Source organism: Phyllobates terribilis, unplaced genomic scaffold, assembly GCF_046119375.1.
Source record: "Phyllobates terribilis strain yellow unplaced genomic scaffold, ASM4611937v1 Scaffold_11__3_contigs__length_659146591, whole genome shotgun sequence".
NCBI classification, from domain to species: domain Eukaryota; kingdom Metazoa; phylum Chordata; class Amphibia; order Anura; family Dendrobatidae; genus Phyllobates; species Phyllobates terribilis.
In genome coordinates, this window is record NW_027362771.1 from 177,444,586 (window position 1) to 177,588,764 (window position 144,179).

Here is a 144,179-nt window from a genome sequence, read left to right on the forward strand (position 1 = left end):
GAGAAGCACAGACAATGATAGGGTGTTCAGCTAAAATGATCTCCAGTGCTTTAAAATGGAAAGCAAAATCAGAGATACTTGGAAGAAAAAGGATGACTACCATTCGAATGGATCGAAGAATAGCCAGAATAGCAAAGGCTCAACCAATGATCAGCTCCAGGATGATCAAAGACAGTCTCGTTACCTGAAAGTACTGTGACAATTAGAAGACGCCTGTGTGAAGCTAATCTTTTAGCAAGAAGTTCCTGCAAAGTCCCACTGTTAAAAAAAAGATATGTACTGAAGTGGATACAATTTTCCAAAGAACACATCAACTGGCCTAAAGAGAAATAGAGAAACATTTTGTAGACTGATGAAAGTAAAAATGTTCTTTTTGGGCCCAACGGCCGCAGACCGTTCATCAGACGATCCCCAAACTCTGCATACAAGCCACAGTACACTCTGAAGACACTGAAGCATGGTGGTGCAAGCATGATGATATGGGCATGTTTCTATTACTATGGTGCCTGACCTATTTATCGCATACTAGGGATCATGGACCAGTTTGCATATATTAAAATACTTGAAGAGTTCATGTTGCCTTATGCTGAAGAGGATATGCCCTTGAAATTGGTGTTTCAACACGACCCTAAACACACCAGTAAACGAGCAAAATCTTGGTTCCAGTTCAACAAAATTGAGGCTATGGAGTGGCCAGCCCAATCCCCGAACCTTAATCCGATAGACCACTTGTGGGGTGACATCAAAAATTGCCGTTTCTGAGGCAAAGCCAACAAATACCAAACAATTGTGGGATGTAGTCAAAGCATCCTGGGCTGGAATAACAGTTTACAGGTGCCAAAAGTTGGTTGACTCTATGCAACATAAAGTGCCTACAAGTAGTATTCAACCCCCTGCAGATTTAGCTAGTTTGATAAGATGCAAATAAGTTAGTGCCTTCAAACTGCAAACGAGAGTAGGTTTTATGAACAGAAGCATAAATCTTACAAACCAAAAAGTTATGTTGCTCAGTTGAATTTTATTAAATTTTAAACATAAAAGTGTGGGTCAATTATTATACAACCCCTATGTTTAATATTTTGTGGAATAACCCTTGTTTGCAATTACAGCTAATAATCGTCTTTTATAAGACCTGATCAGGCCGGCACAGGTCTGTGGAGTTATCTTGGCCCACTCCTCCATGCAGATCTTCTCCAAGTTATCTAGGTTCTTTGGGTGTCTCATGTGGACTTTATTCTTGAGCTCCTTCCACAAGTTTTCAATTGGGTTAAGGTCAGGAGACTGACTAGGCCACTCCAACACCTTGACTTTTTCCCTATTGAACCAGGCCTTGGTTTTCTTGGCTGTGTGCTTTGGGTCGTTGTCTTGTTGGAAGATGAAATTACGACCCATCTTAAGATCCTTGATGGAGGAGCGGAGGTTCTTGGCCAAAATCTCCAGGTAGGCCGTGCTATCCATCTTCCCATGGATGCGGACCAGATGGCCAGGCCCCTTGGCAGAGAAACAGCCCCACAGCATGGTGCTGCCACCACCATGCTTGACTGTAGGGATGGTATTCTTGGGGTCGTATGCAGTGCCATCCAGTCTCCAAACGTCACGTGTGTGGTTGGCACCAAAGATCTCGATCTTGGTCTCATCAGACCATAGAACCTTGAACCAGTCTGTCTCAGAGTCCTCCAAGTGATCATGAGCAAACTGTAGACGAGCCTTGACATGACGCTTTGAAAGTAAAGGTACCTTACGGGCTCGTCTGGAACGGAGACCATTGCGGTGGAGTACGTTACTTATGGTATTGACTGAAACCAATGTCCCCACTGCCATGAGATCTTCCCGGAGCTCCTTCCTTGTTGTCCTTGGGTTAGCCTTGACTCATCGGACAAGCCTGGCCTCGGCACGGGAGGACACTTTCAAAGGCTGTCCTGGCCGTGGAAGGCTAACAGTAGTTCCATAAGCCTTGCACTTACGGATGATGCTCCCAACAGTGGAGACAGGTAGGCCCAACTCCTTGGAAAGGGTTTTGTACCCCTTGCCAGCCTTGTGACCCTCCACGATCTTGTCTCTGATGGCCTTGGAATGCTCCTTTGTCTTTCCCATGTTGACCATGTCTGAGTGCTGTTCACAAGTTTGGGGAGGGTCTTAAATAGTCAGAAAAGGCTGGCAAAAGAGATCTTTAATCCACACATGTGAAGCTCATTATTCTTGGTGCCTGAACTACTTCTTAATACTTTAGGGGGACCAAACATAATTCTTGTGGTTTGAGGGGTTGAATAATAAATGACACTCTGAATTAACTTTTAACGTTTTAAAAAAACAAAACAAAAAAAAAACAAAACAAAATTTGCTGCAGTGCATTTCCCACTTCCAGGCTGATCTACAGTACAAATGTCACAATGCCAAGTTAATTCCGCATGTGTCAACCAGCTAAATCTGCAGGGGGTTGAATACTACTTGTAGGCACTGTAGATGTGAAGCAGTTCTAAAAAACTGTGGGTATACAATTAAATATTAGGTTAGTGATTCACATAAATGCTAAATCCTCAAAAAAAAAAAAAAAAAAAAAAAAAAAAAGAGTACATATTGTGAGTTTGTAAAGACAAATGCAGACACTGCTATTTTTTAGAACATCCCAATGTTATTTTTTTTATTTTCTCTAAAGTAGTTACAAATTATATACATTTCTCTTCATGTTTTGAATTAGAAAACAGTGTGCAATGTTCCCAATGCATGTAAATAAAATCTAGTATAAAGATTTTGTAAGATTAAATCCAGCTCACCATGAAAGACATCTTGAAGGTGTTCGGAGCCCGGAAACGCCACGTCAAGGCGTGGAGCAATTGAGAAATGAAGATAATCCAGCTCAACAAACTGTGAATAGACTTTTATTCATACAACGTGCATGGTAGAGGACATGATCAGCAGTACAGCTAGTAAATATGTGACATCAACGTGTTTTGGGTGGCAGCCCACCCTTAGTCATGACAAAGTGTTTATCAGTTTCTGGATAATATTATGCAGCATAGAAAGTGGAGCTTGTCTTATCTAAACATCAGTCATCTAGATACAGTATCTAGAAGTTCGCCATTGCCAAGTTTTGCTTATTGCAGCCTTTCAAAGAGAGTACAAAATTTGTTACAAGGGACAACTGTGCCAACAGCAGACAACGATGCAACAAGGCACTGAGGAAGAGCAACTTTCAAAATTATCCCTTGGTCTGTTGATGGCTCGTTGCAATTCCCAATGCTATTTCACAGACCATACTATATGGGCTTGTGTGTGTGGTGCTCAACGTAATTCAACATTCTAGGGATTCTATTGCTGTGCTGGCCAAAAAAAGTGTTTTTATCACATCTTAAAAAAATAGCCATTGCTTCCATGATTACTAATACCATTATCTGCCTTTTTGATGAATATGAGATTGTTTTCAGTCTTTAGTCTGAATTCTCTTGGATGGTGTCAGCATGATCACGTCCTGCTAGTAATTCTTACAGTACTCTTCTTCATTTATTCACACAAAAAATAATTAGCTTCAATGGCTGAAATTTTCTACCATCATCTCTGTTTTAGTAAACATCACTATTTTAAGATTGTCAAGTGGATGACACACAACAGGAATGGGCACAAAGGCAAAAAAAATTGTAAACTTAAATTAATTGGCTTTTGTGACTACAATTTTGTTTTTCATCATGTTGACCATCATTTTTATGAAAAAAAATTTGGGGCGGGATTAACTAGTGAGTTTTGGTGGGACCCTGCGCATGATCAGGTTCCTAGGTAGGAATGGGCACGCAGGGCAGAAACTGTTATAAAAATATTTCTTGGCATTCTATGACTACAATTTTCTGTATGTTTCTGCTTCACCATCATATTTAGTGACATAATATTTTGTTGGGGCATCAACTGGGGTGAAGTTCCTTTATAGCATATTGTGTAGTAAAAGGCCCCTGTGTGGGGGTGGGCACAAATGTAAAAATTGTTGTTAGCATATTAAAAAAATTGGCATTCGTTGTCTGCAAGTTTTACAAAATTCTCTTTTTTTGGACTTGTGTGAAGTTCTCCAGTAGTATATGAAGGATTAGGTCCAAGTCCAGGAATGGCTAAAAGCCCATAGAAGGCTCTGGTAGTTTCTTTAGTTGTACTCCTTGTATTCACTATGAAATAAATATCCGGAAGCTTAGGAGATGGCTCCTGCACAATGCTATTGGATACTTCAAGAGACGGGAAGGCATCACATCTCTTAAGAGTTTCTGGCTTAACAAACGTTACATTAGTAAAGGTTGATCCTTTTGGTGATGGAGTATCTTTTGCTGGTTCTTTAGCTGCAACATCAAAATTCTACGATGCAAGTACTTCATTCAGAAGTGGCTTTTTTTTTGTCACTAACTGGCTGGAGGAGTCGCACCCTGACACTCTGTTTCCCATCTTCTAAATATGTTAGCCACAGAAAGCACCACCCAAATATGACAGAGCACCCACAGTGTTGTTGCCACAAGAATGGATGACCATCATCAAGTCTAGGATCCTTCGATCATCGGTTATAAAATGTGTGGTCAACTAGGTTTGGTGTGTACCACTGGCACAGGCAAGTGAATTCTTAGTTGGATGCATAGAGGAAATTTCAGTTCCTCTCGTTGACTTACAAGCAGAGACAGAATCGTGTGCCTGATCAAAAAATAAGAGGGATCAATTCTGGACCATTTTTAACTTTATAAAGCAGTCCAAGGAGACCTCAGAGTATTAAGCACGTCTTTTGTGGGCAACTAGGGGCTTTGCAGTATTGCGATTTGTTGCAAATCTAATTTTGTTAGAAAAATTCAATAAGGCTTTCAAATGTCAATAAATTTGATTATCTCTAGTCATAAGTCATCTGTGTTAACTCTTAACTTTAGTCCATCTTCATTATCTGCCTATGCTATAGGGATGGGGTTACTGCAAGTGGTTATTGGGAAGCCCACTGGCCCGTGACTGAAGTCATGTGATGTTATCGTTCTTTAATTCATCCTATCAAACGGAGACAGCTATTTTAGGTGATTAACCCAAAGTTTTCATTTTCACTGAGTTTGGCTAATTTCTAAAAATTTGCAGTGAAATTCCAATTTATACACTCATTTTTTACTTTTTTCTTTACGACTTTTATTGAATGGGTTAATGATTTGAAAGATAGGACTTTTACAGTCATTGCAATACCAAATCTGCTAATTTTTTACTTTTCAGATAGTAAAAAAGGAGTCAATTTGAACTTTATAGACTGATAGGGTACTTGAACCTGCAATTATATACACACAATACAATACTGTTATGGCAATGTCTGAACATTGGATTTTACGACATGGCTAATGGAACAGGGTGGATGCCTCGAGAGAATGGAAGTGATATCTAAACTACAAAATCACTGCTCGACTCTGAAGAGACCCAATGACCTCATTGCAGCCAATTGTAGTTTAGGATGATGAATGTTGTGATCTAATATTGTATCTTCTTGACTTCTTATTCCCTTAGACACAATGTTGACTGAGTCAATGTTCATATACAAAAGGAAGCCATGATATAAGAGAACAGAGGTTACCAGGTGAAAATGATGAAATTGGGCTATTGAGTCAGCTTTAATCTCTTCTTGGACCATGCTGTAAATGTACACTGTTTGAAAATTTTTCACTATAAAAATTTATGTCTGGAATGTCATAGTCGGTGCTAAATCCACACTGTGGGCCCAGTTCATCAAAGTATTCATGCCAAAATATTGCATCTTTTGGCATTTTAACACTAGTTTCTCCCAGCTCTGCCAAAGTGGGTGCAGCTGTGGCTCGACAGCGGCAGTCATTCATGACAAGCTATGGCGTTTCCTACAGCAGAAATCTCACTCCAATTCCTGACTGGACTAAACTTTCTGACATGGGGGACGAAGGCGCATGCCTCTTATTAGACACTTCTGACTTATGAAGAGGCATGGACATCTTCAAGAATAGGGAGCATCTGACTTCAGCATGCCCCCTCATAAAGACCAGCGTGAACAATACCTGTCTTGATGAATTGGGTCCTGTATCTTCACCAGATATCCGCCAAGTCGTAACTTACTTGCACTTGATTATTTTAAACCAATTTCAGAACCCTTAAAAATTCTATCAATGTCTTCTTTTACTAGCTGTCACAATAGCTGGTTTGGTCTTAGAGCTATAAGCTTTCACGTGAGATTTTAAAAATTTTAGCTTTGTCACTAATGGGTTAAACCACACATGCATTATGTGCATTCTAGCTTCCATTGTAGAAACATGATGCTACCCAAGATTTTTCCCAACAGATTAGTTGGTCTATGCAAGAAGGGATGCAGAAGTTAAAATAGTCTAGGTAATTTTGTCCATAAAGGATGATCACTAGATTTCCTTACATTTTATTGTGTATACTTTTCTTGCGTTTAGTTGTATATCTGACACCCATTGACCAATTATTTATCCTCAAGTTAAATACAACCAGTGACAGGTGATTGGATATGATTTATATTGTACTAATTGGTATGGTTGGCGCGATTTATTTTCTCTTTCTGCTGAAAAATTACGTACCTTCCTTATTAAATTAAGGTAACACACCTAGCGCTGGTCCCAGTTACCTATATGTCTCCATACATTCCCTTTGATAGCAGTAGAACAGAATTTATACAGTATTTTTAGCAGTTATTTTAGTTATACCCATGCATTAGAGCCTACATTTTACAACAAATTTATCTGCAAAATAATCCTCTCCAGTTGTATAACATTTACGCATATTCGTACAAGTGCATCTGTGTAAGGCCTGGTTCAGACAAATGTATAAAAAAAATCATCCACGTTACATCCAGAAAACTTGGACGACTTTCATCCATATCATCTGTATCTGTTTAAGTCTATGTGTGATCAGTTTTCATAGACCTACATGATCAAGTAGTTTTCGAGGTTAATAATGCAAATTGTCTCTTGAGAGAGGATGAGGACTTGAACTCTAGTGCCACCTATTGGAAGTAGCAATCCTACAAGTCATTATCGACCCTTTAAGGAGCCTTGAAATATGACTTAAGTCTCCTCATACTGGCGTGCCAGAACGGGCATGTCACTCCCCACAAGGAGAAACCTTACCCCTTAGACCCCAGTCTTAGCCTCTCACTCAGCCAAATCAGATCTCATACTTTGTACTCACGAGGGGCAATACCCCAAAACACCGGGTCTATAAATTGAAATTCAGATTTGGCCTTTATCCCAGGTCATCTTTCAAGGCTCGTTAAAGGGTCAATAATGAATTGTAGGATTGCCACTTCCAATAGGTGGTACTAAAGTTCAAGTCCTCTTCCTCTCTGAAGAGACAATTTGCATATTTAATTTCCCAGAGGAGCATGCAAGGCATTTAAAGGGGTTTTGCCATGAACAAAGTTGATTTTAATCAATACATGTTGGAATAATAATGATTTCCACAATTGGATGTATTTAAATACAATGTTCCTGTGCTGAGATAATCTTATATATGTACCCCTGCTGTGTACTGTGTAATGCCAGTGTCTGACCGTACAGAACATGGTCTGATCATACCACAGCTCCTGGGCAGGGAGGAAGCAAAAGAATATACAGATATTACAGCATGGGATCACAGCTGGTTCTTTTTGTGAAATAAAACATTTCCCCGCAAGTTTTTTAAAAATGTTTTACCTCAAAGAAATAATTATTTGTGATCCCATGCTGTTATGTCTGTATTGTCTTTTGCTTCCTCCCCTGCTCAGGAGCTGTGGTATGATCAGACCATGTTCCTGTACGGTGAGAAGCAACCATTACACAATACACAGCAGGGGCACATTTATAAGATTAAAAAAAAATATTCCTGTGCTAAGATAAACACATCCAATCGTGAAAGTTATTATTATTCCAAGATCAATGGATTAGACTAAACATTGTTCGTGGGAAAACCCCATTAAGCCTCCTCATACTGGCATGCCACACCTGGCATGTCACTCTCCACAAGGAGAAACCTTACCCCTTAGATAGGTTAATCATGGAAATGTATCTGTAAAAATCTGATGCTATATGGATAATCCTTATGAAACCTATTTTTTTGTGTACCTATAGACTTGAATGGCTGAATCTAATCTGTGAATCGGAAGAGAATAGAGCATGCTTGTTTTTTTTCCCTATAAACCAAGTACCTGTGTTAAAAAAAGAAAAAAAAATCAATATCAAATGATTTACACTGGTGAGCGTACAGTTTGATTTTTACTTGGACAGCACAGGTCCACATTGTATGCTCATCAGAACAACCCTTTATTCTTGAATTTGAGCTGAGCGGCTCCGTGCACATGAACATTTTCATCTGTCTTTCCAAGGTGAGGAAGCATGTACATTGCATAATTCAGCTGTGTAATGTACTTATTTTCTCTCCTGTGTCCATCAAAGGTGACTCCGTGCCTGCACATGATGAACATGTAATATATACGCAGTGATATATATCTAGATGCCAAAACCTTATATTACTCTATAACTCAGTTCTGACAGCAAATCTTTTACTTATCTTTAGCGGTTTAGTACCCTACACAATAAGGAAAGCCAACACTTGTGGAGATACGCATGGGGCCATCTATCGCTTCACCTCCTTACTCATGATCCAGTGGATGTACTAAGAGTGCAGCATTTACAAAGCCCGGTGGTTGCGCAACTCTGCGTTTCTTTGATAAACATATCCATTCCTGTAATTTTTGGCCCCTTGTTCAACACTATAATGTGACGTAATCATTGTGGCTGCTGATTGACAGCAGCATTCACTAGTCAGTCAAAACAGACTTCCTCTGACAGAATAGTGAAAAGGTAACTAGTTTTAAGTAACTTTTCAGAATAAGCAAGTTCAGGAAACAAGGAGAAGGGGAAATGATGGGTGCAGGAGACAGGCGAACTAGTGTCTGGTAAGTGGGGAAGGAAGTTGATTTCTCTACATAAATCAATAGTACAAGCCATTAGAATATACTTTGTAATGTATCTCAAAGTTTGTTTGAAGTTCCATTTGAAGACTGCTATTAGCAGACACTTGTTACATGACTGGCAGCAGAGACCGTGCAGAGATCAGGACTGGGCTGAGCTGCAAGGCCGATTCTTTTTATTTTATACGGCTGCTGTGAGCACCGCGTTGGTTAGAATCTCACTATTATGTAAAGTACCTTGCCTGTTACTTCATTACTCTTTACGTTGCAGGAAGCTCAGACAATTTTCTATTTGTCGTTAGTTAATGGTCACAGTATTCAAATATTATGTATAAGAGGCAGGGTATATCTGTTACTGGCGTATTATGACCATTCCTATGGTATAACTTACAGTAAATCATTTTAAAAGTACCCTCAAGGACATGTGGCCTAGTTATTGCTGACCTTCGGAAGTTTGCCATCAGTTTTGCAATTGGGTTTCATTACACATTTTTGACTTTTACAGGTTCTTTGTTTCCTGCACATTCTACTTTAATGGAGTCTGTGGCCATAAATCCGCTGAGGTGAGTTTAGAACACTTCTGTCCATAGAATGGGCACCAGTGGTGGACTATATGACCAGACCAGTCCGTTTGCCTCCTCAAATAGTGAAACCTCCCAAAGGAAAGCTGCTCTTCTATTGTAGGAGACTGACGGACTGGTCTGGTCATATGCTCCTTCTCCAGTAGCCATTATATGGACCGAAGTGCCAGTCAGTGTGTGGAAAGCTGCCCTAATAAGAGAAAGTAAACAAACACTACTTATGTACTCAAGAAGAAAAAAAGAAAAATTATCTCCAAATGGTGTCTAACATCTTTAAAGAAAATATTTTTGTGGAATGCATTGCTGGACTTCTAAGAGCTCGTTAACACGACTGTATTTTCGGTCTGAATGCTGTCTGTGAATAATAAGGCCCACACTCAAAATAATGTTTTTCAATAGGGCAGTGCAGATATGCAATTTTTTACTGAACAAATCTGCGACACCCCATCATTCAAGTCTAGGGATGCACCCCCAAAAAAATATCGAATGCCATACAGACCAACAATATAGCATGCATTTTTTTTATGGATGCATAATTCAGTAGCTTAAGAGACTGTAAATGGTCTTGTAAATGTTGCTGCTGTAAAAAACAGATTGCATACGAACTGCACACAGGTGACAAGCCAGAAAGAGATCCCACTTTTCTGGATGAAAATGTAAACAAATTTTAATATACTCATGTCAACCTACCCTAAGTACGAGTTTGGTAGGACCCACCCACACCATTGTATTAATAGTTTATGCCAAAAATAAAAGCAGATCAGGACAATTTAAAAGGGAATGCATTTGTTAGAAAAAATGTAATTGTTTAAATCACGTTTTTTGCATTATGTACTTTTACACATTTTTGGCAGTGTATTTTTCATTATCTTTATTAAAAAAAAACAAAAATTTGTAATCTTGCAATTTTCAGGCCGGCCAACGGGATATTTTTAGACTCCTACTTCTTGTCCATTCAGGAACAGTTTACATCACTTTTTCTTTCCATTAGGGCAGTCAGACGGCTGATCCAAGATTGGACCGGAATGCTCGGACTGGCCAGTGGCTCTCCCAACCCGAGGGTGATCGCTACATAGAAATATATCAAGATGTTAGGCTCACATTGGGCGAGCCGCCAGCCAGTCCGAGCACTGTGGTCTGATTACATTGTTCTACATATTTTCAAAAGTTGTCAGGTTCAGTTATGAAATGAGTCATTTCTTTATGATTTTAATCTCCCTGAATTAACTTCTGACAAAAACTTTCAGATGGCTCTTGTTTCTATGATATGAAAGAGTTTTACTGCTACATATTATACAGCTGTCTGACTGCGCTCTTATAGGCAGGATTACTATGACAGGTAACACCTCTATACACAACTGATAAAGGATCGACCCCGGTCCCCCTCCCCTCACTGTGACCTTTTCACGTGCACATTACATGCTTCAATACAAGATGGGTTAGAGTCTGTTCATTGTGGCATTCACATGTGAAATTCCTCAAACCAGAAGTTGAGGTCTTTTTACACAGACCGACTGCACAATATGACTGCCGATCACTAAACTGTTTCCAATTGACAGTTGTTTGAATGCCATGGTTTTCGGCACAGCAAGCCCGGTTTATACAGAACAATGCAGTGCCAAGAACTAAGATCTTTTAGATAAATTCTCCAGATAAGAGTGTTTTTGCTCAACAGCCTGTTTACACAGCAGGATAATTGTGAGACCAGCGTTTTTAACAATGCTCTTTTACGATTATCTTGCAGTGTAAATGCCCCATTATGCTACGTTCCCACGGTTAGCTTTTTAGTTTGTTTTTGAAGCTGCGTCTCACAGTTCCAGCAAAGTGGATGGGATTTATAGAAATCATTTGCCCACTGACTGTGCTTATATTTTACTCATTGCACTTATATTCCCATATGGAATCAACGTTTATAGGAGGAGGTAACCCAAATAGCTATACATAACATGAGAATCCCTAACTATCAAGTTCAGGATACCAGAGAATATTTTTACCTAAATAATCTATGAGTAAATGTTTTTAATTTTATCAAGATATTCAATAAACAGAGTGCAACCATGAAACACGAGGATTTTAGACATACACAATAGAATGATTCATGTGGACTAGTTTTCATACATAGTGATCAATTCACTTGAGTAATGGCATCTGGTCTAATTTATTTTATACTGGAAGTACAAGTATACTTAGGCAGAATACACTGTCCAAAATTACCTATACAGAAAACCTATGTTTGTACTAACTGAGTTACACCACTAGGTGGAGGTAAAGTCCTATGTGCAAAGCATGTGCATAATATGTATACAAGCTAGGTTTCACTGCTTGATGGGAGTAAAATTCTCAGTGCCAAGTATATGCATATCCTGTATAGAGCTCAGATCAACACTTCCAATTATGGACAGATGACTACTTACTAGTGAGTTGTCTGTTGTCTACCTCGCTACCCCAATGCTCGTTTCGCCCATTATCTTCATCAGGGGGCGTGATTGCACTCTATGTTTATGTATAAAATATTTTTAATTTTATCAAGATATTCAATAAAAATTAGTTAGGTAAAAATACTCTCTGGTATCCTGAACTTAATAGTTAGGGATTCTCACGTTATTTATATTTTACTTTTGAAAAACTACTTTTCAAAAAAGCACAATGAAAAACCGCAAGTAACACAAATTAAAAAATAGGTGCAGAAACGGTGCATAAATTCTGCAGCGTCAAAGACTCACCCACAAGCTTATCGTAGGAACATAGATTTAGAGTCTAAAAAACTCCCAGTGTCCAGTGTGAAAATTGAAAGATTTCTCATTTTTATTTTAAATTATGTAAATAAAAAAAATTGCCATAAACTAACGCACTACTCCAGTGTGTTTTTTTATTTCAGCACTAGAATGGTGCCACTAAGGAAAGTTCCCTGACCTTAGTAATATACTTACCAGCTATCTTTAGCGCTTCCCGGCACCACTCCGATCCCAATCCACCATCTTGTGACCGCAGATATTAACTGACAGGACGTCAGAGGTAACTGCCGCAAGCTCTTAATTTAAGTCCACGAAAGCCTCGTTCTGGCTTTCAAAGTAACCTCATGCTCGCCCAGCAAGTACTGGAGTAATCTGGCAAGTCACAACTAGGAGAAGATAACCAGCGTGGCACCTAGAAAAAACACTTCAGCTGTGAAATAAAAAAAAAAAAGGCTGGAGTGGTACTTTTCTGATGACAGTCCCTTTAAAAGGGAACCTTTCATGTCCCCAAATGCAATTAACCTTCAGATATAGGGTTAAAATACATGTCAATAGTGCTGCAATGCTGTTTACTGAAAGCATGGCTACTAGGAGAAAATGAATTTATTTCCTCCGAATTCAGTGCCCTCTCACAGCACATAGCAAGTGTTGACTGTACGCACGCCCCGGCACCGACCGCTCGATCTGCACAGTTGCGCCAGAGTCAGCTGTCAAAATGTCAGGGTGTGCTTACAGCCGCCGCTCACTGTGTACTGAGCTATGACTGTAGTCACCCTGGGCTTGCCTTTGACTTCTAGCCAGTGGCTATTCCCAGAAGGAATAAAGTTTATTTTCTCCTGTTAACTGCACTTGCAATAAGGTAGTTGGACAGCACTGTAGCGCTATTAATATGCAGATTAACCATAGATCTGCAGGTTAATAGTGTTTGGGAAAATGACAGGTTCCTTTTAAGTGAACCCATGTTAGATCAGAATAGATTTCTGTGGTGATCAGATAAATTCACTTCAACAGTTTGAAGTTCAAGCTGAATGCCCATAATAATGAAATAATTACAGCCATCTGAATTAAGGCCTAATAAGATCTCATCCAAGTCTTTTTTTGCCAAACTGAACAAGCTCAATTTTTTCCTACCTTGAAATAGAAGATATTCCATCCCACTTTATTAAATGAAATCATACCCACCTCTCAAAAACTCTCCTTTTAAAGCATATAGTCCATATCTGGTCTTACATGGGAACTATAAAGAAGCTATATTAAATTTGGAAAGCAATTTTTATCTAAAGAAAAAAAAAAAAAAAAAAAAGAAGTATGAAACTTATTTTTTTCACAACAGTGTTAAAAAGACTTAATATAGGTTGCAGCCTTATTTCAAATGAGACCATATGCGATTTCCGGAAACGGAGGAGAGCAAGCCTATGAGTACATAGAGTACAAATTTCACAAAGGAGAACCCAAACAAGCAGCATATTTATTTATTTGGTGTTTCCATAGATCATGTCCATGTTAAAAATATATATATTTGTTGGACATATTTTGCAGTAGGCATATTGTTATTCTGAAAGTTTATTTCTAAACAGATTCTATATCAAGGTACAGACACCTGCATACATTGGGTACACTTAAAGACCAGTGTGTCCAGTTAGACTATAAAGGAGCCAAGAAAAACATCTCACTAGTATTAATAGAAGAAAACACAATCAAAGATTCTTATGATCAGACTTCTTAACCAACAGATTACATGTACTGTACACACAATAACCAGCTGATAGCCAAGTATGGAGATTAACATCTCTAAGATTACACACATCATTGAGAAGGTCAAAACGCTGTACATTATTATTCATATGTTCACCCTAATAAAACAAAAAATCCATTAAGTCTTTTGCGGGCAAAGGGGTAAAGAGCTCTAAATCAAAAGGTTTCTACATTGAAAAATTATTTATCAAAACCCAGTCTAATCACAGTTGCGACCATTTTTGTGGAGACACTGAAATTGCACTTGGACAATTAATGTAGCAGTCCTTCGTTTACTTTTATTCCAGTGATGGCCTGTGGTTCACAGTTTGTCGTCAGGCCCCTTTTTGCGAGAGTGTTTATATTTATCGACATATGCTTTTACAAGATTTGCCACTTTAGATGAATCTACTTCTCCACTTTTACTGTGACAAACCTAGAAAAAAGCAAAGAAAATCTTTACGATAAAATGCATGTTCAGTCACAGAACTTCTACCATAGACTAGACATACATAATATAAACTATCAATATCTAACAATGAGAAGGAATATTTATTTAAAGAGTAACTAAACCCTCTTACACATTTCATTGCCCTTGTAATAACAAGCAGATTTGTGGGGTCCAAAGTCTTAAGACCCCTACAGATCACTCTCAACCTCCTATTTTCCTACTCCCAGACTCTCTGTCCACCCAAGAGTTGCACAGCTCAGGAGAAAGGAGAACATAGCTCCTGGCTGAGCATGCAAGCAGAGCGGTGTATGGTTACTGTTAAATGAAATGCATCAGTTTCATAGCCTATGCTTTTTATTGAATCCATCCAGACTGTGTGCACTCAGGCAGGAGATCTATAGGTGTGGGAGATTGAGCGATCCGTGGACGTCTCTGGACTCAGATCGATCTGTTTGTAATTGCAAGGGCAATGAAATATGGAAATGTTAGAAATGTTTAGCTACTCTAACAAATCCTTTATCATAGAAGCTTAATTAGGATACAAAGACATAAATGTTGCTTAATACAAGCCACCAGCAATACAGAATTAACAGATGGATGGAAAGGTTAGAGGGACGGTTGAATTGGAGTTTGACAAGTTCAATTTAAGGTGGTGTTTGCTACCGATTCATACTACCCAAACTGTGGGCTTCACACTTGCAGTGAAGCATATCTGTCTCTGAAGATCTATTCTAGAAGGAAACACCTTAGCAAGTATCTAAGTGAAAGAGTCACTAAATACAGAAATAAGTAATAGACCAAAAATGTATTCAAGAGGCAAACAAGATGCCAATACATGTAAAAAAAATGGATTAAGTTATTGTCCAAGAAAAGACATATCATACCAGACAACTAAAATGTAAAAAAGAAACACAACCAGAAAGTAATTAGGTCTGTAACTACTTTCTGATTGTGATTTTTTAAATATTTGGGTAGAATCATCTTTTGGTTTGCGCAAAATATCATCGTTTTTGGCAGAGAATTATACTAAATAGGATCTGTGAGGCCACAAGCAATGTATTACTGATTATTTCAGTGCATATCTGAAGTGCGTTTTACCTGTACAAACAGGCCATTAAACGGCCACCAAACTGGTTACCGGTCGTTTAACCCCTTCACGACCTATAGATACGTAATAGGTCGTGTCCCGGCATTTGATGCTGGCTTTGGCACTGAGCCTGCATCTTTTCCGGCACATGACAGCTGATTTCATCAGCCGACATGTGCCCCTAACAGCCACAGGTGGAATCACGATTCACCTGCCGCTGTTAACATGTTAAATGTCGCTATCATTCTCTGACAGCGGCATTTAACATGATTGTGCCGGAAGCGCATCACAAACCCTGCCCATAGGTGCCCCTGTCACATGATCGTGGGGTGCCGATGGGTTGGCATGACAACAGAGGGTCTGCAGAAGAACCCCGTGCCTGTCATTGCTGATCTGCTATGAACGCTGGCCCATGGCCGACATTCATAAAAGAGGATTTCTGCTGAAACCTTGCTATGTGTAGCACAACCAGACGATCGCAGCTTCAAGTCTCCTAAGGGGACTATTGAACACGAAAAGTAGAAAGAAAAAAAAAGTTTAAAAATATGTAAAAAAAAAAAAAATGTTCAAATCACCCCCCCTTTTGCCCCATTTAAAATAAAATAAAAAAATACAAATATTTGGTATCGCTGCATTCACAATCGCCCGATCAAAATATAAACTAAGTTAATCCGATCGGTAAACAGCGTAATGAGAAAAAAATCAAAACGCCAGAATTACATTTTTTGTTAGAAGGAACATTGTAATAAAATGCAATAACAGGCAATCAAAACATTGTATCAATAAAAATGTCAGCTCTGCGCGCAAAAAATAAGCCCTCACCCAGCCCCAGATCCTGAAAAATGGAGATGCTATGGGTCTCAGAAATTGTGTGTTTCCTCCCCCACCCCCCTCCATGGGAGGAAAAATGGGAAAAAAAAATGGCTCTGGGAAGAAGGGAAGCAAAAAACTAACACACAGAAAAACGGAAAATCCCAAGGTCACGAAGGGGTTAATGCTGCACATTGCGCAGGGTAAAGGCACCCTTAGGCAGCCATCTGATACTCATCTTACCTTGTCTACAGCTTTCTTCACTATCTCTTTATATTCATCCTTTGTGATATCTTTATTTTGATAGTATGGTCTTATAGCCATTTTAACTTCATGTGCTGCCCGCTCCTGAATTTGAATTTTCTAGGATTAAAAATAGAAGTCATTAAAATAAAAAAACATCCCATCATTGAACAGTTAAGCACAGACATGCTGTACATTTTTTTAGGTTATATTTAACAGCATCTGATCAACTTGGCAACAAATCACAATCCTGTACATATTCTTACACAGGGATTCCAAATCATCCCCAGAAGAGCAAATGGATGAGCATGGGCCACAGCTAGCCAGACACATAGGTTGCATATTACATAGTTAGAGGGTATCCAACTGAATGATAATGATGAGAAACAGTAGTTTAACCTGAACAGGAAACTGCAGCATTTTATTGGTAGGGAGTGGGACCTCCAAGCTACACTGGAAACGGTTAGAAAGGGGGCCAACGATTATCCATGCGATATTAGAGCTGATAATTTTACACAAGATTCTCAAAATACAAGACCCGCACGCATCTTCTGTAAATAAGAGGTACAAAATAAATAAAAATAAGAACAAATCTTTGATACAAAATTTGAGAAATCGCAGTTATGCTTACCTTTTCTTTTTTGGAGCTGTCTGCACTGGCTTCCACTGTCACACTTTCCTTTCGAGTGATATATTTTATAGAAGAAGTATATGAATTCTTGCTGTAACCAGATGTTGCCACACTGGCAGAACGTGGTCCTAGATGAACTCCGACTGTTCCTTGGACTGATGCTGGAGCAGGCAAGAGTGGTGCATTTACATTATTACTTACATAGCTAGCACCAGGATTACCCTGTTTAAAAGTTAACATAATATCAAGGATTAAAATAAATAAAACAAACAAACAAACAAGACACAGTGACTAAACTAAAAACCTACTAATCCTTTCCTGAAATTCCCTGGATAACAGTCTGGGCGCTGACTGTATGTGCAGCTGGCATTCGCTTACAGCAGCTTCAATTAGTTGCAGTTTTACCTCTTAGATTCTGGGGTCAATAGCCAATGGCTAGAATGAGGGGGCATCTGTCACCCATTAGCCCCAATACGATCGCGGGTAGCCAAAAAGTACAACTTAAAGGGAACCTGTCAAGCTTTAACCACCCCCCATCCTCAAACTATTAATATGATTGTGCAGCTTATTAAAATATAGACCAGTGGATCCCTTTAAGACTCCAAAGCACTGCACCATCAGCGATAAATCACATTCTGAAGTTGTGTCTAAGTTCACTGAAGTGTGACAATCCACTTCTAACTTCTCAGCCTCAACTGTATTCCCTACATGCAGCACCCTAACCTAGCTGATTGACAGGTCAGTCGCCGTGTACCAGAGCAAACAACTTGTCAATCAGCCAGGTTAGGGTGCTGTTACATGGGAAATAAAGGGTAAGGCAGTTTCAGACCCCTGTAAACTCCATTTATTTATTTATTTTTTACCCTCCACTTGTCGGACCCATTGGCTACCCGCAATTAATAAATAATCTGGCATTGTCAAGTTCGTAGTATCCCGAACCTTTTGCATCATCGCCTTATTCTGTATGGTGGAAGTCAATTTAATGGAAACCCAACATATAAAAAAAAAGTCAGAACCCCCCCCCCATCACATTGCAACATCACAATGGAATTAAAAAGCAAATCCAAACCTTGTATGTATGCCAAAATGGTATTAACAACTACAGTCTTTCGACAAAAAAACAGCTCAATATATAATAAAATAAATGGTAAGACCTTCATATGACTAGGACAATGGAAAAATTAAGTTATGGCTCTTGGAAAGCAAGGATAGTTATTACAAAAGAAAAAAAAAAGGCCTTGTTGGGAAAGGTTTAATAAGGGGTTGCACCGCTATAACTAGGCTGTTGGAAGCAGCCAAAAGGAGCACTGTGGCTAGATAGTATTTTTGTGCAATTTTTCATAGTGCAATAAAATGCAAGGGCAATGTCATACTAACAAAAAATAATTCCATAGTTAAAAGGGAATCTGTCACCACACTTGACCTATCTAAACTATTAATATGGGCATACAGGCTATAGACTGCAGAGAAAAGTCCTACCTGTATGTCTCATATCAGATGCCTTGTTGTTGAGGAATCATCTTATCACTTTATATAAATGTCCTCTTCCAGGCTCTGGGGACACTACTTGGGAGATAACTCTGCCTCCACAGCTTATTTTACATGAAGGTTCCATTAACAAAGGAATCGATAGAAGTAAACACTAGTATTTTGACAGGACAGTCTGTATGATTTTTGCCTGTTACATGAAGTCATTAAACACTGAATCCTACAGGTCTTGAAGAGGACCGATGCAGTTTTTTTTTCTTTAAAATTTGCCATTTGGTTTTAGAGATATGGGCCTTTTCATTTAGTACAACGTTTTTTCAACTCATGATCATCTAGGTCGGTACGATTACGATGATACAAAACATATACTGTTTTTTTTTTTATTTTCATAGTGGCTTAAAGTAAAAATTATTAGGAAAAAAATAAAACAAATTTTGCTTTGTATCAACGGTTTGAGAACCAGAACTTAACATTTCCATTTTGAGATACATACAAAGTTTTCTTAGTGTGTTATTGCACTTTTTGGAGGAAGTGTGGAAACTGCATTTTTTGTCTTCGTTACAGCATTTGCCTTAAGGGGTAAATAAATTTCGATTTTCATAGATTGGACTTTTACAGACCTCTTTACAGCACGATTTTTTTTTTTTTAATATACATATACACAGTGTTTGATTGTACTGCCCGAACGGATATGCCACTGGAATCTCATGACTTCAATGCAGCTGTCAGATTGACTATTGCATGTAAATTGATAAACAGCAGTGATTGGGCCAACTCTGATTGCAGCTGTGCTGCCTGTATAACATAGCGCGCCCCAAAATGTAATAGTAATTCATGGAACAGAAAAGGGCTAAAAGAGTTGTCCAGTATAGACAACCTAACTTCAAGAAAGGTCACCAATATCAAATCTGAGGGGGCCCAAAAACCAGGCAGTCCAATCAGGAGCAGCTGATCTATTAAAGTAAAGGGAAGCCGAGCTGCAGCAGACAAGAACAGCCACTATCCTATCCTGGATAACCCCTATTAAACTCTTACAATTTCAGTATTCTTGAACTTGCACTGCATCTGCAATTTTCCCACAATGACAAATACATTTTAGTCACAAACATTAAAAAAGTAATAATGCCGCAAGCTGGGAAGCAGTTCTAGCTTAGCATTTTCAGCATTTTTACCAGCGTGCTGTACATAAGACAAAGTAAAATTAAAGGGGATATATCACTCAATATTTGATAAGAAAAACCAGAGACTGATTTTTTTTGCTAATTTCATATTTACTGATTGTAGATACTTTTATTCTATTTGCAGTATGTTATTATTAGGTCGAGCATCTTTACTGAGCTACTGTTGTAACAGAATTTAGAGATATGCTTTACTTTAGCTTACATGAACGACAGGGAAGAGACTGCAGAGTTTTCTACACATGCTCCATGATCTGTGAAGAGGTCACTGAGCAGAGAATGGGAGCAGGTGAGCTGTGAACATCAACTTTAAACTACATCTGTCAGTATTATCAACTCTCCTAAGCAGTCTATATGGGCATGTAGCTCATAGGAAGATGAGTAATATGATACCTTCATATCTAGGATTCAAGGTCTTATTTCTGAGAAATCCAAGTTTTTCTTATATGTAAATGAGCTCTTCCAGGCTATAGGCCGGACACTGATCTGCATGGGAATCTGCCTCCAAAGCTTACTATAAATAAAAGAGGGCATTACTAGTGTAATGGTTTCCTGTGTTACTAATGTGATATGTAATGGCTGCTCTCCTGATCTCACTGCAGAGCTGTGTGTGGTTAGAACTGACACATTTGCAGGTTCCTCTGTGCTTTAGCTTCCACAGGCAATCAGTATAATACAGCAAAGCTGTGAGAGCTGCTGTCACTGTTTGTAAGACGACAAAATTCAGTTCTACTGTACTGTGTTAGTTAGATGTGTCAAACTGGTAAAGTCCCCTTTTATTTAAAACAAGGTCTGGAGGCAGATCAATGTCTTGCCCATAGCCTGGAACAGCTCATTTACATTATAAAAAATACAAACGTTTATCTCTGTAATAGGACATCGGATCGCAGATATCAAGGTATCATTTATTAAACTTCCTATTATTTACATGCCCATATAGACGGCTTAGGAGAGTTGATCCTACTGATAATTTGATGCACACTAAGGCATCAATCTAACAAAACAATAGAAATTGTTAAATCAACTGGAAAACAAAAAGATGAGCCATTATTTTGGTCATGATAGTGCTGCAAAGATCACTCCAAGAGTGATCAATAACCCATTAGTTTATAATTCAGCCTGGCCCAAAACGTAACAGAAATGAAGATAGATGTCAGTGTAAGAAACCTGTAGCACATGAAACATAGTAGCACAAGTATAGATAAATAAAAAGGTACCTGCAGTGGTTTTGCATCTTGCTGTGGAGCAATATAACTGCTCTGCTGGGATGGAGGAGGTGGTGGTGGCGGTGGAGGTAATCCCTGAGGCACACTAGATGGTGCAGACATCTGAACTAGAGGTAGTGTTGGGTGGAGATGAATAGGAAGTTGTGGATGAATATTATAAGGATTGTGTTGGATGTTCACCAAGGGAGGGTGGACACCCACTGAATAGGGGAACATATTCAATGGCTGAGGGGGTGGAGCAATATTCATTGGTTGAGGGGGTGGAGCAATATTCATTGGTTGAGGGGGTGGAGCAATATTCATTGGTTGAGGGGGTGGAGCAATATTCATTGGTTGAGGGGGTGGAGCAATATTCATTGGTTGAGGGGGTGGAGCAATATTCATTGGTTGAGGGGGGGCAGCAACTGGTTGCTGCACAACATTCATTTGAGTCTGCACCATGTTGACAGGGACTGGAGTACTTTCATTTTGTTGACTTGCTTGATCTGTAGTGGCTTGATCTGTTTAAAAAAAAAAAAAAAAAAACAACCTAATTTAAAAACGTATTTCTATAAGTTTATTCATGGAAACCACCTACTTGAAAGTCTACAACCAGACTGAGATATTCAAACCACATACAAAACTAGTCTGTCCATATGGGAAAAAACAAACAAAACTAAACTAAATCAAGACTTTACTAGTGGCACAATCTACTGAACTCTGACTTATCTTACAATTCTTAAAGGGAAATCAAGCTCCACTCCACTGCTCTCTCCCCTTTGAAGGTGAGCGGGGACGATTGACATCATGGCTACAGATATCTGCTGTTTTTTTTGTGCATGAGTATTAGTTATTACATACACATCTTATCTGAGCCCGAAGAAATCTAGACAAGCTATCACCAGCCTTGTTCACCTCATGATACAGAGGTGAGTGGAGACAGATTATAGCTTTAACACTTGATTCTAAAAATTAGGAAATACAAGGCATTTGTCGGGTCTCCACAATGCAGCGAGCTACCGTATCTTCAAATCAAGCATATTTTAACCAAAAATATAATCTATTAAATCAACAAACCTTGATCTTGAGACTCTTCTTGTTTAGGCCATACTCCTTCTTGAGAACCTGTGGTGCTCTTTCCCCGTTTTGAGTAGTAGTTTTGTACATCAGCAGGAAGGGTTTTTCGAACAGCCCAACTTGATGCAGAAGACCAACCAGATCGATCGACAGCTGAGTCAAACATATCTTCATATTTAGGTTTATTTTTGCTTTCCAAAAACCTTGAACATTCTGGCACTGGAATAGCCGAATTTCCTGAGTAGGGCTGTCTATTGTTCCAATTATTCTCTTGTTGGTCTCCATAATTAAATCCACCTCTAAAACCCCCTCGACCACGTCCACCACGACTTCTAGGAGAGTTCCAGTCCATGTTTACATTTCTGTTCCATGAATCCCCTGAACCATACTGCCCATCGTCCCAATGGTAACCTCTTCCTCTATTCCCTCCTCTACCTCTGTCACCCCTACTTCTACTCTCTCCCCTTCCCCTAAAATCACCTCTTCCTCTACCTCTGTCTCCTCTTCCTCTGGGATCCCCCCATCCCCGTTCTCCTCCTCCTCTGCCTTCTCCCCTTATCCAGAGATCGCCTCTTCCTCTGCTGTCTGCAGATTTTATCCTTTCTACCACCCAATCAGGGTAATCATTTTTGTTGTCCGGATATGCTTCAGCAGAATCTCTTGCCTCATATTTATCATTTCTGAAATGTTCATGTTTGTCAGGTTCATTTCTTCTATATTTTTCACTTCCCCACGGACTTCTCCAATTTTCATTTGAACGCCGCTCTTTCCATGGTGGGGAACCATAATCTTTTTCACGCCGCTCTTTCCATGGTGGGGAACCACAATCTTTTTCTCGCCGCTCTTTCCATGGTGGGGAACCACAATTTTTTTCTCGCCGCTCTTTCCATGGTGGGGAACCACAATCTTTTTCTCGCCGCTCTTTCCATGGTGGGGAACCACAATCTTTTTCACGCCGCTCTTTCCATGGTGGGGAACCACAATCTTTTTCACGCCGCTCTTTACATGGTGGGGAACCACAATCTTTTTCATTTCTATCAACTGTAACAGTTCTATTTTTGTATCTGGTACGTGATCCAGACCTTGATCGTGATCTGCTTTTAGATCTAGACTGCTTACTTCTAGATCTTGAAAGTCTGTTTCTTGATTGGGAATGTCTGCTCCTAGATCTTGAATGCCTTCTATGGTGTCTGTCTCTGCTCCTCCCTTTCCATTGAGCCCCATGACCACGTTCCCCATCTTTGTCTTTACTGGGTGATCTAGATTTACATTTAATAGGAGAGTCTCTAGCTTTAGAAGGTGACGGGGATCTTGGTCTGTCTTTAACATCATTTTTACTAGGTGACCAGGTTGTTGATGGGGAATGAAATCTAGATTTTCTTGTACGTGATTCTTTTTTGGATGCATCTTCAGTAGGTAATGCTTGCTTTGAAGGAGACACTTTTTTTTCAGCCAAAGTATCGGTTTCAGTTTTAGCAGGTTCAGTAATCTTAACAGATTGCTCAACTTCTGAATCGTTAAGATCACTACACAATGAATCACACTCCATTGCTACTGGTTCATTGTTGTCATCACAGAAAGTCTTCTGATGGTCATTTTTTAAATTTGTTTTTCCATCAGTATCATTTATTTGACCATCCTCTAAAGTAGGACTGCGTAATTCTTCCTTGCATAATATAGTCTCACGAATATCTATAGTATTAGATAATTCCTCAGCAGACTTTGATAATGCCAGTGACTGCTCCGATTGTTCTGTTAATAAAGTAGAGCTTTCTGAACTGTATTGATTGTTTAAGTCAGAAGTCATACTTGTTTTAGCATCTTGGGCCCCAATGCACACTTCCTGGTTTTCTGCCTGCAAGCTTACTTCTAAAACTTTTTCCAGCTCATCTTGTTTGTGCACACTTTTTAAAGACTTATCAGGCCCAAAGTTTTCGATGCTTTCAGGTTTCTGGATACTTTGTTCTTTGTTATCAGGGGATGTTGTGGCACCGTCCAAATCACACTGTTTTACCAACTCGCATGGAAGCATACACTGTGTAGAGCTTGATTCCACACTTTGAAAATGGCTTTCATTTGACTGCAGTTTCACTGGGCTGGGGTGCAAATGATTCTCTGCACTAATCTCAATCTCTTCAGATGTTGGCGAGTCTGGCAAATATTTTATTGGAGACTTTATTTTTGTATGAGATGAAGGCGAAGATGCAGATTCCTCCACATCGCACGGTTCTACTTTATCACATGTCAAAGGTGGCAATTCTGTATCAGAAATGATGTGCTTTTCTGACTGTGGAGAGGAGGAAGACCTGTCTTCATCTGAAACTTTCAGATTCTCAGATAAAGAGGGTTTTGCATCAATGTCCAGCTGACTTTCTGCTGAATTTACACCACTTGTCTCAATTGCAGATTTTTGGAAATCTACATGACTGTCCTCCAAATCAGTCTGACCATTTTTGAAGACTGGTGGAGAGGAGTGTTCTTCATTAAATTGATGCTTATTATGAAAATCAGGACTAGTCGCCCGTTCCTTATCGATAGACTTCACGCTGTTTGCAGATGAGGAATCTAGCAAAACTTTCTCCTCCGAATGTTCAAGAGGAGAGGACATATCTGTATGCTCATAATCTTTTGCAAGGCTATTGTTGGGAGACGGATTAAGTTTATTCAGTTCTGTCTCGGACACATTCTCATCTGACAGTTTACATTTTTTCTCTTGCTCTGCCTCGCTTTCGGAATCATTATCTTTAGATTCAGCTTGATACTGTGTTGCCGAGCAAATTCTTTTTCTAGTCCGAGAGCCCTTCTTAGGAGCTGTTTTTTGTTGTTTCGAAGACTGTTTACCAGAGGGTTCTGATGGGGACGTGTTTGTAGCATTAGTAGTATTATGACCTGATGTATCGTGATCAGAGCTACTGGATTTTGGGGAGCTCTGAAGATTGCTTGTGTCAGATTTGCTATTTCGTGTCGATCTCCGTCTAGTGCTGGATTGTACTGATTTTTTTCTCGTTCCTCTGCTGGTTGATGTGCCAGACGCAGCTTGTTTTTTTTCATTGCCGTCATGTCCACCAGTGTGAGCACACACTCTGGTTAAAGAACCTATAGCCAAATATAAAACAGATGACAATTAAAGGAACACTTACGATAGATACTTGTTATTTTTTTATTTTGTGGCCCTGCTGATGCATGAACAACATCCATTTAGTGGATATAAAAATGAAATTTATTCACAAAGCTAATAAATTTATTGTGTTAAAAAAAAAAAAATTTATATATATATATATATATATATATATATATATATATATATATATATATATATATATATATATATATATATATATATATATATATATATATATATATATATATACACACACATATATACACACAGTGCCTACAAGTAGTATTCAACCCCCTGCAGATTTAGCTGGTTTGATAAGATGCAAATAAGTTAGAGCCTTCAAACTGCAAACGAGAGTAGGTTTTATGAACAGAAGCATAAATCTTACAAACCAAAAAGTTATGTTGCTCAGTTGAATTTTATTAAATTTTAAACATAAAAGTGTGGGTCAATTATTATACAACCCCTATGTTTAATATTTTGTGGAATAACCCTTGTTTGCAATTACAGCTAATAATCGTCTTTTATAAGACCTGATCAGGCCGGCACAGGTCTGTGGAGTTATCTTGGCCCACTCCTCCATGCAGATCTTCTCCAAGTTATCTAGGTTCTTTGGGTGTCTCATGTGGACTTTATTCTTGAGCTCCTTCCACAAGTTTTCAATTGGGTTAAGGTCAGGAGACTGACTAGGCCACTCCAACACCTTGACTTTTTCCCTCTTGAACCAGGCCTTGGTTTTCTTGGCTGTGTGCTTTGGGTCGTTGTGATGAACCTGTAGCCGCCATCTTGGTAATGATAAATCATATCCAGGGATGGCCACACTTCAGCAGCCCCCACCCTTGGGACCTTCTGTTAAAACGTCAACTAGATAGTTTCCCCCCATCCAGGCTCCTGTAAGATAAGAAGCCTACTTAACACTTGAATGCTAGGAGCTTCAAAGACTTCGAGAGGAAACACAGCCAGCAGGGGGGGGTGCTTCGTCTATCTGTACCTGACCATTTGTCCCATAGGACTAGTTTCTTTGTCTGTCACAAGCATGGAGGCATAAGATATAGAAACATGAATAGTACACGCATGTTGCGTGGGATGGGCCAATAAAAAAATATCACGGCGTCCCGGAGCCATTGCGCACACAAGCCTCCGCGGTAGACGTTTGTACGTGCTCTGGAAGCCAAGATATAGCGCGGAGCCATTCCTGAGGACCGTATGGTATCATAATTGATATCAAAAGGTCGGTTACGGCGGCCCGAATCCATGGGAACCCCTGGGGGTATCATGAGACCATCCCAGAAGAAGTTATTGGGTTCCATAGAATTTGGGCTTCTGATCGAAGTTAGACCTGAGGGTGGAGACTGAGCCAGCTGACCTCACCAGCAGTGGGCGGGACGGGGCAGGTAAGATAGCAGGACAGACAAGAGACAAGTCAGTCTTGACCCAAGAGTGGTGTGCTGAACATCTGAGCACCAGCTGAGGCCACCAAGGGGAGGAGCAGTTTGACCATGCGGTGGTAGGCCTCAGCCTGTAACAAAGAACCGTGCCTGCGACCGCAGAATCCTCTCCCTGCGTCACAAGAAAATCAAGAAACCGGTAACTGATATGCTGTGGTGATTCTGTGTGTTGTATTCCATTGTTGTATAGTTTAGCCTGACCTTATACCTGTGTATATTTAGTTGTATATCGTGTATCTAGTGTATTATTATAATCAATTACCTCAAGTAATTGTGGGCCTGCCTGTTATTCTGCATAACGAACGCACGTCCGTGTGAGCTCGGCTCAAGCCAAAAACGCTACCCAGGGTTGGTTCCTGACCCGATATAGGCCCATTCACGGACTGGGCGTATATCTAAAATAGGGACTGGTGGCAGCATACCAACTGGGGATTGGGGAAGGCTGGTAGTGACGGTCGGAGGTTCAGATATATATATTCCTGGCGCGGCCAAGGAAGATATATATACCGCCCTCACTACAGAGGGCCCCGATACCCAGTAGGTTACAGGACAGTCTCCCTGGCGACCGCTTATCCTAGGTGCAGTTCCTTGCCTGACCTGAGGCTAAGAGGGCGCTAGCGAGTTGTGCTGTGTAGTGACGTTACGGTTTAGTGACGTTGAAGGGATAACACACTACCGTGTTCCCTGCGCTGGTTGCAGCTTCCTGGCACTACTTTCTCTAGGTGCAGTACCTTGACTGACCTGAGAGGTAAGGGGGCGCCAGAGAGCTGCACCCACCGGCCGGCTTTCATCACATTGGTGGCAGAGCGGTGGGATTGCAGAATAATAGTGTTGTGGGACCCCTACTCCCAGGCACTAAAGACTGCCAGTGGTAACTTCCACTGCTGGAGTCTTAAGGTCAGCCCAACGTTAGACGGTCAGGCTAAAAGTATAACAAGGTGTGTGCAAACTCAGGGTTGCAGCGGTGTCGGTTACCAAGATGGCAGACGGCACCAGGAGCAAGACCCTGCAGGAGGCTAATGCTACGGTCCGTGTGGCAGGAGGGGAGGACATTGTTACTCATGGCGAGGAGGAGTCCAGCCCGGGCACCTCAGGGAGCCAGTCCCCAGTATACGGTCCCGCAGTGGGCTGCCCACCACCTACCCAGCCCAGCCTGTCCAGATCACAAGCCCTTTTACAAGCGGCTATGGCAAGTCTCCAGTCTCATCGCGATGCCGTCTACAAAACCCTCCTGGCAGCATCAGAGAAGGCAGCGGAGGAGGAGCGCGAAGCTGCAGAGCGCCGGGAGGCTGCGGAGCGTGAAGCTGCAGAGCGCCGGGAGGCTGCGGAGCGTGCAGAGCGAGCTGCGGAGCGCCAGCACCAACTGGACCTGGCCCAGCGGGGGCTTCCGCTAGAGCAACCAACCCATCAGGAGACCAAGTCGTCCAAAGTCCGAGCTGAGGACTTCCCTCTACTGGAGAAGGATGGGGACCTGGACTCCTTTCTGGTGGCATTTGAACGGACCTGTCTTCAGCACCATCTGGCCCGGGATCAGTGGGCCAGATACCTGACCCCCCGTTTGAGGAGTAAGTCCCTGGATGCCTTGGGGGACTTACCTGCCGGGGAGGTACAGAACTACGACTGCATCAAGCGGGCCCTGATCCGGCAGTACAACCTCACTCCCGAGTCGTACCGCCAGAAGTTCCGGAGCCTGCTGCGTGGCCCCAAGGACACCTGGACCGATCATATGCGGGCGCTGTTGAGAGCCGCAGAGCACTGGACCTCGGGTCTAGCGCTTACTACCCGCCAGGAGGTCCAGGAACTGTTCGTCACGGAGCAGTTCTTGTGGAACTGCCCAGAGGACCTCCGACAGTTCCTCCGTGACCGAAAACCAACAGGGGCTTCTGCTACAGCCGCCCTGGCAGACGAGTATGCCAATAACAGGGCGCCTGAGCTGAAGAAGTCTGCCAGCAGCACCTGGAGAGGGGGTAAGCCCAGTCATGCCCCTGTTTCCCCGGCCCCTAGAACACAAGGGGTGTATCCCCCTGTTGCCCTCTCCAGGCAAGGACCAGACGTAAGACGTTGTCATCTATGCAACAAACCAGGACACTTTAGGGCTGAGTGTCCCCAGCGCCAAAAGACCCCATCCCAGTCCCAGAGAGCGCCCAATGTTTTGTGTGTGGGAGGGGGTGGTGGTAGGTCCCTGGACAACATCCAACCCGTCACCATAGGCCGTTCTGCGGTCATGGGACTGCGGGACACGGGCGCTGAACGAACACTGGTACGGCCTGAGGTGGTGTCCCCCCAGGACTTGGTACCAGGAAAGACTCTTTCCGTCTCCGGGGTTGGAGGCGTGGAGCCGGCACTTCCCGTTGCCATGGTGTATTTGGACTGGGGTGCCGGAAGGGGGATGCGGGAGGTGGGAGTAACGCCAAATATTCCCGCAAATGTTTTATTAGGGACCGACTTGGGGCGTCTAGTATCGCAGTATGTACCCTCTGAACCCCCAAGTTCGGCCCCCCAAGAGTGTATTGATTTGTCTGCTGCTAATGCCAACCATGTTGTATGTAGTGTGTGTCCTGCTGAGGAGGAGGGAGTGAAACCTGAGGGTAACACCTGCACAGACACAACACAAACAGGGTTAGTGAAAGCAGGTGGGGAGTGTGGGGATGCCCGCAGAGGTGCTCAGCCGGCGTGCCGTGACCTCTTGTCCTCCGGTGAGGGAGGGGGCGGGCAGGATTCTGTAGAGGGAAGCTCAGGGATGGAGAGGGGGGCAGCTACCGGCAGTGTAGGGCTCCCAGGGGTATCCAGGCTGCTGAGTATAGGCCCACTGCAGGGGGAGGAACAGGCCATGGGAGGTGGGGGTGTCCCAAGAGAGGAGCCGCCAGGTAAGACCCCAGGGCAGGAGTTCCCCACATCCGAGATGTCCAAAGGCCTAGGAAGCCTGCCTGATCGGGCGGCTTGGTCAGAAACAGAGGGGAAGCAGGCACTACCCACGGTCACAGCGGTCATAGCCGCTGTCACCAGGAGTGGGAGCGCCGGAGCCCAAGGAGCCTTGCAGAGGTCCGACGGCTTCCCCACTTCTGACCAAGTGTCTGCCGGGTCAGACAGCGGCCAGGTGACATGCCCGGAGGGGCTGACAGAGGATGTGGCAGTTTCGTCGATTCTGGCCACATCAAGTCAGGAATTTCAGGCTGCGTTGGAAGCAGACGACAGCCTGAAAGCTCTCAAGGAACAGGCGGCACAGCCTCCCATGGAGTCAGACTGCGAGCGGGTGGTCTGGGACCAGGGACGGCTGTACCGGGTAACGGTCCAGCAGGGTTCACCGGAGGCGTGGCCCAGGGACCGACAGTTAGTGGTACCCTATCCGTTCAGGGCGGAATTGTTGCGGATCGCACACGAGATTCCGATGGCCGGACACCTAGGGATCGCTAAAACCAAGGCCAGGATAGCTCAGCATTTCTACTGGCCTGGGATGGGAGCCGCGGTGGGTGCCTACTGCCGTTCGTGTGACACCTGTCAGAGGGTGGGGAAGGCGGGGCCGCGCCCCAAAGCCCCACTGGTAACTCTGCCAATCATCGAAGAGCCTTTCTCGAGGGTTGCTGTGGATCTTATTGGACCTCTGTCCACTCCCAGCCACTCCGGGAAATGCTTCATACTCACGGTAGTGGACTATGCCACCCGGTACCCGGAAGCGGTAGCTTTGTCGTCCATTCGGGCCGACAAGGTGGCTACCGCCTTACTGGAGATCTTCTCCAGAGTGGGTTTCCCCCAAGAAATGCTCACCGACCGAGGGACCCAGTTCATGTCGCGGCTGATGGAGTCCCTCTGTAAGCAAATGCAGGTGCAACATCTGGTGGCCAGCCCGTATCACCCACAGACTAATGGCCTGTGTGAGCGGTTCAATGGCACCTTAAAGCAGATGCTTAAGATGTTGGTCGACTCCCACGGGAGAGACTGGGAGCGTTACCTCCCACACCTCCTATTTGCTTACCGGGAGGTTCCGCAGGCCTCAACGGGGTTCTCCCCCTTTGAGCTCCTGTACGGGCGACGGGTACGGGGCCCCCTGGCTCTGGTGAAGGAAGCATGGGAAGGGGATTTGGCCACCCCCGAGGTGTCGGTCATCGAGTATGTCGTGCGCCACCGGGACAGGATGATGGCCTTGGCAAAGCTGGTGCAGGACAATATGGCCCAGGCCCAGGCCGACCAGAAGCGGTGGTACGACCAGAATGCTTGTGAGAGGACCTACCAGGTGGGTCAAAAGGTGTGGGTACTGGTCCCCGTACCACAGAACAAGCTTCAGGCAGCCTGGGAAGGTCCCTACTTCGTGCACCAGAAACTCAATGCCGTCACCTATCTGGTCACCCTGGATCACGCCCGTGGAAGGAGGAAGGCCTTCCACGTGAACATGATGAAGGCTCATCATGAGCGGGAAGCGACTGCCCACCCAGTGTGCAACCTTCCCGAGGAAGGAGAGGTAGAAACCCTCCTGGATCTGCTCACCCAAGCCAAGGCGGGTGGGTCCATCGAGGATGTGGGGGTTGGCCACCAGCTCACGGAGGACCAACGGTCCCAGCTGGGGACCACCCTGCACCCCTTCCGGGGGCTGTTCAGCAGCCTGCCCGGAAGGACTGAGATGGCTGTCCACGACGTGGACACTGGCGATCACCCGCCGATCCGGCGTTCAGCATATCGGGTCTCTTTCGAGGTGCAGGGAAACATGCGCCAAGAGATAGACGAGATGCTGAAGCTGGGGGTGATCCAGGCATCCAGCAGCGCGTGGGCCTCGCCTGTAGTCCTCGTACCAAAGAAGGACCGAACTACACGGTTCTGCGTGGACTACCGGGGGCTCAACGCTGTAACGGCCACCGATGCGTTCCCCATACCACGCATCGATGACCTGCTCGATCGGATGGCCGGGGCTAAGTACCTGACCATCATGGATCTGAGCCGGGGGTACTGGCAGATTCCTCTGACCCCCGCGGCAAGGGAACGCTCTGCCTTTATCACCCCTTTTGGACTGTACGAGTCCACAGTGATGCCATTCGGCATGAAGAATGCCCCTGCCACTTTTCAGCGGATGGTCAATACGCTGCTTGAGGGACTTGAAGGGTACGCGGCTGCGTACTTGGACGATATTGCAGTCTTCAGTCCCACTTGGGAGGATCACCTAGAGCACCTGCGGCAGGTGCTCGGTCGGATCCACCGGGCAGGCTTGACCATCAAGCCGGAAAAGTGCCAGCTGGGCATGAGTGAGGTCCTCTACCTGGGTCACCGGGTAGGCGGGGGGGTTCTGAAGCCAGAACCGGGGAAAGTGGATGCCATCGCATCCTGGCCCACTCCTAGGACCAAAAAGCAGGTGATGTCCTTCTTGGGGACCGCCGGGTACTATAGGAGGTTCGTCCCACACTATAGCACCCTGGCCAAGCCCCTGACGGACCTCACCAAGAAGAAGCTGCCCGTCGCAGTCGACTGGACAGTCGCCTGCGAGACAGCTTTCGGGGCACTCAAGGCCGCCCTAAGTAGCTCCCCTGTACTGCAAGCTGCCGACTTCGACCGGCCGTTTGTGGTACAGACCGACGCCAGTGACTTTGGCCTCGGTGCTGTGCTAAGTCAGGTCAACACGACAGGCCAGGAACATCCTGTCTTGTACCTGAGCAGGAAGCTACTGCCCCGGGAGGTGGCTTACTCCACGGTGGAAAAAGAATGCCTGGCAATTGTATGGGCCCTGCAGCGTCTGCAGCCCTACTTGTACGGGAGCCATTTCACCGTGGAGACGGACCACAACCCCCTCAGCTGGTTACACACGGTCTCTGGGTCGAATGGCAGGTTGCTACGCTGGAGCCTCGCTCTCCAGCAGTACCACTTCTCCATTCGCCACAGAAGAGGCCGTGACCACGGTAACGCTGACGGGTTATCCCGGCAAGGGGAGGGTGCAGAAGGACGCACGGGGGAACACAGGAATGTGCTACCCCCTCGCGCCCTCGTATAGGGGGAGGTGTGATGAACCTGTAGCCGCCATCTTGGTAATGATAAATCATATCCAGGGATGGCCACACTTCAGCAGCCCCCACCCTTGGGACCTTCTGTTAAAACGTCAACTAGATAGTTTCCCCCCATCCAGGCTCCTGTAAGATAAGAAGCCTACTTAACACTTGAATGCTAGGAGCTTCAAAGACTTCGAGAGGAAACACAGCCAGCAGGGGGGGGTGCTTCGTCTATCTGTACCTGACCATTTGTCCCATAGGACTAGTTTCTTTGTCTGTCACAAGCATGGAGGCATAAGATATAGAAACATGAATAGTACACGCATGTTGCGTGGGATGGGCCAATAAAAAAATATCACGGCGTCCCGGAGCCATTGCGCACACAAGCCTCCGCGGTAGACGTTTGTACGTGCTCTGGAAGCCAAGATATAGCGCGGAGCCATTCCTGAGGACCGTATGGTATCATAATTGATATCAAAAGGTCGGTTACGGCGGCCCGAATCCATGGGAACCCCTGGGGGTATCATGAGACCATCCCAGAAGAAGTTATTGGGTTCCATAGAATTTGGGCTTCTGATCGAAGTTAGACCTGAGGGTGGAGACTGAGCCAGCTGACCTCACCAGCAGTGGGCGGGACGGGGCAGGTAAGATAGCAGGACAGACAAGAGACAAGTCAGTCTTGACCCAAGAGTGGTGTGCTGAACATCTGAGCACCAGCTGAGGCCACCAAGGGGAGGAGCAGTTTGACCATGCGGTGGTAGGCCTCAGCCTGTAACAAAGAACCGTGCCTGCGACCGCAGAATCCTCTCCCTGCGTCACAAGAAAATCAAGAAACCGGTAACTGATATGCTGTGGTGATTCTGTGTGTTGTATTCCATTGTTGTATAGTTTAGCCTGACCTTATACCTGTGTATATTTAGTTGTATATCGTGTATCTAGTGTATTATTATAATCAATTACCTCAAGTAATTGTGGGCCTGCCTGTTATTCTGCATAACGAACGCACGTCCGTGTGAGCTCGGCTCAAGCCAAAAACGCTACCCAGGGTTGGTTCCTGACCCGATATAGGCCCATTCACGGACTGGGCGTATATCTAAAATAGGGACTGGTGGCAGCATACCAACTGGGGATTGGGGAAGGCTGGTAGTGACGGTCGGAGGTTCAGATATATATATTCCTGGCGCGGCCAAGGAAGATATATATACCGCCCTCACTACAGAGGGCCCCGATACCCAGTAGGTTACAGGACAGTCTCCCTGGCGACCGCTTATCCTAGGTGCAGTTCCTTGCCTGACCTGAGGCTAAGAGGGCGCTAGCGAGTTGTGCTGTGTAGTGACGTTACGGTTTAGTGACGTTGAAGGGATAACACACTACCGTGTTCCCTGCGCTGGTTGCAGCTTCCTGGCACTACTTTCTCTAGGTGCAGTACCTTGACTGACCTGAGAGGTAAGGGGGCGCCAGAGAGCTGCACCCACCGGCCGGCTTTCATCACATTGGTGGCAGAGCGGTGGGATTGCAGAATAATAGTGTTGTGGGACCCCTACTCCCAGGCACTAAAGACTGCCAGTGGTAACTTCCACTGCTGGAGTCTTAAGGTCAGCCCAACGTTAGACGGTCAGGCTAAAAGTATAACAAGGTGTGTGCAAACTCAGGGTTGCAGCGGTGTCGGTTACCAAGATGGCAGACGGCATCAGGAGCAAGACCCTGCAGGAGGCTAATGCTACGGTCCGTGTGGCAGGAGGGGAGGACATTGTTACTCATGGCGAGGAGGAGTCCAGCCCGGGCACCTCAGGGAGCCAGTCCCCAGTATACGGTCCCGCAGTGGGCTGCCCACCACCTACCCAGCCCAGCCTGTCCAGATCACAAGCCCTTTTACAAGCGGCTATGGCAAGTCTCCAGTCTCATCGCGATGCCGTCTACAAAACCCTCCTGGCAGCATCAGAGAAGGCAGCGGAGGAGGAGCGCGAAGCTGCAGAGCGCCGGGAGGCTGCGGAGCGTGAAGCTGCAGAGCGCCGGGAGGCTGCGGAGCGTGCAGAGCGAGCTGCGGAGCGCCAGCACCAACTGGACCTGGCCCAGCGGGGGCTTCCGCTAGAGCAACCAACCCATCAGGAGACCAAGTCGTCCAAAGTCCGAGCTGAGGACTTCCCTCTACTGGAGAAGGATGGGGACCTGGACTCCTTTCTGGTGGCATTTGAACGGACCTGTCTTCAGCACCATCTGGCCCGGGATCAGTGGGCCAGATACCTGACCCCCCGTTTGAGGAGTAAGTCCCTGGATGCCTTGGGGGACTTACCTGCCGGGGAGGTACAGAACTACGACTGCATCAAGCGGGCCCTGATCCGGCAGTACAACCTCACTCCCGAGTCGTACCGCCAGAAGTTCCGGAGCCTGCTGCGTGGCCCCAAGGACACCTGGACCGATCATATGCGGGCGCTGTTGAGAGCCGCAGAGCACTGGACCTCGGGTCTAGCGCTTACTACCCGCCAGGAGGTCCAGGAACTGTTCGTCACGGAGCAGTTCTTGTGGAACTGCCCAGAGGACCTCCGACAGTTCCTCCGTGACCGAAAACCAACAGGGGCTTCTGCTACAGCCGCCCTGGCAGACGAGTATGCCAATAACAGGGCGCCTGAGCTGAAGAAGTCTGCCAGCAGCACCTGGAGAGGGGGTAAGCCCAGTCATGCCCCTGTTTCCCCGGCCCCTAGAACACAAGGGGTGTATCCCCCTGTTGCCCTCTCCAGGCAAGGACCAGACGTAAGACGTTGTCATCTATGCAACAAACCAGGACACTTTAGGGCTGAGTGTCCCCAGCGCCAAAAGACCCCATCCCAGTCCCAGAGAGCGCCCAATGTTTTGTGTGTGGGAGGGGGTGGTGGTAGGTCCCTGGACAACATCCAACCCGTCACCATAGGCCGTTCTGCGGTCATGGGACTGCGGGACACGGGCGCTGAACGAACACTGGTACGGCCTGAGGTGGTGTCCCCCCAGGACTTGGTACCAGGAAAGACTCTTTCCGTCTCCGGGGTTGGAGGCGTGGAGCCGGCACTTCCCGTTGCCATGGTGTATTTGGACTGGGGTGCCGGAAGGGGGATGCGGGAGGTGGGAGTAACGCCAAATATTCCCGCAAATGTTTTATTAGGGACCGACTTGGGGCGTCTAGTATCGCAGTATGTACCCTCTGAACCCCCAAGTTCGGCCCCCCAAGAGTGTATTGATTTGTCTGCTGCTAATGCCAACCATGTTGTATGTAGTGTGTGTCCTGCTGAGGAGGAGGGAGTGAAACCTGAGGGTAACACCTGCACAGACACAACACAAACAGGGTTAGTGAAAGCAGGTGGGGAGTGTGGGGATGCCCGCAGAGGTGCTCAGCCGGCGTGCCGTGACCTCTTGTCCTCCGGTGAGGGAGGGGGCGGGCAGGATTCTGTAGAGGGAAGCTCAGGGATGGAGAGGGGGGCAGCTACCGGCAGTGTAGGGCTCCCAGGGGTATCCAGGCTGCTGAGTATAGGCCCACTGCAGGGGGAGGAACAGGCCATGGGAGGTGGGGGTGTCCCAAGAGAGGAGCCGCCAGGTAAGACCCCAGGGCAGGAGTTCCCCACATCCGAGATGTCCAAAGGCCTAGGAAGCCTGCCTGATCGGGCGGCTTGGTCAGAAACAGAGGGGAAGCAGGCACTACCCACGGTCACAGCGGTCATAGCCGCTGTCACCAGGAGTGGGAGCGCCGGAGCCCAAGGAGCCTTGCAGAGGTCCGACGGCTTCCCCACTTCTGACCAAGTGTCTGCCGGGTCAGACAGCGGCCAGGTGACATGCCCGGAGGGGCTGACAGAGGATGTGGCAGTTTCGTCGATTCTGGCCACATCAAGTCAGGAATTTCAGGCTGCGTTGGAAGCAGACGACAGCCTGAAAGCTCTCAAGGAACAGGCGGCACAGCCTCCCATGGAGTCAGACTGCGAGCGGGTGGTCTGGGACCAGGGACGGCTGTACCGGGTAACGGTCCAGCAGGGTTCACCGGAGGCGTGGCCCAGGGACCGACAGTTAGTGGTACCCTATCCGTTCAGGGCGGAATTGTTGCGGATCGCACACGAGATTCCGATGGCCGGACACCTAGGGATCGCTAAAACCAAGGCCAGGATAGCTCAGCATTTCTACTGGCCTGGGATGGGAGCCGCGGTGGGTGCCTACTGCCGTTCGTGTGACACCTGTCAGAGGGTGGGGAAGGCGGGGCCGCGCCCCAAAGCCCCACTGGTAACTCTGCCAATCATCGAAGAGCCTTTCTCGAGGGTTGCTGTGGATCTTATTGGACCTCTGTCCACTCCCAGCCACTCCGGGAAATGCTTCATACTCACGGTAGTGGACTATGCCACCCGGTACCCGGAAGCGGTAGCTTTGTCGTCCATTCGGGCCGACAAGGTGGCTACCGCCTTACTGGAGATCTTCTCCAGAGTGGGTTTCCCCCAAGAAATGCTCACCGACCGAGGGACCCAGTTCATGTCGCGGCTGATGGAGTCCCTCTGTAAGCAAATGCAGGTGCAACATCTGGTGGCCAGCCCGTATCACCCACAGACTAATGGCCTGTGTGAGCGGTTCAATGGCACCTTAAAGCAGATGCTTAAGATGTTGGTCGACTCCCACGGGAGAGACTGGGAGCGTTACCTCCCACACCTCCTATTTGCTTACCGGGAGGTTCCGCAGGCCTCAACGGGGTTCTCCCCCTTTGAGCTCCTGTACGGGCGACGGGTACGGGGCCCCCTGGCTCTGGTGAAGGAAGCATGGGAAGGGGATTTGGCCACCCCCGAGGTGTCGGTCATCGAGTATGTCGTGCGCCACCGGGACAGGATGATGGCCTTGGCAAAGCTGGTGCAGGACAATATGGCCCAGGCCCAGGCCGACCAGAAGCGGTGGTACGACCAGAATGCTTGTGAGAGGACCTACCAGGTGGGTCAAAAGGTGTGGGTACTGGTCCCCGTACCACAGAACAAGCTTCAGGCAGCCTGGGAAGGTCCCTACTTCGTGCACCAGAAACTCAATGCCGTCACCTATCTGGTCACCCTGGATCACGCCCGTGGAAGGAGGAAGGCCTTCCACGTGAACATGATGAAGGCTCATCATGAGCGGGAAGCGACTGCCCACCCAGTGTGCAACCTTCCCGAGGAAGGAGAGGTAGAAACCCTCCTGGATCTGCTCACCCAAGCCAAGGCGGGTGGGTCCATCGAGGATGTGGGGGTTGGCCACCAGCTCACGGAGGACCAACGGTCCCAGCTGGGGACCACCCTGCACCCCTTCCGGGGGCTGTTCAGCAGCCTGCCCGGAAGGACTGAGATGGCTGTCCACGACGTGGACACTGGCGATCACCCGCCGATCCGGCGTTCAGCATATCGGGTCTCTTTCGAGGTGCAGGGAAACATGCGCCAAGAGATAGACGAGATGCTGAAGCTGGGGGTGATCCAGGCATCCAGCAGCGCGTGGGCCTCGCCTGTAGTCCTCGTACCAAAGAAGGACCGAACTACACGGTTCTGCGTGGACTACCGGGGGCTCAACGCTGTAACGGCCACCGATGCGTTCCCCATACCACGCATCGATGACCTGCTCGATCGGATGGCCGGGGCTAAGTACCTGACCATCATGGATCTGAGCCGGGGGTACTGGCAGATTCCTCTGACCCCCGCGGCAAGGGAACGCTCTGCCTTTATCACCCCTTTTGGACTGTACGAGTCCACAGTGATGCCATTCGGCATGAAGAATGCCCCTGCCACTTTTCAGCGGATGGTCAATACGCTGCTTGAGGGACTTGAAGGGTACGCGGCTGCGTACTTGGACGATATTGCAGTCTTCAGTCCCACTTGGGAGGATCACCTAGAGCACCTGCGGCAGGTGCTCGGTCGGATCCACCGGGCAGGCTTGACCATCAAGCCGGAAAAGTGCCAGCTGGGCATGAGTGAGGTCCTCTACCTGGGTCACCGGGTAGGCGGGGGGGTTCTGAAGCCAGAACCGGGGAAAGTGGATGCCATCGCATCCTGGCCCACTCCTAGGACCAAAAAGCAGGTGATGTCCTTCTTGGGGACCGCCGGGTACTATAGGAGGTTCGTCCCACACTATAGCACCCTGGCCAAGCCCCTGACGGACCTCACCAAGAAGAAGCTGCCCGTCGCAGTCGACTGGACAGTCGCCTGCGAGACAGCTTTCGGGGCACTCAAGGCCGCCCTAAGTAGCTCCCCTGTACTGCAAGCTGCCGACTTCGACCGGCCGTTTGTGGTACAGACCGACGCCAGTGACTTTGGCCTCGGTGCTGTGCTAAGTCAGGTCAACACGACAGGCCAGGAACATCCTGTCTTGTACCTGAGCAGGAAGCTACTGCCCCGGGAGGTGGCTTACTCCACGGTGGAAAAAGAATGCCTGGCAATTGTATGGGCCCTGCAGCGTCTGCAGCCCTACTTGTACGGGAGCCATTTCACCGTGGAGACGGACCACAACCCCCTCAGCTGGTTACACACGGTCTCTGGGTCGAATGGCAGGTTGCTACGCTGGAGCCTCGCTCTCCAGCAGTACCACTTCTCCATTCGCCACAGAAGAGGCCGTGACCACGGTAACGCTGACGGGTTATCCCGGCAAGGGGAGGGTGCAGAAGGACGCACGGGGGAACACAGGAATGTGCTACCCCCTCGCGCCCTCGTATAGGGGGAGGTGTGATGAACCTGTAGCCGCCATCTTGGTAATGATAAATCATATCCAGGGATGGCCACACTTCAGCAGCCCCCACCCTTGGGACCTTCTGTTAAAACGTCAACTAGATAGTTTCCCCCCATCCAGGCTCCTGTAAGATAAGAAGCCTACTTAACACTTGAATGCTAGGAGCTTCAAAGACTTCGAGAGGAAACACAGCCAGCAGGGGGGGGTGCTTCGTCTATCTGTACCTGACCATTTGTCCCATAGGACTAGTTTCTTTGTCTGTCACAAGCATGGAGGCATAAGATATAGAAACATGAATAGTACACGCATGTTGCGTGGGATGGGCCAATAAAAAAATATCACGGCGTCCCGGAGCCATTGCGCACACAAGCCTCCGCGGTAGACGTTTGTACGTGCTCTGGAAGCCAAGATATAGCGCGGAGCCATTCCTGAGGACCGTATGGTATCATAATTGATATCAAAAGGTCGGTTACGGCGGCCCGAATCCATGGGAACCCCTGGGGGTATCATGAGACCATCCCAGAAGAAGTTATTGGGTTCCATAGAATTTGGGCTTCTGATCGAAGTTAGACCTGAGGGTGGAGACTGAGCCAGCTGACCTCACCAGCAGTGGGCGGGACGGGGCAGGTAAGATAGCAGGACAGACAAGAGACAAGTCAGTCTTGACCCAAGAGTGGTGTGCTGAACATCTGAGCACCAGCTGAGGCCACCAAGGGGAGGAGCAGTTTGACCATGCGGTGGTAGGCCTCAGCCTGTAACAAAGAACCGTGCCTGCGACCGCAGAATCCTCTCCCTGCGTCACAAGAAAATCAAGAAACCGGTAACTGATATGCTGTGGTGATTCTGTGTGTTGTATTCCATTGTTGTATAGTTTAGCCTGACCTTATACCTGTGTATATTTAGTTGTATATCGTGTATCTAGTGTATTATTATAATCAATTACCTCAAGTAATTGTGGGCCTGCCTGTTATTCTGCATAACGAACGCACGTCCGTGTGAGCTCGGCTCAAGCCAAAAACGCTACCCAGGGTTGGTTCCTGACCCGATATAGGCCCATTCACGGACTGGGCGTATATCTAAAATAGGGACTGGTGGCAGCATACCAACTGGGGATTGGGGAAGGCTGGTAGTGACGGTCGGAGGTTCAGATATATATATTCCTGGCGCGGCCAAGGAAGATATATATACCGCCCTCACTACAGAGGGCCCCGATACCCAGTAGGTTACAGGACAGTCTCCCTGGCGACCGCTTATCCTAGGTGCAGTTCCTTGCCTGACCTGAGGCTAAGAGGGCGCTAGCGAGTTGTGCTGTGTAGTGACGTTACGGTTTAGTGACGTTGAAGGGATAACACACTACCGTGTTCCCTGCGCTGGTTGCAGCTTCCTGGCACTACTTTCTCTAGGTGCAGTACCTTGACTGACCTGAGAGGTAAGGGGGCGCCAGAGAGCTGCACCCACCGGCCGGCTTTCATCACAGTCGTTGTCTTGTTGGAAGATGAAATTACGACCCATCTTAAGATCCTTGATGGAGGAGCGGAGGTTCTTGGTCAAAATCTCCAGGTAGGCCGTGCTATCCATCTTTCCATGGATGCGGACCAGATGGCCAGGCCCCTTGGCAGAGAAACAGCCCCACAGCATGATGCTGCCACCACCATGCTTGACTGTAGGGATGGTATTCTTGGGGTCGTATGCAGTGCCATCCAGTCTCCAAACGTCACGTGTGTGGTTGGCACCAAAGATCTCGATCTTGGTCTCATCAGACCATAGAACCTTGAACCAGTCTGTCTCAGAGTCCTCCAAGTGATCATGAGCAAACTGTAGACGAGCCTTGACATGACGCTTTGAAAGTAAAGGTACCATACAGGCTCGTCTGGAACGGAGACCATTGCGGTGGAGTACGTTACTTATGGTATTGACTGAAACCAATGTCCCCACTGCCATGAGATCTTCCCGGAGCTCCTTCCTTGTTGTCCTTGGGTTAGCCTTGACTCTTCGGACAAGCCTGGCCTCAGCACGGGAGGACACTTTCAAAGGCTGTCCAGGCCGTGGAAGGCTAACAGTAGTTCCATAAGCCTTCCACTTACGGATGATGCTCCCAAAAGTGGAGACAGGTAGGCCCAACTCCTTGGAAAGGGTTTTGTACCCCTTGCCAGCCTTGTGACCCTCCACGATCTTGTCTCTGATGGAATGCTCCTTTGTCTTTCCCATGTTGACCATGTCTGAGTGCTGTTCACAAGTTTGGGGAGGGTCTTAAATAGTCAGAAAAGGCTGGCAAAAGAGATCTTTAATCCACACATGTGAAGCTCATTATTCTTGGTGCCTGAACTACTTCTTAATACTTTAGGGGGACCAAACAGAATTCTTGTGGTTTGAGGGGTTGAATAATAAATGACACTCTGAATTAACTTTTAACGTTTTAAAAAAAAAAAACAAAAAAAAAACAAAACAAAATTTGCTGCAGTGCATTTCCCACTTCCAGGCTGATCTACAGTACAAATGTCACAATGCCAAGTTAATTCCGCATGTGGTCAACCAGCTAAATCTGCAGGGGGTTGAATACTACTTGTAGGCACTGTATATATATTCTATTTTTAGCATAGAAGAGTTGGGCAAGTTACACCTAAAAAAAAAAAAAAAAGTCTATAGATGGCCAGACGTGCTTCTCTGCTCTACAAACATTTTCACAATTCCTGCCCAGAGCCAAAACTATACACAACAAGAAAAGTCAGACGGCCGCATAACTTGGACGGGGATCGCAACGATCTGTCTGGCAGCTCTCCTGACCCGAGCGTGACCGCAGAATAGAAATAAATGCTTTAACGCTCGGGTCGGTAGAGCTGACAGCCAGTCCGAGCAAGTCTGACTCTTCCCTAAGGGTACCATATTTTTCAGACTATAAGACGCACCTTTTTCCTCCAAAATTTTAGAGGGAAGTGGGGGGTGCGTCTTATAGTCCGAATATATTATATTAGAGATATCGAAGCAACACTGACCATCAATTTCACATGCTGTTGTGCAAATGGAATTTACAATAGATGGAAATTATTGGCAATTATCAAGACACACTCAATAAAGGAGTGGTTCAGCAGGTGGGGACCATAGACCACATCTCAGTACCAATGCTTTCTGGCTGATGTTTTGGTCACTTTTGAATGTTGGTTGTGCTTTCACACTCGTGGTAGCATGAGACGGACTCTACAACCCACAGAAATTGCTCAGGTAGTACAGCTCATCCAGGATGGCACATCAATGCGAGCTGTGGCAAGAAGGTTTGCCGTGTCTGTCAGCGTAGTGTCCAGAGGCTGTAGGCGCTACCAGGAGACAGGCCAGTACACCAGGAGACGTGGAGGGGGTCATAGGGGGGCAACAACCGAGCAGCAGAACAGCTACCTCTGCCTTTGTGCAGGGAGGAACAGGAGGAGCACTGCCAGAGCCCTGCAAAATGACCTCCAGCAGGCCACAAATGTGCATGTGTCTGCACAAACAGTTAGAAACCGACTCCATGAGGGTGGTGTGAGGGCCCGACGTCCACAGATGGGGGTTGTGCTCACAGCCCAACACCGTGCAGGACGCTTGGCATTTGCCACAGAACACCAGGATTGGCAAAGTCGCCACTGGCGCCCTGTGCACTTCACAGGTGAAAGCAGGTTCACACTGAGCACATGTGACAGACGTGACAGTCTGGAGACGCCGTGGAGAGCGATCTGCTGCCTGCAACATCCTTCAGCATGACCGGTTTGGCAGTGGGTCAGTAATGGTGTGGGGTGGCATTTCTTTGGAGGGCCGCACAGCCCTCCATGTGCTCGCCAGAGGTAGCCTGACTGCCATTAGGTACCGAAATGAGATCCTCAGACCCCTTGTGAGACCATATGCTAGTGCGGTTGGCCCTGGGTTCCTCCTAATGCAGGACAATGCCAGACCTCATGTGGCTGGAGTGTGTCAGCAGTTCCTGCAAGATTAAGGCATTGAAGCTAAGGGCTGGCCCGCCCGTTCCCCAGACCTGAATCCGATTGAGCACATTTGGGACATCATGTCTCGCGCCATCCACCAACGTCACATTGCACCACAGACTGTCCAGGAGTTGGCGGATGCTTTAGTCCAGGTCTGGGAGGAGATCCCACAGGAGACCATCCGCAACCTCATCAGGAGCAAGCCCAGGCATTGTAGGGAGGTCATACAGGCACGTGGAGGCCACACACAATACTGAGCCTCATTTTGACTTGTTTTAAGGACATTACATCAAAGTTGGATCAGCCTGTAGTGTGTTTTTCCACTTTAATTTTGGGGGTGACTCCAAATCCAGGCCTCCATTGGTTAATACATTTTATTTCCATTGATGAATTTTGTTGTCAGCACATTCAACTTTGTAAAGAACAAAGTATTCAATGAGAATATTTCATTCATTCAGATCTAGGATGTGTTAGAGTGTTACCTTTATTTTTTTGAGCAGTATATAATATAATATATTATATATATTATATATATTATATATATATATATATATATATATATATATATATATATATATATATATATATATTATAGTGGCTTAAGAGGAAGCGGCAGCAGCAGAGGACCGGGCACAGGAGGCAGTAGCCGGCTGCTGCATCATTCACTGTGCCCGCTGCTAAAGAAAATTAATATTCACTGCTCTCCACGCCCATGGGGAGCAATGAATATTAATTTTCCTTAATAGCGCACACACTGTATCCGAAGCGCGACTCTGCTATTAAAGACCATGAATATTCACTACAACCCACTCACATGGGCGTGGGGAGTAGTGAATAGTCATGCTCCTCTTTAATAGCGGGCACACATGACAGCAGAGCAGCAGCAGGAGCTGCACTGCAGGTACAGTGTGCGCGCTATTAAGGAGAGTGAATGGTCACTGCTCCCCACGTCCATAGTCCCAGCGTGGGGAGCAGTGACTCTTCCGGCAGAGCATCTCACAGTGTGAGGGCGCATGGCAGCGACGCCATGCGCGGCTCACACAGTGGGATCAGTGATGGGGATGAGGGGTGCCATGCACACCAGGATGGGGATGAGGGCCACATATACCAGGAAGGGGGATATTAACAGAATTGGGGGACATTACCCCTATAACAGTGTCAGCAGCAGACCCCCTCCCCCTTATCAGTGCATCAGGACCACATTTTTTGCCCAAAATTTATTTTTCTATTTTCCTCCTCTAAAACATGCATCTTATCTTATAGCCGTAAAAATACGGTATATTCACACAGTAAATACTTGTCAGAAATAATCAGTGTAAGAATTCTATTGGACAACAACTAAACCGGTTTTTGCATTCTTTTTTCAGCCCCATCGCTTTTTTTCATATTTCAAGAGTTATAACTTTATTTTTCTGTTGATATAGCCTTGTGAAGGCCTATTCTATGTGGTACAAGTTGCAGTTTTGAATGTCACCATTTTTTTTACCAGTGTACTGGAAAATGAAGGAAAAAAGGTAAAATTGAGCAAAAAAACATTAAATTCTGCATTTTTTTGGGGGGGGGGGGGGATTTTGTTTTTTATGGCATTCATTGTGCTGTAAAAACAGGTTTAGACAGCAGAAAATAGGAGAAACATTTTTTCCTATTAATCATAACTTCCCTGGTGGTGTAAAGTGGAGGGGTCATGATCACTCATTTTAATGTACTATGGTAGAATAGGGAGGTAATAAATCTATTGTTAGTGTCTCTCTGCAGTGTAATACACAGAAAGCTCTGCTACATGCACATATACACACACACAATCAGCTCTGCTATATGCACACACAGACATACACTACACAGACTAATACATCACCACATTCTGCAGCTCCAGATCGAAACCTGTACAGAGAGGCTGCAGCAGAAGAGCATGGGCAGGACCTGCCACTTGAGTAAGTCAAGCACCTTTGAGGTCATATGACCTGAAAGGTCCTGGAATTACTGTTGCAAAAGGATTTTCAGCTGCTCAGCTCCTGCTGGTGTTTTGATATTTTTCTCTTTACAGAGTTTACCAATTGGATTAAATAAGGTTATATTTTGATAGATATGACTTATAGATGCAGCAATACTAATAATATAATATTTTTTTATTTTTATAGCGCCAACATATTCCGCAGCAAATTTTAGGGGGGACTTATACAAACAATACAGAATAAGCATATTTCATATCGAAAGGAGTGAGGGCCCTGCTCGCAAGCTTACAGTCTATAAGCCATACTAAATATTTATTTTTTTAATGTGGGAAGAGGAGAGGTTGTGATTCATATTTTTATATATAATTTTTACACTTGATTTTTTTAGTCTCCAGGGATTTGATCCTGCAACTGATTATACCATTTACTGCAACATGCAAAAAAAGGAGGTTCTCCTGGGAGGGAGATGAAGTAGACTTATCACCATCAAACATACAAAAAAATTCTCATTCAGACATCCATGAGTCAAGTGAGTGTTTTTTACAGATAGAAAATGTACAGTACACAGTTTATGGGGCTATTCACATGTCAGTTTTTTGCAGACCTAGTGGTCCTAACAATAAATAAATCATGGAGACATTACTTTAGATCAGAGTCAAGTCTATAAATCTGTAAAAATTACTGACCGCATAAATTATCAGAGCGCTAACTGTGATGGACATTGAAATAAGTTTTGCAGTTTTTCTAATAGTCTAAATCACTGATTAAACCCCGATGGTAAAAACTGACACACTGATGAAACTCTGATCCAAAACACTGATGAACAATAGTCCACATTTTTACATTCAAGAAGAATCACTGATGTCTGAATGATGTTTGTGTTATATTTCAGTAAGGAGTCAGCAAATATCACATGGAATGGATAAACTTTGGACATGTAATAACTGAGTAGGAGGAGCCATTTTAGGATTGGCAGCTCAACGTAACGTGTTCTCATAAGACATGCCCACAGATTTCAGGATGGATGTACCGTATTTTTCGGACTATAAGAGGAAGAAAAATAATAATAAAAAAATTTTAAGCCAAAAAAGGGGTTCATGATGCACTTTTAAAGGGGAGGGGGTCTTCAACTGACACTGGTATAGGGGTAATGTCCCCCAATTCTGACAATATCACCTATCTTGGTATATAAGCCCCCGCTTCCTTTTATACGTGGTCCCCATCCCCATCCTGGTATGCATGGCACCCCTCATCCTTACCCTGGTATGCATGCCACCCCTCATCCCTAGCCTGGCATGCATGGCACCCCTCATCCCTAGCCTGGCATGCATGGCACCCCTCATCCCTAGCCTGGTATGCATGGCAGCCCTAATCCCTAGCCTGGTATGCATGGCAGCCCTAATCCCTAGCCTGGTATGCATGGCACCCCTAATCCCTAGCCTGGTATGCATGGCACCCCTCATCCTTACCCTAGCATGTATGGCCCCCTCATCCTTAGCCTAGTATGCATGGTCCCCCTAATCCCCATCATGCTGCACATAAAAAAAAAATAAACACTCCTACTCACCTTCCTCCTCTCCTCCAGCGCAGCGACCTCTCCGTCCGCACGGATCTCTCCATGTGAGCCACGCATGGCGTCACTACCATGCGCGGCTCACAAGGAGAGATCAGCGGCCGGAAGTCACTGCTCCCCACGCCGGGACTGTGTGCGCGGGGAGCAGTGACTTCACTCTCCTTCATAGCCGGCACACAGTGTAGCCACGCTGCGGCTCCTGCTGTTGCCGGCTATCTTGTGTGCCCGCTTATTAAAGAGCATGAATATTCACCCCCTTTATTCATTCCCTTTAACAGCGGGCACAGGAGATTCCAGCAGCAGCAGGAGCCGCAGCGCGGCTACACTGTGCGCTGCTCATAAAGAGCATGAATATTCAGTGCTCCCCACGCCCCATGGGCGTGGGGAGCAGTGAATATTCATTTTCTTTAGCAGCGGGGACAGTGTAGGCTGCAGCGGGCGGCTGCTGCCTCCTGTGCCCCGCTCCTCCACCGATACCGCTCCCCCCACATATATATACACCCCCCCCCCCCCCCAACATTCGGACTACAAGACGCACCCCCCATTTTCCTCCAAAATTTTGGAGGAAAAAAGTGCGTCTTATAGTCCGAAAAATGGTAGTTATCTGCAGTGTCATGGCTCAGTCTGGTTATTGCTGTACCCATTCATCCAATATCATTATAAGGCAGCCAGTAATTATCAGTTGTAGCTATGATGTTTGATACTGGCACACATACTGTGCTCTACGCTAACCACTGCATTGCACTTTTTATCTAAATCCCTGAAAATAGTGATCTAGAACTCTGATGGAGACAATCATTATAAATGAAACAGTTAGTTTGTACTTCGACAAGTAAATCACGTTTTTCTGTCGGCCAAAAAAGGACACAGAAGCCAGCTAGATTCGATTTTTTTGGTGCGGATTTAGATGGAATCCCTAATGCAGAGGTCAACATAAAGCAGAGTGCGATATTGTCTGCTGAGCTGGTGTATCCAAGCTGATCATGTGTGATACTGTCTGCTGAGCTGGAGTATCTAATCCTCTTGTGTTTTTGTTTTTTCCACTCCTCTTTCCCAGAGCCATAACTCTTATTTTTCTGTCCACATAGACATATGTGAGGGTTTGTTTTTAGCGGGACGGGTTGTACTTTTGAAACAGTGGAGCGGGAAAACGGGAAAAAGATTCCAAGTGCGGATAAATTGTGTAAAAAAACGAAATTCTGACTCTTGAGAATTGTTTTTACGGTGTACAGTTTCTGGCAAGAATGACCTTGCAATATGATTCTGCTCATCAATACGATGATGGTGATACCAAACATGTCCAGTTTTTTTTTTTTAATTATTATTTTAGTGGTGAAAAAATAAATGTTGGGTTGTGTAGCCATTTTTCGGTTGATGGAGCTGTGTGACAATTTTTGCGTGACGAGATGACATTTTCATTGAGACCATTTTGGGATAGATGTGACATTTTGATAGCTTGTTACAGCATTTTTTATGGAATTGCGACCAAAAAAACATTAATTTGGGCATTTTTTATGTTTTTACCAATTGGGTTAATTATTTTTATATTCAGATCACTTTTCTGAATGCGGTGATACCACATGTGATTTTTTTTAAATTTTTTTTTATTATCTTTATTTTTAATGGGGGAAAAGCGTGTTAATTTGAACTTATTTTTTTAATTTTACACTTTTTACAGTTCTTGTTAGTCCCCTTAGGGTACTTGAAGATGTAATTGTCTGATTGCTTGTGCTATAGCATCGCTGCATATAGTAAAAAGCACGGTCTTTGAAGCCCAGCCGCAGACTGGGTTTCAAAGGAGTGCCATAATGACAAGAATAGGGGGTCTTCAGTAGACACCTGAATGTCATAGAAACCCTTCGGCAACCCACAATCACACCATGTGCGAGTATGGAGTGAAGTGCCCCCATTCCAGCGTATGTTAAATGCTGTTGCCAGAGATTGCCATCGGCATTTAACACGTTAGAGGCAGGTCCTCTCTGTAACACACAGCTATGACCTGCCTGTTATTAAGCAGGCTGAACCCCGTGAGCCCGCTCCATACACCGGCCTCCGACTTGCACCGTACATGTACGGCCGATCAATGGAGTGGTGCTTTAACACCTTAACATTTTTTTTTTTTTAATTTTACTGCTGGAGTCGTGTAAATAATGCAAGTTTCTTGCCCCTAGTATTATACCGTACTTACCAGCCACAGTCTTCATCTGTTATCGGTGCAGCTCCTGTTGTCTTCTGCAGCTTGTGACCTGCCAGAGTGCTTCAGTGTTTGCTGGGCGATACACAAGTCACCTCTCAATGTAAGTCTATGAGAGTCAGAACGCAGCTCTCAGACTTACACTGAGAGCTAGTGACTTGCTTCTGACTTCCGGTCAGTCAGAAGTTGGGGTCACAAGAGGACAGAGGCTGGCAAGTATATTGCCAGGAGTTAGGGAACATGGTGCTACCACTGCAGCACTGAAATAAAAAAGTGCTGGAGTGGTGCTTTAATACTGTGGTGGTAAACTGGTGATTTATATGTGACTGGGTAAAAACCATTATACTCCAACTTGTGGCTTTTCTACTTTTGCAAAATTCTAACTTCCAACAGGCCTGAACAACTAGATTATTAGCCAAGCTTATACATACGTATGTGTGTGTCTCTAAGTATTGTGACAGATCGGCTCACTTGGCTGAACATAAAGGGTATACAGAAACACTCTCTCTTTAAATTCTTCCCAGATTTATTAGGCAGCATAAACCCTGGCAAGTAAAACAAAAAACACTGCCCTTTGGGCAAAAACAGGAAAACAAAACAAAGTGGTGATATCAAACACAGTCCTCATGGTAGCGGGAATCCACCCGCTCAGAGTCCAGCAAACATAGGGTTCAGATTAGCACAGAACACACATCACTTGTCTGGAGTATGCCTCTCCCGATACACTGAATGCCTCAGCAGGCCGTCTATTTAAACCCCAGACCACACCCTAGGGTGGAGATATAGTGAATGACCTCCAAACCCTTCACAATGGTCATTCACAAAAAACACTCCCTTTTAAAATGGAGGTTTAACCCCCTCAACAAATAACATGCTGGGGCAAACTTAATGGTTTAAATTCACAGCAGCTAATAGCCTCTGTGAAACATATCTTCCCTCTATCACCTTACCAGTGACTTTGTCACAGTATGTATGAGTATATACCGTATATAGTATAAGCTGAGTTTTTCAGCACATTTTTTGTGCTGAAAAAGCCCCCCTCAACTTGTATAAGAGTATATGGAAATTCCGTTGGTGGGAAGGGGTGGGTGGGAGGGGAGGTTTGCCGTGGTGGAGGAGCGGAGAACACGCAGCAGCTACCACGTGTGCCCGCTGCTAAAAGGCAATGAATATTCCCTCTTCTCCGCACCCATGGGCGTGGAGAATTATGAATAATCATTCTCTTTAGTAGCGGGCACGGAGGAGCGCTGAGCCACAGCTCCTGCTTACCGTGCCCGCTACTAAAGAGAATTCATATCCATTCCTCTCCACGCACATATTCACTCCTCTCCACGCTGGGACTATGCCAGCAGCTCACATCAGTGTCTGAGAGCGCATGGATGTGACACCATGCACTGCTCAAATGCTGACATGAGCTGCTGCAGCAGAACAGGACACAGCGCTGGAGTAGAGGTGAAGGAAGGGGAGTATAAGTGTTTATTTTTTTTATGTGTGCAGTGATTGGGCCATGCATGCCAGGATTGGGGATGAGGGGGCCATGCATGCCAGGATTGGGGATGAGGGGGCAATACTTACGATGATGGGGAAATTTACCAGTAGCTGCTACATTTCCCACCCTAGGCTTATACTCGAGTCAGTAAGTTTTCCCAGTTTTTTGTGGTAAAATTAGGTACCTCGGCTTATACTCGAGTATATATGGTATGTGTGTATGTGTGTGTGTTTGTGTGTGTGTTTGTGTGTGTGTAAATGATATAAGCTGTATACATTTCCTTTCTATATTTTGTGCATACGTTATAATATATATAGTACTTTTCACAATGTGCTAATTATAGCTTGGCTTAATCACACCAAGTATTAACCCATTCCCGACATCATACGTGTTCAGCACATTAGGAGTGGGGTCAGGAGCAGAGCCCTCCCCCTTAGCCAGTATCTCCCTGTAACAGGAGAGATTGCTGCTGTTAACAGCTTACCTCCCATTAAAGCTTCAGGAGATTGACAATTCAGAGCAGCAGCATGCTTGCACTGCTGGTCTGAATTGTGGTCTGTCTTAAGCTTCTAGTCGAGGCTGTGCCTCTGCAGGATTGTAGTAGCGCAGGGGGACTGAAGGCCGGATCCAGCAACCAATCCAGCTTCAGAGGTGCAAACCGGCTGTAAAGCCTAGAGCTTGAATACATGGGCTCCTTACCAAGGCCAGGCAGGGACTGCAGGGTGTCCGCTAAGCTAGGCAACAAGCTGTAAAATATAGAATTAAATGTCCCTGCTTTCTTGAAAATAGAGAGGATCTTTTAATAAAAGGTAAATTGCAAAGTTGGTTGTTTTACAAACACTTTGTAATATTAACCATTTCTGAATTTGAGACAACTCAAAACCACTAAAATTTGGTATCGCCATAATCGTGCTTACCTGAAGAATCAAGTAATTTTTACCTCAAACACCATAAGAACAAAGTACAAAAAAACAATATTGAAATTGTCTTTTTTGAATCATTTTACTTATTTTATAGGCATATAATGCTTACATTAGTTTATTTCACAAGTAAATTGTTATGTCAACTTCTAAGAAAAAAAACAAAACTAACTACAATCTTTCCAATATAGTTACCTTTGCTCCTAAAAGGAATAGGACTTAAAGGGAAGATATATTGATCCAAGGGTGATGGTGGATGGATAAGTATTTCAGCAGGTAGAGTGGAATTGCTAGAAGACAAGTTATAAAAGGTAAAACTAGTTTCATGTAAATGACAGTGGGAATCTGCCCCTGGCACATATTTTTCTCTTCTGCAATTTTATCTTATTATAACAAAGATACCTGGCCATCATAATCTAAGTCACATATGAGTTGCTGAGAAAACAAACATACAGGTACTTATCACAAAAATAGAATATCAAAAAGTTACATTTCAGTTCTTTAATCCAAAAAGTGAAACTCATTATATAGAGTCATTACACACAGAGTGCTCTATTTCACGTGTTTATTTCTGTTAATGTTGATGATTATGGCTTACAGCCAATGAAAATACAAAAGTCATTATCTCAGTAAATTAGAATACTTTATAACAGCTTAAAAAATGATTTTAAAATCAGAAATGTATGTTCAGTAAGTGCACTCAATACTTGGTCAGGCTCCTTTTGCATCAATTACTGCATCAATGCGATGTGGCATGGAGGCGATCAGCCTGTGGCACTGCTGAGGTGTTATGGAAGCCCAGGTGGTTTTGATAGCAGCCTTCAGCTCATCTGCATTGTTAGGTCTGGTGTCTCTCATCTTCCTCTTGACAATACCCCATAGATCCTCTATGGGGTTAAGGTCAGGCGAGTTTGCTGCCAATCAGAGCAGAGCGATACTGTTGTTTTTAAACCAGGTATTGGTACTCTTGGCAGTGTGGACAGGTGCCAAGTCCTGCTGGAAAATGAAATTTCCATCTCCAAAAAGCTTGTCGGCAGAGGGAAGCATGAAGTGCTCTAAAATTTCCTGGTAGACGGCTGCGCTGACTTTGGTCTTGATAAAACACAGTGGACCTACACCAGCAGATGACATGGCTCCCCAAACCATCACTGATTGTGGAAACTTCACACTAGACCTCAAGCAGCTTGGATTGTGGCCTCTCCACTCTTCCTCCAGACTCTGGGACCTTGATTTCCAAATGAAATGCAAAATTTACTTACATCTGAAAACAACACCTTGGACCACTGAGCAACAGTCCACGTCTTTTTTTCCTTGGCCCAGGTAAGACGCTTCTGGCGTTGTCTATTGATCATGAGTGGCTTGACACTAGGAATGCGACACTTGTAGCCCATGTCCTGGATACGTCTGTGTGTGGTGGCTCTTGAAGCAATGACTCCAGCAGCAGTCCACTCCTTGTGAATCTCCTCCAAATTTTTGAATGGCCATTTTTTAACAATTCTTTCAAGCTGCGGTTATCCCAGTTGCTTGTGCACCTTTTTCTACCACACTTTTTCCTTCCACTCAACTTTCCATTAATATGCTTAGATACAGTACCCGGTGTACAGCCAGCTTCTTAAGCAATGAGCTTTTGTGGCCTACCCTCCTTGTAGAGTGCGTCAATGACTGCCTTCTGGACATCTGTCAAGTCAGCAGTTTTCACCATGATTGTGGAGCCCACTGAAACAGACTAAGGGACCTTTTTAAACGCTTAGAATAATTAACAAAAAAACACCTGCAAAGGCTTCCTAATTTACTGAGATAATGACTTTTGTGTTTTCATTGGTTGTAAGCCATAATCATCAACATTAACAGAAATAAACACGTGAAATAGATCCCTCTGCTTGGAATGACTCTATATAATATACGAGTTTCACTTTTTGGATTGAAGAACTGAAATAAATTACCTTTTTGAGGATATTCTAATTTTGTGAGAAGCACCTGTATGTGAATGTTCGCATATTACCAAAAAGTTTTAGACCCGTTCATTGGCTTTACATACAATTTCAATATGGTGCTTGCAGCAGTGAAACAGCACCATATGCAAATTACAAAAGGATGTGAGAACATGGACAGAATGTTTCTCAGCAACATAGCCATTGCTTAGCATCAAAGTCACATTAATGGGAATCTGTCACCAGGTTTTTGCAGAGACCCTGATTCCAGCAATATGTCACTTACTGGGTTGCTTGCTATAGTTTTGATACATCACGGTTTATCTGCGGACGACTTACCAGCTCTTTAAATGATGAGCTTTATATAACCAGATTGACAGCTTTCTGCTTATGTACAGTGCAGAATAAAAAAGTGCCGATCGAAAGGGATAGACAACTCATGAATATCAAGGGCTACAATGCTGCAGGTTTACTAGTCATCTTAGTGATAATCTACTGATAAAACATTTATCAAAACTACAGCAAGCAGAACAGACTGAGGTCACTGGAATCATGGTCTCTACCCCTACATTATGTTCCTTTCAGACGGGGCAGCAAAAACCTGGTGACAGATTGTCTTTAAAAGGGAACCTGTCACTCCATTCATGCTGTCCAAACAAGGAGCATCATGAATCACAGCCTGGCTGCACGACTGCAGTCAGGTATGTTTTACTCTGAAACACTCCTGTTTGAGAAAAAAAAATTGTGGTAGTTTGAAGAGCCAGGAACCATGCGGAGCGACATGATCCAGCACTGCCCCTAGCCGGCTTCTTCCTACATTGCTCCAGTTGATTCACAGGTCTCTCCCTTTGTACATAAACAGAAGAGATTACCGTATGCACGTAGCAGGTGTAGAGAGAAGGTGGCCATTGGAAGATCTGAACAATTCGTGTTTTTCTTTATGGTCCCTGGCTCTTCAAACTAGGTTCCCCCAAAATGCAAGAGTTTTTCAGTGAAACATATCAGGCTGCAATTGTGAAACCAGGCTTTGATTCATGATGCCCATGGTTTGGGCAGCATGAATTAAGTGACAAGTTCCCTTTAAGGCTCATTTACACTGGCCAACCAATTGCAGTAACTGACCACAATTGGCAAAATAGAAGCCTGAGGCCGACCACGCTTGCAAAGCAGAGTTCAACTGTTTAGAGATTGTTCTGTAAGCAATGGTTGTCATTCTAGTCAGAACGTTTGGTTTACACAGGACAATGTGTGACCGAGAACAATGATTTGTAAGCAAACTTAAAAATCATTTCACCCAACAACCTGTTTACATTGGCAGATTATTGGGAAAAGGGCATGCTTAGGAAGGCTCATTCACTAGTGGAAATGCATGATTAGCAGGCTTTGTTTAAACTAGATTTTCCAGGCTTCTGATATTGAGGACTTCTAATATAGCAAGTCATCAATATTGTACCAGCTGTTTGCAACTTCTTTGGTGGATGAACATACACTGTGTACAATTCATTATCTAATATAAAAACAGGTAATTAATGTGGAAATCCTGGAAAATACATTTTATGAAGATCAAAGTCTCTTTTCTTAGTAAACTAAAAAAAAAAATTCCTGGGTGGTGCTGCCTTTACATACTTTCAAGTGTCAGCATAGCTCTTCATTTGTTTTCCTGTGTCTATTGTCTCCACCCTCTCTGAGACTGTAGATGTTTCCCCCCCTCTCCACACTGTGGATATCTGTGTATAAGCTTTGTACCTTCCCTGCTGCCATCTAAACACTAAATAAAAAAAAAAAAAAAAAAAGGAAGAAGTTTGATAAAAGGCCTTTTTTCCTAGAGATTCTTAATTTTGCATTTGGGAAGCAAATTAACAAATTATGTATGAATGTGTATACAGTAATTAACTATATGTTTAGCCCATCAGATGCTGCGGTGACCTATTTTTTTAAAATATAAAGATAAGGAAAGAGTCGTGTCTGTAAGCCTACTGGCTACCCTGTAATGCCATTTCGGGTACCAGTGGGTTGGCATAGCAGCTGGGGCCTAAAGTAAAAAAAAAAGTGCAATAAAACCTAAAGTTTAATTGTCATTGGACGTAAACTTGCAGCAAAACGCCTGTCTGCCTCTAGCTCTTCCACAGAAATGTATCAAGAACAACTGTCATCGATCTCAGTAATGTAAAACTCTGTTTTTTACTGAATAGAGTATATCCATGAACTGAGAGTGAAAGAACAACCCAGGAGAAAGAAGCAGATTTTTCTGAAAAGCTATATTACAAACTTGCTTATTTTCATTTGCACTATTGATGAAAAAAAAAAATAAAAAATACGGTTACTCTTTAAATAACCTGAAGTGAAATAAAAATATATTGTTTCTTTATACAACAGGTCATCATTGAAAGAAAACGGCAATCAAAGGCTCAGAAATATAAATCTTTATGGATGCAGAACAACAAGCTAATTTTTTTTTTTTTTTAAAGAAAACACTGTATTAATTGTACAAATGTAGTAAGATATGAAGATATCTACTTACAAATGCCTGGTCTCTTACCTTTGAATTCCATCAGCACCAAACGGAATCCTCAAGTGCTTCAGTGCTTCTCTCTTACGCCGTATCAAACATACTTCACTTTCCTCTTTTTCTGTCCTGAAGAAAATTTATATTGAATAATCAACAGCAACTCAAATGTAAAAGGGCCATGAAATGCATTACTTTCACATATAAAAGGTCACTGACATGTTACACACTTTAAAGAGGTCAGAAGTTGTGATCTATGTACAGAGACCCTCAATAATTGCTAAAACTAAGCAGCTTTGGGCGTGGAAGGGGGGGGGGGTGTTTGAATTTGCAGCCAGTTTTGCATTGCCTTTATTTGCACCAAATTTAAGCAAACTGTTGCATGAAGTTGGATAAATCTGGCTCATATTTATATATAACACTTCTGTTAGGAGAGGGGTCTTCAATTTTTATGCTCAACCCTTAAAATAAGAAGGTAGAATTGCGACTTTCTAAACTTCGAATTCTTTAATCTGTCTTAGACCAATTTGCATAGTTAGGTTTCCCAGACCCTTACTCTGCATGGTGGAGAGGCACAGATTCTTAAAGGGGTTGTCCACTACTTTATATGATCCCCCAATGTATTCCCCCAGGGCCCATTAGTGTTCCTCTAAATACCTTGTGGTTCCTTTTCTGCCTGTGAGCGGTGCTATCACTGGCTGCTCACAGGCATCACGTGGTCCCTCTTCTGCGTTCCACCGGTGGCTGCTGGGTTGTGGGTGGGGTTACCGCGAGTGTCACACCTGGCATCACTCCGCGCGCTCTCCCTCTCCTCATTCACTGGGAAAGCGTGCGGTGGATGTCGGGTGTGACACGTGGGGTAACTCCGCCCACAGCCCAGCATCCACCACAGGGAGCGAGTCACTGACATCAGTGACGGGAACGTATTTCGCACTAAGGTGACAGGTTATAAAAACACAAATATAATGTCGTGCCTATTCATAGATCATACATTATAACCACCAATTATATGGCAGAGGTTTCAGATTCCAAGATCAAAATTTTGGATTTGCTCTATACCCCGATATGTGGGAGAATATAGGGCTACTTCCCAAACTTACCCCCATAGCCCTTTAGGCTCTACACTACTGTTACGCGCCATTCTGTTGGGTTTAGATGCCTAGAAAAGTGCAGTCTCCTGCACTATTGTTTCCTGTGAAAAATAGAAATCCTATCTACTATATAATCGGCTTATCCCGTCTGTCTGTCCGTCCAGGAAATCCCGCGTCGCTGATTGGTCTGGCCACGAACAATCAGCGACGTGGGATTTCAGAACAAGAAGGCGGCCGTTAGCAGCTCACCTGCCGCACGGAGGTCAGCGGCGATGCAGCCAGGAGATGACCTGCGCTAGCCGGTCATCTCCCGGCTGCTCACAGCGGAAGTACCTGCACAGGCAGCGCAGCTCCCCGATCCTCACTAACACTGTTCGCTATTTGTGGCTGCAGCCAAGGGGTCTCCTGTTTCGCGTTCCACAGTGAGTGATGGGCTGTGGGCGGGGTTATCCCCCATCCCGTCACACCCGGCATTCACCGCACGAGCATTCATTGACAGAGCGCGCGGTGGATGCTGGGTGTGACACGATGGGGGATAACCCCGCCCACAGCGCATCATTCACCGTGGTACGCGGAACAGGAGACCCCTGGCTGCAGCCGCAAATAGTTGTGATGTAAGCGGAAGCAAGAGTCGGCTGCAGTCGGGGGAGTTACGTGCTGGCTGTGCGTGGTTAGCGATGTTGTCACAAGCAGTATTGACATGACGTAATTACAAAATTCATTAGGGGGGATACATTGGGGGGTTAATTTAAAGTAGTGCACAACCCATTTACACACTGCTTTGCTGATTAGTCGCGCCCGGTCGGCCGCATACATATTCTAGAATACCCGATGCGTTAGAATCGGGCCACCATCTAGTGTACTCATAAGGTTCCTTAAGGCTATGTGCACACGATGCAGAAATGCTCCGGATTTTTCCTGAGCGTTTCTGCATCTCCCTGGCAGAAAAAAACGCATGCGGATTGTACATGCGGATTGTACATGCGTTTTTCCTGCCAGGGACATGCGGATGTGAAGCGTTCTTCACATGCATTTCCGCATGCGGGTTGACAAGCGCTTTCCAAGCGATTTTAGCATCACTTGGAAAGTGCTTGTCAACTTGGTCACACTATATAAATCCATGCAAACGGCATGGATTTATATAGTGTGACCTTAAAGAATGGTCAAAAATAAAAAAATAAATCTATACTTAACTTCCGATGGCCCCCGGAGTCTTGCTTCACTCCGTCCTGGCTGCAGGCAGATCGCGGTACACTGCACTGAAGGACCTGCCGTCACATGACTATGACGTTAGTGCAGGTCCTCCAGTCCATCGCGATCTGCCGGCAAGGGAGGACGAGCGCACTGCGGGCCATCAGAAGGCAAGTATAATGTATATTTATTTATTTATTTATTTTTTTTATACAGTTTTCTATGGTATCCGGGTCCAGAGGAAAGTCTCCTCTCCTCCAGACCTGGGTACCTTCCGCATACTGAACGCATGTATTCCGCATGTGCTTATCTAGTGAAGTGGAATACATGCGTTCTAATGCAAGTCAATGGCGGCGAAAACGCAGCGCTTCCGCAAAATAATTGGTAGTGCTGCGTTTTTTTCCGCAATGATAATCCACAGCGGAAATTTCCGCAGCATGTGCACAGCACATGCGGATTATCATTGGGGACCATGGCAGGCCTTCTGCCATTCGTTTTTTAAGCGTTTCAGCAGCGTTTTTGCCGCTGCGGAAACGCTTAAAAAACGCATCGTGGGCACACAGCCTTACAGAACTAAACCGTCTTTACAGCCCATGAATAACATAAATCACGCATAAAATCTATCAGTTTTGAACTCGAAACTAGTAGTCAATTTTTGCAGAATCTGCACAGACAACTGCCCCACTATGATCTCTATTGTAAATGACAAAGGCAATTATAGGACTCCCTGTAAGAATAAGATATATTCAGTTAGGTCCATATATATTTTGACAGAGACAACATTTTTCTAATTTTGGTTCTAGACATTACCACAATGAATTTTAAACAAAACAATTCAGATGCAGTTGAAAGCTGAAAGTCTGAACTTCATTTGAGGGTATCCACATTAAAATTGGATGAAGGGTTTAGGAGTTTCAGCTCCTTAACATGTGTCACCCTGTTTTTAAAGGGACCAAAAGTAATTGGACAGATTAAATAATTGTAAATAAAATGTTAATTTCTAGTACTTGGTTGAAAGCCCTTTGTTGGCAATGACTGCCTGAAGTCTTGAACTCATGGACATCACCAGACGCTGGGTTTCTTCCTTTTTGGTGGTCTGCCAGGCCTTCACTGCGGTGGTTTTCAGTTGCTGTTTGTTTGTGGGCCTTTCTGTCTGAAGTTTAGTCTTTAACAAGTGAAATGCATGCTCAATTGGGTTGAGATCAGGTGACTGACTTGGCCATTCAAGAATATTCCACTTCTTTGCTTTAATAAACTCCTGGGTTGCTTTGGCTTTATGTTTTGGGTCATTGTCCACTTGTAGTATGAAATGACGACCAATCAGTTTGGCTGCGTCTGAGCACACATTATGGCTCTGAATACATCAGAATTCATTCGGCTGCTTCTGTCCTGTGTCATCATCAATAAACACTAGTGACCCAGTGCCACTGGCAGCCATGCATGCCCAAGCCATCACACTGTCTCCACTGTGTTTTACAGATTATGTGGTATGCTTTGGATCATGAGCTGTACCACGCCTTTGCCATACTTTTCTCTTTCCATCATTCTGGTAGAGGTTGATCTTGGTTTCATCTGTCCAAAGAATGTTCTTCCAGAACTGTGCTGTCTTTTTTTAGATGCTTTTTAGCAAAGTCCAGTCTAGCCTTTTTATTCTTGATACTTATGAGTGGCTTGCACCGTGCAGTGAACCCTCTGTATTTACTTTCATGCAGTCTTCTCTTTATGGTAGATTTGGATATTGATACGCCTACCTCCTGGAGAATGTTGTTCACTTGGTTGGCTGTTATGAAGGGGTTTCTCTTCACCATGGAGATTATTCTGCGATCATCCACCACTGTTGTCATCCGTGGGCGCCCAGGTCTTTTTGCATTGATGAGTTCACCAGTGCTTTCTTTCTTCCTCAGGATTTACCAAACTGTAGATTTTGCCACTCCTAATATTGTAGCAATTTCTCGGATGGGTTTTTTCTGTTTTTGCAGCTTAAGGATGGCTTGTTTCACCTGCATGGAGAGCGCCTTTGACCGCATGTTTACTTCACACCAAAACCTTCCAAATGCAAGCACCAAGCCTCAAATCAACTCCAGGCCTTTTATCTGCTTAACTGAGAATAACATAACGAAGGGATTGCCCACACCTGTCCATGAAATAGCCTTGGAGTCAATTGTCCAATTACTTTTGGTCCCTTTAAAAACAGGGTGGCACATTTTAAAGAGCAGAAACTCCTAAACCCTTTATCCAATTATAATGTGGGTACCCTCAAATGAAAGCTGAAAGTCTGAATTTCAACTGCATCTGAATTGTTTTGTTTAAAATTCAGTGTGGTAATGTCTAGAACCAAAATTAGAAAAATGTTGTCTCTGTCCTAATATATATGGACCTAACTGTATATTGCAAAAGTATTCACCCACCCCCCCTAATTTTGTTATATTCAACCTGTATGCAAATATTTTGTAATCTGATTTGTCTGTGATGCTAAAAAGTCTAAATTGGTGAATTAGAAAAATATTGGCATAATTTAAATTTATGGGATCAAATAGCTAAAAATTGGCATGTGCATATGTATTCATTCCTTTTGCTATGAAGCCCCTAAAATTTTCTGATGCAAGCAACTACGTTCATAACTCACATGCTTTGTGAAAGGAAGTCCATCTGTTTGCATTCTGTTACAAATATATTGTGGTCTAGGAGTATGTTAGACTTTAGTCTGTGTCCATTGCTTAAAATGTGAGAAATATGAATTAATCCTGAATAATATGATGCATGCAGACTGTACCTTATTATATGCCACCATCGCACTCTAATCAGAATCTGTTTATCCTTTCCTCTTACAGGTGCGTGACTCAGCTTTCCCATCCCGATTTCCATGCAGATTTCTCTCTACCTCTCTGCTCCTATATACTAATGGTATGTTTTTCAAGTAACACCAGCTACCCCCCACTTTCATTTATGACCTTGTTTACTTAGCCTTTGACTATCCAGTATCTGTTTCAGCCTTAATCAGTTGATCAAGATGAGCACAGACCACTCCCCTCTGGTTCACAGCTGAATGCATTATGTTACAAATATATTGTGGGCTAGGAGTCTGTTAGAATTTAGTCTGTGTCCATCACCTTAAGTGTGTCCATTGCTTAAGTATGAGAAATATTAATTAATCCTGAATTGAACCTGAAGTGAACTGAAGGTAACTGGATACTAAGTCACAGTAAACAATGTTTGTCTTTGTTTTCACTCTCACCCCCTTAATCCTTCACCTTTTCCAACCACCCCTAATCCCTACACCTAGTAATGAACTCTTCATCTCTCCCTCCATCCTCCCCATTCATCTCACCTCTTCCTCTGCACTATTCCTCAACATTCAATCCTGTGTCTCTAAGCACAGACAGCGACCTCATGCCCTCTCCTGCTCCCACCTACTAACACTTTCTCTGCTCCTCCTCACTGCCGGTGACATCTCTCCAAATCCTGGCCCTCCTCACCACATCCCGACAATCACTTCCACCGCCTACCCACAATCTATCCCAAAATCTCGTAACCCATCTAACATTACCCATCCGCCCAGCGTCCGCTTCCCCAGTCTCTCTATGGAACGCTCGCTCCGTCTGCAACAAACTTTCCTACATTCACAGTCTTCATCACTAATAAGCTTGCCTTCCTCGGCATCACTGAAACCTGGCTCACCCCCTCCGACACGCCTCTCCTGCTGCACTTTCGTACGGTGGGTTCCACCTTTCCCACACCCCCTACTCCACCGGCAAGTATGGTGGAGGAATAGGTTTCCTCCTATCAGATAACTGCTCCTTCACCCAAATTCCACTGCTGTACTCCATTACTCTCTCCTCTTTTGAGGTGCACTGTGTGCACATCTACTCCCCCTCCACCTGGTTGTCATTTATCGCCTCCCCAGGATCAACCACCACCTTCTTTGACCACTTCACCACCTGGCTACTTCATTTCCTCTCTGTTGACATCCCCACTATCCTCATGGGCGACTTCAACATCCCCATTGACACTTCCTTCTTAGCTGTGTCTATGCTTCTATCAATCACTTCCTCCTTTGGCCTTACTCACTGGTCTTCCACAGCCACCCACAAAGACGGCCACACACTGGACCTCTTCACCTGCCTCTGTTCCCTATCTAACCTCTCTAACTCACCACAACCTACTTACATTCTCTACCCTCTCCTCTCCAGGGCAACAATCCCCACTCCACAAACTTGCACACCCTCGAAGAAATCTTAAACACCTTGACCTACACTCACTCTCCGATTCCCTTCTCCCTCTTACAGACATTAGTTCCTTACATGATGCAGATGTTGCTGGCACTTTATACAACACCACAACAACTGCAGCTCTCAATTCAGTCGCCCCCCTCACACATACCAAAGCTCGCACAATCAACAGGCAACCCTGGCACACCAGCCTAACTAAAGAACTGCGACGGGCCTCCAGGGTTGCTGAGCGTAGATGGAAAAAGTCCCACTCCAATGAGCACTTCACATTCAAACAGTCCCTCACTACCTTCTAGTCCACACTCACTGCAGCAAAACACATACTTCTCATCTCTCATAACCCTAACCCTGTCTCACAACCCCAAACAACTATTCCACACCTTCAATTCTCTCCTCTGTCCCCTCCCTCTCCTCTTATTTCAGCCGAAGACTTTGCCTCATTCTTCAAGCAGAAGATTGACACCATCAGACAAAGCTTTTGCCTAAAGTCCCCACAGATGGAGGTTGAATTTTTCTAAACCCTACATATTTGGCTTTTGATATATTGAGGTGTGGTTTGCATGTATACAGCCTTAATAAATTGTTGTTGGTAATTTCAGAAGACCCAGGGTTCACTATTTGGCCCTTTTGGGTTTTTTTTTTTTTACTTGAAAGATAATTTTTATAAATATCTAATAAAGGTTATATTTTAACTATCTTGCTAAAAAATTATTGATTAATCTGGTGGTTACCCCGATAGCTTGTTATATATCTACTAGATAGTGGCCTGATTCGAACGCATCGGGCATTCTAGAATATATATGCGGCCGACCGGGCGCAATCAGCAGAGCGTTGTTTAAATTTGGCGCCAATCTCGCTGATTGGTCGCGATCGGCTGGTAGCCACGACCAATCAGCACAGCGGTGTTTAAATTTTGCGTCAAGATCACTGATTGGGCGCGGCCGAATCGTATTGGTGAGGACCGGGGGAGCGGAATCTTATTGGTGAGGACCGGGGAGCGGCGCTGCCTGTGCGGCTACTTCCGCTGCAAAAAGCCGGGAGATGAGCGGCTTCTCGCAGCAGAAGTATCCAGACCAGCAGCGCCGCTCCCCCGTCCTCCCTTGACACCCTAGCCGCATGGAGGTCAGCGGCGCCGCCAGTTGGGGTCCTTCTGCTGCTAGCGGCCGGGAGATGAGCGCCTCGCGCCGGTCATCTCCCGGCGGCATTGCCGCTGACCTCCGTCCTGCAGATGAGCCGCTAACGGCCACCATCTTTTTCTCAAATCCCGCGTCGCTGATAAACTTTCCTCTTTACTCTCCAAATCACACCTCACCATCTGTGAACTTGACCCAATCCCACCCCACCTCATCCCAAACCTTACCACCATCTTCATCCCTACCCTAGCCCACCTTTTCAACCTGTCACTAGCAACTGGCGTCTTCCCCTCATGCTTCAAAACATGCCTCGATCACACCCATTCTCAAAAAGCCCTCCCTTGACCCATCCTCTCTGACCAGCTATCGCCCCATATCACTTCTCCCCATGCCTCAAAACTACTGGAACACGTCCATTCTGAACTGTCCTCCCACCTCTCCTCCTGCTCCCTCTTCGACTGCCTACAAATCTGGTTTCCGACCGCACCATTCTACTGAAACTGCACTGACTAAAGTCACCAACGACCTACTAACCGACAAATCCAAGCGACCCTACTCTGTCATCCTCCTCCTGGACCGGTCTTCTGCCTTCGACACCGTGGACCATTCCCTCTTACTCCAGACTCCCTCATCTCTCGGCATCACAGACTTGGCCCTATCCTGGATCTCCTCATACCTAACAGACCGAACATTCAGTGTCTCCCACTCACACACCACCTCCTCATCTTACCCCCTGTCAGTGTCCCCCAAGGTTCAGTTCTAGGACCCCTACTCTTCTCCAGCTACACCTTAGGCCTGGGACAGCTCAGAGTCTCATGGCTTTAAATTATCACCTCTATGCAGATGACACACAGATCTACCTCTTTGGATCCAATATCTCCTCCCTTCTAACCAAAACCCCACAATGTCTGTCCGCTATTTCATTCTTCATTTCTGCTAGATTTCTAGAACTTAACATGGACAAAACAGAATTCATCATCTTTCCGCCATCTCATTCAACCCCCCCAACTGACCTATCTATCAACGCCAATGGCTGTCCACTCTCCCCACTCCCTCAATCTCGCTGCCTTGGGGTAACCCTGGACTCTGAACTCTCCTTAAAACCACATATCCAAGCCCTTTCCACTTCCTGCCGACTCAAACTTAAAAATATCTCCCGGATCCGCACATTACTCAACCATGAATCGGCAAAAACACTAGTGCACGCACTCATCATCTCCTGCCTCGACTACTGCAACCTCCTGCTCTGTGGCCTCCCTTCCAACACTCTTGCACCCCTCCAATCTATCCTAAAATCTGCTGCCTGACTAACCCACCTGTCCCCCCACTATTCCCCGGCCTCTCCTCTGTTAATCTCTTCACTTGCTCCCCATTGCTCAGAGACTCCAGTTCAAACCCCTAACCATGGAATACAAAGCCATTCACAACCTGTCTCCTGCATATATCTCTGACCTAGTCTACCGGTATATACCAGCACGCAACCTCCGATTCTCACAAGGTCTCCTTCCCTACTCCCCTCTTATCTCCTCCTCCCACAATCGCATACAAGATTTCTCCCGTGCATCCCCCCTACTCTGGAACTCTCTTACCCCAACATATCAGACTCTCACCGAAAGTGGAAGCCTTCAATAAGGAACCTGAAGAGCCACCTCTCCCAACAAGCCTACAACCTGCATTAACCATCACTCCACGACCAGCCCTACCCTCACCTACTGTATCCTCGCCCATCCCTTGTAGATTGTGAGCCCTCACGGGCAGGGTCCTCGATCCTCCTGTACCAGTCGCAGTCACGTTTTGTTCAAGATTATTGTAAAATTGTTTTTGCTATGTATACCCCTTTTTCACATGTAAAGCGCCATGGAATAAACGGCATAATAAATGTCACATGGTCTGTCAGTAAATACACACCTTCTCTGAAACGTCACAGAGGCTGCAACACCATTAAGCAAGAGGCACCACTAACCAAACACCACCATGAAGACCAAGGAGATCAGGGACAAAGTTGTTGAGAAGTACAAGTCAGGACTGGGTTATAAGAAAATATCCCAATCTCTGATGCTACCCTGGAGCACCATTAAATCCATCATCATCAAATGGAAAGAACATGGTACCACAAGAGTGGGTGGCCAAGAGAAGGCCACCCACCAAAATGATCAGCCCGAGAAAGGAGGGCATTAATCAGAGGCAGCACAGAGACCAAAAGGTAACCCTGAAGGAGCTGCAGAGTTCCCAAGCAGAGACTGGAGTATCTGTCCATACGACAACAATAAGCCGTACACTCCTTAGGTGTGGCTTTTATGGAAGAGTGGGAAGAAAAAAGCTTTTTACTGCTCACAAGAATTGTAAAGGTTTGTTTTGCATTTGCCAAAAGACATGTAGGTGTCTCCCCAAATGAATGGAGGAAGGTGCTGTGGTCAGATGAGACCAAAATTGAACTTTTTGGCCACAAAAAGGTAGACTATGTCTGGGGCCAAACCAACATCGCTCATCAACCCAAGTACACCATCCCCACAATGAAGCATGGTGGTGGCAGAATCATGCTGTGGGGATGTTTTTCGGCAGCAGGGACAGGGAAAATGGTCCGAGTCGAGGGGAAGACGAATGGTGCATGCTTTCAATCTATCAGTGATTTGAGAGTGGGACAGAAGTTCACCTCCAAACAAGAAAATGACCCAAAGCCTACAGCTAAAGCAACAATTAGTAGTTTAAGGGGAAACGTGTAAAGGTTTTCAAGTGGCCTAGTCAAAGCAAAGATCTCAATCCAATTGAGAATCTGTGGTCAGACTTAAAGATTGCTGTTCACCAAAGGAAACCAAATAACATGAAGGAGCTGGAGCAGTTTTGCCTTGAGGTATGGGCAAAAATACTAGTGGCAATATGTGGAAAGCTCAGACATATATAAAGCGACTTGCAGCTGTAATTGCCGAAAAAGGAGGCAAAAGTACTGATTTTAGGGGCGTGAATAGTTATACACATACTGAAGTTTTCAGCTAGCTATTTTGTCCTATTTGTTGTTTGGTTCACAAAAAGAAAACCAAATGTTCACAGCTGTACGCATGTTCTTTACAGGAACAGATGCAAACCCTCAAAAAAACCATCAATGAAATTCCAGGTTGTAAGGTAGCAAAACAAGAAAAAATGACAAGGGGGCGGGGGTTTGCAAGCCACTGTAGATGTCGATGTATAGACAAAGCCATAATGAGACGATGACAATGAGACAAAAGGAGCCCAAAGTCCCTTTGGACTACTTGCCGGCAGAAAGTACAAGGTTAATAGATTTCGCCATGCTAAAAAAAACAAGCAAGCAAAAAAACAAAACAAAAAACACAGAATCAGACAACCTTTGACTCAATAATGCAAAGCCTAAATGCAATTTGAACCCAGTCTTATAGACACAGCTAGTTTGAGACAATATTACATCAAACCACAGTAATGCAAGATGATGAGAAACTTTGGGCAGCTTGATTTAGGCTACATTCACAGTTTCATTTTTTACATTCATCGGTCGTTTTTTCACTTGTGTCATCTGTTTTGACTATTTTAGATCTGTTTTTGATCATTTTTTACTGATGGTAAAACCTGAGAAACTGCCTGAACGTTTTTTTTCTATTCACTGATATAATAACGACAAAAAAAATCCTCAATCCATAATCAAAATAGTCAGAAAAGAAGCACATACAACACCACCAAAAAAAAGGAACTTATTAATAAGAGCTAAAAATATCTTTATTTATAAATTATAAAAATTATTCAATCAGTATAACAAGGAATATCACAAGATGTTGGGTACAGATGAAGAAAAGGTGGGTGCACCAGGTAAAAATAAATATTTGTCACACTGTAAATACTACAAAGAGATTACCAGTATATTAAAAATACGGATATAGTTTCAATATATCATAATTTAGCACATACAGATCACATGAAATAGATAAGTCACTTATATAATAAAAAGTGACACCAGACCTGCATATAAGATCCTAAACCATAAAGGGATTAAACAAACAATAAGGGGAATAGAATTTAGCAAAGCAATGAATCAGTTAAAAACAGGAGAAAAACTGAAGTGAAGAAGTTGTTTTCAGACTCCACAATTAAAGCCTATGGGAATGTGTTAAAAACAGATGTGACTTGTACATGCTCGGAGCCTCATGGATTAGACACACAGGCAACTTTGGAAATCAATGTGTCCAGGTATGAATGAAATCTATGGGTTGTCTGTTCAAACCATTCCAGACACTGGATGAACTGGTACAAAAATTTATCAAGATTGTGTGGCGTGCGCAGTGAAGTTCCCAGCTTCACTGTGTGCGGCCGGAGCCGCTCGTCACAGCGCATGCACAGTGAAGCTGGGAACTACACAGGCTCACTGCGCACGCACGGGGAGCCGCATGTCACATCGCATGCGCGGCTCCCATGGCTACAAGCTTTACTGCCTGGCCATCTCATACTGCGCAAGCGTGCCATACTGACTTTAGCGCTCTCCGGGAGCAAGGTTCAAATACGTGAGCAGTGCCAGCCGTGACTCAATACGAGGATCATGCCCCATCATGACTGAATGAGCAGGTAGGATTATAAGTATATAAAATGTTAGAGACTCATTTTATTTGCACCAATTGTAATGAAAAAGCAGGTTAGTGATGCACATTGCATCACTAACAACGCTATGGGGGCAGAGGTACATGGTAGATTAGACATGACCGGTTCCCTTTAACTAATAGCTGAGCTCCTGCAGAACTGCCAGTGCACAGGTGCCAGTAGCGCCCCTAGCTATTTAACACAAGAGACTAGATGCTGTGACAGATTGCAATTGTGGGGAAATCGAAGGGTGTGAGAGGGATCTCTCTCACCCCATCACCACCTCCTCCCTCCAGCAAAGGTGGCCTCCAGTAATCTAGAACATAACAGCAGTGCAACCAAACCTATTATCAGTAATTTGAGTCATATTTTGTGGCATATGAGGACTTCCTTGGCTCCCTCCATAGGCATGATGACTTGATGCTGCAAGTAAGCTAGTATCTGAGGACTCCCTCATATTCCTTTCTGACTCTGTACAAGATTGGGTGCGAAGAGGAGATATTTTCAGGTCTTTCCAGAGAGGTTTAATCTGGTTCGAGCTCATGCACTTGCTCGTGATGAAGGACATTTATAGACTCTTCCAGAAGCAAATCCTGCAAAATCCCATTGAAAGGTGAATCTTCACCACAGTCTGAAGTCCAAAGTGCTCAGCACCAGGTCTCAATCTCTTTTTGCTCCATTCATCTTTACCTTAATCTACATTACTCTACCAGTTCTTTCAGATGAAATACATCGGTATATCATGAAATTGACACCAGCATGATTCACTGTAGGGTTGAAAATGGCCACCTGCCCAGTTAGCTCAACACAAGATGCTTGCCAGTCTGGCTAAAATTTAAATCACAATGGCCATAAAATGGGCGAGTTCCAGAGCATAAATGTCCGAGATGGGAATACTCCTTTAAGAAAGATGAAGCTGTGTTCTTCAAATCCTGCACAAATTCTTATGAACACTTTCCAAACTATGCATTTCCACATCTATTTTTCCGCTTTTACAAAGAACTTTATACAGACTGATGTGTGCCTTTTAGAGCTGCGCAAAATAATTTGCAGGACCCAGATTCAGTGGCCACATCCGTAGCCACTGGCCAGAGCCCTGTGAACTTCCTCCTGACATGTGCGCAATCCTTATCAACTACAAAAAACTTCTGTGATTGTCAACAAGGGCTTTGCCACCAAGTATTAAGTGTTGTTTGCCAGAGGAATCAAATACTTATTTCTCACTGCAAAATGCAAATAAGTATCTAATTTATACAATGTGATTTTCTTGATTTTTTTTTTTTGGGGGGGGGGGGGGGGGGGGGTGGGGATAGTCTCTCTCTCAATGTTAAAATTAACCTACCCTTAAAATTATAGACTGCTCATGTCTTTGTCAGCGGGCAAACTTACAAAAACAGCAAGGGATCAAATACTTATTTCCTTCACTGTAGATAGAGATAAGGCAGGTAAGTAAATAGCTTAATGGGGTTGTCCACTACTAGGACAACCCCTTCTTGATCTAAATGTTTGGCCCAGATAAAATAAAAAAGCCTATACTCCCCTCCCGTGCCATTGCAGCGGTGTCAGCACTCGCAGTACGGGGCTCTCATGTGATTGTGACACGTGACCCCGGAGCCCAATCAGCTATGGAGTCACTCTCCCAGTCGCCTGTCGAATTGGAAATTAAGAGGAAGTCCGGGCTGCAGCTGATCTGACTTCCTCTTAATGTTCAACTCGACTGGAGGCGGGGACAGTGACGACAGCGCCGATTGGGCGCCGGTGTCACAATAGCAGCACGGGAGCCCTAGGGAGAGAGTGCCGACACAGCGGGAACAGCGCCAGCAAGGGAAGTAAAGGCTTTTTTATTTTATCGGTGCCAAGCATAGGGTACGACAAGGAGTTGTCCAAGTAGTGGACAACTTCTTTAAAGAGTTAAGAAGCCTAAATGCACTGAATATTAGTTGTCTGAATACCTTTGCTTCACTTAAATATTAACGGGGTTGTCCACTACTAGGACAACCCCTTCTCAATCTGAATGTCAGCCTCCATTAAAATAAAAACACACCTATACTCACCTCCGATGCCGTTCCAGCGTTGTGTGAACTCGCGTTCCCAGTGCTCACGTGAAGTTATGTCATGACATGTGAGCCCTGCGCCCAGTCAGAGCTGGAGTCCCTGTCCCCGCCTTCGGACATAAGTAATCTAGAGGTGGTGAGAAAGCAGCCGCAACTCTGACTTCCTCCTGATTACTTATACATCCGAAGGCAGGGACAGTGAAGCCAGAGCTAATTGGGTGCAGAGCTCTCATGATAACCTCACGTGAGCCCCAGGAACGCGAGTGCAGACACAGCTTGAACAGCGCCAGCATCGAAGGAGAGTATAGGTGTTAACGTTTTTTTGTTTTTAACAGAGGCAAACACTCAGATTGACAAGGGGTTGTCCTAGTATTGGACAAGCCCTTCAAATGTAAACTATCACTAAGTTTCTGCCACCTAATCTGAGAGCAGCATGATGTAAAGACAGAGACCCCGATTTCAAATGGTCAGTTATTGGGCTGCTTGCTGTAGTTTTAAAAAAAAAATCAAAGTTTTAATCATCATGAAATCATTAGAGGACTAGTAAGCTGCCAATCAGTGGTGTGGGCGGGGTTATACAGAGCTCAGCATTTAGAGAACTAGTAAACTTACAGAAGATAAAACTGATTTTATCAAAACTGCAGCAAGCAGCCCAGTAATTGATACACTGCTGGAATCAGGATCTCTGTCTCTAATGTGGTTCTCATGTAATTTACGCATGTTTTTAGCATATAAAAGTTGTTAATTTTTCTTTCAACATGTAGTTACATAGCCAAGCTCAGCCCAACAAGGTCTTTCAAAATAGGATTAAAATAGCTGGATTTAGTTTCTGATTCTGGTGTGCATCAGATTTCTGATGAAGCACGCTCCTCTTAAAGAAAATCTGTTAGCCCCGAAATACAGAACTAATTAAACAGTTATGATTTTTATAGGGGCCAAGTCCCCTACATATTAAACAGTATACATTTCACTGTTGTGATTAGCTTAAAAAAAATCTCTATTTTCCATATGCTAATGAGGGGGGCTTGGTGCATCCTTTGCGTGTCCAAGAGCTTGGTGTACTATTATGCCTCCCTCAATTTGCATACTGAGCAATTCTTAGATTCGGATTGACAGCGATGGCTTGGCCAAAGGGAGCGCTTCCTGAACCCCTACCACAGTGCTGTGTGTGCACACTGACAATGCAGGAGTCTGCGGCGTGCACACAGTACAGGAGCAGGTCCCCCTTTCATCATTGCCTCATGTCTTGGCACTGACACTTGTACACCCAGAATTGAAGCCTCTCGCTACAATAAGTTAGAGAGATCAGTTTTTCGAACTGCCTGTCATCAGTGCGTCACAGGGCAAAGATCACTCTGGCTAAGTGAGCGAAGTCAATCCGAGTCAGGGAACTGCTCAGTATGCAGATTGTGGGAGACAAAGATGCATAAAGCTTTTGGTCACACCATGGGTACAAGCAAAGGCCCCTCATTTGAAAACTCTTTATATTCCATATTATATTTGTACTGCCAATATGATTTTTGTGCGCCAAGTCCTCTACATAAATGAAAATAGTTTATTTTGAATTTCGGGAATGACAGCCTCTCTAAAAGGGTTGTCCCATGAATAAAGTACATCTTAATCTAGACATCTTGGAATAAAAATCATTTCCACAATTGGATGTCTTAGAAAAAAAAAAAAACACACGTTCCTGTGCCGAGATGACCTTATAACTGTGCCCCTGCTGTGTACTGTGTAATGGCTGTGTCTGACCGTACAGGAACATGGTCTGATCATACCACATCTCCTGGCAATGGGAGCTCGTAAGAGTACATAGACATTGCAGCAGAGGATCACAGCCGATTTGTTTCTCTTAAGTAAAACAATTCTTGCCTGTTTTAAATCAGGTTTACCTCAGAGAAAGCATCATCTGCGATCCTGTGTTGTAATGTCTGTATACTCTTTTGCATCCTCTGCCCAGGAGATGTGGTATGATCAGACCATGTTCCTGTACAGTCAGACACAGCCATTACACAGTACATAAAAGGGGCTCATTTACAAGATCTCAGCACAGGAACAATTTTAAACACATCCAATATTGGAAGTTATGTTTATTCCAAGATCTGATTAAAATGTACTTTGCCCGTGGCAAAATCCCTTTAGTAAGTTTGGCGCATCTTACTCCAGCAGAGTTTGCTTCAAGAGTGGTATATGAAACCAGTCTCGACGAATCAGCCCCTTACAAACTCTAATCATAGCAAGTCAACCACTACGAGTTGTTGTACACCATCTTTATTCCAACAGATATGATGAGGATAGCATTTTGTGGGACTTGCTTATATTACAGGTTCTGCTCCTGCACTTGTTGCTGCAACCTTCCTCCCAGACTGCACAGCGCTCTCCTGTTCTCAAAATGTAGTTTAACCCTAGAACGCACAACCATAAAAACCTACTTTTTCACATACCTGGGGCCTTTTAGGCCCGTGTGCAAATAACATGGAATAACTCAAACAAAAATGACAAACAACTATATACCTGAGGAATACCTAGAGTTTCAAAATTCTAACTAAAGTAATCTTGCAGAAAATAGAAAACAACAGGGCGGGCCTGCGAGGCCCCAGGTATGCGTTCTAGGGTTAAGAAAAAAGTAAAATGGTAAAAGCCCTGCCGATATAGAGAACCAATCCAGGGTATAGTTCACCACTTAATGCATCAATAAAATCAGGTTATGAGATAACTTGTTTCAGTGTCATACCGACACCTTCCTCAGGCCAACCATGAACAGCAATAAACAGGAGCAGTTCAATAGGTAAAGTGAGCAGGAAAAACAACAAAAGGGGAGAATACATACAAATCACATGATACAGTAAAAACAAAGCAGATGACCATAACTACGGATTCTACAAAAAAATACAACAATTATTGTAGAATCCCTAGTAATGGTCATATTACTTATTTATTGTGATTTTTTTCTTTTTACTATGTCTCATGATTTGTATGTTACCTCCCCCTTGTTATTCCAGTTTTCGCTCACATTTTACCCAATTTTTACTGTTCCTGTCTATTGCTGTCCATGTCAGTATGAGGCTGAACCGTATAGCCTTGTAACCGGATTTCGTTGATCCAATAAAAGTGGTTTTTGATACCCTGGTCCGATTTTCTACACTTATTTCCTTTTACTTCTTCCTCAAAACATATTCCTATAAGACGCTAGGACCCGGACTTATCTGTGTGTATAGGAAAAGCAGCAGCTGATTTTCACAGGACAAAGTCTTAAAACAGTTGTGGCAACATCTCTTCAAAATAAGCATATTATCTTAAGAACTCATGTTTGCCAGTTTGCTAAGCTTCAACCAGAGATTCTGAACTAGGAGTCCCCTGTGTTTTATTCTAGATGCGGTTCTCAAAATGGTTGAAGGAGGAGCATGTGCCCAGACCTGTCCAACTTAAAATTACTGCACATTGGAAAGCAGTTTTCAATTGGAGGAGGCTGATGCCCTTGTGTCTGGCATTAACATTCAGAACCTGCTCAGCTTTATGCCTGGAAAGTGTGAAATTTAACTAACTCACAAGCTTGTTTAGCTTTGCTCTTTTGCAAATGTTTTTTGCTTTACGTGGTGTCTGTTGAAGCAATGGTAGTCCATATTCACTCGAGGAATACATTCTGCAGATTTTCCATACAGTACCAGCAAAGTAGTAGAGTTTTTTAAATCCACACTGATAATGCAAATGTCTTTATTGGAGTCCACCCCTTGCAATGCCTGGGGTGAAATTTGAAGCAAATCTGCGTCAAACTCCATGTCCAATCTGCAGTTACTAATGCAGAATTATTGTGGACCTTTTCTGCTCCATTTACTTCCCATGTGGGTGCACACATACAGGACAAAATGACTGAAGCAATAGAAATCAAGCAATTGCCACTTGTACAACTGGAAAAAGAAACGTATAAAACAAACATGCATTTTTATTGCATGCATTGTTAATATGTTGGCATTGCATAAGTTTTTGGTTCAAGGCTTCTGGCAAGGTATCCAGGGATAACCACAGGCACTGTCGAAAAAGTTGGATTCTTACTTCAGCTATTAGAAGAAAAAAAAATTCTACAATGGGCTGCCTGCAAATTAAAAGCATGTAATATCTTCCACACTCTTGAGGATCTGCTCACAACCGAAAAGAGCGCTAAGTGCGAGGGAGTCTTCAATAACCATCAAGAAGCTCATGTGTTGGCCTGGTTAATGCCTGCAAAACAGATTTAAAACCCGCTGTAGTAACAGACTTGAAATCTGAATTTCTTTACTATAAAAAATAAAAGCAACCAATAAAGTGGTAAATTCTGCTGTAAAAGCATACCTTTAATCTAGAAATGCTCAAATTGCAGGCTGTCAATATTAATTTAATAGCCCTGCAGGTCCCACTTTATCCTAATAAAGCAACCTAGTCAACAAACATGCAGAGATGCAAAAGTATTGTACAAAAAAAAACCTGTACTAACATATGAAACAGTAACCCAATTCTTAAAATGTATATTAAGAAACAATCATTCTGCATGTCAAAAAGTGACCAGTATTTACTATTTTGACTAATGCCTCAAGTTTACAGAACTTGTAGGCATCTTCCAATGTTACAAGGAAATTAAGTTGGAGTTTCACCACATAGGCAATAGTTTTCAAGCGAAGAAACTTTCAAACTTGCCATAATATCCCGTAAACCCACAATACAGGTGGTACAGTTTATATTGACCCAAAAAGATTACAAAATATGAGTATCTAAATTATGAGTTATTTTATCTCCAACACAGATACTGACAGAAGCCTTTACTTAAGTGATGCCAAAATACTAACATGATGAAATGACATCTTGATTAGAAAACACACCAGGATAACAAAACACAATCCTTATGTTTTAGCACTTTAGTGTGCAAGTACACTTATTTTCTCAAGGACTTTGTATGCAAAAATAGTATATAGATTGTATATATCCAGCTAAATTAAAATGTTGCTTTTCTCTCTACTTGGCTGTTGCATTATTCACAATCTCTGCACTCACTGAAAAACAACTATGGAGCATAAAAATCCTCAAAGCATCTAAGTGGCTCTTTATAATACACTTAAAGGGAATCTGTCACCACTTTGGAGTTATTAGACCTCTAATATGGGCATACAGGGTATAGAAAAGTAAATCTAGACTTACCTGTATGGCCCATAGTAGAGGTCTAAATGCACAGAAATGTAGTTTTACCTTCTTGGTTTTTCACAGGCTTGGCATCCCCCGGACAACAAGCTATCCCTGCCCATCTGCTTACTATTCCACCAATTCCCCGCCTATGTCCACGTTTACCATATCCCCCCCCTCCCCAAAAGTCAGGTCCCTGTGACGTGCGCTTTTTTCCCCCACCTCCCGGCACATCACAAAGCGCGGCTCACAGGGAGCGCGCTTTGTTTCCTCCCGGGCCCGTTTGGATGATCACAGCGCCACAGTGCTCTATTGGGCAGGCAAGTCACTGACTCCCCGGCGCCTGCGCGATAGAGCACTACACTCAGCCAAACGGGCCCGGGAGGAAACACAGGACACGTTACAGGGCCCTGATGTGTGGGGAGGAGGGGGGAATATTGTAAACGTGTACATAGGTGGGGATATGGAGGAATAATAAGCAGATGGGCGGAGATAGCTTGGTGTCCGGGGGATGCTAAGCCAGTGAAAAGCCAAGAAGATAAAACTACATTTCTCTGCATTCAGACCTCTACTATGGGCCATACAAGTATGTATAGATTTACTTTTCTATACCCTGCATGCCCATATTAGAGGTCTGATAAAGGGAATCTGTCACCACTTTGGAGTTAGAGCAGCAGAGTGTCTGAGGAGCAACAAGGGGGAAGAGAGAAGTTCCTTGCAGACACAGGCCTCTGCTGAAGGAGGGTTTTGCTAGCTGAGCAAACTAGTTTCTTTGACGTATAAAAAGGTTGTCATACACATTGGATTACGATCATCAGAACTGACCATTCGTCTACAAGGGTGCCATAACTACCTCAATGGTAGATTTCAGGAGATTTTATTATGCCTGATTCTTTTGTTTTTATTGAAGAAAAGCTCCAAGCAGAGGACAGAACGCATGCATGCTCAACCAAGCCATGTGTCCATTGACAGGAGGGTTTTGGAGGAATAGATGTAGGCTGAAGAGGAGTTTAGCAAACAGCTAAGGTGCATGGCCAACTTTAGCTCAACTTTCACTGGTACTTAAGAGCAGCACGGTTGCCTTTTCAGTGTAAAATAGTTGCTGTGTTCTAAATACTTTGGTGCGGTGTCTGTAGGACAAGGAAGGATGAAGATCTGCAGAATGGCTGTCAGTTTCCATGCCTTATTAAATACAAGATTAATTGTAGTATTAAGGCTGGGATAACATTGAGAGTTCTTCAGAATCATTAGAAGCAGGTACAGAACTGAGGACCCAGGGAATATGATAGTTGTCTCGAGAAATACATTTATATCATACGCCACAAATGTCTGCTATACATCTCCACAACCTATCCCAGATTTCAGTTGACCATTGATTCTATGAGGGATCCAAATACAGTCAAGAGTATTTGTTCCAAGTAGTGTACACTCCTTCCGCAACAGAGCCCATGAAAAACTGATGGATTTCAACCTTAAGCAGGCTCGATCTCTTATATGCAGGCAACATTACTGTTCAGAAATATTTTTCAGTTGAGTATATGATTGCCTATCCTGATAACTCCCTTTGAATAATTATTAGAATCAAAGGTTCTCTTCTGAAAAACAGGATACCAGTAAGGTTGCTTACACCTGCTCCGCTGCATGGCACTGTGCCTTGGTCCCTAACTATTATCTTCTGACTGATAGGGGCCAGATTACCAGCACACTATCATTTCAAAGGAAAAGAATATTAAAGTGTTTATCGAGTCTTTGTCTCCCAAGAAACACTTCTTCCTTGAGCTTAGTCTGTTCCTTGGTCTGCCGTAGTTCTCCTTGAAACAACCTTTTCTGTGGATTTTGCTCCAGCAGCATAATGCAAAACTTGTCTGACAGTAGTCTATGAGGACGTTTTCAAATGGTTTTCCAAACAGCCAAGATATCCTATGTGATGATGTGGCTAAACGGTCTTCTAAAATCCGGTTTAAAGTCCTACAAGGCTAGAGTTCTTTCTCCTTTACCAGACTCCTTTTATTCATGATAATCCCATAGAGGCTGGTCACTGCCTTTATGATGTTCTTGAAATTTTCTTGAAGGAAACTTACAGAAGATCCAAGTCTAGTAACATCTGTCAGATTGCTTGTGACTTCTGTATCTGCATATTTAAACTGCTTTTAAATTATCTTTTAAGATTTCTGTTCTACAGCGTAAATATTCCAGAGCCAATTGACACAGAATAAAAACGACCAAACTATGGACAATTATGAATATTCTTTGGATAAGTAGGAAAAACTGTCCCGTATCTCCCAAAGTTAGAGGTTTTGGATATTTCTACTGTTCACACTGATTTGGATGCATTCAGAAATTCACAAGTATTGCAACCATGGCCGTTCTCAGTGTCTTCCTTCTTGTTTTTCAGTCAACATGGTATATAACTTCTGAAAACGCTTTGCATTAAATTTCAAAACATGCATTTCCATATGGTCTTGTCTTTCACCTGAAGTTCAAGTTCATACCAGACATTGTTGCATGAGTTTGAGGTCAAATCTTTGTGAAAGAGCTCTAATGCACTTGGACACTATAATGCAGCATTGGAAAATGTTTTAAAAAGCCATTTTCCAGGAAGTGAAGCACAGTACTGAAGAAGCCGAATGTATGTGGTAGTAGGATTTCCTTTTTGTTAGAGGCTTAGCACAAACAGCCACACTCTTACTCCTGTATATTTAGTGATGAGACATCCGTTTATTCCAGGCATAAATCTGACTTGGGCAGATACAGTATGCTTAGTATATAACATACCCACACTCCTGTTAAAAAGGTCTCTTCTGAACAATCCCTGCCTATATGACCCTTTAGAGAATTATCAGCTCTAGCAGACAAGTTGATATCTATAAAATCTATCCATCCATCTATCCATCGGCACTGTGCAATACTACGTTATGCAAAGAGCATCATCTCTACAGTTTCAACTTGGACTGAAAGGGAATCCTTAATCCTTTATATTGCTTTGGATAGCTCAACACAAAGTGGCAGAAACTGATTCCAGTGATGGGTCGCTTTTTTTTTTTTGCAGTAATTTTCATAAACCCCTATTACTGGCATCATGAGCCAAGGGTTCAAATCCGCTCATCAATGTTCAGGTGCAGATGGGTCCACTATGTATAACTCAAAACCTTCAGTGGTATTATGGTCAGCAGGAAGAAAAAAAAAAAAAAAATAAAAAACATAATGAAGGCTGAGAATTTCATAGCACCGGTTTAGATGGCCTGAGCAGCTGCATGCAAGCTTTACTTCACCAAGCATCAGATGGAGTAGTTTAGAGCTGGGCTGGGCACTGGAGCAGTAGAAATTTGATCTGGCAGTCTGACGGGTCTGGGTATAGTCAATTCCAGGAGAATGCTATCTGTCATACTGCAAGGTTTTAACTACTGTAAAGTTTGCTGAAAGATGGACAATGTAATGGGGCTGTATTTCAGGGATGACCATGGCCCTTGGTTCCAGTGAAGGGCAATCCTAATGCTTCAGCATGCCAAGAGATTTTGGACAATTGCATGCTTGCAAACTTTCTATGTACAGTTTGGGGAAGGTCCATTTCTGTTTCAGCGAGACTGTGCACCAGTCCTCAGAGCAAGGTTCATAACGGCATTGTTATGGGAGATTGGTGAAAGACCTTGACTGCTCTGAAAGAGCCCAGGGTTCAACCTCACTGACGCCTTTCAGATGAACTAGTATGTGTTTGAGCTCAAATACGCTTCTCGATAAATGGACAAAAATTCCCACAGACACAGTACGAAATCTTGTAGAAAGCCTTCCCACAGGAGTGGAAGCTGTTATAACTGCAAAGTGGGACCAAAACAATATTAATGCCTATGGCTTTAGAATGGCAAGTCAAAAAAGCTCCTGTACATGAATTGTGCAGGTGTCCAAATACTATTGCCCATATAGTGTATATAGACCTTACATACAGTTAGGTCCATATATATTTGGACAGAGACATTTTTCTAATTTTGGTTCTAGACCTTACCACAATGAATTTTAAACAAAACAATTCAGATGCAGTTGAAGTTCAGACTTTCAGCTTTCATTTGAGGGTATCCACATTAAAATTGGATGAAGGGTTTAGGAGTTTCAGCTCATTAACATGTGCCACCCTGTTTTTAAAGGGACCAAAAGTAATTGGACAGATTAAATAATTGTAAATAAAATGTTAATTTCTAGTACTTGGTTGAAAGCCCTTTGTTGGCAATGACTGCCTGAAGTCTTGAACTCATGGACATCACCAGACGCTGGGTTTCCTCCTTTTTGGTGGTTTTCAGTTACTGTTTGTTTGTGGGCCTTTCTGTCTGAAGTTTAGTCTTTAACAAGTGAAATGCATGCTCAATTGGGTTGAGATCAGGTGACTGACTTGGCCATTCAAGAATATTCCACTTCTTTGCTTTAATAAACTCCTGGGTTGCTTTGGTTTTATGTTTTGGGTCATTGTCCATCTGTAGTATGAAACGACGACCAATCAGTTTGGCTGCATTTGGCTGGATCTGAGCACACATTATGGCTCTGAATACATCAAAATTCATTCGGCTGCTTCTGTCCTGTGTCACATCATCAATAAACACTAGTGACCCAGTGCCACTGGCAGCCATGCATGCCCATGCCATCACACTGCCTCCGCTGTGTTTTACAGATGATGTGGTATGCTTTGGATCATGAGCTGTACCATGCCTTCGCCATACTTTTCTCTTTCCATCATTCTGGTAGAGGTTGATCTTGGTTTCATCTGTCCAAAGAATGTTCTTCCAGAACTGTGCTGGCTTTTTTAGATGTTTTTTAGCAAAGTCCAGTCTAGCCTTTTTCTTCTTGATACTTATGAGTGGCTTGCACCGTGCAGTGAACCCTCTGTATTTACTTTCATGCAGTCTTCTCTTTATGGTAGATTTGGATATTGATACGCCTACCTCCTGGAGAGTGTTGTTCACTTGGTTGGCTGTTATGAAGGGGTTTCTCTTCACCATGGAGATTATTCTGCGATCATCCACCACTGTTGTCATCCGTGGGCGACAGGTCTTTCTGCATTGATGAGTTCACCATTGCTTTTTCTTTCTCAGGATGTACCAAACTGTAGATTTTGCCACTCCTAATATTGTAGCAATTTCTCGGATGGGTTTTTTCTGTTTTTGCAGCTTAAGGATGGCTTGTTTCACCTGCATGGAGAGCTCCTTTGACCGCATGTTTACTTCACAGCAAAACCTTCCAAATGCAAGCCCCAAATCAACTCCAGGCCTTTTATCTGCTTAATTGAGAATGACATAACGAAGGGATTGCCCACACCTGTCCATGAAATAGCCTTGGAGTCAATTGTCCAATTACTTTTGGTCCCTTTAAAAACAGGGTGGCACATGTTAAGGAGCTGAAACTCCTAAACCCTTCATCCAATTTTAAATGTGGATACCCTCAAATGAAAGCTGAAAGTCTGAACTTCAACTGCATCTGAATTGCTTTGTTTAAAATTCATTGTGGTAATGTCTAGAACCAAAATTAGAAAAATGTTGTCTCTGTCCAAATATATATGGACCTAACTGTACATGGCAGAGTTTCCACCGATGTCTCCGGGAATGAAAACAGATAAGTGACAACCGTCACTAACTCAGATTACATAAGAAGGCTTTTAGCACAACAGACTTCTTTGATATGTCCAGTAGGTATGCCATAATAATCAATAAATGCACAAACAATCCAGAGAACACAAAACCTAGACCTAGGCAAAAGAATAGATCTAGACAAAGTATTCTCATGTTAAACGTAAAGCTTCCAGGACTCTGGGACAGTTAATTCTGCTTCATGTACAAACACACAAGTTTTGTACAGTGAGGGCTATCAATCAGCAGTATGAGGGGGGACGGGGGGATGGGGACGGGACAAAAAACTTACTTTATGTTCCCAGCAGCATGAAAATAGCTTTTTACAAGCACATAGTCAATTCCTATCAAAACTAATCTGTGAACTCAGCTTGTCTGCACTTATTGCATGCTGCATTCAGATAAGAAGCCCGACATTTGCCCTTTAATATATAGAAGAGGTATGGAAAGAGTGTACAAACGCTCACTATGGATGATGACTTGCCGGTCTGTCAACGTAAACCATTTAAAAAAAAGTGCAGCTATTGCTCACTTTTCAATGCATTTTCCACTTAAAAAGGTGTTTTCCTAAAAGTATGGCAGGATGGCAAGATTTCCATGAATTACTGCCAGGGCCACCGCAATTCTTTGAATGAAGCGGTTGCATCGCAAGTTATGCGATTTGGCTTTTTTTATTGATAGCTGCAGTTTCTTTGGTGGTTTTGAGCACTGATTTAGGCTATGTTCACACGTTTTTGCTGCATTGTTTTATGCAAATTTTAAGCTGTGTTTTACAGTACCAGAAGCTATGAGATTTCAGAAATATAATGCACATAGGAAAAAAAAAAACTAACTGAATTGGAAAACTGCTGCGTCATATCACTTCTTTCAGCGTTTTTTCACCCATAAAAAGTATAAGTGTAAAAAAGGCATAAAAAACACAGGTATCAGCTTTTGCTGCGTTTCTGTTGCATCATGTTTTTTTGGGGGGCACAAAACTTTATCAGCATGCACAGGGGACAAAATGTACCTGAAAAAAAGCAGCAAAAAAATGCACCAAAAGTGCTTTTTTGCAAGCAGCTTCTTTACTGCCAATGAAGCAAAAATGCAACGTGTGAACACAGCCTTATTCGGTAAAGGAACTTTTAGTAACCTCTGTATGTGCATTGTCTGGACTGGTAGAGTGCAGAGGTTAGCCCTCCAAAGATAAGACTTCCCTGTGAAATGTACCTGATTGGCAATAAAATTATTGTTGTTCACAAGGTATTAGAGCAAGCAAACAGGCAGACAGAAGAACAAGAGAATGGATCACAGCATAGATATGATCACTGCCATGTCAAGGAAGGGATTGCACACCGACACATGGAGGAATGAGATCTACAAGTAACTGTAGTTTTTATCATAGCACACATACAAGTGGTGTTGCATGTGAACACTTGTGTCTCACTATATATTTATTACATTCTCTTCTGCCAGGCCATTTGCTCATTCACATCCCTGATGACTGACAGCTGGTGCAGTAAACAGGGCTCAGGCAAATCACTAGCTCAAAATGCTGATACAGCCTGTCCTGCTTCAGGTTTACTAAAGTGGCAAGCATTTTTATTAGCCTAATACACGTGTCAAACTCTGGCCCGCAGGTTGGTTTCATTTAACTCACGACACCAGAACCACCATGTGTAGGCGGGGCCCATTACTCGGCATGGAGGACTAGGCGGGGCCCATTACTCGGCATGGAGGACTAGGCGGGGCCCATTACTCGGCATGGAGGACTAGGCGGGGCCCATTACTCGGCATGGAGGACTAGGCGGGGCCCATTACTCGGCATGGAGGACTAGGCGGGGCCCATTACTCGGCATGGAGGACTAGGCGGGGCCCATTACTCGGCATGGAGGACTAGGCGGGGCCCATTACTCGGCATGGAGGACTAGGCGGGGCCCATTACTCGGCATGGAGGACTAGGCGGGGCCCATTACTCGGCATGGAGGACTAGGCGGGGCCCATTACTCGGCATGGAGGACTAGGCGGGGCCCATTACTCGGCATGGAGGACTAGGCGGGGCCCATTACTCGGCATGGAGGACTAGGCGGGGCCCATTACTCGGCATGGAGGACTAGGCGGGGCCCATTACTCGGCATGGAGGACTAGGCGGGGCCCATTACTCGGCATGGAGGACTAGGCGGGGCCCATTACTCGGCATGGAGGACTAGGCGGGGCCCATTACTCGGCATGGAGGACTAGGCGGGGCCCATTACTCGGCATGGAGGACTAGGCGGGGCCCATTACTCGGCATGGAGGACTAGGCGGGGCCCATTACTCGGCATGGAGGACTAGGCGGGGCCCATTGCTCTGCATATTGGTTGGCCCGCGACTTTGTCCAAGCGTTTCATTTTGGCCCTCTGTGTTTGAGGTTGACATCCCTGGCCTAATAACCCCAATGTAAGCGCATTGAGAAATAATTATAGTGTATAAGTATTGATTTATAGTAATTAGTTTTTCACTTTATTTTCTCAGATAACTTCATTAAAATTTAAAGTACAGCATTTAACAGCTACTCTAACTGTAAATACGATGATAAAGAAAATATATGAAGTTTAAAAGCTAATGAAAAAAACAATGTACTTACCGATTATTAAAACATGGAGTTGCCTCAGAAATGGTGAAAGGACATGTAGCAACGATATCTCCAGTAATACAGTTAGAGCAGCTCATTCTCATGATCTGTGGAAACAAACATTATTGGTCATTTTGGCCCCAATTCATCAAAGAGTTATTGAAAGAATTCTGGCATAACAGTCCTTAAAATGCATTAAAAACTGCAGGGCACCGTTGGCAACAGTCTCAACCAGATCTGCTAGTGGACCTGTGCCTGACTGTCTTCTTGGTTTAGCTTCAGTTACTTGTGTTCAGTATATGTGGGGGAGTGTGGCCGCCTCCTTCGTCGTCTTCGCTCCTTTATCTACCCAGCTTTCCACAGGTAGGTGTTAAACAGTCGGGCGCAGGTTCAGCTATGTCTCCGCATATTTAGGGACCCGTCAGCACTTAGGGGAGATATTAGATATAGGGACCTTCCTAAATGGGTAAATCTTATCATAGCTGGATAGACTTTATGCTTTGATTAAAAAAATGCTGTTAACCAAGTATCCCATGTATTTTTAACAAGTGTCACTATTTACTTACTTTAATATTTCTATGCATCATTTTCATTCTAGGTTAAAAAATGTTAACCTTGTTAAGTACCTTTAAAAGGAGTTTTTAGGTTTGTCCAAAACGAGTTCATAGCATTACTGATGCATACAGGAGGCAGATTAAAACGTATGTGATCCGTCTGGGATAAATTATTATTTAAACTAAAACCAAAAAAAAAAATTGCACAGAGCTTATTCTTCCGTTCTAAATCAACGGACGCATTTTGGATATTCAAGTTTTATTCCCATACCCACAAAAAACAAAAAAACACTATGCAAGCTATTGCCTATGGCTGTGCAGCCCAATTTTCAAAAAATTACAGATGCGCATGCTCGACTCCTACTCTATTCACGGTCTATAAGACAACCGGAAATAGCTAATCTGTGTGCTCAGCAGTCACTTAATTCATTGCTTAAGGGCAGGCATAGAATGTGCACCTTTGCTCCACTGAGGTTGCAGTGCCCCATTTTAAGGGTTACAGAACCCCAATCTTAGGATCACTGGGGATCCGACTGGTCAGACCCCCCCCATTGATCAGGATAGGGGATAACCCTTTAATTTTGTTTGTATGTTGGTCAAAACGGATCAGTCAAATGAAATTTCCAAACAGAAGGGTGAACACACAGTGGCGTGAAAAAGTGTTTGCCCCCTTCCTGATTTCTTATTCTTTTGCATGTTTGTCACACTTAAATGTTGCAGATCACAAAACAAAGTTTAAATATAAGACAAAGATAACACAAGTAAACACAAAATGCAGTTTAAATTAAGATCTTTATTGTTAAAAGAAATCCAAACCTACAGGCCCTGTGTGAAAAAGTGATTGCCCCCTAAACCTAATAACTGGTTGGGCCACCCTTAGCAGCAACTGCAATCAATCGTTTGTGATAACTGGCAATGAGTCTTTTACAAAGCTCTGGAGGAATTTTGTCCCACTTATCTTAGCAAAATTGTTGTAATTCAGCCACATTGAAGGGTTTCAGAGCATGAACCGCCTTTTTAAGGTCATGCCACAGCATCTCAAATCAGATTAAGGTCAGAACTTTAACTATGCAACTCCAAAGTCTTAATTTTGTTTTTCTTATGCCATCCAGAGGTTGACTTGCTGGTGTGTTTTGGATCATTGTCCTGCTGCATAACCCTAGTGCGCTTCAGCTTGAGGTCAAACAGATGGCCGGACATTCTCCTTCAGCAAAACAACCCCTTACCCTCACACTACCATAACATTTTACTGTTGGTATGATGTTCCTTTTCTGAAATGCTGTGCTACTTCTAACCAGATGTAATGGGACATACACCTCCAAAAAAGTTCAATTTTTGTCTCGTCAGTCCACAAAGTATTCTCCCAAAAGTCTTGGTGATCATCAAGATGTTTTCTGGCAAAACCGAGATGAGCCTTTATGTACTTTTTGCTCAACAATGGTTTTCGTCTTGGAATTCTGCCATGCATGCCATTTTTGCCCAGTCTCTTTCTGATGGTGGAGTCATGAACAGTGATCTTAACTGAGGCAAGTGAGGTCTGCAGTTCTTTGGATGTTGTTGTTGGGTCTTTTGTGGCCTCTTCGATGATTCTGAGCTGCGCTCATGGGGTAATTTTGGCCGGCCACTCCTGTGAAGGTTCACCACTGTTCCAGGTTTTTGCCATTTGTGGATAATGGCTCTCTCTGTGGTTCACTGGAGTCCCAAAGCTTTAGAAATAGTTTTGTAACCTTTTCCAGACTCCTAGATCTCAATTAATTTGTTTCTCACTTGTTCCTGAATTTCTTTTGATCGCAGCATGATGTCTAGCTTTTGGTCTACTTCACTTTGTCAGACATGTCCTATTTAAGTGATTTCTTGATTGAGAACAGGTGCAGCAGCAATCAGGCCAGTGTGTGGCTAGGGAAATTGAACTCCGCTTTCCAAAGATCTGATAAACCACAGTTAATATATGTTTTAGGGGGGAGGGGTCATTTTTTCAAACAGGGCCCTGTAGGTTTTGATTTCTTTTTCACTTAATAAAGACCTTCATTTAAAAACTGCATTTTGTATTGGCTTGTGTTCTTTGTCTAATATTTGTTTTGTGATTTGAAACATTTAAGTGTGACAAACATGTAAAAGAATAAGAAATCAGGAAGGGGCAAACACTTTCAAACCGCTGTAGTTTTAAGATTTGTTTCTGTGGTCACACCTTTGTCTTAGGCGACTGTGAAAAAAAAAATCGTAGCAAACATATACAGTGCCCTTTTTACTATATGTACAAACATAAGGCATCAAGTTCTACTGAATAAATTTACCATTCTCTGATTGGTGAGTGGTCAGAAGAGAATAGTCAGTAGATATTTTATTAACTATGTGGAATTCATCTTACCTGCATTTCAGGCTTGTCTTTATTGTCCAAGCATTCTATAAGAAAAAGTGAAAGTAAGTAGCTGTACAACAGAAAATCAAAAAGATAGCTCCACTTGACTGTGGCATCCATTGTCTTGTGTTTAACCATATGATATTACTCATCTGCTGGCCAATTTGTCAGCTCATTTAGGTCAATGTGGCATTCTACCATCTATGAAATGGCAACAATTTAATAGCACAGCAACTAGTACTCATTCTCAAAACTTACCCTTTTCTTTCTTTGGAGTTACAACCTCGCCTCCGTCGTCTTTTACACAAACTCTGTAGAAAAGAGAATGTTCAGATAGTTACACCTCTCCAATCATACTATAGACGCCCACGATTAAGGAGAAATAGCTGAGTTTACATATGTGCACTCCAAGGGAAATTTTTACATTTGTTTGCAGCTAACAGCTGGAAAACACTTTTTTTACAGCACTAAACTAGCTTTATACATGCGCTCTCATACTTCAGACTACAACAATTTGTGAAAAGTTTCCTGTGGTGGCCAATACCTGCCTATATTGTATATTTTTTTCCCCACAAAGGATATTTATCCTGTATCCAATGGACGGTTGATAAAGTCTGATTGATTTGGGTCCAACAAACATTTCAGACCCTTTTCAACATCTATGACATTGATGCGAGTTTGCCATTTACACAAACATTTTGACACAATGAAATCCTCAATCTTCCTTATCCAAATTTTACTTAAATTAACATACCTCGAGAAAAAAAACAATATACGGTAAATTAAAAGTTCCCATAGATCCAGAGTGACTAGTGTAAATTATGGTTTTATCTGTAATTTTGGTATAGGTCGCATTTTATTGTGTGGGCAAATTACCCATTGTTTTATTTAAAGTCTGGACTATGAATCAGACAAATCAGTTTGTTAATGTGGACTTCATCACCGTTACTTATTCCCACTGACCTGAAACAAAGCTTCCCTTTTGTACAGTATTTTAAAGTCTGATCGCAACAACTCAGGTTTTCCCTTGGTCTTCTTTCCTGAACGCTGATCTTAACAGTGGAAAAAGACAAACAGTAATCAATATACTACCATGTCATAATGAAAAGTAAGCGAGTGGTCTTAAAGATTGGTGCACTTAAAGAAGTTGTCCACAACTTTTTATTATCCCACCAATGTATTCAGCCGGTGCCCATAAGGGTTTTTGTAATTACCTTTAGTTGTCCTTTTTGCCTGTGAGCGGCGCTACCGGGGGCCGCTCACAGTCATCACGTGACCCCCAGCTGATGTCACTTCAAGTGAGGCGTTACATCAGTGACGCGGTCCCCCGAGGTGGATGCTGGGTGTGATGCGCAGGGTAACCTAGCCCACAACCTACCATCCACCGCACGCTTTCCCAATGAATGAGGAGAGGGAGAGCGCGCGGTGGATGCTAACCCTGCCCACAGCCCATCACTCACCATGGAATGCAGCACTAAGTCACCACCGGCTGCAGTCGGAACTTGACGCGACATCAGTGTATGTCAGAGCCGGCTGCAGCCGGGGGTCACGTGATGCCTGTGAGTGGCCAGTGATATTGCCTGTGAGCGGCGCTAAGGACAGCAGAAGGTACCCTTATAGGCACTGGCTGAATACATTGGGGGGAATAATAAAAAGTAGTGGACAACTCCTTTAAACACGTCGTTAATGCACCTTACCGAGCGACAATAAATTTCTTGCGCTCATTTATCAGCCTGTGAAACAATGATAGGACAGAATGATTGTTACTGTCCAGTCCCCATATAATACTTGTTATGAGGGGCACATCTCCTGTTTATAATAATGATTTTTATTTTTGCTTGCATAAATGAAAAGATCACTTAAAAAAATGTTGAACATTTCACTCATACATCGAGTGATTGCTGGCATGTTTACACAGGTTCACAATTGGGAACGAGCATTCTCACAAATGCTCATCCATCTAGATGTACTATAGGGCCTTAACCCTTCCTGCTCATAACCATAAAATGTATGGTACTGTATGGTATTCAACCCCCTGTAAAGTGTTGTTGAAGGCATTTATGGGGTTGAGTTTTAGCAACAATGACTACAGAATCATAAAGGGATGACTTCCTTTAACTGCTGACCAGCCTTGGAAATAGCTTCTCAGAGCTCATGGTTTAAAGAGATGACTGGGTCCAAGAAAGGCCTGCTGGCGATTCTGTAGTAGGGCATACTTTACATATAACTCCAAAAATTTCCTGTGCAATTTTCAAACTTTGAATTTTCATGCCCTTAAATCAGAGAGATATGTCACACAAAATGGTTAATAAATAACATTTCCCACATGTCTACTTTACATCAGCACAATTTTGGAACCCAAATTTTTTTTTGTTAGGGAGCTATAAGGGTTAAAAGTTGACCAGCGATTTCTCATTTTTCCAACAAAATTTACAAAAACATTTTTTTAGGGACCACATCATATTTGAAGTCACTTTGAGGGGTCTTTATGACAGAAAATACCCAAAAGTGACACCATTCTAAAAACTGCACCCCTCAAGGTGCTCAAAACCACATTCAAGAACTTTATTAACCCTTCAGGTGCTTCACAGGAATTTTTGGAATGTGGAAGAAAAAAATTAACATTTAACTTTTTTCCCAAAAATGTTACTTTAGACCCAATTTTTTTATTTTCACAGGGGTAACATGAAAAAATGGACCCCAAATTTTTTTGTGCAATTTCTCTTGAGCGTGCTGATACCCCATATGAGAGGGAAAACCACTGTTTGGGCACATGGCAGGGTTTGAAAGGGAAGGAGCGCCATTTGACTTTTTGAATGTAAAATTTGTTTGAATAATTAGCGGACGCCATGTCACATTTGGGGAGCCCCTAATGTGCCTAAACAGTGGAAACCCCCCACAAGTGCCACCATTTTGGAAACTATACTCCTTAGGGAACTTATCTAGATGTGTGGTGAGCACCTTGCACCCCCAGCTGCTTCACAGAAGTTTATAATATTGAGCCGTAAAAATAAAATTTTCACATTTTTCCCATAAAAAATGTTTTTCATTCCCTAATTTTGCATTATCATAAGGGTAACAGGATAAATTGCACCATGAAATTTGTTGTACAATTTCTCCTGAGTACGCCGATACCCCATATGTGGGGGAAAACCACTGCTTTGGTGTACGGCAGGGTTCGGAAGAGAAAGAAGCGCTATGTTGGCTGGGATAGGCAGCAGACACCATGTCACATTTGAAGAGTCGCTGACATGCCAAAACAGCAGAAACCCCCACAAGTGACCCCATTTTGTAAACTACACCTCTCAAGGAATTCATCTAGGGAAGTAGTGAGCATTTTTTAATTTTTAAATTTATACCATTGGGCAGTGAAAAAAGCATAATTATATTTTTACCACAAAAAAATGTTTTACCCTCAGATTTTACATTTTCACACAGGGCAATGGGTAAAAATGGTGCCGAAATGTGTCACACAATTTCTTCTAAAAGTGTCAATACCCCATATGTGGCTGTATTGCACCACTTAGCCATACGGTGAGATTTGAGGGGGAAGGAGCGCTATTTGACAATTGGAGAACAAATTATTGTAGAATAGGCATTTGGATTTGGGAGCACAAAATTTTCTGAATTTCTTTTGGGGGGCAAGGACCATTTTGCTTTTCCAGAGCCTTTCTGCTACCAGTAACTTGGAAGTCCCTTATATTTTTAACAGATGATGGACCTGAGTGGGGACTAGCTTTTTTTGAGGACTGAGTTGAAGCTTTTATTGGGAACATTTTACGTAACATTTATCCGGCGCTCTAGGCTGAGCACTTACATCGGGGTTTCCATCTAATTTTCCAAGTGATGTAATTCAGATGAAACCCCTGCAGGATCCATTCACTGTAATGAGGCAGCAGAGTTACTCTGGACTCCGTCTGGCCTCTGTTTAGTGGTGTCCTTTTTTTCAGAAGTGCACAAAACTGTGGCCAACCGCACTTTTATGCACGCCTAAAACAAATGACACCGTGGGATCACAGGCCAGATGGCATCCACAGTGCCTATATCTGCCTCATTACAGGGAATCTTCCGTCATGGGTTCCGGCTGAATCACGTATTTCAGAGATTTACACGGAAACTCTGGTGTAAGTGCTCAGCGCAGAGCACAGGATAAATGTGAGCAGAGCCTTACTGGGATCTTTGGGAGACATAATAAACAAATCAGTAGCAGGTGAATAATATTTGTTTTATTTATTTTTTATGCCGTTCCTAGTGTGATATAACTGATTAGATTACTTTATTCTTCGGGTCGGTGCGATTACAGAGATACCAGATTTATATCGGGTTTTTATGACTGACAGCTGTCACACACTAAAATACGCTTTTTTTGCAAAATCTAGTTTTTGCATCACCATATTTTGAGAGCTATAATTTTTCCATATTTCGGCCGATAGAGTCATGTGACGGCTTGTTTTTTGCGGGACGAATTGAAATTTTTATTGGAACCATTTTTGGGCACGTGACATTTTTTGATCGCCTTCTATTCCGTTTTTTGGGAGGTAAAGTTAACAAAAACAAACACTTCAGGAATTGTTTTTTGAGTTTTTTTTTATGCCGTTCTGCGTGTGGTAAAAGTGATCAGGCAGCGTTATTCTTCGGGTCAGTACGTTTACAGCGATACTACACTTACTGTATTTTTTTATGTTTTGGCGCTTTTACACAATAAAACAATTTTATAGAAAAAAAAATATTTTTTTGCATTGCTTTATTCTGAGCGCTATAACTTTTTTATTTTTTGGCTGATGGAGCTGTATGGCGGCTTTTTTTGCGGAACAAGATGACGTTTTCAGTGGTACCATTTTTATTTCTATTCTGCTTTTTGATCACATTTTTTTCCACTTTTTGTTTGGCGATATGATGAAAAAGCATATTTTTTTGCTCCGTTTTTTATTTATTTTTATTACGGTGTGCACAGAAGGAGTTAATTAGTGTGACAGTTTTGTAGCTCGGGTTGTTTCAGACGCAGCGATACCAAATGTGTACTTTTTTTGGTTTTGTAATAATTTACGGATTTATTGGTTTAATATTTTATTTATTTATTTTGTGATTTTTTTTTTTAATAGTTTAAAAACTTTTTTTTTACATTTTTACTTAGTCCCTGTATGGGACATTAATTTTTATTTTTCTGATCACTGATCTCATGTAATGTAATACACATATATTACATTATATGAGATCTTCACTGACTGTTTCAGTCAGTCTCCTGTCTGACTTCAGCTACATACAAGCTGAAGCCAGACAGGAAGGACACCATATATGGCAGAGCTGGAGGCGGTCATGTGACCTCCAGCTGCCATAGCAACCCCAGGTCCTCAAACGAAACGGAGGTCTTCGGAGGTAAGTAAGACGACCCCCTCTCTTCCTGCTGTCTCCTATATGCCGCGATCACTATAGATCACAGCATATAGAAGACAGCAAAGGGTTAACATCACTGGGACCTGATCTAATCAGGTCCCGATGATGTACCCTGTCAGAGCTAACGCTCTGCACCGGAATCGCAGTGCTTGCAGGACCCTGGGGGTCCTGAGCACTGCGAGACCACCCACCGTTTTTAAACGTCGGCACTGCACAGAGCCCGGCAAGCGCCGACGTTTATCTACAGTGGGCGGTCGGGAACCGGTTAATACCGCCCTCTCTTGTAGCTGAGAGTTGTGGGGGTTGAGGCAGAGAACAAAAAAAAATAAATAAAAAAACCCTCCCCCCTCAAAATACGCACTGTTCTGGCACCTCAGGGGCTCTGCCAATGTGACATGGCACCCTAAAACTATTCCAGCAAAATCTGCACTATAATATGGCGCTCCTTCCCTTCTGAGCTTTGCACTCTGCCTCAAAAGTAGTTTTCGACCACATAGGTATTGGCATACTCAGGAGAAATTGAGCAAGACATTTTGTAGTCCCTTTTGAAAACTGAAAAAGCTTAAGACCAAACAACATTTTAGTGGAAAAAAAAATGGTACATTTTCCATTGACTCAGCCCAATGTTATACAATTCTGTGAATTGCCTGAGGGTTAAAAATGCTCACTACATAGTTAGAGGAATTCCTAAAGAGGTGCAGTTTATGTGAGGGTTTCTGCTGTTTTGGCACGTCAGGGGCTCTTAAAATGTGACATGGAATCCGCAATCTGTTCCAGCCAAAATTGCACTCCAGAATTCAATTGGCGTTCTTTTCCTTCTGAGCCCTGCCATGTGCCCAAACAGTAGTTTTCCATATATGGGGTACCCTTGTACTCAGGAGAAATTGCACAACAAATTGTGTGGTCCATTTTCTCCTGTTACTCTTGTGAAAAAGAAAAGTTTGGGGCAAAAGAAACATGTTTGTGGGAAAAATTTATTTCTTCATTTTCACAGCTCAAAGTTATAAAATTCTGTGAAGCCACTGGGGGTTCAAGGTGCTCACTTCATCTCTAGATAATGTCCTTGAGGGGTGTAGTTTACAAAATGGGGTCACTTGTGGGAGTTTTCTACTGTTTGGGCACATGAGGGGAACTCCAAACGCAACATGGAGTCCGCTATCTATTCCAGACAATTTTGCACTCCAAAAGTCAAATGATGTGTCTTCCTATACGAGCCCTGCCGTGCACCCAAACAGTAGTAGTTTTCCACCACATATGGGTTATCTGTGGAAATTGCACAACAAATTGTAAGGTTATTTTCTAATGTTACCCATGCAAAAATGCTAAATTTGGGGCTAAATCAACATTTTTGTGGGAAAAAATGAAGATGCTATTTTTTTCCTTCCACATTGCTTTAATTCCTGTGAAGCACTTAAAGGGTTAACAACCATCTTGAATGTGGTATTGAGCACTTTGAGGGGTGCAGTTTTTAAAATGGTGTCACTTTTGGGTATTTTCTGTCATAGGTCCCTCAAAGTCACTTCAAATGTTATGTGGTCCCTAAAAAAAATTTGTTTTGCAAATTTTGTTGGAAAAAGTAGAAATTGATGATATTTTTTTTTGTTTGTTAGGAAGTTAGAACGGTTAAAAGTTTATGTTCCAAAAATTATGCTGATGTAAAGTAGACATGTGGGAAAAGGTATTTATAAATTATTTTGCACAACATGACTAACTGGTTTAAGGATATAAAAATTGAAAGTTTAAAAATTGTGAAGTTGTCAAAATTTTTGCCAAAATTCCGATATTTTGACAAATAAAAGCAAAAAGTTTCAACATAAATTTATCACTAGCAAAGTACAATATGTCAAGTAAAAAACACTCAGAATCACTGGGATTCATTGAGTTATTACTAGTGTTGAGCGGGTATGTTCTGTTAACCCTTTCGCCGAGTATGCTCGGGCCGAGCTTCGAATATTTACAGCTGCTCGGTGATATGGTTGAATCACTCTCGTGTGCATGATTTGCGACTGTTTGACAGTTTTAATACATGTGAGGAATGTCTATTTCTTACACATTCCTCACATGTAATAAAGCTGTCAAACAGTTGCAAATCATGCACACGGGGGTGATTCAAGCATATCACCGAGCAGCTGTAAATACTCGGAGCTCGGCCCGAGCATACTCGGAACAGAACATACTCGCTCAACACTAGTTATTACCACAAAGTGACACAGGTCAGAATTGTAAAATTTGGCCTGCTCAGGAAGGCGAAAACAGGCTTGGGGCGAAGGGGTCAATGTGACCCAGGAAACGTTTTCCTACAAGACAACATTACACCACATTATGCTTGTGCTATAGTGAGTAGCCTGTGTGGCTTAAAGGTGCTACCATGGCACTTGAACCCAAAACTGAATAAAATCCATAAGCATTGAAAGGTTTGTTTCTATGCCATTAACATGTCTATAAATTTTGTGATTTCCATAATTCCACGACTTTTCCTTCTTGGTGTTGCAATTTCAATGAGTATATATTCACATAACACTTAAAAGAAATAGAAAAAAACCCTACCTTTGTCAATGAACCAACTGGGTCTGTTTTATAAATAGCTTGAAATGGTTTACGGTCAACAGGACAAGAAGATGATGTCTGAAAACAGACAAGGCAAAATGCAATTTTTCAAGAAAACATTGGGTGGCTATCAAATCTTTAAAAACTAAAGTAAACTTCCTTATTCATTTTTTTTTAAATTTAATTAAGCAGGCACTTGAATTACCTTGCATATCAGTGGGTATCCGGGTCCAGAGACACCCACCGATAACCTAGACCTCCAAAAAGTGCACAGCTCCTGTCTGACTGCGCACATAGACCAAAGTGCCTATGTTTTGTATTACATAAGTACTCTGGACTGGCACGTACGTGCATTCTCAGTGGAATAGTGAGCGATCAGTGGGGGTCCCAGACCCTGGACCTCTATTGATCAAAAGGCTATTCAAGTGTTTGCTGAACATTAAAAAAAAAAAATCACTAAGAAAGTTTAGTTACTCTTAAAACACAAATTTTTGGTAATAAAACAACTCTCACAAAATGTGCAGTGAGACAGAGCTCCAGAAATAGTGGGTTAAAGGGGTATTCCCATCTCGAAGATACTCTCCTAATATATAATAACAACAACAACAACAATAATAGCAGCAAATACCTCCAATTAGAAATGTAGTATAGTTTTGATTTGCTAGGTCTCTTTGCTTATGTGCAGGCATTGCAGGACCTTAGGTATCCATGGTTACGACCACTGATATAGTGACAGTTAGCTAGGTCCTAGTGGTCATAACCATGGATACCTTAGGTCCTTTAATGACTGAGCACAAAGCGAATCAGAAAAACTATACTTTTCTAATTGGAGGTATTTGCTAATACCATTATAATTACACCTACTACATATTGGGATAGGATCTTGGAGATGGGAATACCCCTTTAGTACAAGAATGTAGAATCTATAATATGTATTCTAAAAAGAGGAAATGACATCCAAACATGACTGACTAATACACAATTCTCTTTGGTACAATTACTAACTACATTAAAGTGTTATTCCCAATATACTAATATCCTCTCATAATTATGAACTTGCTTTTTTATACAACTGCGCCAACAGAAATCATTTAGGGTCATTCCACATCAAGTGGACCAGTTTTAAAAATTGTCCCCACTCATCCTTCTCCGATTTTGTTGAAAATTTATAAGGATGTACATGTATGTTTGAAAAGAGGTTCTGTAAATTTTTAGGGCCAGATCTCAAATACATTGGGCACTGTTGACCTTTCATTGGAGGTTCCACCAAGCCTGCGGCTTCAGCTAAGAGGATTTTGTAAACTTTGGCACATAGCCATTAGAGTTCTATACTGGCTATGATGCTGAAATTTGGCATACTAGCTCAACTTTTGCTGCTAAACACGATAAAATTATTACCGGCTATGACAAAACAATATTTCGGCCGCAATTTTGTGTCAAAGTAGCTTGTAAAATGCGTCGCATAAAATTTATGACAAACTTTGCCCATATATAACTCAAGACCAAAAACCAAAAGTAACTGGTGCTTTGCCCTGTACACCAAACATCTACATGACTTTGCATTGCTGCAATATCACGGTCAAACCATATGTATTTGTGGAAATATTCACACCCACATATGATGAAAAACTTAAAAATAGGTAAAATTTGTTTTTTTTTGTTTTTTTTTTTTTTTAGGTCAAATTTCTCAAAAAGGGTACCCCTAAAATATATTAATTCTGATATCATTAGAAAGAGCACATTTTTCTCTACACGGATAATTGTTTTGTTTTTTTTGGAGTGTCTCAGTTTAAGAAAAGAAAAATGCCACTGAACATGGTGTTATTTATGCGCGTAATGCATTGATTTTGTGTTTGATTTTCAGATTCTTATCACATGTTACAGAGTTGTATTGTTGCTAGCAATGTCTATTATAATCAAAAACCTATAAACCTTTTTATTTATGAAAAGTTATTGACTATTGTTACATTTTAATGCATATATTATTTATTTTTTAGCGATGGAGAATGAAATTGATGAAGAATCGGCCCAGTGCTCTATCGGCCTTGCGAACAATTCGAAGTGCCACCTTAAGACATTCACCCATAGCAAGGATGAGTTGAAATGGTTTACAAGCTTTGGATTGGATGAACAGAAATTGCTGCGTCGACGAGTGGGACTAAATTTTGACGAACATTCACAAATCTGTTTACACCATGAAGCTTCATTCTTGACCAAATATAAGCATTTGCAAAAATCGTGTTGCAATCCTTTTGGGAAGAAAGGTCATAACACCAAAAAGAATTTGCGAGCTTTCAATTTGTTAGCAGCTGACCAGTTGAACGAATTTACAAAGAATGATGTGAAGCCTGGCCAGAAGATGTGTGCATCATGTCGAAAAAAATTTGCTAACAGGAAAAAATCAGCTGATCCAGTTTCCTCTGAATCAGATCCAGATGGAATGGAATGTTCTCCTGAAAGTCTAAATTCAAGCTTAACATCCATTGGCATCTCTCCTCTGAAATATCCACGGGTAAGCCAGCGGGATTCACTTTGATATGCAAGGAGAAAGATAAGCCAGGTACAAAATGCATTTTCTAGCAAGATTGCTTCAATTGGAGGGCTTGAGCCGAAAGACATTGAGCAAACAAAAACAGCACAGTGCAAAATGTGTCTGGATTACAATCACCTTTTGGCAGATTTGAAGCAAAAGCTGCAGGTGTCCAGTCGGGCAGAAAAGGTCCAAATCTTGACATTGGCACCTAAAAGTTGGTCCATTAAGGCTATATCAGACGAATTCGGTGTCTCTGAACGAATGGTCAAACAAGCTCGAAAGCTTAAATGTGAACATGGGATCTTAGCCTTACCTAGAATCAAGTGTGGCAAGAAAGTTTCTGAGGAAGTGAAGAAAAAGGTGCAGGCATTTTTTGAGGATGATGAATTCAGTCGAATGTGCCCTGGTAAAAAAGACTATGTATCAGTACGAAAAGCAGGAGAAAAAAAGCAGATGCAAAAGCGACTATTACTGAGCAATATGAGGGAAATGTTTGTTGCCTATCGGGATCAGAATGGCCCTGAAATTGGATTTTCCAAGTTTTGTGAGCTTCGGCCAAAGTGGGGCGTAACCGTTGGATCTGCTGGAACACATTCCGCTTGTGTGTGTACCATTCACCAAAATGTCAAACTAATGCTTGCAGCATGCCCAATCGATGATGACTACAAAGAGCTCATATGCAAAATGGTCTGTGGAATTGAATTCAAGGACTGTATGCTTGGCCGTTGTGATAAATGCCCAGGTCCTGAAGTTTTAAAAGAATTTCTAGTCAATGTGTTTGTCAACAGTGACCCTGAAGATATTATTGAGTTCAAACAATGGATTCACACTGATCGAGACAAGCTTGATACCAAACAACTGACTATAGAAGATTTCATTGAAGAATTGGTTTTGAAAATTTCTAAACTTTGTAGCCATCACTACATCGCCAAGCATCAAAGTAGCTATTTGAAATCGTTGAAGGAAAATCTGAGACCTGGAGAGCTTGTGATCCTTATGGACTTTGCTGAAAATTACTCATTTATTGTTCAAGATGCCATTCAAGGTTTCCACTGGGAAAATAGTCAAGCTACAGTACACCCATTTGTAATTTACTTCAAGGAGTTAAATGGTGAAGCTGCGCAGAACATCAGCTTGTGCATAATCCGTGATTGCTCACGACATGACACAGTTGCAGTCCACACTAACAGTAATTGTGGAGTATCTCACTCTCATCTATGGGATTCGTCATATCCACTACTTCAGCGATGGATCTGCAGCCCAGTACAAAAATTTAAAAACTTTTCTCAACTTGTGCCACCACAATGCTGATTTCAATATCAGCGCTGAATGGAATTTTTTTGGTACCAGTCATGGAAAGTCGCCCTGTGATGGGATTGGAGGGACAGCAAAGAGGTTGGCAGCTCGTGCCAGTCTTCAACGCCCAACTGAAAACCAAATACTGACCCCGGTGGATTTATTCAACTTTTGCAACGAGCAACTGCATGGAATCACATTTTTTTGTTCCAAAAGAAAAAATTGACGAAATACGGGTAGTTCAAGAGGAAAGGTTCAAAGATGGACATACAATTGCTGGAACAAGAGAAAATCACCAGTTTGTGCCAATTGATGACAAAAAGATTCGCATTTCAAGGGTGTCAAATGACCCATCATCTTTCATTGCCCATGTAGATAGATCTGTCAGATCAGAAATGCCTTTTTTACCAATTGCAAACCTCCAGCCAGGGCAATACATTGCCTGCATTTACGATAGGAACTGGTGGATTGGAAATATTTCTGAAATTTCAGTCGACGACCATGATGCATTAATAAATTTTATGCATCCTCATGGACCAGCTAGCTTCTTTCACTGGCCTGTGAGAAATGATACATGCTGGATTCCCGAGCAGTCAATCATTGCAATAATTCCAGCACCAGCTGCAACAGCAATGGGCCGACAATACAGCTTCTCTGAACCGATTATGTTGCAAATTCAGCAACAATTCCAGACCACTTAGACTGAACATTATGGCTTGGGAACAAACAAAAGATACCCAATATTAGGCTTGGGATCCTAGGCAAAGACACCCACCCTCAGGCTTCGGAACCTGCGATAAAGAGACCGCCCGCGGCTGGCCTTGCATGGCTATGGCTCCTAGGCGATGGGGCTGCCAATTCTCGAAAGACAGCATTATTACAATTCTTAATAGGATTATAATACCAATTCTTAGGGAATTGGTTGTGGTATAACCACCATGGACCAACGCAAGGGCTTGAATAGTGCAGTTACCATTCATTGCTTATTAATAAATAACACCATGTTCAGTGGCATTTTTCTTTTCTTAAACTGAGAGACTCAAAAAAAAACAAAACAATGATCCGTGTAGAGAAAAATGTGCTCTTTCTAATGATATCAGAATTAATATATTTTAGGGGTACCCTTTTTGAGAAATTTGACCTAAAAAAAAACAACCTAATTTTACCTATTTTTAAGTTTTTCATCATATGTGGGTGTGAATATTTCCACAAATACATATTGTTTGACCGTGATATTGCAGCAATGCAAAGTCATGTAGATGTTTGGTGTACAGGGCAAAGCACCAGTTACTATTGGTTTTTGGTCTTGAGTTATATATGGGCAAAGTTTGACATAAATTTTACGCGACGCATTTTACAAGCTACTTTGACATAAAAATTGCGGCCGAAATATTGTTTTGTCATAGCCGGTAATAATTTTATCGTGTTTAGCAGCAAAAGTTGAGCTAGTATGCCAAATTTCAGCATCATAGCCAGTATAGAACTCTAATGGCTATGTGCCAAAGTTTGCAAAATCCTCTTAGCTGAAGCCGCAGGCTTGGTGGAACCTCCAATGAAAGGTCAACAGTGCCCAATGTATTTGAGATCTGGCCCTAAAAATTTACAGAACCTCTTTTCAAACATACATGTACATCCTTATAAATTTTCAACAAAATCGGAGAAGGTTGAGTGGGGACCACTGGTCCACTTGACATGGAATGACTCTTTTGGAAACTAGGTCATTTTTCAAATTTTACTCCCAATGATGCCCCCAGCTCTATTTAACTTTGTTTGCCATTGACACGGTCCTCTTAGTTCCAATGGCAATGATTGAGAATACATCGTTCCTTTCTTCTTACATCCATAGGCTGCTGCTGTTGTGCTTGTCAAATAACCTATGCTTCAGCATTCTGGCTGTTCTACATCTCTGGCAGTGCTCTCCCTCAGTCAGTGCACGGTACATTTGGCTGTACAAGATGATATCTGAGCTGTCATCCAAATCAGCTGTGCAGAGGAGAGCTAAGCTCAGAGCAGCAAGCTTCAACACAAGTCAACTCAAATCAGCGATACAGATGAGCTCTAAGTTCAAAGTGTGGAGCAGTAATGGTTTGGTCTCTTCCATGCTACTCTATTATGGATCCCAGAAAAATAGAGTACATAAAAACACAGTCTTATAGTTCTGCTATATATTCAGTATAAATGCTGTATACAGCTGTTTTTAAGATTTTTTTTTTCGGCCTATCAACTGCAAACCGGCTTGCACTTGGCCGCTCTGTGCCTCAACATGGAGCTTGATGATCTCCATGAACCACTAATGATATGTTAAGTTCTAGGCATATAGACCAATAGTAGGTCATATTTATAAATATTCATTAATAATTTCAAATAGTAGGTCACATTCATTATATTCAAAAGTTTCATTGACATCTCATCCTTATTATTAGAAATTGACCGTGTTCCAGCTTTCTCTTTCTATTTATTTGAGGAGACTGGGACATCAGGAGTAGGGATGGGCAGACCCGTGGATGTTCAAAAAAAAAAAAAAAAAAAAAAGTTCTGTTCAGGTACCAGAACAGAACTTTTTTATAAGGGAATAGGGGGTCCGAACATCTGGAGGTTCCCACGCTCTCCTGTGCGACTGCGTGGGAAAAAACGGCTTAGCCGCAGTAACCTTACTGAAGTCACCACTGGTCACAGCTGCTGGTTACCTCGGACCGCTGCGGGTTCCCACGCTGTCACACAGAGGACAGCATATGAGCCAGCGGCTGTTAAAAAGTTACCACTGGTCAGGCGTTGGATGATGACTACTACTGCCATTAGCGTCGCCTCCTCTTGCTGACAGCTGCGAAAGCAGACGACACTGATGACACTATTCACAGGCTACATAGTAGGAAATATGTCAGTGAGATAAAATTAGTGCAGTGCGCGTGTAGCTTACTGTACATTTATCTAATAGAAAAAAAAAAAAAAAAAATGGCGTGGGGTCCCCCTTATTTTTAATACCCAGCTGAAGGAAAGCAGACAACTGGGGGATGGTGCTTTTATTCTGGGAAGAGGGCAATATCCATGAAGCTTCCCAGGCCGTTAATATCAGCTCACAGCTGTCTGCGTAGCCTACAACTGATTAAAAAGGAGGAACCCCACAAAAAATGACGGAGGTCCCCCCTATTTTTAATAACCAACAAGGCTGAGCAGACAGCTGCAGGTTGATAGTAATAGTCTGGGAGGTGGCCAATATCCATGGCCCTTTCCCAGCCTAACACCAACCCTCAGCCTCCCTAGAAATGGCACATCCATTAGATGCGCCAATTCAGACGCTTAGCCTTGACTCTTCCGTCTTTCCTTGGTGTGCTGGCAAGAGGGTTAATTGTTTTGGGGTTGATGTCAGCTGTGTAATGGCCACTGACATTTAGCCCGGGGGTTAGTAATGGAGAGGCATCTATAAAAGACACCTCATTACTAACCCTGTAGTAAAAGGCAATAAAAACACACAGAAAGTTCTTTAATTGTAAAAAGCACTCCCCAACGTTCTTTTACCCATTTATTATCTTTAAAAAAATAAATAAATAAATCTAAACGGGGTCTGTAGTAAGTCCATCCCATGTCGATGCAGTCCTGAGCGATCATCAGTAATGTAACCGCTCATTGTGACACCCAAAAAAAAAGATGACTGTAGCGCATGAATTCGGCTGCAGCGAAGAGCTCTGACATCATCAATAAGCTTTTCGCAGTTCATAGCAGACATTACTAATGTCACTGCTTAGCACTGTATCCGGACGTAGCAGAGTCTGAGATAGTCGTGGGATGGATTTATGGTGGCCCCTTTGGATTATTTTATCTTTTAAAAGTAATAAGTGGGTAAAAGAGGGTGAGGGACCGCTTTTTAGAATGAAAAGACTTTTCTCTGTGTGTGTCTAATGCTTTTGACTACAGGGTTAGTAATGGGGGTGTTTTATAGATGCATCTCCATTACTAACCCCTGGGCTTGAGGTCAGCGGACATTACACAGCTGAAATCAACCTTAAAATATTACCCCAATTGCCAGTGCACCAGGGCAAGTGGGAAGAGCCAGGCAAAGTGCCAGAATTGGTGCATCTAATGGATGCGCTTTTCTGGGGCGACCGTAGGCTACTTTTTTTAGGCTGGAGAGGGACAAATATCCATGGACCTTCCCAGCCTGAGAATACAAGCCCCCAGCGGTCCGCTTTACCTATAAAAAAAAAATAGGGGAGACCCCACGCCATTTTTTTAAAATTTAAAATAGTAAAAAAAAAAACAACAAAAAAAAAAAAATGCGTGGGGACTCCTATTTTTGATAACCAGCCAAGATAAAGCAGACAGCTGAGGACTGCAGCCTGTGCTTGTTATAAAAAATGGAGGGGAACCCACGCCTTTTTTTTTTTTTTTTTTTTTATTTATTTCTAACACACTGCGCCGGGCCAATCACAGCCATGCCAGTGCCCACACCGGAAAAGCTTGTTGATTCCCTTTCAACAAGCTTTATTCGGGCTGCCGAATCCGAACAGTAACACTGACTTCTGGGAAAAGTCCCTGTTCGGGGGCCGTGCACGGACACTGGGTATCCGGTATGGACTACGAACTCTACCGTTCGGGTTCGCCCATCACTAAAATCAGCATTATTGCGAGTGTTTAAAAAAAAAAAAAAAATTATAAGATTACATAATCACCCATCACAGGAGAGCAGAGGGAGGGGCACTGCAGCACTGAGGAGAAGCAGTGTGCTGCTGGGAAATGTAGTTTTAGCAGATAAGAGGACAGCCCATTCAGCTCTGTGAAACTGGAAGCACAGAGGGGCAGAAGAAGATAAAAAGAAGACACAAAAGGTACAAGAAGAAACGTTATGTAATATGTTGGCCTTGGTCTGAATATTAACAATAGTTATGCACATATTGTGAAAAACATTGTGATTGTGGGAGTAGCCCTTAAAACAAAATCAAAGCTTTGGAATTTACAATATTTTGGCTTAAAAACTTACTTCAGACCACTTAAGAATACAGGAAACACAAAATGCATGGCAACATTCTTCTGGAAAGCCAACTTCTAGGGTGAGAAAGTTAAGACATATGGGGCACCTCTCAGCTGTATTTAATGTTGCAGCATTGGCACAACTGCCATCGTTATTTTCTTCACCTGTTAAATGTAAAAAAAAACAATAGTCATATTGAGTAAAGAGTCTGTCTGAAATATGTTAAGAAAGTCAAGATCACACAAGAGTCTGAAAGGCTGAGCTAAACAAGTGTGATGCCGTATTGACAGCCATTACAAAGAATTTATGAAGCATCAGATTTTTCCGTTCTAAAAAGTAGATTTCAAACGGACTTCATAATAATCAATTAATAATCTGCTTCGGTTTCCATAACAGATGAAACTGATCATTTATTCAGTTTGTCTATTCAACCTTAGGAAAAGACAAACTAAATATCCAAATGCACATGTGAACAGAGCCTCACAAATTATATTACATGCAAAACCATTTTATTGAGCTGAAAACAATCAAAGTTTATTCTATCTACTACATCTACCAGATACATAGATCACAATATTTATACGGTAGGACAATGTTTAATCCGGCACACATTAATTCAGGGATGTCAAACTCAAATACAGAAAGGGACAAAATAAAAAACTTTGACAAAGTTGAGGGCCAACTTGATATGTATTAACAGCCTTCCACACAGCATAATGGGCCCCACATAGTCCTACATACAGTGTAATGGGGAATGGGGTGGGGCGGTGCTGGCATCGCGGGCCAAATGTAATCACCGAGTGGGGCCAGATTTGGCCCACAGGTCAGAGTTTGACATCTGTGAACTAAGGCAATAGAGAACGCTCACCATCATTTCCTTCAGGTTCCTCATTTCTGGTAGTTGGGGAGCATAAACTATCGTTCTCCATCTTACCCCTAAAATTTAAAAAAAATATATCATATTAATGGGTACATACAAACAGTACTATAAAACCATTTTAGGTGGGGGTTGAAATAAACATGGTAAAAATGCAAGAGTGAATGAATAGTAATTTAAAGCAAATCAATATTTGGTGTGACCACTGTTTTCAAGACGGCATCAATTCTTCTAACTACACTTGCACACAGGTTTTGATAGCACTCACCAGGCGACTTTATTTCAAATGTTTAGGCAAAATAACCACAGATCTTCGGTGAATCTAGGATTGCACAAATCCTTCTGTCTCTTTGTGTAATTCGAAACAGACTTGATGTGGAGATCAGGGCTCTTTGGGGGCCATATCACTTCCAGGACTCCTTGCTGTTCTTCTTGAAGCTGAAGATCGCTCTTAAAGGGAATCTGTCACCAGGCTTTTGCCAACTAATCTGAGAGCAGAATAGACTGATACCCAGATTACAGTGATTTGTAACTTACTGGGCTGCTTGCTGTAGTTTTGATAAAATCACTGGTTTATCAGGAGATTACTAGACAACTTGTCAATCAGTGGAGTGGGCCAAGTTACACAGAGCTAAGCATTCAGAAACTGGTGAATTGGCAATACATAAAAAGTGATTTTATCAAAACTGCAGAAAGCAGCCCAGTAAGTGATACATGGGTGGAATCAGGGTCTCGGCCCCTACATCATGCTGCCCTCAGGAGGGGTAGCAAACCTGGAGAAAGATTCCCTTTAATGACATTAGCTGTGTGGTTGGGGTCGTTGCCATGCTGCAGAATAAATTTGGAGCCAGAGGCATTCCTGATGGTGTTGCATGACGTTCAAGTATCTTCCTGTATTCATGAGCAATGAGGGCATCATTAATCGTGACCGAATTCCCAACTCCATTTGCTCAAAATGTAGCCCAAAACTCGCAAGGAACCTCCATCATGTTTCACTCATTGTACCACTCTCCAGCACTACGACAAACAAACTGCCTTCTGTTACAGCCCAATATGTCAAATGTAAACTCATCAGTGCATTGCATCTGTTGCCATTTTTCTGCACCCCAGTTTCTGTTTTTCTGCACAGTTGAGTTGTTTAGCCTTATTTCCATGTCAAAGGTATGGCTTTTTAGGGGCAAAACTTCCATGAACATCACTTTCTGACCAGAGGTCTCCAAACAGTAGAAGGGTGAAGCTGGGCACGACTGTTCACTGCTAGTTCTGAGTTGATAGTACAGCTGGACATCTTCCGATTTCAAATGGAAGCATGATGTGTCTTTCATCTGTTGCACCAAGTTTCCTTGGCCAACCACTGAGGACCGCCCAAACAAATTATCAGTATTTCACATCAGTATTTGTAAGCCAAAACCAGGAGAGGAACAATCAAAGAAAAAAGTAGAATAGAAACACCTCACCACTTCTGCATTTATCACCCACTCCTGGTTTTGGCTTACAAATACTGATGAGAAATACTGACCAAATACTGATAGTGTGTACGTAGACTATTAGAGATTTAACAGTAGCAAAAAAAGAAAAACACTCAAAAAGGGAAAAAAGTATACAAAGAATATAAAAACACAAAGCACCTAAAAGCAAAGAAAAAATAAAATAATGCATACTAATTGCAGTATAACAATTTTTATTAACATGATTAGCTAAAAGAAACAAGAAATGACACGACAATTAGAAGTATGATTAATAGTAATCATATTTTACTTTGTAACTTTTTCATTATTATTTGGTTTATGCATTTACACATATCGTTACTGTATTAATTAGATGCTCATTATCCTGCTGCCCAGCACTTGTTTAAAGGGGTATTCCCATCTCCAAGATCCTATCCCAATATGTAGTAGGTGAAATAATATTAGCAAATGTCTCCAATTAGACTTGTAGTATAGTATTTTTGATTTGCTATGCCACTTACCTCATGTGCAGGCATCGCAGGACCTTAGGTATCCATGGTTACGACCACTGGCAGCTAGCTAACTAACTTTATCAGTGGTCGTAATGAATACCTAAGGTCCTGCGACTGGTCAGACGGCCGTCTGACCAGTCGCACCTGCTCTTCCTCTCTCACTGACCACATGTTTTAAAGAACTTCAAAAATGTGAGCTTTTAAACGGTGTATGTCACTTTCTTCCTCACTTGGGTCTTGCAAATTTTGCTTTCCCGTTGTGGGAACTTCTTCAGCAGAGCACTACTGTTTTTGACCGGTTTATTGTTACCATGCTAAATGCATTTGCTGAAAGCTCCATTTAAGCAACGTTGATCGTATTGAGGCGTTTCCTTTGCGCTCCCTGGATTGTGATTGATTTGATTTCTCTTTTGTTCATTCAATTTTCATTTTTCTAAATGATCAATCTATTTATAACTCCTATTTTTGAAAGCATCCTTACTTTGCAACATTTTTCCACACATCAGTATTCTGGAAACTAATATATATAATACACATTAAAGGATGGCTGAACCCTAGGTGACAGCATGCCTCTGTTCCCTGCAGGTTATGGTCAGAAGATTCTGTACAAGGAACCATCTAGGCTGTGTGCCCACAATGCATTTTTCAAGCGTTTTTGCCGTGGAATTTCCGCAGCGAAAACGCTTAAAAAACGTTTGGTAATACGTGCCCCATGGTCCCCAATGATAATCCGCATGTGCTGGGCACATGCTGCGGAAATTTCTGGTGCAAATCATCATTGCGGAAAAATACACAGCATATCCATTAATTTTGCGGACACGCAGCGTAATCGCAGCCATTGACTTGCATTGGACCGCGTGACATCCGCATCACTGCATCTGCACAAGCGGATAACACACGGTTCAATGTGCGGATGGTACCCAGGTCTGGAGGAGAGGAGACTCTCATCCAGACCTGAGTACCATAGAACCTGTAAAAAAAAGAATTTAAAATAAAAAATAAAGATTATACTTACCTTCCGATGTCCTCCCGGAGTTTTCTCCCCTCCGTCTGGTCTGCTGTATGGGTCGCGGTGTTGTGAAGGACCTGCCATGACGTCATTGAGTCATGTGACCGGTCACATGAGTCAATGACGTCACCGAACGTCCTTCACACCACAGCGAGCAGTGCAAGACACCGGACGCAGCAGAGAAAAACCAGGAGGACATCGGAAGGTGAGTATAATCTGTTTTTTTTTTTTTTACCATTCTTCTTTTTTTTTTAAACTAATTTGGTCACGCTACTATAAATCCATGCCGGTTGCAAGGATTTATATAGTGTGAACAAGTTGTCAAGCACTTTTCCAAGTGATGCTAAAATCGCTTGGAAAGCGCTTGATAACCCGCATGCAGAAATGCATGCAAAAAAGCTTGACAAACGCTTCTACCTGGCAGGAAAAAAGCATGTAAAAACCGCATGCGTTTTTCCTGCCAAGGAGAAGCGGAAAAAATATGCAGCATTTCTGCATCGTGGGCACATAGCCTTAGGGGGGAAAAAAAAAAAAAATTGCTCATTTTAGTTTCAACTTTTCCTGAAGGGACTTAAAAAAAAAAAATTAAATGTTTACAGGTTATTATAAATAGGGAAAAGTGACCCTAAAGACAGAAAGATAAAGAAAATAATGGACAGTTCCTCACAAACTACACATAATATGGTACAGTACATACTGACTAGTCAACTGTGTATGGACAGCACTGATGGCTGTTGAACTGAAGTATATGGGGACTGTCCCCAGCCTAATACTCACCCTCACCTTTTTTTTTCGGCGCCAGCTTGTGACCGCAACTTCCGACTGGCTCCAAGTAAGAAGTTACATCACAAGCTCTCAATGCAAGCCTATTAGAGCTAGAATGAGGAGACTTGTATTGAGTTGTGACCTCCAGCTCATTCGGTGAAACCTACCGGATCGCTCCAAATCAGAGACTGATGGGAGATGGCAGCAATAGAAGGGGAAGGAGGCAGGTAAGTATGAAAGTAAGGGCAGGGACCTTACATTAGAAGCACCACTCCAGCGGTGAAAAAGAAGAAGAAAAAAAAAACCTAAAAGCACCACACCAGCATTTTTTTTTTCTTATTTCAGCGCTGGGCTGGTGCCACTAATGCAAGTTCCCTGCCCTTTGTATTATACTTACCAGACGCTGTTTTCAGCTGTCCCCAGCACTGCTCCGATCCCGCACCATCTTGTGACTGATCTGAAGCTCTCAGAGGAAGTCTATGAAAACCGTGTTCTGACTCTCATGGACTTCCATTGTCTAGTGACTTATGGATTTGCCAAGCAAACACTGGAGCGTTCCGGCAGGTCACAACCTGCAGAACACGGACTGTAACAGCACTGATGAAGAAGGGGCTGGTAATATTACTATGGGCAGAGAACTTAGATTAGTGACACAAAAAAAAAAAAAAAAACGCTTGAGTGGTGCTTTAAGGCTTAGAGGCTAGTGTGAAAATTGTAAGAGCCAGACTATTGAACTGGGCATGTGCTGCAAAAGTGACCTGCCCGAGACAGTCCGGAGGCAGGCAGAGAAATGGTACAGGAGAGCAGTAAGTGCAGTGCCCACCTGCTGCACTTGTTTGTGGCTCATTAGCATAATTTAAAATGTTAGATTTCTTTAAGACTTCAAAGCTAAAATTCTAAAGGCAAGGTAAAGACAATGGGAATCTGTCACCCCCTGGCACTTTTCTGACCTCTATTATGGGCATACAGCTGAATCTATACTTACCTGTATGCCTCATATTAGAGGTCTCATTGCTGTGAAATTGCTTTTTTATTTCTTCTGGCTTATGATGTGTTCCAGTCTGGGGGACAGGAAGAAATCCCACCTACTGTTTTAAAGTATTTCCCCCCTCCCGTGCACATTACAGTGTCCTGTGACGTGCAGTCTTTATGGCCAGATCCTGCGCACTTCACCTTTGTCAGCAAGGCGCATTTCTTCCTGCCGTCTATGTACCATTATAGAGCAGAGATCTTGTGCGCAGGGAAGTCAGAGTGCTGAGTGCGCCTGCGCACTAGATCCATGCTCTATAATGGTACATAGACGGCAGGAAGAAATGTGCCTTGCAGACAAAAGTGAAGTGCGTGGGATCTGGCCATAAAGACTGCACGTCACAGGGCACTGTAACGGCAATGGGAAAATATTTTAATTAAAACATTACGCAGGATTTCTTCCCATCCCCCAGACAAGAACACATAAGCCAGAAGAAATAAAACGCTATTTCACAGCAACAAGACCTCTAATATGAGGCATACAGGTAAGTATAGATTTACATTTATATCACCTGTATGCCCATATTAGAGGTTAGAAAACTGCCAGGGAGTGACAGATTCCCTTTAATCAGCATTAAATCGCACTTATACACGACATTAGTTAGGGTAAAATATCCTGATGGCTTGTTCCCTTTAACGAGAACCTGTCAGCACGATAAAGACATGGCTGTAATTCAGATTACATTGATACATATGGAGAAGAAATCCACTGTTTTTCTACTTTAATTACCATTTAAAGTTTTCTGCTAATCAGATTTCAGTGCACAGGGGTTGAACTGTATTCTGGGTGTTCTCCTGCCTGTTTGTAATTCCCCGGCCTCTCTTCCTATCAGGGCTGTGGAGTCGGTAAGCCTAAACCTCCGACTCCTCAATTTCCATGACTAGGACTCCCTCATACATGGCTCATGTTTAAGTGATAAATTTACTGTAGCACAGATTCATCTCAGCTAAAAGTCTAGACCCTTAGATCAGGAATAGGACATTTCATAACTTTCCCAAATTCTAATGAAAAAATATTCCCCACAAACTGCATTGAACTACTGTACCCAATTTACTATATATTGTAGGAGTTGGTCCATTTTATACCAACTCCACAGCCCAGCTTCTTATGTCCAGTCTTTCAATGACCGGTCACTGTTGAAGTTTCAAATAAAGAAGGCAGATTATTCCAGGACCGGAGGATGGCGGAGGGGCCGGGAAATCACAGACAGAGAGGAGAAGACCCAGGAGTACAGTCTGACCCCTGTGCACCGAAATCTGATCAGCAGAAAACTTGAAATGGTAATTAAAGATGAACAACGAAGCAAAAGTCTTCACCAAAGGTATCAATGTAATCTGTATTACAGCCATATTTTTACTTTATTAAATAGTGTTGAGAGCATCTGTACACTAGTCTGCTCAATTAGAATATAGCAAAATTGTTAATTAAACTTTCTATTGCTAGCCTAAAATCAACATTGGGGCTAAATGACCCAGTGTGAATCAATCCTGTAAAATATTTGTAGTGAGATGTCATGTGTAATAAGAGGGGTTATGGCTGCTGTACAGACTTCCGACGCAGTTTTACTATGGTTCCTCCCACCCACGTGTACTTTGTCTCTTGCACCAATTACGTAAGTTTACACAACCCTAGAATGAGGACGGCTGATAAACAAATGCCCATAGTCTAACACTACAGCTATGGATACTGCAAAAAAGGCTCATCCCTCACATTATTAGCTGTGTCAGCAAATGGTAGAGAATCAAGTGCAACATACAGTGTTGCTATAACAGAACCTGCACAGAGAAATCGTAGCATATGTACAATGACTGCAGGAACAGAAATGCCCATGCACTGAGCGCTGGTGGAGTCTCACAGATTACTACATATATACACATTCCTCATCATTGATATAGCAACACCAAAAAGGCAAAGTCATGGAATTATCACAGGATGGACAGACATTTTAATGATATGCTAATGATAAAAATATGTAAACAAAATTATCAGAACATCGATTTATTCATTATTGAGAATGAGTACAACATGCAGAAATACATGCCTTAACATGCTATCAGTAAGAATATTAATAGTTGTCTGAGGAATATTCTGCCATGCTGAATGCACTTGGCACACAAGTCATCAAGATCCGCTGCTGGCAGATATCCTTTGAATTCCCAACCCAACAGGCTGCAAGTTGCTCTTGTTACTTGAGTAGTCTTTTTGGCCTAAATCTGCTACCATGTCCTGCAGCACCTCCAGACTTGTCTCTTATTGAGCACATTTGGGACATCATCGGCTGGTAGATGCAAAGAGAGCAGATCTTGATGATTTGCATGCCCAATTGAATTCAGCGTGGCAGAACATCCGTTAGACAACCATTAATAACCACATCTATCAATGGCATACTGAGTTGCATAAGTGCATGTATTTCTCTATATGGCGCTCATACTAAGTATTCAATAAATTGAAGGGTCCTGAAAATTTAATTTCCATTTTTCATCATTTGCATATCAATAACATGTCTAACGATCCTGTGATTTTCAGAATTCCACAACTTTTCCTTCTTGGTGTTTTCATTTCAATATTGAGGAGTGTCATATTATATACATCAAAAAGTACATGAATTCTTAAAAAAAAAACTAAATAAAGAAAAAGTATGCAAGTTTGAAATCACCCTTATGAAGAATCTTATTGACACATCAAACCCAAAAAAACAATGGTGGAATTGCTCCCCCCCCCATCATTTCAGTTTTATTCATGTAGGTCAGTACATTTGATGGTAAGATCAGATGAATGGTGTCATTCAAAACTGCAACTCGTCCAACTTAAAACAAGCCCTCAGTTATACTGATGGAAAAAGTTATGGCTTATGGAATAAGGAAGGGTAGGGAAAAAAAGAAAAAACCAAAAGCACAAAATCGTAAAATATCCAGGTCCTCAACACCTTTAACGATGCAGGAAGTTTTCATTTTTGCTTTTCCCTCCCCTTCTTCCAAGAGGCATAATAACGTCTGAATTTTTCAGTCAGCTGTTAGAGGGCTTGCTTTCCGCGGTACAAGTTGGTAGTTTTGAGTGACTCCACTCATTTTACCTTATCATTTACTGATAAAAAAAGGAAAAAAAAAAAAAAAAAAAAAAAAAAAGATTCCAGGTACAGTAAAATTCCGAGAAAAAAAACCCAAAACAGTTCTGCTAATGCTTTTATGACACTCAATGTGCAGTAAAAATTACATAGCAACATGATTCTTCAGAAAAGAAAAAGAAAATAGATTAATACATAAGATTTGCTTCTGTCGTCATTTTTTTGAAACCTGTAACTTTATTTTTCTCTCCATAGTGCTGTGTGAAAGCTTGATTTTTGCAGGCTGAGCTGACTTTTTATTTATTTTTTATACCCTTCTGGGGTGCGTACAGCATTTTGATAGCTTCTAATTTAAATTTTTGGGGGTTAGGGGAGGATATGCAATTCCAGGGTGGTTTTTTTTTTATGTTTAACATGTGATTTCAATAATTTGATAGGCTGGACTTTTTGGGACAATACTAAATATATTTAAACACTGACGCCATTTAATGTCAGTGTCAAAGATTGACTGCTGTAGTTTCCGGCAGCTGATGGCTATGTAACACAGTTTGCATTTGCCAGCTACATACATTCCTTATTGACCCACAACGAAAATGTTAAGAGGGTTCATTTTGCTCCATTTACCAGCACAATCAACATAGCAGCGGCTGTGCCGAGTCCTGCAGCCTTGTATTATAGAAATTACTTAGGACATCACTTTTCTTAAATTTGGAGAGTTCTTTTAAAGCGTAATGAAAAGGACTGTGTACTAGCACTTTAGTTACTGAAGAGACAATGGTAGCACTCTTTCAGCTATAAAAATTAGAAAAACTTAGAAAATAAAAATACTAGTGTTTGTGTGGGTTTCCTCCCACACTCCAAAAACATATTGGTAGGGAATTCAGCTTGTGAGCCCCGATGGGGACAGTAAGTATTATGTCTGCAAAGCGCTGTGGAAATTAAATGGCGCTATATAAGCGAGACAAAGTCAATCAGCAAGGAAAATTTACTGGAAAACCTCCTGCAGCATTGCATTACATGCAGATTTACAGCCCAGCAGCGCATATGGGCAGACATGGCAATATTTCTGGGTAAAAGCAGATTCTTGAAGTTGAGGTCAACCATACACTTCTGCTAAATTGGATGCTATATGCTGAAAAGTAATATTACACAATGATCATAGTAATGTCCTACATACAAGCACTGGCTGGGCCCACCAGAGTTACAAGTGGCTCTATACATTGCTCTAATGTGTGAGCACCATGATATCCATGTTCCTCAGGGAAACTGGAAAAAAAGGCTGTTTTGGTGGGATAATACTTTATGTTGCACTCAGAAGATACTGCAACAAGCAAGTTGCAATAAGTCCTACTGCATTGTTTTTTTGCGACTAGCTTGTCATAGTATCCTTGGGATCGCAACATGACCCCATTCACTTGTATTGTGATGTAGCCACAACAAATAGATAACTTTTGTCACGGCCAAAGTTGTTGTGTAGCCACAGACTAAAGGTGGTTATTACAAGAAAGCTCATCCACATGAAACCTCTAATGTTAATCCCTAAAAACTTTAAACCTAACTTTTCACCTTTCCCTAGAGTTTTTCATGTTGCTTGTGGGATCTTGTCTGATGACCAATATAGAATGTGCACAGGTATAGTCACTGGGCTGAGATGCTACTGTAGATGCACTCAGTGGAAAGGACAGCAACAGCCTGTGTGGGCAGGTAACAGGTATGCATAGAACAAAAACTAGGGGGCGCCATCACTGCCATGAATTAACTGTTCTGAGCGGAAAAAAAAAGTCATTTTGTTGCAGAATAACTTATTTTTACAGTTTTTTTTTCCAGGTGCATGCGCCAAATAAAAAGCTCCTCTGTATATCATTGTATTCCATATGCCACCCACAATAGAAAGCGCAGAGGACTACACTACCAACATAAATGCCTGGAAGATACCATCTGGAAAACTTCTGGTATCAGTTGAGATATGTTCACACAGGTTTCCTGGGGTGGAGAAATCCAATGTGGCTTACAAGAGAAATCCATGCTCTTTCCCAACAAGCTTTGAAGCCTTTTAACTTCAATGCTAATTTTGGTGCAGCTTGCACAAGGACTACCCATCAAAGCAGTGATATGGCACCTGCTTTATTGACTGCGGAAAACCCTCACCAGAGGGATCACTTACTGTATACAAGACCAATGTGGATTTTCCATTAAAATCATTAGGAAGTTAGTCAAGTTTTTTTAATTGGACATACCAAAATCCATGTCATAAAACTGATTGCTTAACCCCTTAATGACTGGAGCATTTTCAGTTTTTGTTTTTTTTGCTCCCCTTCTTCCCAGAGCCATAACTTTTTTATTTTTCGGTCAACATGGCAGTGTGAGGGCTTATTTTTTATGGGACAAGTTGTACCTTTGAATGACACCATTGGTTTTACCATATCATGTACTGGAAAACGGGAAAAAAATTCCAAGTGCTATGAAATTGCAAAAAAAGTGCAATTCCATATATTTTTTTTTATTTTTATTTAACCACATTCACTGAATGCTAAAACTGATCTGCCATTATTATTCTTCAGGTCATTACGAGTTCACAGATACCAAACATGTATAGGTTCTTATTTATTTAAGTGGTGAAAAAAAATGCAAAGTTTGCTTAAAAAAAAAAAAAAAAAGGGGGCCATTTTTCGAGATCTGTGGTTGGGTGAGGGCTTATTTTTTGCGCACCGAGCTGACGTTTTTATCTATATCATTTTGGGGTAGATATGATGTTTTGATCGCCCATTATTGCAATGATGCGGCGACCCAAAAAACGTAATTCTGGTGTTTAGAATTTTTTTCTCGTTACGCTATTTAAAGATCGGATTATTATTATTTTTTTAATTCATAGATTGGGCGATTCTGAACTTGGCGATACCAAATATGTATATATGTGTGGTGTTTTTTTTTACTGTTTTATTTTGAATGGGACGAAAGGGGGGTGAATTAAAACTTTTAATTATTTATTTATTTTTTTTTAAACACTTTTCGCATGCTCAATAGTCTCCATGGGAGACTAGAAGCAGCACTTGTCTGATCGCCTCTGCTACACACAGGCGATGATCAGATTGCCTCTATGGAGCAGATTTGCTCACTTGCTATGAGCGCTGACCGCTGGGTGGCGCTCATAGCAATCTACCAGTGATAACCACAGGGGTATCCAGCAGACCCCAGGTTGTCATGCCGACCCGCGATCATGTGACAGGGTCGCCAATGGGCGGGGTAAGTGACGCGCTTGCCGGAAGCACGAGTTAAATGCCGATGTCAGAGATTGACAGCGGCATTTAACTGGTTAACAGCTGCGGGTGGATCGCGATTCCACCCGCAGCTGTTGCGGGCACATGTCAGCTGCATAGATCAGCTGACATGTGTCCGGTAAGGTGCATGCTCAGCGCCAGGGCTCGCACTAAACAGGGGGTCATGACGTGGGGCGTACTATAACCCCTTTCTGACATGGGGAGTAAAAGGGAATATAGAAGGAAAGGATGTTAAAAAAATAAAAGTGTTCACCGGCTTCAATTCCTTCACCCAAACCTTAAGGCAGGGGTGGGGGAATCTCTTTTCAGTCAAGTGCCATTTGGATATTTATACTATACTTCGGGGGCCGTACAGATTGCGTGCTAAATCCGTCCACAAAGTGCGATCTGACGCTGGCACTGGTGTCAGGATGTAATCTGTCATTGCTCGCGTCTCAGAGTTCAGTAGTGAAAGCTGCGTGTGCAAGCTCACAGAGCAAGAAGAAATTAATGGGCTGGTGGCCATCAAAATCCTGCTGCCGGCCCAAGCACTGTGGTCCCCAGGAATCTTCCAAGAGGCCAGATAAAAGGTCATAGAGGCCCAGAGCCTGAGGTTCCCCAGCCCTGCCCTAAGTGATCACGCAGAAGTCCATGAACCTCGGTCTGAGCACAGACTGTCCGCAGGTCTTCTGGCACAAGCTCAACAGCCCCATAGGCATATACAAGGTCAGCAAGTTTGAGTCAGGAGACCTGTGGCTAGTCCGTATATTGCAGTCCATGCTCGGATAGAAGACGGCATGAGCCCAGACTTCTCCAGTACTGGTGGTCTCAAGTGGAGTGGGAAAAAAATCACAGGCCTTAGGTGACCAAGCAACAACACATCTCCCCCTGTCCTGTCAAAGACCCCTGCAGCAAGCTACGCTGGACAAGATTAGTATGGGTTTTTGTTTCTTTTTTTAAACATATTTCCTTTTGTAAATTACCTTTTTGATAGTTGAGACAGCCCCTTTAAAAGGAAGTGGACCCCAAATGCTGTAAAGTACCTTAAACAAAGCATGCTCACTGCTGCTGGGTAGTCAACAGTGCGCACTGCTGCTCTGGCCAATCACTGAGCTCGGCAGCTGGGTAGAGGTAGACAGCATGAGCTGCTGAGCTCAGTGATTGGTTGCAGCGGTGATGCGCGCTGTCTACATGAAGTCACCGCTGCAGCCATAACACAGACCAGAGCAGTTAGGGGGAGGGCCAGTACTCGCTCTGTTATCTTAGAATGCTGTCCCAAGAGGGGAAAACCCCTCTAATTCTATATGGGTGACTGGCCTGATCGGGTGCAGGCGCACACCTGCTCTCTGCTCTGGGGTCTGCAGCCGACCACACAGCACTGCCTCCATGGGCCCTGCACGACACTGACACAAAGGGATAAACGGGACGTGACAGACTGATGGCGGCGGTACACACACGGCACGGCCAGCGAGAATGTCACATTGCTCAGTGTCACGCCACCACACTCGCTGGCAGCCAGGCCGCGGCTCACACTGGAGACACACAGAGCCCGTCCACACGGCCCACGTTGTTAGCGCACAAGGGCGGAGACACATTCACCTCCAAAGCCACGCAAAACTCACCGGCTGCGACGTCCCGCCACTGCGAGCTACAATCAGGGCCGCCACCGCCTTCAGAGGTTCAGTGCGCGGCAGGCACAGGCCACATCTAGCTCCGTCGTGTCTAGAATGGAGTTGCTCCTGTGAGGCATGACGTCAAGGGAAGGGGAGGAGCCTCATGGCTTACACCGCTGTGCTCATAACAGGAAGCTGCTGTGCACGTGTGTGAAGGGGGGATGAGAGGAGAGAGAGGGGGGGGAGGAGAGGAGAGAGGGGGGGAGAGGAGAGAGAGGGGGGGGATGAGAGGAGAGAGAGAGGGGGGGGATGAGAGGAGAGAGAGAGGGGGGGGATGAGAGGAGAGAGAGAGGGGGGGGGATGAGAGGAGAGAGAGAGGGGGGGGGATGAGAGGAGAGAGGAGAGAGAGAGGGGGGGGGATGAGAGGAGAGAGAGAGGGGGGGATGAGAGGAGAGAGAGAGGGGGGGATGAGAGGAGAGAGAGAGGGGGGGGATGAGAGGAGAGAGAGAGGGGGGGGATGAGAGGAGAGAGAGGGGGGGGGATGAGAGGAGAGAGAGGGGGGGGGATGAGAGGAGAGAGAGGGGGGGATGAGAGGAGAGAGGGGGGGGGGATGAGAGGAGAGAGAGGGGGGGGGATGAGAGGAGAGAGAGGGGGGGGGATGAGAGGAGAGAGAGGGGGGGGATGAGAGGAGAGAGGGGGGGATGAGAGGGGAGAGAGGGGGGGGATGAGAGGGGAGAGAGGGGGGGATGAGAGGGGAGAGAGGGGGGGGATGAGAGGAGAGAGAGGGGGGGGGTGAGAGGGGAGAGAGGGGGGGGATGAGAGGAGAGAGGGGGGGGATGAGAGGAGAGAGAGGGGAGGGATGAGAGGAGAGAGAGGGGGGGGATGAGAGGGGAGAGAGGGGGGGATGAGAGGAGAGAGAGGGGGGGATGAGAGGAGAGAGGGGGAGGGATGAGAGGAGAGAGAGGGGGGGGATGAGAGGAGAGAGAGGGGGGGGGATGAGAGGAGAGAGAGGGGGGGGGATGAGAGGAGAGAGAGGGGGGGGTGAGAGGAGAGAGAGGGGGGGGATGAGAGGAGAGAGGGGGGGGAGGAGAGAGAGGGAGGGGAGGAGAGAGAGGGAGGGGGGGATGAGAGGAGAGAGAGGGGGGGAGGAGAGAGAGGGAGGGGGGGATGAGAGGAGAGAGAGGGGGGGATGAGAGGAGAGAGAGGGGGGGGATGAGAGGAGAGAGAGGGGGGGGATGAGAGGAGAGAGAGGGGGGGGGTGAGGTGTGTGTGTGGGGGGAGAATGAGAGGGGTGTGGGTGTGGGGGAATGAGAGATGAGGTGTATGTGTGGGGGGAATGAGAGATGAGGTGTATGGGGGGGGGAATGAGAGATGAGGTGTATGGGGGGGGAGAATGAGAGATGAGGTGTATGAGGGGAAATGAGAGGAGGTATGTGGGGGGAATGAGTATAGGGGGGGATGAGAGGAGGGGGGGATGAGAGGTGTGTGTGTTGAGAGGTGTGTGTGTGGGGGGGGATGAGAGGTGTGTGGGGGGGATGAGAGATGAGGTGTATGGGGGGAAATGAGAGGAGGTATGTGGGGGGAATGAGTATAGGGGGGAAATGTGAGGTAGGGGGGGGGATGTGAGGTGTGGTGGGGAGGAATGAGATGAGTGAAAGGGGAATGAGAGGAGTGAGGGGGGGATGAGGTGTGAGGGGGGGAAATGAGGAAAGGCGGGAAATGAGAGGAGTTAGGCTATGTGCCCACGTTGCATTTATGAAGCAGAAAATTTCTGCTGCATAAATGCAAGTCCTCTCCCGGAAAAACGCATGCGGAATTCCGCACGCGTTTATCGCGCATTTTTCGCGCGTTTATCACGCGTTTTCCACATGCGGAATTGCCTTGTGTTTTTTATGCATTGGACAAAGGCAATTCCGCTTGCGGAAACGCAAAATTAAATGACATGCTGCGGATTTTTGAACGCGGCATAAACGCTGCGGAAAAATCCGCAGCATGTGCATAGAACTTGCGGAATCCCATTGGGGAACATGGGGTGCGGATATACATGCGTTTTTCAAGCGTTTACGCTGCGGAAATTCCGCAGCGTATACGCTTGAAAAATGCTACGTGGGCACACAGCCTAAGGTTATGTGCCCACGATGCAGAAATGCTCTGGATTTTTCCTGAGCATTTCTGCATCTCCCTGGCAGAAAAAACACATGCGGATTGTACATGCGGATTGTACGTGCGTTTTTCCTGCCAGGGACATGCGGATGTGAAGCGTTCTTCACATGCATTTCCGCATGCGGATTGACAAGCGCTTTCCAAGCGATTTTAGCATCACTTGGAAAGTGCTTGACAACTTGGTCACACTATATAAATCCATGCAAACGGCATGGTTTTATATAGTGTGGCCTTAAAGAATGTTTAAAAATAAAAAATAAATCTATACTTACCTTCTGATGGCCCCCGCAGTCTTGCTTCGCTCCGTTCTCCCTTGCCGGCAGCTCGCGGTACACTGAAGGACCTGCCGTCACATGACTATGACGTCAGCGCAGGTCCTTCAGTCCATCGCGAGCTTCCGGCATGGGAGGACGAGCGCAGCGGGGGCCATCAGAAGGTAAGTATAATATTTATTTTTTATTTTATTCTTTTTTTTTACAGGTTCTATGGTACCCGGGTCTGGAGGAGAGTCTCCTCTCCTCCACACCCGGGTACCATCCACACATTGAAACTCATGGATTCCGCATCTGCAGATGTTGTGATGCGTAATCCATTCGTTTCAATGCAAGTCAATGGCGGTGAAAACGCAGCACTTCCGCAAAATAATTGGTAGTGCTGCGTTTTTTTCCGCAATGATAATCCGCAGCGGAAATTTCCGCAGCATGTGCACAGCACATGCGGATTATCATTGGGGACCATGGCAGGCCTTCTACCATGCGTTTTTTAAGCGTTTCTGCAGTTGCGAAAACGCTTAAAAAACGCATCGTGGGCACGCAGCCTTAGGAGGGAAGATGAGAAGAAAACTGAGATGTGTGAGGAGGGAAATTGAGAGGGGGGAAATGAGAGGTGTGAGGGGAAAAATGAGGGGCTGCTGCACTAGGAGGCTGTGTATAGAGAAGAGTGAGGTGCTGCTGGAGGAGGCTGTGTATAAATTAGAAGAGTGGTACAATACTTAAGTTAGTTTCCTATTCGTCCAGTTTCTTATTCGGGGCTGAAGTTGGTTTCTTATTCGTCAGTTTCTTATTAGGCAATTTCTGTTTTTTACAGGTTTAACAACAAAAATAAAAAATTGCAATAATAAAATATAACGCAGCGAGGTGTCCTGATGTGGATATGTTTAAAAGCAGCTACAAAATTTCTAAGAGTGGCAGAAAAATGGGCATCAAAGTGGGCACTGAAAGGCAGTATTGAAAGGGTTAAATGACGTTGGGCCACTGATCTCATGCCACAAGTACATACATAGTGATGGCCCACATCAAGTTCTGGTCACTCCATCCAAATATGTTCTGGGCATCAGAACGAACATCAAAGGGGGCAAACAGCCAATTTTCACAGATTTAAATAAGTAACTGGTGTTTTTCACAGGTTAACTGACGAGCCACTGAACTCACGCCACCATTGCATAAAATGTGATGGCCCCAGGGCTGTGGAGTTGGTAACCCAAACCTCCGACTCCTCAATTTCCATGACACCGACTCCAACTCAGACTCCCTCATACATGGCTCATGTTTAAGTGATAAATTTACTGTAGCACAGATTAATCTCAGCTAAAAGTCTAGACCCTTAGGCTATGTGCCCACGATGCAGAAATGCTCCGGATTTTTCCTGAGCGTTTCTGCATCTCCCTGGCAGAAAAAACGCATGCGGATTGTACATGCGTTTTTCTGCCAGGAACAAGCGTATGTCCCGCGTTTTTGACATGCGATTTCGCATGCGGGTTGTCAAGCGCTTTTCCAAGCGATTTTAGCATCACTTGGAAAAGAGCTTGACAACTTGGTCACACTATATAAATCCATGCAACCGGCATGGATTTATATAGTGTGGCCAAGTTAATAGTTAAAAAGTTCTCGATCTCATATGGAGTAGTTGCGCTCGGACGAGGAGAAAAGCTTGGAGAAGAAGCCGCAGGTCACCATTCGTCTGGACGAGGATTTCTGGGTGAGCACTGCTCCGGCCCCGGAGGAGGAGGCATCAACCTCCAGGAAGAACTGCTTGTTGCAATCCGGACGGTGTAGCATTGGAGCGGAGGAGAAGGCTTGTTTAAGAGAAACGAAGGCCTTCTCCGCCTCGGAAGTCCACTCCCTGGGATTTGCTCCTTTACGGCTGAGAGCAGAGATGGGAGCAGTCCGGGAGGAGAAATGAGAAATGAAGAGGCAGTAATAGTTTGCGAAACCCAGAAACCGTTGAATCTCCTTCAACCCCTCCGGTCGCTGCCACTTTAAGACGGCAGACACATTCTCAGGATCCATTCGTAGTCCGGTCTCAGATCTGATATAACCCAGAAATGGCAGGGAGGTCTGCTCAAAGAGGCATTTCTCATATTTTGCATACAGGCGATTCCTCCGGAGTCTCAGCAGAACCTGGCGAACATCCCTCCGGTGTGAGGGCAGATCCGGGGAGAACACCAAGACATCGTCCAGATACACCACCACGCAGGAATACAGGAGATCTCGGAAGATATCATTTACTAGCTCCTGGAAGATGGCTGGAGCATTACAGAGACCGAAAGGCATCACACGGTATTCATAGTGACCGTCCTGGGTGTTGAATGCCGTCTTCCACTCGTCTCCCTGGGAATCCGGACTAGATTGTACGCCCCACGAAGATCGAGCTTGGTGAAGATCTTCGCGCCTTTTAGGTGGTCAATCAGCTCCGAGATGAGAAGCAGGGGGTACTTATTTTTTGATGGTAATCTAGTTTAGAACCCTATAGTCGATACATGGACGAAGAGAGCCGTCTTTCTTCTTGACGAAAAAGAATCATGCTCCAGCTGGAGAGGTGGATTTCTGGATAAATCCCCTAGCAAGATTCTCCTCTATGACATTGCACGGGTCTCGACCAGTGACACGGGGTAGATTTGCCCGCAAGGAGGTGAAGCACCAGGTATTAGGTCGATGGGGCAATCATACTGCCTATGAGGTGGTAGTGTCTCCGCTTCCTTTTTGTCAAAGACGTCCGCATAATACCAGTAGGGTGCCGGCAGGCCAGGTAGGTTAGCCAAAGTAGACGGGGGTCGAGCAGGATGAACCGGAACCAGACAGGACTCATGGCATTCCTGACCCCAACGGAGCACTTCACCAGATCTCCAATTCAGGACGGGCTCATGTCTCTGTAACCAGGGCAGACCAAGCAAGAGGGGATGAGAGAGACCGGACAGCACATGAAAGGAGATCTCCGAGTGCAGCATTCCCACCTGAAGAGTTACAGGCTCAGTGACAAGCAAGATGGTTTCCGGGAGAAGCTTCCCATCCATAGAGGAAACCACTAAAGGTTCAGCCAGACGTATGTTAGGAATCTGATAACGCTCCACAACGGCCTGTTGAATGAGATTCCCAGTGGCTCCAGAATCCAGATACGCAGTCTCGAAGAAGCGGATCTCACCACTGGTGACATAAACGGACAGAATCAAGGATGGAAGAACTCTTGCCTAGGCCGACCTCTCCAAGCGGTCCTAGACACTGGAGTTTCCCTGTCTCACCGGGCAGGAACAGATCAGATGCTCTATAGTGCCACAGTAGAAGCAACTCCCCTTGGCGCAGCGTGTCTCCTGGCAAGACTTGACCATCTTGGCTTGGTCAATTTGCATTGGTTCTGGAGAAGACACCCGGGGGATTGCTGGTTGCGAGACTGGGCTTTGGAAGGTTGGAGCGAGAAAACGGATGTCAATCCGGGTAGCTAATGACACCAGGTCGTCCAGGGTGGGAGGTATGTCACGGCCGGTCAGCTCATCCTCATCCTAGCAGGTAGGCTGGCGGGTGATCCGGGTAGACAAGCAAGCGGGTATGGCTGATAGACAGGTGCTTCGAGCAGGCGGGCACGGCGGGTAACCTGGCAGGAGCTCCGGGTAGGCAGGCTGGCGGGCACTGCTGATAGACAGACTGGCGGGCAAGGCTGGCTGACAGACTGGCAGGCACGGCTGATAGACAGACTGGCAAGCACTGCTAATAGACAGACTGGCAGGCACTGGGACCGGAGGAGAGTTTTAGCACACAAACAACAACCTTGCACAGGCACCTCCATTTTGGAGGAGGTGCTTTAAATAGGGGCAGTCCTCCGGCATTGGCCAGGGACTCTTTAGGACGGGGCGCGCGGCCCCTTTAAGAGGGAGAGAGCGGTCACGCGCACGCCCTAAGCACAGTGCCTGGGAAGCTGCGCGCCACAGCAGCAGGGGAGCAGGAAGACGCCGAACCGGGACCGCGGCGGTGAGGGGAACGGCGTCTCTGCCTCCTAAATCTCCAAATGACGCGATTCTGATGAAAGCCCCGGGGGATCCATTCAATATAATGAGGCAGCAGAGTTACTCTGGACTCTGTCTGGCCTCTGTTCAGCAGTGTCCTTCTTTTCAGAAGTTCACAAAACTGTGGTTGACTGCACTTTTATGCACGCCTAAAAAGACGGACACCACCGGATCATAGGCCAGACAACGTCCACAGTGCCTCCATCTGCTTCATTATAGGGAATCTTGCACCTGGGGTTCCGTCTGAATCACGTATTTCAAAGATTTACGCGGAAACCCCGGTGTAGGTGCTCAGCGTAGAGAGCAGGATAAGTGTGAGCCGATCCTTACTGCAATTTTTGGGAGGCAGAATAAACAAATCAACAGCAAGTGAAGAATTACTTTTATTTATTTTTTTTACGCCGTTCCTTTTGCGGTATAAGTGATCAGACTACTTTATTCTTTGGGTCGGTGCCATTACAGCGATACCAGATTTATATAGTTTTCTTTCTGTTGGCTGCTGTCACACACTAAATGATGCTTTTTTTCCGCCATATTTTGTGAGCTATAATTTTCCTACATTTCTGATTACTTCGTGTGAGGGCTTGTTTTTTGTGGGACAAATTGACGTTTTTATTGGTACCGTTTTCGGGTACACATAACATTTTTTGATCGTTTTCTATTCCGAATCCAAAAATAGTTTTTTAGGGGTTTTCATTTTTTTGTTTTAATAATAAGAAAATAAAAACTATTTTATAGAAAAAAATAATTATGACGATGACGTTGTGTGGGTGCCGATCTGAAAAGAGAGGGAGGGGGCTCAAGCCTCATAAATGTTGTGATCACTCTTGATCACAGCATTTAAGGTGTTAAGCAGCCAGGGGCGGTGCTGGCTGTAAGCCCATCCTGCCCAATCAGGCTGTTATCAGTCAGTCAGATTGACTGATCGATCGCAGCCCTCAGAGTGAAGGGACCGATGACGTAGGTCACCACACTTCTTCCTGTGCTGCTCAGTTGTCAGTGACAGCTGTTTGCACGGAACTGTCAACGCATGTTTACACACAATTTAAATGCATGACGGACATTTCATGTCATGATGTGGGAACTGATGCCCGCTCATGACGTGCTATGTCCGTCATTGGTCGTAAAGAGGTTTATTCATAGATCAGTAGGTGATACAGATTAAAAGAAAAATTCATTTAAATAGGGATCATGAACTATAACATGAGGCTCTGGGTTATTTGCAGTCTGTGATTTTTTGTTTTGTTTATTAATTTATTTCCTGTTGTTGTAAACTTGATACATAAAACGGCAGAAGCAGTTATAATGACATCACAAGGCACTTGACAGCACAGGGCACATGACATCATAGACCTCACATGACATCACATTTGCTATAGAATGTACAAAGTTCTATTCTGAGTCATCTTGTGTTACAGCTTGAAGAGGACGAGTCGAGGTAGCTAGCTCTTCACTGAACGCTGAAGATCGGGTCACAGCAGACAGGGAGGAGAGAGGACTCGCTGCACAGCAATATACACAGCACAAACCGCATAGCAGGACCAGGACCTGATCTGCAGTAAGTGCTGTATGGACTGTGTCCTCATCATCCCCATGATGTTTCCAGATGAATATATTGTTTTCTTTTTTTCCTGACCTTCCCCAAGGGTTCTCTGAGATATGACCTGCAATCATCAAGTGAAAAGACGTTTTTAGGGTCCAGCATAGACAGTAGGTGTGTGTGTGTGTGTGCACGCGCAGGGGCTGACACTGACAGCTTGTGGCGCCTGTTCAAGAAATGTGTCTGGGTCCCCTTCCTTTTGTGGTGACAAAGCTATATATATGTAATTAGCTATGAACCCGTTCTACGCCCTGGTGGCGAGCATTTATATTGGTATATGGTCTCCATCCTGGTATGTGTTGCTTCCATCCTGTGCCCTAATCTTGTCATGTGCTGCTGCCATCTTGCCCCCCATCCTGTCATGTGCTGCTCCCATCCTGCTCCCTAATCCTGTCATGTGCTGCTCCCATCCTGTCATGTGGTGCTCCCATCCTGCACCCCAATCCTGTCATGTGCTGCTTACATCCTGCACCCCATGCAGTCATGTGCTGCTCCCATCTTGCGCCCCCATTCTGGTATGTGCTGACCCCATCCTGGTATGTGCTACTCCAATTCTGCGTCCCCATCCTGTCATGTGCTGCTCCTATCCTGTGCACCCATTCTGTAATGTGCTGCTTCCATCCTGCGCCCCCATTCTGTAATGTGCTGCTTCCATCCTGCGCACCCACCCTGTCATGTGGTGCTCCCATCCTGTCATGTGCTGCTCCCATCCTGCGCTCCCATTCTGTAATGTGCTGCTTCCATCCTGCGTCCCCATCCTGTCATGTGGTGCTCCCATCCTGTCATGTGCTACTCCCATCCTGCGCCCCCATTCTGTAATGTGTTGCTTCCATCCTGCGTCCCCATCCTGTCATGTGGTGCTCCCATCCAGTCATGTGGTGCTCCCATCCTGTCATGTGCTGCTCCCATCCTGCGCCCCCATTCTGTAATGTGCTGCTTCCATCCTGTGTCCCCATCCTGTCATGTGCTGCTCCCATCCTGCGCCCCCATCCTGTCATGTGCTGCTCCCATCCTGCGCCCTCATTCTGTCATGTGCTGCTCCCATCCTACACCCCCATCCTGTCATGTGCTGCTCCCATCCTACACCCCCATCCTGTCATGTGCTGCTCCCATCCTACACCCCCATCCTGTCATGTGGTGCTTCCATCCTACACCCCCATTCTGTCATGTGCTGCTGCCATCCTGCGCCCCCATTCTGCAATGTGCTGCTCCCTCCCTGCGCCCCGGTGGCTGGATTGCTCCTCTGACTTATTTTGTTGCGGGATTGCTGCACTGACGTATTTTGTTACTGGATTACTCCGCTGACGTATTTTGTTGCTGGATTGCTCCGCTGACGTATTTTGTTGCTGGATTGCTCCGCTGACGTATTTTGTTGCTGGATTGCTCCGCTGATGTATTTTGTTGCTGGATTGCTCCGCTGACATATTTTGTTGCGGGATTGCTCCTCTGACGTATTTTGTTGCGGGATTGCTCCTCTGACGTATTTTGTTGCGGGATTGCTCCGCTGACATATTTTGTTGCGGAATTGCTCCGCTGATGTATTTTGTTGCTGATTGCTCCGCTGACGTATTTTGTTGCGGGATTGCTCCGCTGACATATTTTGTTGCGGAATTGCTCCGCTGATGTATTTTGTTGCGGAATTGCTCCGCTGATGTATTTTGTTGTTTGATTGCTCCACTGACGTATTTCGTTGCGGGATTGCTCCGCTGACGTATTTTGTTGCGGGATTGCTCCGCTGATGTATTTTGTTGTTTGATTGCTCCACTGACGTATTTTGTTGCGGGATTGCTCCGCTGATGTATTTCGTTGCGGGATTGCTCCACTGACGTATTTTGTTGCGGGATTGCTCCGCTGATGTATTTTGTTGTTTGATTGCTCCGCTGACGTATTTTGTTGCGGGATTGCTCCGCTGATGTATTTTATTGTTTGATTGCTCCGCTGACGTATTTTGTTGCGGGATTGCTCCGCTGATGTATTTTGTTGTTTGATTGCTCCGCTGACGTATTTTGTTGCGGGATTGCTCCACTGACGTATTTTGTTGCGGGATTGCTCCACTGACGTATTTTGTTGCGGGATTGCTCCGCTGATGTATTTCGTTGCGGGATTGCTACGCTGATATAATTTGTTGCGGGAGGCTCTGGGCTATTTACAGTGTGTGATTTTTTGTTTTGTTTATTAATTTATTTCCTGTTGTAAACTTGATACATAAAACGACAGAAGCAGTTATAATGACATCACAAGGCACTTGACAGCACAGGGCACATGACATCATAGACCTCACATGACATCACATTTGCTATAGAATGTACAAAGTTCTATTCTGAGTCATCTTGTGTTACAGCTTGGAGAGGACGAGTCCAGGTAGCTAGCTCTTCACTGAACGCTGAAGATCGGGTCACATCAGACAGGGAGGACAGAGGACTCGCTGCACAGCAATATACACAGCACAAACCGCATAGCAGGACCAGGACCTGATCTGCAGTAAGTGCTGTATGGACTGTGTCCTCATCATCCCCATGATGTTTCCAGATGAATATATTGTTTTCTTTTTTCCTGACCTTCCCCAAGGGTGCTCTGAGATTTGACCTGCAATCATCAAGTGAAAAGACTTTTTTAGGGTCCAGCATAGAAGGTAGGTGTGTGTGTGTGCGCACACGCAGAGGCCGACACTGACAGCTTGTGGCGCCTGTGCAAGTAATGTGTCTGGGTCCCTCGCCTTTTGTGGTGACAAAGCTATATATAAGTAACTAGCTATGAACCCGTTCTACGCCCGGGTGGCGAGCATTTATATTGGTATATGGTCTCCATCCTGGTATGTACTGCTTCCATCCTGCGCCCTAATCTTGTCAAGTGCTGCTCCCATCCTGCGCCCACATCCTGTCATGTGCTGCTTCCATCCTGCATCCCCATCCTGTCATGTGGTGCTCCCATCCTACACCCCCATCCTGTCATGTGGTGCTCCCATCCTACACCCCCATCCTGTCATGTGGTGCTCACATCCTGCACCGCCATCCTGTCATGTGCTGCTCCCATCTTGTGCCCCCATTATGGTATGTGCTGACCCCATCCTGGTATGTGCTACTCCAATTCTGCGCCCCCATCCTGTCAAGTGCTGCTCCCATCCTGCGCCCCCATCCTGTCATGTGCTGCTCCCCACCGTGCGCCCCCATTCTGTAATGTGCTGCTTCCATCCTGCGTCCCCATCCTGTCATGTGGTGCTCCCATCCTGCACCCCCATTCTGTAATGTGCTGCTTCCATCCTGCGTCCCCATCCTGTCATGTGCTGCTCCCATCCTGTCATGTGCTGCTCCCATCCTGTCATGTGGTGCTCCCATCCTGCGCCCCCATTCTGTAATGTGCTGCTTCCATCCTGTGTCCCCATCCTGTCATGTGCTGCTCCCATCCTGGTATGCGCTACTCCAATTCTGCGCCCCCATCCTTTCAAGTGCTGCTCCCATCCTGTCATGTGGTGCTCCCATCCTACACCCCCATTCTGTCATGTGCTGCTGCTATCCTGCGCCCCGATTCTGCAATGTGCTGCTCCCTCCCTGCACCCCAGTGGCTGGATTGCTCCGCTGATGTATTTTGTTGCTGGATTGCTCCGCTGATGTATTTTGTTTCTTGATTGCTCCGCTGACGTATTTTGTTGCGGGATTGCTCTGCTGACGTATTTTGTTGCGGGATTGCTCTGCTGACGTATTTTGTTGCGGGATTGCTCTGCTGACGTATTTTGTTGCGGGATTGCTCTGCTGATGTATTTCGTTGCTGGATTGCTCTGCTGACGTATTTTGTTGCGGGATTGCTCTGCTGACGTATTTTGTTGCGGGATTGCTCTGCTGATGTATTTCGTTGCTGGATTGCTCCGCTGATGTATTTCGTTGCTGGATTGCTCCGCTGACGTATTTTGTTGCGGGATTGCTCCGCTGACGTATTTTGTTGCGGGATTGCTCCGCTGACGTATTTTGTTGCGGGATTGCTCCGCTGACGTATTTCGTTGCTGGATTGCTCCACTGACGTATTTTGTTGCGGGAGGCTCTGGGTTATTTACAGTCTGTGATTTTTTGTTTTGTTTATTAATTTATTTCCTGTTGTTGTAAACTTTATACATAAAACGGCAGAAGCAGTTATAATGACATCACAAGGCACTTGACAGCACAGGGCACATGACATCATAGACCTCACATGACATCACATTTGCTATAGAATGTACAAAGTTCTGTTCTGAGTCATCTTGTGTTACAGCTTGAAGAGGACGAGTCCCATCCTGCGCCCCCATCCTGTTATGTGCTGCTCCCACCTTGCGCCCCATTCTGTAATGTGCTGCATCCATCCTGCGTCCCCATCCTGTCATGTGGTGCTCCCATCCTGCGCCCTCATCGTGTCATGTGCTGCTCCCATCCTGCGCCCCCATCCTGTCATGTGCTGCTCCCATCCTGCGCCCCCATTCTGTAATGTGCTGCTTACATCCTGCGTCCCCATCCTGTCATGTGGTGCTCCCATCCTACACCCCCATCCTGTCATGTGCTGCTCCCATCCTGCGCCCTCATTCTGTCATGTGGCGCTCCCATCCTACACCCCCATCCTGTCATGTGGTGCTCACATCTTGCGCCCTCATCCTGTCATGTGCTGTTCCCATCTTGCGCCCCCATTCTGGTATGTGCTGACGCCATCCTGGTATGTGCTACTCCAATTCTGCGCCCCCATCCTGTTATGTGCTGCTCCCACACTGCGCCCCCATTCTGTAATGTGCTGCTTCCATCCTGTGTCCCCATCCTGTCATGTGGTGCTCCCATCCTATCATGTGCTGCTCCCATCATCCGCCCCCATTCTGTAATGTGCTTCTCCCATCCTGCGCCCTCATCCTGTCATGTGCTGCTCCCATCCTGTGCTCTTATCCCGTCATGGGCTGCTCCCATCTTGCGCCCCCATTCTGGTATGTGCTGACCCCATCCTGGTATGTGCTACTCCAATTCTGCGCCCCCATCCTGTCAAGTGCTGCTCCCATTCTGTGCTCCCATCCTGTCATGTGCTGCTCCCATCCTGGGCCCAATTCTGTAATGTGCTGCTTCCATCCTGTCATGTGGTGCTCCCATCCTGTTATGTGGTGCTCTCATCCTGTCATGTGCTGCTCCCATCTTGCGCCTCCATTAGGGTATGTGCTGACCCCATCCTGGTATGTGCTACTCCAATTCTGCGCCCCCATCCTGTCAAGTGCTGCTCCCATTCTGCGCCCCCATCCTGTCATGTGCTGCTTCCATCCTGCGCCCCCACCCTGTCATGTGCTGCTCCCATCCTGTCATGTGCTGCTCCCATTCTGTGCTCCCATCCTGTCATGTGCTGCTCCCATCCTGCGCTCCCATTCTGTAATGTGCTGCTTCCATCCTGCGTCCCATCCTGTCATGTGGTGCTCCCATCCTGTCATGTGGTGCTCCCATCCTGTCATGTGCTGCTCCCATCCTGTCATGTGCTGCTCCCATCCTGTCATGTGGTGCTCCCATCCTGTCATGTGGTGCTCCCATCCTGTCATGTGGTGCTCCCATCCTGTCATGTGGTGCTCCCATCCTGTCATGTGCTGCTCTCATCCTGTCATGTGCTGCTCTCATCCTGTCATGTGCTGCTCCCATCCTGTCATGTGGTGCTCCCATCCTACACCCCCATTCTGTCATGTGCTGCTGCCATCCTGCGCCCCCATTCTGTAATGTGCTGCTTCCATCCTGTGTCCCCATCCTGTCATGTGGTGCTCCCATCCTATCATGTGCTGCTCCCATCATGCGCCCCCATTCTGTAATGTGCTTCTCCCATCCTGCGCCCTCATCCTGTCATGTGCTGCTCCCATCCTGTCATGTGGTGCTCCCATCCTGTGCTCTTATCCCGTCATGGGCTGCTCCCATCTTGCGCCCCCATTCTGGTATGTGCTGACCCCATCCTGGTATGTGCTACTCCAATTCTGCGCCCCCATCCTGTCAAGTGCTGCTCCCATTCTGTGCTCCCATCCTGTCATGTGCTGCTCCCATCCTGGGCCCAATTCTGTAATGTGCTGCTTCCATCCTGTCATGTGGTGCTCCCATCCTGTTATGTGGTGCTCTCATCCTGTCATGTGCTGCTCCCATCTTGCGCCCCCATTATGGTATGTGCTGACCCCATCCTGGTATGTGCTACTCCAATTCTGCGCCCCCATCCTGTCAAGTGCTGCTCCCATTCTGCGCCCCCATCCTGTCATGTGCTGCTTCCATCCTGCGCCCCCACCCTGTCATGTGCTGCTCCCATCCTGTCATGTGCTGCTCCCATTCTGTGCTCCCATCCTGTCATGTGCTGCTCCCATCCTACGCTCCCATTCTGTAATGTGCTGCTTCCATCCTGCGTCCCATCCTGTCATGTGGTGCTCCCATCCTGTCATGTGGTGCTCCCATCCTGTCATGTGGTGCTCCCATCCTGTCATGTGCTGCTCTCATCCTGTCATGTGCTGCTCTCATCCTGTCATGTGGTGCTCCCATCCTGTCATGTGGTGCTCCCATCCTGTCATGTGGTGCTCCCATCCTGTCATGTGCTGCTCCCATCCTGTCATGTGCTGCTCTCATCCTGTCATGTGCTGCTCCCATCCTGTCATGTGGTGCTCCCATCCTACACCCCCATTCTGTCATGTGCTGCTGCCATCCTGCGCCCCCATTCTGTAATGTGCTGCTTCCATCCTGTGTCCCCATCCTGTCATGTGGTGCTCCCATCCTATCATGTGCTGCTCCCATCATGCGCCCCCATTCTGTAATGTGCTTCTCCCATCCTGCGCCCTCATCCTGTCATGTGCTGCTCCCATCCTGTGCTCTTATCCCGTCATGGGCTGCTCCCATCTTGCGCCCCCATTCTGGTATGTGCTGACCCCATCCTGGTATGTGCTACTCCAATTCTGCGCCCCCATCCTGTCAAGTGCTGCTCCCATTCTGTGCTCGCATCCTGTCATGTGCTGCTCCCATCCTGGGCCCAATTCTGTAATGTGCTGCTTCCATCCTGTCATGTGGTGCTCCCATCCTGTTATGTGGTGCTCTCATCCTGTCATGTGCTGCTCCCATCTTGCGCCCCCATTATGGTATGTGCTGACCCCATCCTGGTATGTGCTACTCCAATTCTGCGCCCCCATCCTGTCAAGTGCTGCTCCCATTCTGTGCTCCCATCCTGTCATGTGCTGCTCCCATCCTGGGCCCAATTCTGTAATGTGCTGCTTCCATCCTGTCATGTGGTGCTCCCATCCTGTTATGTGGTGCTCTCATCCTGTCATGTGCTGCTCCCATCTTGCGCCCCCATTATGGTATGTGCTGACCCCATCCTGGTATGTGCTACTCCAATTCTGCGCCCCCATCCTGTCAAGTGCTGCTCCCATTCTGCGCCCCCATCCTGTCATGTGCTGCTTCCATCCTGCGCCCCCACCCTGTCATGTGCTGCTCCCATCCTGTCATGTGCTGCTCCCATTCTGTGCTCCCATCCTGTCATGTGCTGCTCCCATCCTGCGCTCCCATTCTGTAATGTGCTGCTTCCATTCTGCGTCCCATCCTGTCATGTGGTGCTCCCATCCTGTCATGTGGTGCTCCCATCCTGTCATGTGGTGCTCCCATCCTGTCATGTGGTGCTCCCATCCTGTCATGTGCTGCTCCCATCCTGTCATGTGCTGCTCCCATCCTGTCATGTGCTGCTCCCATCCTGTCATGTGGTGCTCCCATCCTACACCCCCATTCTGTCATGTGCTGCTGCCATCCTGCGCCCCCATTCTGCAATGTGCTGCTCCCTCCCTGCACCCCAGTGGCTGGATTGCTCCCCTGATGTATTTTGTTGCGGGTTTGCTCCACTGACGTATTTTTTTGCTGGATTGCTCCGCTGACGTATTTTGTTGCTGGATTGCTCCGCTGACGTATGTTGTTGCTGGATTGCTCCGCTGACGTATGTTGTTGCTGGATTGCTCTGCTGACGTATTTTGTTGCTTTATTGCTCCGCTGATGTATTTTGTTGCGGGAGGCTCTGGGCTATTTACAGTCTGTGATTTTTTGTTTTGTTTATTAATTTATTTCCTGTTGTTGTAAACTTGATACATAAAATGGCAGAAGCAGTTATAATGACATCACAAGGCACTTGACAGCACAGGGAACATGACATCATAGACCTCACATGACATCACATTTGCTATAGAATGTACAAAGTTCTATTCTGAGTTATCTTGTGTTACAGCTTGAAGAGGACGAGTCGAGGTAGCTAGCTCTTCACTGAACGCTGAAGATCGGGTCACATCAGACAGGGAGGAGAGAAGACTCGCTGCACAGCAATATACACAGCACAAACCGCACAGCAGGACCAGGACCTGATCTGCAGTATGTGCTGTATGGACTGTGTCCTCATCATCCCCATGATGTTTCCAGATGAATATATTGTTTTCTTTTTTCCTGACCTTCCCCAAGGGTGCTCTGAGATATGACCTGCAATCATCAAGTGAAAAGACTTTTTTAGGGTCCAGCATAGACAGTAGGTGTGTGTGTGTGTGTGTGTGTGTGTGTGTGTGTGTGTGTGTGTGTGTGTGTGTGCACACGCAGTGGCCGACACTGACAGCTTGTGGCGCCTGTACAAGAAATGTGTCTGGGTCCGTCGCCTTTTGTGGTGACAAAGCTATATATAAGTAACTAGCTATGAACCCGTTCTACGCCCGGGTGGCGAGCATTTATATTGGTATATGGTCTCCATCCTGGTATGTGCTGCTTCCATCTTGTGCCCCCATTATGGTATGTGCTGACCCCATCCTGGTATGTGCTACTCCAATTCTGCGCCCCCATCCTGTCAAGTGCTGCTCCCATCCTGCGCCCCCATCCTGTCATGTGCTGCTCCCCACCCTGCGCCCCCATTCTGTAATGTGCTGCTTCCATCCTGCGTCCCCATCCTGTCATGTGGTGTTCCCATCCTGCACCCCCATTCTGTAATGTGCTGCTTCCATCCTGCGTCCCCATCCTGTCATGTGCTGCTCCCATCCTGTCATGTGCTGCTCCCATCCTGTCATGTGGTGCTCCCATCCTGCGCCCCCATTCTGTAATGTGCTGCTTCCATCCTGTGTCCCCATCCTGTCATGTGCTGCTCCCATCCTGGTATACGCTACTCCAATTCTGCGCCCCCATCCTTTCAAGTGCTGCTCCCATCCTGTCATGTGGTGCTCCCATCCTACACCCCCATTCTGTCATGTGCTGCTGCTATCCTGCGCCCCGATTCTGCAATGTGCTGCTCCCTCCCTGCACCCCAGTGGCTGGATTGCTCCGCTGATGTATTTTGTTGCTGGATTGCTCCGCTGATGTATTTTGTTTCTTGATTGCTCCGCTGACGTATTTTGTTGCGGGATTGCTCTGCTGACGTATTTTGTTGCGGGATTGCTCCGCTGACGTATTTTGTTGCGGGATTGCTCCGCTGACGTATTTCGTTGCTGGATTGCTCTGCTGACGTATTTCGTTGCTGGATTGCTCCACTGACGTATTTTGTTGCGGGAGGCTCTGGGTTATTTACAGTCTGTGATTTTTTTGTTTTGTTTATTAATTTATTTCCTGTTGTTGTAAACTTTATACATAAAACGGCAGAAGCAGTTATAATGACATCACAAGGCACTTGACAGCACAGGGCACATGACATCAAAAACCTCACATGACATCACATTTGCTATAGAATGTACAAAGTTCTGTTCTGAGTCATCTTGTGTTACAGCTTGAAGAGGACGAGTCCCATCCTGCGCCCCCATCCTGTTATGTGCTGCTCCCACCTTGCGCCCCCATTCTGTAATGTGCTGCTTCCATCCTGCGTCCCCATCCTGTCATGTGCTGCTCCCATCCTGCGCCCTCATCCTGTCATGTGCTGCTCCCATCCTGCGCCCCCATCCTGTCATGTGCTGCTCCCATCCTGCGCCCCCATTCTGTAATGTGCTGCTTACATCCTGCGTCCCCATCCTGTCATGTGGTGCTCCCATCCTACACCCCCATCCTGTCATGTGCTGCTCCCATCCTGCGCCCTCATTCTGTCATGTGCTGCTTCCATCCTGCGTCCCCATCCTGTCATGTGGTGCTCCCATCCTGCTCCCCCATTCTGTCATGTGCTGCTGCCATCCTCCGCCCCCATTCTGTAACGTGCTGCTCCCACCCTGCGCCCCATTGGCTGGATTGCTCCGCTGATGTATTTTGTTGCGGGATTGCTCCGCTGACGTATTTTGTTGCGGGATTGCTTCGCTGATGTATTTTGTTGCTGGATTGCTCCGCTGACGTATTTTGTTGCGGGATTGCTCCGCTGACGTATTATGTTGCGGGATTGCTCCGCTGAGTATTCTATATGTAATACGTATATATAGTGTCCTCTAATGATATATATACATAGATATATGTGTAATATATATATATCTATATATATATTTTTAATACAGAAACTGGAGGCTTTAACTTGACGCAGAAGAAGGCTTGAAAATGGTAGCAAAGTGTGGGCGTACGTTATTTATTATTTAAATAATCAATGATGTCATTAGAGAGCGGGGAGGACTGTGGCGCCTGCGCAGTCTGCGCTTTCCGGCGCCATTTTGTTGAAGACACACTGCAAGTGTGTCTTCATTGTGTCTATTGAGGACACTCTTGCAGTGTGTCTTCAATAAAAAGGCGCCGGAAGTTCGCTATGCGCATGCACCGATACCGACGGTGCATTTGTGGCACCCCAGGGGTCTGGTTACCACAGTAATAGCAATATTACGTCTGAGAGCAGGTGGGAGGTCTCCTGGTCAGGAACCCTAAGCATGCAACACTTCCTGCCCAGTCCTGGGAGGGGAAGAACTTCCCCTATATAAACTGGGGCTGAGGTGGGGTTAGGAGAGAAGAAGAGGAGTCCCAGACAGAGACACAGTCTGGTCTGGAGTGGAGCAGATACAGGGAGAGCAAGATCAGGAGCTATGTGGGAGCAGTGATAAAAGGGGTAAGAGACTGGAAGCTGTAGAGCTCGTCCTGACTGAAGAGATCTCGCCGGACACGGAGTCCGAGGCAGTGGGGACTGATCCATACCCAGCAGCAGAAACCGACCGGCAGGGGATTTCAGGTCCTCTGGCCAAGAAACCCGAAGGCACGGTCACACGCAAGGGACCAGCACCGCCGTTGTGGAGCGGAGGCTACCAGAAGGCCCCGAGTCACCGGCCATACGGGTGAGCACCACACGGTACACTCAGGGACGTGGGCTACTTTTACCCGCTTCTAGCAAGGTAGCCAGGGAGAGTACAATAAGTTGGGGAGGCCTACAACTCCGCCTGGCCGGGGGAGATCCTCTCTGCTCACGGACTGACCAGGCCCCGATCGCTAGCCAGTACTCCCGGGAGGGTCTACCTTTGCCACCAGTAAAGACCCTGAACTACACCGTACCGTCTCTGAGTAGTTCCTGGTGCCTGCGTGCAATTCTGCTATCCCCATCATCCACGTTCGCTGCCCTGAGGCCATACCCCTCCCATTGGGGGTTATACTATCCACGCTGCACAACTGTACCACCGGCCTCAGCGGTCTGCCCTGCAGCGGCGGCTTCATAACCGCATTCAACGGGTGGCGTAGTCGAACAATATAACATCTTATTCTAAGTTCTGCCACTTGGTTTGACACCCTGGGCACGGACCGGGTCACCGCCACGAGGACTACTACCCCTATCAGATCCGGCTCCAGGTATTCCCCCTGCACAGCAGCAGCAGCACAGGCCCAGGGGGCGCGTCAACTTTGGCGTAGTCGGCAGGATCTCGTGCCCGCAACCACCGGGTACTGCGTGCCTGAAAAAGAGACTTTTAAACTTACCTGTGGTGAGGATTCCCGCCATCCGACGCCATCTTCTGCCTTCTTCCCGCCATCCGTGGAGTTTTCCCGCCATCCGACGCCATCTTCTGCCTTCTTCCCGCCATCCGTGGAGTTTTCCCGCCATTGGACGCCATCTTGAGGACGCCGCGCGGGAAGAAGAGGGGCGTGGACTCCGAAAGCGCGCGAGAACTGAAGCTCCGCCTCACGTCCGGACGTTGCGTAAGGTCCTGGAAGGAGCCCAGCAGACGCTGACGTCACAGGAGCGCGACGGAAGGTCCTCAACCCTGACGATCCACTGCGGAGCCGCGGCCTACGGAAGAGGATCATCGCAAGGTAGGCCACGGTCCACTAGGGGGAAGGAGGATGTCGGATACAGAGGAGAGCTTCACTGCCACCGCCAGCGCCACCGCTGCTGCTGTCATGCCTTTCACTATGCCCTATATTCCGGGGGCAGCCTGGCTACCCCAGTACTCAGGGGAGTCACAGCCCCTAAATGACTTCAGAGAAAGGCTGGATAGCCTCTTCCAGGTGTACCCCCTCACGGAGGAGCAAAAAGTGAGCATCCTGGTGGCTCAATTAACAGGGGCAGCCCAAAGGGAGGCAAAGTCCTGGCCACTCGGGAGGAGGAGGACTGCCGCAGAGATACTAGCCCGGCTGAAGGACACCTTTGATACCCGTACCTCAGCCGAGATCAAGCTTAGATTCTACGGGTGCAAGCAGCGAGCACATGAGAATATAAGGGACTATGCACTAAACCTACAAGAGGCCCTGAGAGCCATTAAGCAGGCCGACCCTGACGGCGTGGGAAACGAAGACAAGCTGTTGACTGAACAATTTATAGAGGGTCTACATTGCAATGCCCACCGAACCCAGTTGCGGGCAATGGCCTTACAGGTCCCTCATCTGGACTTTGCACAGTTCAAGGACAGAGCCATCCGGGTGCTCCGAGAACCGGCACCAGGTGGCGCTGTGACCCACAGACGCCCTACTACCACTTACCACCAGGAGACGGCGCCCTTGTCGGCAGGGCCTGTGGGAGCTGATGCGCAGGCTTTAAACAATGACCCGGCTACAGACCTGCACCATCAGGTCCAAGAGCTAACTAAAAGCGTTGCTGCGCTAACCCGAACTGTGCAGTCTTTACAGGTTTCTACTCCAGGGAAGATCCAGCTGGCATCCGGACCGGAGGACATCCCGTGGCGCCGACCAAGGAGGACCCCACCGGCCAGAGGAAAACCCAGCGACCGATACAACGAGGACAGACAACCCATCTGCCGCCGCTGCAATCAACACGGACATATGGCAAGGTACTGTCCTTTAAAACTGGCACAACCTGGGGTAGAGGGCCAACCCCCAGGAATAAGATCACCAGGCCCATCGAACTGGCGTGACAAATACGTGGGAGGACGTCCAGTCTTGCCTGTGGTACTGGATGGCATTCCTATGAGTGCCCTACTGGACACCGGGTCACAGGTCACCACCATCCCGTACGTGCTCTTCAAGCAGTACTGGAATGACTCGGATATAACCCGCTACCCTGACGACGACTTGAGTATCATCGCCAGCAATGGTCAGCCCGTGCCACAGATCGGATTTAAAGAGGTGACCATTAAAATCGGTAAAGTCGAACTGGCAGCACAGGGACTGATCATTGTGGACATTGACAAGCGCGAGAGTCACCCAAAGATAACTCTAGGAACTAATGTGATTGAAAATTGTCTTGCAGAGGTGATTCTCATTTTACAGCAGGTTGCCAAGAACGCCAGTTCCGGCCAGCAGCGAGTGCTCCAAAAAGAGATCCGGGCACTGATGCGACGGCAACAGGTGGAACTCTCCGGTGGTGAGATTGGTAGCGTGAGAATGTGTGACCCTTTCCCTATTGCCATGCCCCCGAAAAGTGAAATGATGATTTGGTGCCGGGCAGCTATTGGTCTGAGAGGTAGAGATTACCAGGCAATGGTGGAACCAGTCTACTCAGACAGTAGGCCCACCATTTTGACAGCACGGGGGGTGGTCGATGTACGCCATGGGAGGGTGCCCGTTCGCATCATAAATATCGGGGAGAGAGAAGTACACCTGCCCCGGTATGCCACGCTAGCCAAATTGTTCACCATAAACCAGAATTCTGTACAGGCCGTGGAACCCTTGCCTCCATCTCAACCAGAGGAAGGTAACGGCTCTAAGCAACAAATGGAGGACTGGTGTCAGCAACTACATTTGGGTACTGACTCCACTCCGTCACACCAGAAACAGGGAGTCTATCGGGTGGTTCAAGAGTACGAGAGAGTGTTTAGTAAACACCCGTTAGACTTCGGGCGAGTAAAGGGGGTAGAACACCACATCCCCACGGGAGACCATCCTCCCATAAAGGAGAGATACCGACCCGTACCCCCTGCACACTACCAACACGCCAAGGGGATGCTTAGAGACATGAAGGAGGCTGGGGTAATCAGGGATAGCTGTAGCCCCTGGGCAGCTCCACTAGTCTTGGTTAAAAAAAAAGACAACACCATGAGAATGTGTGTAGACTACCGGAAAATCAACCGTATCACACACAAAGATGCGTACCCCTTACCAAGGATAGAGGAGTCTTTGGCTGCTTTAAAATCTGCTAACTTCTTCTCCACTTTGGATCTCACTAGCGGGTACTGGCAGGTTCCTGTAGCAGAGGCGGACCGGGAGAAGACCGCATTCACCACCCCGATGGGACTTAGCGAGTTTACCTGCATGCCGTTCGGACTCTGCAACGCACCAGGAACCTTCCAACGATTGATGGAATGCTGTCTGGGACACCGGAACTTTGAGACGGTCCTGCTGTACCTGGACGATGTTATAGTTTATTCCAAAACCTACGAGGACCACCTGAAACACCTGGCGGAAGTGTTTGAAGCCCTGGCAAAATACGGTCTGAAGGTGAAACCGTCGAAGTGTCACCTGCTAAAACCAAAAGTGCAGTACCTGGGACACGTGGTGAGTGCTGACGGAGTGGCTCCCGACCCTGATAAGATCACCGCGATTAAGGAATGGCCAAGACCCTCCAGCGTAAGGGAAGTACGGCAGTTCCTCGGGTTGGTAGGCTACTACCGAAGATTCATTCCCGGTTTCACCAAAAAGGCAGCTCCTATGCAGGACCTCCTGATAGGCCAGTCCAGGAAGGCCAAGAACCAGAAGCCGCCCTTCAGATGGGAGAAGCTGGAAGAAGAGTCCTTCCGCCAGCTGAAGATGGCCCTCACGGGGGATGAAATCCTGGCATACCCTGATTATAGCCAGCCCTTTATCCTCTACACCAACGCAAGTAACATCGGGCTAGGAGCCGTACTGTCCCAGATCCAGCGGAGGAGAGAACGGGTAATTGCTTACGCCAGCCGAAAACTGCGACCCACCGAAAGAAACCCTGAGAATTACAGCTCATTCAAGCTAGAGTTCCTGGCAGTGGTGTGGGCAGTCACCGAACGCTTTAAGCACTACCTCGCCTCTTCCCGGTTCACCGTGTACACTGATAACAACCCGTTGACACACCTGGACACTGCAAGACTCGGTGCCCTGGAGCAGAGATGGATGGCCCGCCTGTCCAACTATGAATTCACGATCAAATACTGGGCAGGACGCTCCAATACCAACGCGGATGCCTTGTCCAGAATGCCAAACCTACCGGACGTAGGGGAAGATCCAGAGGAACTGGAAGAAGTTGAACTCCCCGCGTTCCACCGTCATGGGACTACCCAGTATTCCCACCGTGTAAGGGGTAAGCAATCCGCTACGTTCAACCCCTTACCTCATTACAACTGGGCGGAAACGCAAGACAGTGAAGGAGATGCTGACTCAGCCAGATGCTCGCCTTGACCCAGACGCTCTGGAGGAAACCAAGCAACTGTGGGCTGAGAAGAGTCGACTGTTCCTTTACAAGGGGAAGTTGTGCCGTAGAATGGTTAACTCCCGGACGCATGAACTGATCTGGCAAGTAGTGGTGCCAAGAAGAGACGCGGCTATGGTACTGGAGGCATACCACGACGGAGCTGGGCACTTCGGATGGAAGAAGCTGGAGTTCCTGCTGCGCGGGCGGTTCCACTGGGTAGGCATGAGAGGAACCATCGAGAGGTGGTGCAGAGACTGTGGCCCATGCAACCTAAGAAGGAAGGACCGTGCCAGTCAGAAGACTCCCCTGCAGTCCATCGTCACCAGGCAGCCGTTGGAACTGGTAGCCTTGGATCATGTAAAACTGACCCCCAGCAGAAGTGGCTACGTCTATGCGTTAACCATCGTGGATCACTACTCCCGGTTCTTGGTTGTAGTCCCCGTCAAGGACTTAACGGCTCAAACAGCAGCTAAAGCCTTTCAGCAGCACTTCTGCCGTCCACACGGATACCCAGAGCAGGTGCTGACGGACCAGGGACCTGCCTTTGAAGCGGAAGTCTTCCAGGAGTTCTGCACTCTGTATGGCTGCCGGAAGATAAGAACAACACCCTATCATCCGCAAACCAATGGACTCTGCAAGAAGATGAACCAGGTGGTGATAGACCTTCTGAAAACGTTGCCCCTGGAAGAACGCAGTCTGTGGCCTGAGAAACTGCCTGATCTGGTGGACCTATACAACCACATCCCTGTAGGTTCTACCAACTGTACCCCGGCTTACCTAATGAGAGCAAGACCTGGTAAGCTGCCTGTTGATCTGGATATGGGAGTCCTGACACCCGAGGACACTTCACCAGAAGCAGACTGGGACACAGAGAGGCAGCAGCAGTACCGGAAAGTACAGGAGAGCGTTGAGCGAAGTCTCTGTCAAGCAAGAGAAAGACAGGAGAAGACTTACAACCAGTATGCTCCCGCTGTTCCCCTGGTACCTGGAGAGCAGGTCTTGAAAAGGAAGAGACGGCTCCACAAGTTGAACGACCAGTGGGAGAAGGACCCGTACACCGTACTGCCATCAAGCCATGAAAACCCAAAAATCTGCACAATCAGTAAGGATGGAGGAGAAACGACAGCCATTGTCTCCCGAGATCACCTGAAGAAGTGTCCCGAGCAGCTACGAAACCCTGAAGAAGATCAAGAAAACCCTCGACCCGCAGAGGAAAGGGAAGAAATGGTCAGTACTGTACTCGGAGACTTCCCTCGGTCTTGGACACAAGTAAATGGCGCTGTTGTGGTACCCGTCCTCACCTTCCTCCAGCCAGCATCCCAAGTGCCTACCGAAAAACAGGTAGAGCTGGAAGAGCAGCCGGTCCAGGAGGCAGAAGACCCCACACAAGCAGACCAGGAGAATCGACCCTCTGCTTATAGTGAGCCTGCCGTGCCCCTAGTGAGCCAAAGAACCCGTAGACAGCTGCCCAGCTTACCTTTGACAGCTCCTACACCCTGTAGCTTAGGACCAGTCAGTAAGCTCCGTAGGTCTACTAGGGCCACTAGAGGCCAGTTGCCAGTACGTTGGAGGATCTAAAGTGTTCAGACTGTTTTATTGGTATTTACCTGTTTACTGTTGCTTGTAAATAATTAAGTTTTTCCAGTTATTTTATAGGTGTCTTTTGTGGATTAACCGGAATTCTTTGTATATATGTTTGGAGCGTAACCCAGGAATGGACCAAGACTGCTAAAGACTCGGGGTAGGACAGACCCCCACCTGGTTACGGCTCCCTGTTCTTTGGTGAAATGGACACCCTTATTGCTTCAAAAACTGCACCCGGTTGCGGACACGCTGTGACCGCCCTAACGTGTTTTCCCTTATTGTATTGTTCCTGTTTATACCCTGTTATGTTTTCAAAAATATGTTTAGTCCCGGAGTACTAAATTTTACTAGGGGGGAATGTGGCACCCCAGGGGTCTGGTTACCACAGTAATAGCAATATTACGTCTGAGAGCAGGTGGGAGGTCTCCCGGTCAGGAACCCTAAGCATGCAACACTTCCTGCCCAGTCCTGGGAGGGGAAGAACTTCCCCTATATAAACTGGGGCTGAGGCAGGGTTAGGAGAGAAGAAGAGGAGTCCCAGACAGAGACACAGTCTGGTCTGGAGTGGAGCAGATACAGGGAGAGCAAGATCAGGAGCTATGTGGGAGCAGTGATAAAAGGGGTCAGAGACTGGAAGCTGTAGAGCTCGTCCTGACTGAAGAGATCTCGCCGGACACGGAGTCCGAGGCAGTGGGGACTGATCCATACCCAGCAGCAGAAACCGACCGGCAGGGGATTTCAGATCCTCTGGCCAAGAAACCCGAAGGCACGGTCACACGCAAGGGACCAGCACCGCCGTTGTGGAGCGGAGGCTACCAGAAGGCCCCGAGTCACCGGCCATACGGGTGAGCACCACACGGTACACTCAGGGACGTGGGCTACTTTTACCCGCTTCTAGCAAGGTAGCCAGGGAGAGTACAATAAGTTGGGGAGGCCTACAACTCCGCCTGGCCGGGGGAGATCCTATCTGCTCACGGACTGACCAGGCCCCGATCGCTAGCCAGTACTCCCGGGAGGGTCTACCTTTGCCACCAGTAAAGACCCTGAACTACACCGTACCGTCTCTGAGTGGTTCCTGGTGCCTGCGTGCAATTCTGCTATCCCCATTATCCACGTTCGCTGCCCTGAGGCCATACCCCTCCCGTTGGGGGTTATACTATCCACGCTGCACAACTGTACCACCGGCCTCAGCGGTCTGCCCTGCAGCGGCGGCTTCATAACCGCATTCAACGGGTGGCGTAGTCGAACAATATAACATCTTATTCTAAGTTCTGCCACTTGGTTTGACACCCTGGGCACGGACCGGGTCACCGCCACGAGGACTACTACCCCTATCAGATCCGGCTCCGGGTATTCCCCCTGCACAGCAGCAGCAGCACAGGCCCAGGGGGCGCGTCACATTCATCTCCCGGCTACCGGCCCGATGACACAGCGCGGTCTCCCAGATAGGTGAGTTGTTAGGGGGCCGGAGATCGCAGTATGCGTTCAGTGCTAACGCATACCGCGATCCCCGGTGCCACAATTCTCATCCTAAACTCCTCGTTTAGGATGTGTTCCTCTGTGGGGTTCAGACTGCGCAGGAGCGTCGCGCTTGCGCAGTCTATAGAGACTTCAGACAGAGGGATGCTTGTACGATTATATTATAGATATAATTTTACATAACGCCCTCTCTTGCCCCTTACATATCGTATTCTCTTGTTATTTTTGTTATTTATAGCGCCCTGTTCTTTATTACATATCGTCCTACCTTGTTAGATATGAACTGCAATGACGGCTAATAGACCATGGGAAAGCTTCTTTTCTGATTTAGGACCTGATGGATTGGTCTTCTGGTCAGAAGCCGCTCCATCAGCTGTCATTTTACATCTAACAAGAGACGACTATGTGATAAAGAGAGGGTGTTGTGAATAACAAAAGTAACGAGAATACGCTATATAAGGGACGGTGCTATATATTACAAGAGATGATACTATGTAATAATGGGACAGCACTGAACATTATAGATGACACTATATAATAAGGGAAGGCAGCATACATAGCTGAAAAGGATGATATGTAATAAGAGATGGTGTTATATATAATAAAGGAGGAAACAATGTAATTAAAGGAGTATTCTCATCTCCAAGATACTATCCCAATATGTAGTAGGTGAAGTAATAT

At 45.0% G+C, this 144,179-nt stretch overlaps 1 protein-coding gene across 1 annotated transcript; it reads right to left on the reverse strand.

Moving 5' to 3' along the window:
* Positions 1 to 13,693: 13,693 nt before the first annotated feature.
* SCAF11 (SR-related CTD associated factor 11) lies at positions 13,694 to 116,891 on the reverse strand. Its single transcript, XM_073651845.1, has 15 exons — positions 116,737 to 116,891; positions 104,021 to 104,088; positions 103,162 to 103,316; positions 94,358 to 94,435; positions 87,380 to 87,468; positions 86,675 to 86,727; positions 86,426 to 86,460; positions 83,516 to 83,610; positions 55,908 to 56,003; positions 51,633 to 51,727; positions 22,144 to 25,239; positions 21,079 to 21,587; positions 17,196 to 17,417; positions 16,565 to 16,684; positions 13,694 to 14,409 (listed from the first exon to the last, which is right to left on the reverse strand). The coding sequence occupies exons 2-15, from the start codon at positions 104,079 to 104,081 to the stop codon at positions 14,296 to 14,298; spliced, it is 4,818 nt and encodes a 1,605-aa protein (XP_073507946.1). The 5' UTR covers positions 104,082 to 104,088; positions 116,737 to 116,891; the 3' UTR covers positions 13,694 to 14,295.
* Between the last annotated feature and the right edge of the window lie 27,288 nt (positions 116,892 to 144,179).

What these genes read in the sequence shown, in the direction of transcription:
- SCAF11 (XM_073651845.1), bottom strand. Translation starts at nt 104,081, where the DNA reads ATGGAGAACGATAGTTTATGCTCCCCAACTACCAGAAATGAGGAACCT. An exon ending in AAAGGGAAGCTTTGTTTCAG is followed by an intron (nt 86,728 to 87,379) that starts GTCAGTGGGAAT and finishes TCTTTTCTACAG; the next exon opens with AGTTTGTGTAAAAGACGACG. An exon ending in ACAGCTCCAAAAAAGAAAAG is followed by an intron (nt 16,685 to 17,195) that starts GTAAGCATAACT and finishes TTTTAATCCTAG; the next exon opens with AAAATTCAAATTCAGGAGCG.